Genomic DNA, 144,179 nt, shown 5'->3' with positions numbered 1-144,179 from the left:
ATTCGAGCGCAGTTGGTTCACTTATGTATGCCATGGTTTGTTCTCGTCCGGATTTATCTTATGCACTGAGTGTTGTTAGTAGATACATGGCTAATCCTGGAAAAGAGCATTGGAATGCAGTTCAGTGGATTTTCAGATACCTACGAGGTACTTCTAATGCTTATTTACAGTTTGGGAAAACTAGAGATGGACTTGTTGGTTTTGTTGATTCTGATTTTGCTGGTGATTTGGATAAGAGAAGATCGCTCACAGGTTATGTTTTCACCATTGGTGGTTGTGCTGTGAGTTGGAGAGCAACTTTGCAGTCTATTGTGGCTTGTTCCACTACTGATGCCGAGTATATGGCTATTTCTGAGGCATGCAAAGAAGCTGTCTGGTTGAAAGGTTTGTACACTGAGCTTTGTGGAGATTCATCTTGCCCTACCATATTTTCTGACAGTCAAAGTGCTATATATCTTACAAAGAATCCAATGTATCACGAGAGAACAAAACACATTGATGTCAGATTTCACTATGTTCGAGATGTTGTTGCTAAAGGTGATTTGAAGGTATGCAAGATAAGTACTCATGATAATCCAGCTGATATGATGACAAAGCCAGTTCCTACCAATAAGTTTGAGCTTTGCTCAGGCTTAGTTGATATTTCTCACTAGTCCTATGGACTTTGACGCACAAGGTGTTTAAGCTGATTTGGATGGAGTTATTCACTTTCTTCGACTACTGGAGGGAATTTGGCTCAAGGTGGAGATTGTTAAATTGTGATCCAAATTCTACCGTATTGGACTAGACGTAGTACAATCGGTGTGGGCCTTTGCGTTGGTACCGATGTGTATGAGTACAACTCGTTTACTTGTCCTCCAAAGACTCTTATGTATTGCCCCTCATATATACTCCATGTAGTCGCACCTAAAGACGGCCTGTCGTCTCGTGCTTGTAATATTCCACCCTCATAGTGATTGCGCCTTCGTGCGTCCGTGGTTTTCTCCCGCAAGGGTTTCCACGTAAAAATCCGTGTCTCTTGTGTCTCATTGATCTCGTTTTATCTAACAATACCGAAATATCGACGAACCAATCTTGATTGCACAAGACATTTTATTGAGTGATGCTTCATTATCACAAAATAATAAAAGGGGAAAAAACAAATCTATAGCTCGGTTGGACCATGTGTAGCATAACCTGCAACAGAGATGATAAGTGAAAATTTAATTTGGATGGAAAAAACTTTAGACTGCCACGATAACAAATTCTATACAGGTGCAATAAAAGAGGCATTACTGATAGACACAACCTGCTTGCAATTTTGCCAACCCCTTGGTAGGAATAATGCCATTGCACGTCAATAATATTGCGGAAAAGACATGAGAAATTCAGAGACATATATTAGCAATCAAACACTTGTGCAAGACAAATGAGTAAAGTGAGTCAAAATCACATTGAATAATCTAAAATGACATATGTTGCCTTATGTCCAAGTGAAAGAGCATCTTTATTGTTGAAAATGCATTATAAATTGAGATACATATATTAGCAATCAAACACTTGCGTCAGACAAATGGGAAAATTAAATCAAAATGTCATATATTGTCTAAAATGATATCTGCTACCTTATGTCCAAGTCAAATAAAATCTCCATGAAGTCCATGTGGAAGCACATCGAGCTGATAGACGGCCCTTGGGAGTGTCCGACGGGTGTGGAACGGATGAACAGATGTTGTAGACTGCAAAGTATGGACCGGGAAGTGACTGGAATGGCAGAACCGGAATGACCGACTTCATAGACGCATGTTAATGATGTTACTTAAATGTAAGCGTGGAGATGCTCACGTGATAAGCTGATGTGTTAGCCCCAAAGGTGGAGTCTCTTTGGAAGTCCTGGTTAGCGATTGAGTTGGATTCTCCACCTCTCTTCCCGCCGCCGGCTCGTCAGGTGTTCCCATGATCAGAGACACATTGGAGCGAGGCGAGGCGAGGCACACAGGCGGGCGGGCGGGCGGGAGGCGGGCCGGAGTGGAGCTATGACGTGTCTTCGTCGACGATGTGGGTTGTCGGCAATATAACCACGTCCAACCTGTACTCAGAGATACATCGGTACGGAGGCATGCCGGCGTTGGTGTGGGAGGATGGTAGCATAAACAGGTTTATAGACGCGAAGGCGGTGGCCGCACAGTTTAATCTAGCTTTTCTTCCAGTAATGAAGGGCAAGATATTGAGGGGCTATGAATGCGTCCGGAGAGATTCGATCGCGGCAGCGGAAGAGATAGCGGCGGCGATGAGAGTCATGTGGGAGAAGATGAGCGACCTAGTGGAGCAATGTTACAACTACAGGGAGTTTACAAAACGTTTACGGACTAAACTTAGATGGGATATTTTGATTGATTTAGGATGAAGCGGGCCCACCCTGAAAATCAGGGGGAGCAAGATTAGTGAGAGGAGAGGAGTTAGTCCGTTAAAGTTTGTATAAATCATCCGTAAGTTTAGCATTTTTGAACCTAGTGTGTCGGTTGACACCCATGAACCATACAACCAACATATGAAAGCCCACATACTTGGCTAGGGCAGCCCACATGCACTCAACTTGTGGATACGTGCAGTCGAGGGCGCTCGACAAAATCACTAATTAGCGAATACACCTTCTAACGATTACTTCCACATTTACAGGTTGTGACAAGTTACGCACTGCATATGTGTCATTTGTCGCAATTTGGAAGTTTTTTCTTTTTTCGTAGATCCGTATTTTTAAAACGTTTTATCTCTTAAACCGTGCATTCAAATCTCGAACTGTTTTCACCGTTGGCTTTCTCGCGTCGAGATCTTCAGAACTAGGTTTCATATTGATAGGTTTTAATAAACTTTTTTTAATGAAAAAACCGGAAAAAAACCAAACGTAAAAACCATGCCACATGCGATAGAAAAAACAAAAAACGCGTTTTTTCGAGAGGCATGGTTCGGAAGCAAAACTGTGCCTTTCGTGGAAAAAAAGTTAGCAGAAAGCACGTTTTTTCCCTTTTCGGGAGAGGCACGGGCGTGCCTATCGTAAAGACAAAACCCGTGCCTCTCCCGAAGGCAAAAACGTGCTTTTCATGAAAGCAAAACCGTGTCTCTCGCAAAAAAACAAAAAATACATTTTTTTCCTTTTCGAAAGGCACGGACGTGCCTCTCGCGAAGGCAAAACCGTGCCTTTCACGAAAGCAAAACCGTGCCTCTCGAAAAAAACAGAAAACACATTTTTTTCCTTTCCGAGAGGCACGGCCGTGCCTCTCGCTAAGGCAAAATCGTGCCTCTCACGGAAGCAAAACCGTGCCTCTCGCAAAAAAACATGTTTTTCGCGTAAAAAACAAAAAACACGTATTTAAATTTTTTTTGGTCCAAAAGTTATGAAAGACCGGTGAAAAACCGTAACACCAAAAAATCACTCAAAAAAGACGAAAACGCGTGCGAGAAAAATTAAAAAAACAAAATCCGAAGAGAACGGTGAGAACGCGACATGTGGCAGCGGCTCGAAGCGCGCCAAGTGGCGACGCGCGGAAGCGATTGCTGAGAGGGTCCCGAGGGAGGGCTCACTAACTAGTTGCCCCCACCGCTGGAAATCGACACAGGAACACATTAAGAACGCGTTCGTAGTTGATCCAATGGCTAATAATAATAATAGGGATGACGTGGCTGCGTGAGAAGCGAGGAAAATCAGCTAATGGGGACATATAGAAGATTTCCTAACCAAAACTTTTTTTACTCGATGCTAATCAGGGGCTTAATCAAAGGTACTTCATCTTTGTTTTAGCCAAATTCTGTCATCACCACCTCCTTCCAAGTAAGGGCATCTACAACGACAACCTGCAAATTTCTTCCCGCATCCATGCGTGGACACGGGACCAGTCGACAGAAACGGATGCAGGATGACGACATCTAACCATAGCCGCATACATTCACCCAATAATTCAAACCAATCGGACAAAATTTGTGCAAACACCATGAATTTCATGAAAGTTTGAAGACAATTACATAAAAATGTATATATTTCGACTCTGTAACTAAAAAACAAGAAAAAAGAAACCTAAACCCTATATCGAGCGACCACCTCGTATGCGAGGCCGCCCTGCCTTTCCGCACCACCGTCTCCGTCCGTGCCGTCATCGTCATGGTCCCTCTAGCGGCGGAACAGCGCCGGAGGGCCGCGACAACCTTGTCCGGTGGTTGTTTGTCGTTCGCATAGGAGCGCTCCACCTCCTGCTGCGTCGTGGGGAGTGCCGTCATGGCCACTAACAACATGGTCTTTGGAGCCCTCGAGGCGACCTTGCCGTGACCAGCTTTCGCGACATAGTCGTTAATCGACTACTCCTCGGCAATCTTGACGAGCTCGTTGTTAAGGCGGTGATGATGCCTGGCGGCCATCTCCATGGTGGTCACGGAGCGGTCGATCGCCCACGCCGCGACGAGGTCCAAGTCGTTGTGGACCCATTCTTGCGCCACGTCCGTCTTGGCGAACGCAGAGCAGCGAACAATGATGCTTGTGATCCGCGTTGGGATTTCCGTGAAGAGAACGAGATATCGCCTCACAATGTGGGTAAGTATTTCCCTCAATTAACAAACTAAGGTTTATCAAACCAATAGGAATACCAATCCTCAACCGTCTTCAATGGCTGCACACAGAAGAGAAAAAAACTTGTACCCAACGTGAGAAAGAGGGTTGTCAATCCCCTTGATCTCATTATTTACAAGCGAATGAGGTGGGTAGATAATCGTAGATAGTTGTGACTTGCAAAATAAAATAAAAGACAAATAATAACAGCAAGGAAATCATAAGTTTTCTAAATATATAAGTGAATATACGCGGGGCTATAGTGTTCTCTAGTGGCATTTCTCATGCAAGCAACATACGGTGGGTAAACAAATCATTGTTGGGCAATTGATTGAAGAACGGATAGTTATGCGACTTTCAAGGCAATGATCAAGTGTATATAGGCGTCACGTCCATAAAAAAAGGTTGACTCCTGCCTGCACCTACTAATATTACTCCACCCATCGACCGCTATCCAACATGCATTTAGAGTAATAAGTAAAATGGAGTAATGTTTGGGGAATGATGACATGATGTAGACAAAGTAAACTCAATTAATATGAATAACCCCCATCATTTTATCCTTAGTGGCAGCAAAACGAAGAGGCATCTTGTCCCCTTACTATCATTGGGATATAGAAATTCGCCAAGTTGAACCCACTACAATGCACATCTACCACTGAAGAAAGATCAAACTACTTGGCCAAAGAAATTCAATAGATCGGATAGATTTACGAAGCTATGATGATCATGCAAATAAGTATCATAAGACTCACAGAAGATTCAAATACTTTTCATGAATAATCTAAACATAAACCACAATTCGTTGGATCCCAACAAACACACCATACAAAACAATAACATCAGATAGATCAAAGCAAAGATGCGATGATCATTGTATTGAAGATCAAGAGAGAGAGAGAGATAGCCATCTAGATACTAACTACAAACCCGTAGGTCTGTGGTGAACTACTCACAGATCATCATGAGGGAACCAAGGTTGATGAAGAGGCCCTCCGTGATCGACCCCCCTCCGTCAGAGTGCCTAAACAGAGCTCTAGATGGGGTTACCGTGGAACAGAGACTTGCGATAGCATAAAATTGTTTCGTGGATATATTTAGGGTTTTTGGAATATTTGGGAATTTATAGGCTAGAGAACGAGGCAAGAGGGGCCACGGGAAGGCCACAAGGCATCAGGGCATGGCCACCCGCTAGTCGCTCCCTGTTGCCTTGTGGGCTTCTCGTGTGGTTTCATGTCTCCTCTCGAAGCTTCCATGTCTTCTTTTGGTTGATAAAAATCATCAAAAAGTTTTGTAGCAATTGGACTTCATTAGGTACTGAAAACCTGAAAAACAAAAAACATGCACAAAACAACAAGTGACATTGGGCACTTTGTTAATAGGTTAGTGCTAAAAAATAATACAAATTGATGCATTATAACCCAAAAAATATCTTAAGATCATAATATAACATCATGGAACAATAAAAAATTATAGATACGTTGGATACGTATCAAGCATCCCCAAGCTTAATTCTCGTTTGTCCTCGAGTAGGAAATGATAAAAACAGAATTTTTGATGTGACATGCTATCCAATATGTAATATTTTGCATCTATGCTCACTGATAAATGATGAATTAATAAACATCAACATAGTATTATTTATAAGCACAAGCAACAAAATCATCAATCTTTCAAAGTATACGATCTTAGAAGAATGTCTACCCCCATTAATCTTTCATATTAGCAAAGCATGCCTCCATCTTCACCACGTTAATAGAAATGTTAAGAACCACGATGTCCAAGTCAGGAAATTAGATCATACTTTTTCAAAGTTAATCAAATTTTTATTCTTCACGCAACGCATGAGCGTGAGCCATGGACATAACATAAGGTGGAACAGAATATGGTGGTAGATATCAAAGGGGTAAAAGTGGAGAAGATAGTCGCCCATCAACTAGGCATACCAACGGGCTATGGAGATTCCGATTGGTATATATCAATGTAAGGAGTAGGGATTGCCATGCAAATGATGCACTAGAGCTATAAGTGTATGAAAGCTCAAATGAAGCTAAGTGGGGCATGTATCCAACTTGCTTGCTCATGAAGACCTCAGGCATTTGAGGAAGCCCGTCATTGGAATATGCAAACCAAGTTTGTAGTAGCTATAATATTATTCCCATTAGCATATGAAAATGACATATCATGAGACTTTCTACATGACGAACATGGTGCCATTTTGAGGCACCAGTGTGATAAAGGATAGTAGCGAAGTCCCTTCTCTCTTTTTCCCTCATTCATTTTTTATGGTGGGCTCATTTGGCCTCCCCCATTTTTTCTTTTTTCATATGGAGTCTCTTCCCGAGTTGTGGGGGAATCATAGTCTCCACCATCCTTTCCTCACCGGGACAATGCTCTAATAATGATGATCATCACACTTTTATTTACTTACAACTCATGAAAGCTTGATATAACTCAATATGAATGCATCAGGCTATGTACCAGGATGTGCTACGATCTAGCGTGACATGTATTCAACAATGTAATGAATGGTGGCTCTGCCACAAATGCTATGTCATCTCTATATGATCATGCAAAGCAATATGATGATGAATGAACTAGTCATATGATGTAAATGTGAAATTTACATGGCAATATATCTCGGAATATCTATGGAAAATACACGATAGGTAGGTATGGTGGATGTTTTGAGGAAGATAAATAAAGGTTTATCTGTGATAGAGCATATCATGCCATGGGGTTTGGATGCACCGCCAAAGTTCGCACCTATTCTCGAGGTGAGAATGGGCAAGCACGGTACCGAAGAGGCTAGCAAAATATGAGGAGGTGGGATTGCGTATGTCCATGGTTTCACATTTGTCATGAAAAACTCATATAATTATGTCAATGTTTTATTAGTTTCATCACAAATCAAAGTACTACCCGCATGCCCCAAGGGAGACAGTTGGGAGGAGTTAACCATCACGCGAATCCGACTTGAAACAACACTAGGATTTCAACGAGGAATAGAAATGCTCACACATCCCCGCCATGCCTTTTTAATATTCAGAAAAACAATTAATGAAAACCTCTTAATACCGCTACTTCTATGAATCAACAATAATGCACTCACACTTTTTTCATATTACCACATCAATATCATTAACCCATAATTTCTCTTTATGTACTACACGATGGTTTTGATTATCATCCATTGCATACTTAATTTTTTTGGACTAGCTTTATGACCCATGCCAATTAATGCCACTGTTTATTAACTCTCAAATAAATATAAGTGAAGAATGAGAGTTCAAATATTTCTATAAAATCTACATGCCATTGTGCTCAAAGAGATATAAGTGAAGTACTAGCGCAATTGTTTAGCTCAAAAGACATAAGTGAATGACAAAGAGTATTCTAAAAATGCATGATAGATGTGTCTCTCTCTCTCAGGTTGGTGCTTCCAGCAAAATATGATTGTGGCAAACTAGAAATAAAAAAGCAAACTAAAGCAAACGACGCCCTAATAAAACTCATATCATGTGATGAATAAAAATGTAGCTTCGAGTGACATACCGATGGATTGAGGCGAAAGAGGGGATGCCTCTCGGGGCGTCCCCAAGCATAGAAGCTTGAGTCTTCCTAGAATATTACCTTGGCGTGCCTTGGGCATCCCCAATATGAGGCTCTTTGTGCTCCTTATTTAATTGTCTATCAAGATAACACACATAACTTGAAAACTTCAATCACAAAAAACTCAACAAAACTTCGTGATATATGCTAGTATTAGGAACATAAAAAATACTTAGGAACTGTTGTAAATTGATTATTAAATCATTATTGCATAATAGGTACTATATTCTAACTTCTACATGTCTTATACCCCCTGATACAATCCAAAATGTGTCTAAAACAGAACAGTGTGTAGTAATTTGTAATGAACCTTTACTTCTGTAACTCGAAATATTCTGAAAATTAGGAAGACCTCATGAATGTTTACACCAATACTGTGTAAAATAATTCAGCTTAAAAGACGTTCCAATAAAATCAGAGAAATTTTGCACTCGACGTCAAAGTTTCTATTTTTGCACCGTATTAATTATATTTATCATACAAGTCATCCCAAAGGTTTAACTTGGCACAAACACTAATTTAAACACAAAAACAATCATTACAGAGGCAATAATCATGTCATCACACCTAATGAGAAAGTAAAAAGCAAAAATTAAGATAACTTTTGGGTTGCCTCCGAGCAAGCGCTATTGTATTATGCCCCTAGCTAGCCATAATGCATATGATCAAGTGTTGTCATCTTTGACATCAAGCTCCTCAATAACACAACCACACATAGAGGAAAGCATAGGAGACAAGAAAATAGTACCTTCTATCAGGTTTAAAAAGTTGGGATGCACACTAATCATTTTAAGATCTTCGTCCCTTTTTATAGAGGAGTGCTAATGTACTTAGGAACATACATAAATTTGGGACTTTTACTACGAGAGGTACTAGCATTAATTTTGGAGGGTGTGAAAGCAGAACCTACTTTATCAATAACCTCCTCCATTTCATCAATCCTATTCATACCTTGTTCTACTCTATCATTGATAATAGTATCTTTCTCCAGAGTTTTCAAAGTCATTCATACCCGTGAACCAAATTGAGTAATAAGACTATGAAGATTTTTGTATAACTCCTCAATTTGTTAATTAGTAGAAATTTTCTATTAAATAGCATCAATCCTACACATTACATATTCCAAGGTCAAAATAGTTTCGTTAATAATAGTGGGAGGTGATCCCACAATATTTTCAATAGCAATATAGGCATCCAAAGTGTGACACATTAAGAAATTACCACGAGTGATCATATCAAGGACAAACCTATACCAAGTTGTCACACCCGCATAAAATTTATGAGAAAGGTGTAGTGAATTGCTTGTGGATTGATCTAATTTGAGCATTGCAAATCTTATACGAAGAATCTTTCAAATTTTCTCCTCCCCTTTGTTTGAAACTGAACACTTCATTTTCTGAAGTGAGCAAGAGAGAGGAGGAACTAGCCATAGTAACAAGCAAAGATAAATATTTTTGTATTTTTGATTTTCTTTGAAGTAAGCAAGATATAAAATCAAATTAAAAGAAGAACAAATGAATGATAATTTGTGTGAAGTTACTTGATAGTTGGTGATGATATTCCCCAGCAACGGAGAGAGAAATCCTACCTGATGCGTGTGATCAGCGTTGGGTTTTCCGTGAAGAGGAATGGGTTATCTCAGCATAATGCGAGTAAGTATTTCCATTGATTAACAAAACAAGGTTTATCGAACCAATAGGAATATCAATCCCCAATCGTCTTCAATGGCTGCACACAAAGGAGCAAACAACTTGCACCCAACGCGGGCAAGAGGGTTGTCAATCCCCTTGATCTCGTTATTTGCAAGCGAATGAAGTGTGTAGATAATTTTAGATAGTTGTGACTTGCAAAATAAAATAAAAGACAAATAATAACAACAAGAGAATTATAAGTTTTTTGAATATATGAGTGAATAGACTCGGGGGGCATAGTGTTCCCTAGTGTCATCTCTCATGAAAGCAACATACAGTGGGTAAAAAAATTACCGTTGGGCAATTTATAGAATAGCGGATAGTTATGCGATTTTCATGGCAATGATCATGTGTTTATAGGCATCACGTCAATAAAATAGGCCAACTCCTACCTGCATCTACTAATATTTCTCCACCCATCGACCTATATCCAACATGCATCTAGAGTATTTAGTAAAAAAAAGTAATGCTTGGGGAATGATGACATGATGTAGACAAAGTAAACTCAATCAATATAAATAAACACCATCGTTTTATCCTTAGTGGCAGCAACACAAAGACGCGTCTTGTCCCCTTTCTATCACTGGGATATAGAAATTCAACAGGTTCAACCCACTACAACACACATCTAGCACTGAACAAAGATCAAACTACTTGGCCAAATCAATTGAATATATCAGATAGATTTACAAATCTATGATGATCATGCAAATAAGAATCATAAAACTCAGAGAAGATTCAAATACTTTTCATGAATAATCTAAATATAAACCCAAAATTCATCGGATCTCAACAAACACACCATACAAAAGAATTACATTGGATCAATCAAAGGGGAGACTGGATGATCATTTTATTGAAGATGAAGAGACAGAGTGATCATCATCTAGATACTAACTACGGACATGTAGTCTTTTGTGAACTACTCACACATCATCATGAGGGCACTAAGGTTGATGAAGAGGCCCTCCGTGATCGATCCCCCCTCCGGCAGAGTGCCCGAATGGAGCTGTAGATGGGGTCGCCGTGCAACAGAGACTTGTGGTGGCGTAAAAAGTGTTTCATGGGTACATTTAGGATTTTTGGAATATTTGCAAATTTATAGGCCACACAAAGAAGCAAGAGGGGCCACAAGGAGGCGACAAGGCATCAGGGTGCGGCTACCGCCCTGGTTGCACCCTCTTGCCTTGTGAGATTCTCGCATGGCTTCAGATCTCCTCCCAAAGCTTCCCTGTATTTTTTTGGTGTAGAAAAAATCATCAAAATGTTTCATGGCAATTGGACTTCGTTTGGTACTGAAGACCTAAAAAGAAACACGCAGAAAACATCAACTCGCACTAGGCACTGTGTTAACAGGTTAGTGCTAAAAAATAATATAAATTGGTGCATTATGACCCAAAAGTATCTTAATATGATAATATAACATCATGAAACAACCAAAAATTATAGATATGTTGGAGATGTATCAACCAACATTGCACCGGTCATATCTCGCGTGCTGCCGCGGCGGTCACTCGGCCTCATACACCACATCCCGAGAGTCGGAGGCACCGCCTTTGCCTCCCAGGTAGTTGAGGACGCGAACACATGCCTTGGCGATCGCGGAAAACACCACCTAGGGGTGGTGGTGTCGTGGTGGCGATGATGGCTCGTCGATCCACGTGTAGCGGCTATGCGGTGGCGACGACGGCTCATGCTCATGCGGTGGCGGCGTTGTAGGGACGCCGACTCCTGCTTAATGCGGTCGCCGATGTGATGTCCACGGTTGCGCTACGAGTACGCGGGCTCGTCCTTGACCAGCTAGAGCGGGGATGTCGGCTCATTCTTAATGTGGACTTGGGTTGGGGATGGTGTCTCGTCCTTCACGCATGCCGGCGATGGTTGCGCCGCTCGCATCTGACGGAGCAAACGCTCCATTGATGATGAGTTGATGTATAAACTTATCGCACCTCGTTTGTTACCCCAAGTGGAAGGTTGAGATGTAGTCAGCGGCAAGTTTTCCCTCACACGGGAACTGCAAGGTTTATCGAACCAGGAGGACTCCTAGGATCAACAATTATTTGTCTCCTACCCTGGCTAGCAGAAGAGGTGGACCTGCACACACTAAAAATCACTTTGCTCCCAACGAGTACAGAGAGGTTGTCAATCTCTCCGGCCTTGTAGTTTGCAAAGGATCAAAACACAAGCGAGAAAGTAATAGTGATTGCAACGGATAAGTAAATGAAAGCAGTAAATGCTGGAGGTGTAAGCAATGGTGGTGATATGGACCGGAGTCACATGATGTTCACAAGTGATGTATCTCTACCAAAAGACGATAAACAATATGCTTGGGTAAACAAATCACAGTTGGGCAATTGACAAAATTATGAACGCACCGCAATGCTAATTATTCTACTTGATAGTTAGAGGTTCAATAGTAATGGGCATTACGCCAAGACAAGTAGACCGTTTATTCATCAACATCTACTTACTAATCATCCACCTTGAGATATCTATAAAGAACATCTCGTCGGTATTAAGTTGCGAGCCCCACCCAAAGTGTAAACTCAAAGCAACGAACAACTGCATTAACGAACTATGCGAACAATCCTTGCAACCGTAGTCATAAGCACCGTTGTTTTCTCCCTAGTGGCAACAACACATCCCCTAGTCTCATGTTTCTGTCACTCAAGATATACATCGAGGGGTATGAACCCATAATCATGCAAAACGCTCCTTCTTGGAGTTACAATCTACTACTCGGCCAAAGAAATAAATAGCAATGGAGAACATGCATGAATCACTAAGGAACATAATATAAAAGGATAATCAAATATATAACTCATAACAATCTGAACATAATCTCATAATCCATCGGATCCCAACAAACCGAGCATAGCAATAGCAAGAGAATTACATAGATGCCTTGATCATGTAGGGTAGCTCACAAGGACTAACCACTGAAGCACAAGATTTGAGAGAAGACATCACATAGCTACTGGTCATGGACCCATGGTCCAAGGAGGACTACTCACGGCACGTCCGGGAAGTGTCCATGGCAGTGGAGAAGCTCCCGGAGGTCAATACTCCCTCCGACAGGGTGCCGGGAAGAGGTCTCCTGACGCTCCCGATCTCGGAAGCACTACGATGGCGGAACGATGGAGAAATTTGCAATTATGGAAGTTGTGGATGGGTTTCCTCTCGGAGGACTAAATATAGGCCAAAGGAGGGCACTAGAGGAGGTGGGGCCCAACCAGGCGGCCTGCGCGGCCAGGGGTAGGCCGCGCCAGCAGGTCGCCTGGGCGGCCCCTGGCCCACCTCTGGCCCATCTTCGGTGATCTGGAAGCTTCCGTTACGCTGATTTTTATAGATTTTTCCTGGAATTTTTCGGGCTTCGGAAAATTGGGTAAAAGCCCTTGCAAAATAGACATCAGCAGACATAAACTGGCACTGGGTGCACTGAGTTAGTAGGTTAGTCCAAATATGTGTAAAATGATATAAAAGTGTAGCAAAACATATAACATTGTCACCCAAAAGATCATGGAACAAGCAGAAATTATAGATACGTTTGGGACGTATTAACATCCCCAAGCTTAATTTCTGCTCGTCCTCGAGTAGATAAATGATAACACAATAATTTCTGTGGTGACATGCTAACACACATATAAGAACTTCAAAGTAAAGCAAGTTATATATGCAATTCAAGTCAAGACAATAACCAGCAAGATTTTATAGTTTTATCAAGTCTAGGACCATTCAAGATTGTGTTGGATGGACCCTGGAGTACCTGCACCAATGCCATCAATCCAAGAAACCTATAGTCATTCTCAAGCTGGATTTTGAAAAGGCATTTGATTCTGTGGAACATGAGTTCATTTTCTAGATCCTCAAGCACAAAGGCTTCAATGACAGATGGATACTTTGGGTCAAGCAGCTCCTAACTTCTAGCTCATCTTCAGTTCTGATCAATGTTTTGCCTGGAAATAAGTTTATGTGCAAGAAAGGTGTCAGGCAGGGAGATCCCATGTCTCCACTGCTTTTGCTATTGCTGCTGACTTTTTACAAACTCTGGTTAATCAACTGCTGGTGGAGGGGCTGATTCAGCTGCCCATACCTTGTCATGATAAGGATTTCCCCATAGTGCAATATGATGATGATACCCTTATCATCCTACCTGCTGACAAACCTCAGTTGTTACAGTTCAAGAAAATGCTCTTACTTTTCTCCCAGTCCAGTGGATTACAGGTGAACTATCACAAATCTGCCCTTCTACCTGTTAACACTTCTCCTCAGCATCTACAGGATCTGGCAAACTCCATTGGTTGCAAAGTGGGATCTTTGCCCTTCACATACCTTGGCTTCCTGTTGGGACAACTAAACCAAGAATCATTGATCTCATGCCACTGGTTGATAACATGGAAAGAAGACTCAGTGCTAGTTCATCCTTTCTTGCTCAGGGGGGAAGGCTACAGTCTTTAAACTCAGCACTGTCTTCTGTGCCTATCTTCTTTCTATGCAGTCTGGATATCCCACGAGGCATACTGAAGCAGCTGGAGAGAATTCAAAGGCAATGTCTATGGAGAAGAAATGGGAATGATCATGCACCCTCTCTTGCTGCCTGGCCTCTGGTGTGCAGGCCTAAAAATAAAGGGGGTCTAGGAATTATGAACCTAGCAGTCCAGAATGAAGCACTCCTGCTCAAGCATGTTGATAAATTCCTCAATCATGCTGATATCTCTTGGGTTCACTTGATTTGGAACACTTACTATCATGACACGATACCTCAGGGAACTGCCCTTTGTGGTTCTTTTTGGTGGAAGGATATCTGTAAACGGCTTGACAAATTCAGATCAGTTACATATGTTCTGCCGAACAAGGGTGACTCCTTCCTGTTTTGGTCTGACTCCTGGTTGATTGGAAACTCCATTATGCGACTGGCTGCCAGATTCCAAAGACTATTTTCTTTTGTGACTGATCCTTTCTGCACAGCTCAAGAGGTCTTTACAGCCTTTTATGATGACGGCATGCTCTCCATGTTCCACTTACCACTGTCTGCTCAAGCTTACCAGGAGCTGCTTTCGGTCCAATCTTTGCTTCAAGACCTGGATCTTGATCATCAAGCCTCTGATAGATGGGTATGGGGAAAGGATGCTAAGGCCTACACAGACAAGAGTTACTATGCTCACATTCACAGCAGTATTACACCAAACCCTTTACTCAACTGGATCTGGAGAAGCTGCTGTACCATGAAGATTAAGATGTTTGCATGGATGCTCATCATGGACAGGCTGAATACTCAAGACATGCTTGAACGGTGTCACTGGAATGTTTCCAACTCCAATATCTGTGTTCTATGTCACGCTCGAGTCAAGGAAGACAGGGATCACTTATTCTTCAACTGTCTTTTCAGTACCAGGGTTTGGAATTACCTGCAGATCACATGGCAGGGTCCATCCATGTGGAGTGCTACTATTGCTGCTAAAAGGGACTTCCATAACCCCTTCTTTGCTGAGGTGGTCTTCACTGCATGTTGGAACATCTGGACTATCAGAAATGCATAGGTCTTCAACCAGGAGCAGCCAAAGTTTAGAAAATGGAGATCTCGATTCATTCATGACATTTCCCTGTTAGCTCATAGAATTAAGGCTAGTTTCAGGGATGATCTCCTTAAATGGGTTTCCTTTTTGCCTCCTTGAGGTTTGTAGTCTTTGCTCCTCTTCCCCTTTGTACATTCTAATTTCCTCTTGTACATAATGATCTCATATATGGGAATAAAAAAAAGGCTGTGGGGGGTTTTCCCTACAGTAGCCGGTCAAAAAAACAAGATTTTATATCTAGCATTGAAATTAGCAAAGTAAGAACATAAAGGTGCAAGAGCTCTCGCCGTCCGTGACTTTTATGTCTCCAAATGGTGTTTGCGTGCAAGAAGTGGGAGATGGGTTGAGATCATAAAATATTTTATTCAAATGAGAACTCAATCTACTAAAATTTCACATGTGGACTCCTTTGGAATCTTATTTTGACTCATCCCCAGACCACTAGTGAGGCACAAGTCAAAATGATCCTCTCCCTTTCGACTTTGAGCACTCATGTAATGGATGAGTGTAAGCAAGATATGTTGGCACTTAGGATGGCAAATAAAATAATGATGGTTAAGGAAGACAAAAAGGTGTGAAAGGCTCACATCAATGATGACAACCATAGGCGAGAGAAATCCAAATGATAGATATGATGTGAGGAGTAGGGATTGCCATGTAACAGATGCACATATGAACTAAGATAAGCTCTCCAATGGAACTAGTTGGGGTGCATCCAACTTGTTTGCTCATGAAGACCTAGAGATCATTTGAGGAGGCTCATCATTGGAATATGCAAACCAAGTTCTATAGTGTAAGGGTCCCCTCATAGTTATGCATGAATGATAATCTCTATGTAGTACAAATATAGCAATGGAGTACGAGTGTGGATCTTTCAGAAGGAATAGTAGTGTTGCCCCCTTCTCTCTTTTTATTTTTATTTTTTGTGGCCTCTTTGGCTCTATCTTTTTATCTCTCATTTGTCCTCTTTTGGATCTTTTGTTTGTCCTCTTTGGGATATTTTCCTCACTTAAGGGAAACACTCTATGTTTTACATGAATAAAAGAAGATCATCGCATTTATAAGAGTACTCAACAGAAAGACAAGTGAAAACTATCATGATGTATGCAAATGTATGCCTCTACTAGTGTAGCAAGATATGCAATGCTACTAGCGGATCATGTAGCAATAATTGGGGCAAGGCCCAACTATCATGCGGCTCTACGATCAAGCTAAAGCATGTATGACATGAATATCAAGTAATGAGATGGTGGATGTTTGATACGTCCATTTTGCATCATGCTTTCATGTTGATATTTATCGCTTTACGGGCTGTTATTACACTTCACGGTACAATACTTATGCCTTTTCTCTCTTATTTTGCAAGGTTTACATGAAGAGGGAGAATGCCGACAGCTGGAATTCTGGCCTGAAAAAGGAGCAAGTTTGAGATACCTGTTCTGCGCAACTCCAAAAGCCGTGAAAATCAACGAGGATTTATTTTGGAATTTATAAAAAATACTGGGCCGAAGAAGTACCACAGGGGAGCCAGCAAGAGGCCACAAGCCTGCTAGGCGCGACCTACCCCCCTGGTCGCGCCTAGGGGGCTTGTGGGCTCCCAGTTGGCCCTCTGGCCCCCCTCTTTTGCTATAAGGAGGGTTTTGTTCCCAAAAAAAATCAAGAGGAGGCTTTCGGGAGGAATCGCCGCCGCCACGAGGCGAAACTTGAGCAGAACCAATCTAGAGCTCCGGCAGGGTCGTCCTGCCGGGGAAACTTCCCTCCCGGAGGGGGAAATCATCGCCATCGTCATCACCAACATTCCTCTCATCGGAGGGACTCATCACCATCAACATCTTCATCAGCACCATCTCATCTGCAAACCCTAGTTCATCTCTTGTAACCAATCTCCGTCTCTCGACTCCGATTGGTACTTGTAATGTTGCTAGTAGTGTTAATTACTCTTTGTAGTTGATGCTAGTTGGATTACTCGGTGGAAGATTATATGTTCAGATCCTTGATGCTATTCAATACCTCTCTGGTCATGCATATTATTACGCTTTGTGAGTAGTCACTTTTGTTCCTGAGGACATGGGATAAGTCCTGCAATAAGTAGTCATGTGAATTTGGTATTCGTTCGATCTTTTGATGCGTTGTATGTTGTTTTTCCTCTAGTGGTTTTATGTGAACGTAGACTACATAAGACTTCACCATTATTTGGGCCTAGAGGAAGGCATTGGGAAGTAGTAAGTAGATGATGGGTTGCTAGAGTGACAGAAGCTTAAACCCTAGTTTATGCGTTGCTTCGTAAGGGGATGATTTGGATCCACTAGTTTAATGCTATGGTTAGACTTTGTCTTAATTCTTCTTTCGTAGTTGCGGATGCTGGCGAGAGGGGTTAATCATAATTGGGAGGTTTGTCCAAGTAAGGGCAGCAACCAAGCACCGGTCCACCCACATATCAAACTATTAAAGTAGCGAACGCGAATCATATGAACATGATGAAAACTAGCTTGACAGAAATTCCCATGTGTCCTCGGGAGCGCTTTACCTCCTATAAGAGTTTGCCCAAACTTGTCCCTTGCTACAAAAGGGATTGGGCCACTTTTCTGCACCGTTGTTACTTTTGTTACTTGCTACTTGCTACGAATCATCTTACCACACAACTATCTGTTACCGAGAATTTCAGTGCTTGCAGAGAATACCTTGCTGAAAACCACTTGTCAGATCCTTCTGCTCCTCGTTGGGTTCGACACTCTTACTTATCGAAAGGACTATGATAGATCCCCTATACTTGTGGGTCAACAAGACTCTTTTTTGGCGCCGTTGCCGGGGAGTGAAGCGCCTTTGGTAAGTGGAATTTGGTAAGGAAACATTCATATAGTGTGCTGAAACTTATTGTCACTTGTCACTATGGAAACTAATCGTTTGAGGAGCTTGTTCGGCGTATCTTCACCTCGAATGGAAGCACAAAGAGTTGCTCCTCAACTTTCTGCACCTACTGAAAATATTTGCTATGAATTTCCTTCGGGTATGCTTGAGAAACCGCTGGCTAATCCTTTTACATAAGATGGAACATCACATCCCGACTTGCATCTAATCTATGTAGATGAAGTTTGTGGTTTATTTAAGCTTGCTGGTTTGCCCGAGGATGAGGTCAAGAAGAAGTTCTTTGCCTTATCTTTGAGGGATAAGGTGTTTACATGGTATAGGCTATGTGATGATACTCGATCATGGAACTACAACCGGTTGAAATTGGAATTTCATCAAAAGTTTTATCCTCTGCATCTAGTACATCGTGATCGGAACTATATTTATAATTTTTGGCCTCGTGACAGAGAAAGCATCGCTCAAGCTTGGGGGAGGCTTAAATCAATGTTATATTCATGCCCCAACAATGAGCTCTCTACAGAAATTGTCATTCGGAACTTCTATGCTCGGCTTTCTCATGATGATCGGACCATGCTTGACACTTCTTGTACCGGTTCTTTTATGAAGAGAGATATTGACTTCAAATGGAATTTATTGGAAAGAATTAAATGCAACTCTGAAGATTGGGAGTTTGATGAAGGTAAGAAGTCACGTATGAATTTCAAGTTTGATTGCGTTAAATACTTTGTTGAAACAAATACTTTTTGTGACTTTAGCGCTAATACGGACTTGACTCTGAGATAGTAGCTTCATTGTGTGAATCATTTGCTGCTCATATTGATATCCCTAAAGAGAAGTGGTTTAAATATCATCCTCCCTTAGAAGTCAATGTAGTTAAACCCAATCCAGTTGAAGAGAAAGTCATCGCTTATAATGATCATGTTGTTCCGAGTGCTTACATTAAGAAACCACCTTTCCGTGTTAGGATAAAGGATCATTCTAAAGTTTCAACTGTGATACGTAGGGGATACATTAGAACACCTACACCCCCTGAGAAAATTAGAGTTGAACCTAGCATTGCTATTATCAAAGATCTCATGTCCGACAATGTTGATGGCCATGATATTCACTTCTGTGAAGATGCTGCTAGAATTGCTAAACCACATGCTAGAGACAAACATAGGCCTGTTGTCGGCACGCCGGTTGTTTCAGTTAAGGTAGGAGACCATTTTTATCATGGTTTATGTGACGTGGGTGCTAGTGTTAGTGCAATACCTCAATCCTTATATGATGAAATTAAAGACTAGATTGCACCTGCTGAGATACAACCTATTGATGTCACTATCGAGCTTGCCAATAAAGATACTATCTGCCCTTTGGGAATTGTTAGGGATGTTGAAGTCTTGTGTGGTAAAACGAAGTATCCTGCTGATTTTCTCGTTCTTCCACCAGACAAGATAGCTTTTGTCTCATCATATTTGACAGACCTTTCCTCAATACTTTCAATGCTCATATTGACTGTGAGTAGCAAACTGTCACTGTTAGCTTTGAAGGTGTGTCACATGAGTTCAATTTCTCCAAGTTTGGTAGACAACCTCATGAAAAAGAGTTGCCTGGTAAGGATGAAATTATTGCCCTAGCTTCTATTGACGTGCCTCCTACTGATCCCTTAGAGGAATACTTGCTTGAGCATGAAAATGATATGCATATGAATGAAAGGGATGAGATAGATAGAGTTATCTTTGAACAATATCCTATCCTTAAGAATAATTTGCCTGTTGAACTGCTTGGAGAACCACCCCCACCAAAGGGTGATCCTGTGTTCGAGCTTAAACAGTTGCCTGATACTCTTAAGTATGCTTAGAGATATATCCTGTTATAATTAGTGCTAGCCTCTCAAACATGAAGAAAAAAGTTATTAAAAACTCTAAGGAAGCATCGTGCTGCTATTGGATATACTCTTGATGATCTTAAGGGCATTAGTCCCACTCTATGCTAGCACAAGATTAAAACAGATCCTGATTCCAAACCAGTTGCTGATCATCAAAGGATATTAAATCCTAAGATGAAAGAGGTAGTAAGAAAATAAATACTAAAGCTCCTGGAAGCAGGTATTATCTATCATGTTGCTCATAGTGATTGGGTAAGTCTGGTGCATTACGTCCCTAAGAAGGGAGGTATTACCATTGTCCCTAATGATAAGGATGAATTGATCCCACAAAGGATTATTACTAGCTATAGGATGGTGATCGATTTTAGGAAATTGAATAAAGCCACTAGGAAAGATCATTACCCTTTGCCTTTTATCGAACAACTGCTAGAAAGACTGTCTAAACACACATACTTCTGCTTTCTAGATGGTTATTCTGGTTTCTCCCAAATACCAGTTGCACAATCTGATCAGGAGAAAACCACTTTCACCTGCCGTTTCGGTACCTTTGCTTATAGACGTATGCCTTTTGGCTTATGTAATGCACCTTCTACCTTTCAAAGATGTATGATGGCTATATTCTATGAATTTTGTGAAAATATTGTTGAGGTTTTCATGGATGACTTCTCCGTTTACGAGTCTTCTTTCGGTGATTGCCATAGAAACCTTGATCGAGTCTTGCAGAGATGTAAAGATACCAACCTCGTCTTCAATTGGGAGAAGTGCCACTTTATGGTTAATGAAGGCATCATCCTAGGACATAAAATTTCTGAAAGAGGTATTGAAGTCGATAAGGCTAAGGTTGATGCGATCAAGAAAATGCCATGCCCTACAGATATCAAAGGTATAAGAAGTTTCCTTGGTCATGCTGGTTTCTGTAGAAGGTTCATTAAGGACTTCTCTAAGATTTCTAGGCCTCTTACCAATCTCTTGCAAAAGGATATTCCTTTTCTCTTTGACGATGATTGTGAGGAAGCCTTAGAAATACTTAAAAAGGCCTTGATAACTGCGCCTATTGTTCAACCACCTGATTGGAACTTACCTTTTGAAATCATGTGTGATGCTAGTGATTATGCTATTGGAGCTGTTCTAGGACAAAGAGTTGATAACAAGTTGAATGTTATTCACTATGCTAGTAAAACTCGAGATAGTGCCCAAAGGAACTATGCTACTACGAAAAAGGAATTTTTAGTAGTCGTGTTTGCATGTGAAAAGTTCAGATCTTACATAGTTGATTCCGAAGTCACTATTCACACTGATCACGTTGCTATTAAGTACCTCATGGAAAAGAAAGACGCTAAACCTAGACTTATCAGGTGGGTTCTCTTGCTACAAGAATTTGATTTGCATGTTGTCGACAGGAAGGGTGCTGATAACCCCGTAGCAGATAACTTGTCTAGGTTGGAGAATGTTCTTGATGACCCACAACCTATTGCTGATAGCTTTCCTCATGAGCAACTGAATGTCATCAATACTTCACGTAGTACACTGTGGTATGCTGATTATGCAAACTATATCGTTGCCAAATATATACCACCTAGTTTCACATACCAGCAAAAGAAGACATTCTTCTTTGATTTGAAACATTACTTTTGGGATGATCCTCACCTTTATAAGGAAGGAGTAGATGGAGTTATTAGACATTGTATACCTGAACATGAACATGACAGATCCTACAGAAGTGTCACTCCAAGGCTTACGGAGGACACCATGCGGGAGATAGAACTGCACACAAGGTATTGCAATCAGGTTTCTATTGGCCCACTCTCTTCAAGGATGCCCGTAAGTTTGTCTTGTCTTGTGACGAATGTCAAAGAATAGGTAATATCGGTAAACATCAGGAAATGCCTATGAATTATTCACTAGTCATTGAACCATTTGATGTTTGGGGCTTTGATTATATGGGAACTTTTCCAAAATCCAACGGGTATACTCATATCCTAGTTGCTGTTGATTACGTTACTAAGTCGGTAGAAGCTATCCCAACTAGTAGTGCTGATCACAACACTGCTATCAGGATGCTTAAAGAAGTTATTTTCCCTAGATTTGGAGTCCCTAGATATCTGATGACTGATGGTGGTTCACATTTCATTCATGGTGCTTTCCGTAAAACGCTTGCTAAGTATGATGTCAATCATAGAATTGCATCTCCCTATCACCCTCAGTCCAGTGGTCAAGTAGAGCTAAGCAATAGAGAGATTAAACTAATTCTGCAAAAGACTGTCAATAGGTCTACAAAGAATTGGTCTAAGAAGCTCGATGATGCACTATGGGCTGGTAGAACTGCCTATAAGAATCGTACAAAATGGTTTACTGCAAAGCATGCCATTTACCTCTTGAGCTAGAGCATAAGGCTTATTGGGCAATTGAAGAGCTCAACTTTGATTTCAAACGTGCTGGTGAGAAGAGTTTATTTGATATTAGCTCGCTTGATGAATGGATAGCTCAAGCATATGAAAATGCCAAGTTGTTCAAACAAAAGGTTAAGAGGTGGCATGATAAAAGGATACAAAAACGTGAGTTCAATGTAGGTGATTATGTCTTGCTATATAATTCCCGTTTAAGATTTTTTGCAGGCAAGCTTCTCTCTAAATGTGAAGGTCCTTACATTGTTGAGGAAGTATATCATTCCGGTGCCATCAAGATCAATGATACGTCTCCAACGTATCTATAATTTTTTATGGTTCCATGCTATTATCTTGTCAAACTTTGGATGTTTTGTATGCCTTTTATATCTTTTTTGGGACTAACTTATTAACTCAGTGCCAAGTGCCAATTCCTGTTTTTTCTGAGTTTTCGACCCTTTTCAGAGGAGGATTTTAAACGGTGTCCAAACGGAATAAAACTTCCGAAAAGATTTTTTCCGGAACAGAAGATACGCACCAGACTTGAGAACCAAGGCAGGGGCCAGCAGGGGACCCCACACGCCCCCTAGGCGCGGCCAGGGGGGCCCACGCCTAGCAGGCTTATGGGCGCCCTGTGGCTCATCTGCCCTACCTCTTCCGCTTATAAATTCAGAAAAATTCCATAACAAAAGAAATCCACGAAAATACTTTTCCGCCGCCGCAAGCTTCTGTCTCCGCAAGATCCCATGCGGGGCACGTTCTGGTTCCCTGCCGGAGGGGGGATTCGGATACGGTGGGATTCTTCATCAACACCATGACCTCTCCGATGATGCGTGAGTAGTTCACCATAGATGTTTGGGTCCATAGCTAGTAGCTAGATGGCTTCTTCTATCTCTTGGATCTTCAATACAAAGTTCTCCATGATCTTCATGGAGATCTATCCGATGTAATCTTCTTTGCGGTGTGTTCGTCGAGATCTGATGAATTGTGGATTTATGATCGGATTATCTATGAATCTTATTTGAGTTTCTTCTGATATCTTGTATGCATGATTTCATATTCTTGTAATTCCCTTCGAGTTGTGGGTTTTGTTTGGCCAACTTGATCTATGATTCTTGCAATGGGAGAAGTGCTTGGTTTTGGGTTCATACCATGCAGTGACCTTACCCAGTGATAGAAGGGGTAGCGAGGCACGCATCGTGTTGTTGCCATCAAGGGTAAAAAGATGGGGTTTTCATCATTGGTTTGAGTTTATCCCTCTACATCATGTCATCTTTCTTAAGGCATTACTCTGTTCGTCATGAACTCAATACACTAGATGCATGCTGGATAGCGGTCGATGTGTGGAGTTATAGTAGTAGATGCAGAAAGTATGAGTCTACTTGTCTCGGACGTGATGCCTATATGTATGATCATTGCCTTAGATATCGTCATGACTATGCGCGGTTCTATAAATTTCTCGACAGTAATTTGTGATGGGGAACGTCGCATGGGAAACAAAAATTTTCCTACGCGCACGAAGACCTATCATGGTGATGTCCATCTACGAGGGGGATTTCAGATCTACGTACCCTTGTAGATCACACAGCAGAAGCATTAATAAACGCGGTTGATGTAGTGGAACGTCCTCACGTCCCTCGATCCGCCCCGCGAACCGTCCCGCGATCCGTCCCACGATCCGCTCCGATCTATTGACGAACGGACGGCACCTCCGCGTTCAGCACACGTACAGATCGACGATGATCTCGGCCTTCTTGATCCAGCAAGAGAGACGGAGAGGTAGATGAGTTCTCCGACAGCGTGATGGCGCTCCGGAGGTTGGTGGTGATCTAATCTCAGCAGGGCTCCGCCCGAGCTCCGCAGAAACACGATCTAGAGGAAAAACCATGGAGGTATGTGGTGGGGCTGCCGTGGAAAAGTTGTCCCAAATCAGCCCTAAAACCTCCGTATATATAGGTGGGTGGGGAGGGGCCTTGACTTGGGGCTCAAGGAGCCCCAAGGGGTTCGGCCTATGGGGGGGAGGAGGAGTCCTCCTCCAATCCTAGTCCAACTAGGATTGGAAGGTGGAGTCCTTCCCTTCCTTCCCACTTCCCCTTTTTTTCTCTTTGATTTTCTTATCTCCCTGCGCAGGGGCCTCTTTGGGCTTGCCCACCCCACTAAAGGCTCGTGCGGCACCCCTTAGGCCTATGGGCTTCCCCGGGGTGGGCTCCCCCCGGTGAACATCCGAAACCCATTCGTCATTCCCGGTACATTCCCGGTAACTCCGAAAACCTTCCGATAATCAAATGAGGCCATCCTCTATATCAATCTTCCTCTCCGGACCATTCCAGAAACCCTCGTGACGTCCGTGATCTCATCCGGGACTCCGAACAACATTCTGTAACCAACCATATAACTCAAATACGCATAAAACAACGTCGAACCTTAAGTGTGCAGACCCTGCGGGTTCGAGAACTATGTAGACATGACCTGAGGGACTCCTTGGTCAATATCCAATAGCGGGACCTGGATGCCCATATTGGATCCTACATATTCTACGATGGTCTTATCATTTGAACCTCAGTGCCAAGGATTCATATAATCCCGTATGTCATTCCCTTTGTCCTTCGGTATGTTACTTGCCCGAGATTCGATCGTCAGTATCCGCATACCTATTTCAATCTTGTTTACCGGCAAGTCTCTTTACTCGTTCCGTAATAAAAGATCCCGCAACTTACACTAATTAACATTGCTTGCAAGGCTTGTTTTTGATGTTGTATTACCGAGTGGGCCCCGAGATACCTCTCCATCACACGGAGTGACAAATCCCAGTCTTGATCCGTACTAACTCAACGAACACCTTCGGAGATACCTGTAGAGCATCTTTATAGCCACCCAGTTACGTTGTGACGTTTGATACACATAAAGTATTCCTCCGGTGTCAGTGAGTTATATGATCTCATGGTCATAGGAATAAATACTTGACACGCAGAAAACAGTAGCAACAAAATGACAGGATCGAGATGCTACGTCTATTAGTTTGGGTCTAGTCCATCACATGATTCTTCCAATGATGTGATCCAGTTATCAAGCAACAACACCTTGTACATAATCAGAAGACCCTGACTATCCTTGATCAACTGGCTAGCCAACTAGAGGCTTGCTAGGGACAGTGTTTTGTCTATGTATCCACACATGTATCTAAGTCTTCATTCAATACAATTATAGCATGGATAATAAATGATTATCTTGATACAGGAATTATAATAATAACTTATTTATCATTGTCTCTAGGGCATAGGGGACGGTGCTCATATGCTCTCTATCTTTATCAGTTGCTGGGCACTAAGTCTTACTCAATCTCGTACCTTGTAAAACTGGCAAGAACCCCTTCTTGGACTGTTCCATTTTTAACCTCTTCAAAACTTTATCAAGGTATGTACTTTGTGAAAGTCCTATCAGGTGTTTCGATCTACCCCTATAGATCTTAATGCCTAGAATGTAAGCAGCTTCTCCTAGGTCCTTCATAGAGAAACTTTTATTCAAGTAATCCACATATATATCATCCACATATAATATTAGAAACGCCACAGAGCTCCCACTCACTTTCTTGTAAATACAACATTCTCCAACCACTTGTATAAACCCAAATGCTTTGATCACCTCACCAAAGCGTTTATTCCAACTCCGAGATGCTTGCACGAGTCCATAAATGGATCGCTGGAGCTTGCACACTTTGTTAGCATTTCTAGGATCGACAAAACCTTCGGGTTGCATCATATCTAACTCTTCCTTAAGGAAACCGTTAAGGAACGCCGTTGTGACATCCATCTGCCATATTTCATAATCGAAAAATGCAGCTATTGCTAACATGATTCTGACGGACTTAAGCATCGCTACGGTTTAGAACGTCTCATCGTAGTCAACTCCTTGGACTTGTGAAAAACCCTTTGCCACAAGTCGAGCTTTATAAACGGTCACATTACCGTCAGCGTCCGTCTTCTTCTTAAAGATCCATTTGTTCTGAATAGCCTTGCGGCCTTTAGGTAGTACTTCCAAATTCCATACTTTGTTTTCATACATAGATCCTATCTCGGACTTCATGGCCTCCAACCATTTGTTGGAATCCGGGCGCACCCTTGCTTCTTCATAATTCGCAGGCTCATTGTTGTCTAACAACATAATTGATAAGACAGGATTACTGTACCACTCTGGAGTAGTACGCGGTCTCGTCGACCTGTGAGGTTCGACGGGAACTTGATCCGGAGTTTCATGATCATGATCATTAACTTCCTCCTCAATCGGCGTCGCAACGACAGGGGTTTCCCCTTGCCCTCCGCCACCATCCAGAGGGATGAGAGGTTCGACAACCTCATCAAGTTCTATCTTCCTCCCACTCAATTCTCTTGAGAGAAAGTCCTTCTTGAGAACAGCTCCGTTCTTAGCAACAAACACTTCGCCCTCGGATTTGAGATAGAAGGTATACCCAACTGTCTCTTTTGGATAACCTATGAAGATGCACTTTTCCGCTTTGGGTTCCAGCTTTTTAGGCTGATGCTTTTTGACATAAGTATCACGTCCCCAAACTTTAAGAAACGACAACTTTGGTCTTTTGCCATACAACAGTTCGTATGGTGTCGTCTCAACGGTTTTTGATGGTGCCCTCTTTAAAGTGAATGCAGCTGTTTCTAATGCATAACCCCAAAGCGATAATGGCAAATCGGTAAGAGACATCATAGATCGCACCATCTCTAATAAAGTACGATTACAACATTCGGACACACCATTACGCTGTGGTGTTCTAGGCGGTGTCAACTGTGGAACAATTCCACATTGTCTTAAGTGAGCACCAAACTCGAAACTCAGATATTCACCCCCACGATCAGACCGTAGGAACTTGATCTTCTTGTTATGATGATTTTCAACTTCACTCTGAAATTGCTTGAACTTTTCAAAATTTTCAGACTTGTGCTTCATTAAGTAGACATAACCATATCTACTCAAGTCGTCAGTGAAGGTGAGAAAATAATGATATCCGCCGCGTGCCTCCACGCTCATCGGACCACACACATCGGTATGTATGATTTCCAACAAGTTACTTGCACGCTCCATTGTTCCGGAGAACGGAGTTTTAGTCATCTTGCCCATGAGGCATGGTTCGCACGTGTCAAGTGAATCAAAGTCAAGTGACTCCAAAAGTCCATCGGAATGGAGTTTCTTCATGCGCTTTATACCAATATGACCTAAGCGGCAGTGCCACAAAAACATGGCGCTATCATTGTTAACTCTAACTCTTTTGGTCTCAATGTTATGTATATGTGTATTATCATTATCAAGATTCAATATGAGGAATCCTCTCACATTGGGTGCATGACCATAAAAGATATTACTCATAGAAATAGAACAACCTTTATTCCATGAGTTAAACGAGTAAACGTCTCACAATAAACAAGATCCAGATATAATGTTCATGCTTAACGCAGGCACTAAATAACTATTATTTAAGTTCATAACTAATCTTGATGGTAACTGAAGTGAAACTGTGCCGACGGCGATTGCATCAACCTTGGAACCATTTCCCACGTGCATCGTCACTTCATCTTTCGCCAGCCTTCGCCTATTCCGCCGTTCCTGTTTCGAGTTGCAAATATGAGCAATAGAACCGGTATCGAATACCCATGCACTACTACGAGAGCTGGTTAAGTACACATCAATAACATGTATATCAAATATACCTGATTTCTCTTTGGCCGCCTTGTTATTAGCCAGATACTTGGGGAAGTAGCGCTTCCAGTGACCCATACCCTTGCAATAATAGCACTCCCTTTCAGGCTTAGGTCCAGCTTTGGGTTTCTTCGTCGGATTGACAACAGGTTTGACGCTCTTCTTTGAATTACCCTTCTTTCCTTTACCGTTTCTCTTGAAACTAGTGGTCTTATTCACCATCAACACTTGATGCTCTTTACGGAGTTCTGACTCTGCGACTTTCAGCATCGCGAACATCTCGCCGGGTGACTTGTTCATCCCTTGCATGTTGTAGTTCAACACAAAGCCCTTATAGCTTGGCGGCAGTGATTGAAGAATTCTGTCAGTGATAGCTTCTTGCAGGAGTTCAATCCCCAGCTCAGCTAGACAGTTTGATTACCCAGACATTTTTAGAACATGTTCACTGACAAATGAATTATCCTCCATCTTGCAAGCATAGAATTTATCGGAGGTCTCATACCTCTCGATCCGGGCGTTCTTCTGAAAGATAAACTTCAACTCCTGGAACATCTCATATGCTCCATGACGCTCAAAGCGACGTTGAAGTCTCGGCTCTAAGCCATACAAGACTGCACATTGAACTACTGAGTAGTCCTCCTTACGTGTTAACCAAGCGTTCTTAACATCTTGGTCAGCCGTAGCGGGTGGTTCATCTCCTAGCACAACATTAAGGACATAATCCTTCTTCCCAGCTTGCAGGAGCAACTTAAGATTACGAGCCCAGTCTACAAAGTTGCTTCCATCATCTTTCAACTTAGGTTTCTCTAGGAACGTATTAAAATTCAGGGTGACTGTCGCGTGAGCCATGATCTACAACACAAATATATTCAAAGTGGACTTAGACTATGTTCAAGATAATTAGAGTTTAAATTAATCAAATTACTTGCTAAACTCCCACTCAAAAAGTACATCTCTCTAGTCATTTGAGTGGTTCATGATCCAATTCCACTAGCTCAAGTCCGATCATCACGTGAGTTGAGGATAGTTTCAGTGGTAAGCATCCCTATGCTAATCATATCAACTATATGATTCATGATCGACCTTTCGGTCTCATGTGTTCTGAGGCCATGTCTGCACATGCTAGGCTCATCAAGCTTAACCCGAGTGTTCCACGGGTGCAACTGTTTTGCACCCGTTGTATGTGAACGTTGAGTCTATCACACCTGATCATCACGTGGTGTCTCGGAATGACGAACTGTAGCAACGGTGCACAGTTGGGGAGAACACAATTTCGTCTTGAAATTTTAGTGAGAGATCTTCTCATAATGCTACCGTCATTCTAAGCAAAATAAGGTGCATAAAAGGAGTAACATCACATGCAATTCATAAGTGACATGATATGGCCATCATCACATGCTTCTTGTTCTCCATCACCAAAGCACCGGCACGACCTTCTGTCACTGGCGCCACACCATGATCTGCATCAACGTGTCACCATCGGGGTTGTCGTGCTACTCATGCTATTACTACTAAAGCTACATCCTAGCAAAATAGTAAACGCATCTGCAAGCACAAACGTTAGTTTTAAAGACAACCCTATGGCTCCTGCCGATTGTCGTACCATCGACGTGCAAGTCGATATTAACTATTACAACATGATCATATCATACTTCCAATATATCACATCACATCGTTGGCCATATCACATCACAAGCATACCCTGCAAAAACAAGTTAGACGTCCTCTAATTGTTGTTGCATGTTTTACGTGGTGACCATGGGTATCTAGTAGGATCGCATCTTACTTACACAAAGACCACAACGGAGATATCTGAATTGCTATTTAACCTCATCCAAGGACCTCCTCGGTCAAATCCGATTCAACTAAAGTTGGAGAAACTGACACTCGCCAGTCCTCTTTGAGCAACGGAGTTGCTCCTAGCGATGAATCCAGTCTCTTGTAAACGTACGAGTAATGTCGGTCCGAGCCGCTTCGATCCAACAATACCGCGGAATCAAGAAAAGACTAAGGAGGGCAGCAAATCGCACATCACCGCCCACAAAAACTTTTGTGTTCTACTCAAGATGACATCTACGCATGAACCTAGCTCATGATGCCACTGATGGGGAACGTCGCATGGGAAACAAAAAATTTCCTACGCGCACGAAGACCTATCATGGTGTTGTCCATCTATGAGGGGGCTTTCAGATCTACGTACCCTTGTAGATCGCACAACAGAAGCATTAATAAACACAATTGATGTAGTGGAACGTCCTCACGTCCCTCGATCCGCCCCGCGAACCGTCCCTCGATCCGTCCCACGATCCGCTCCGATCTAGTGCCGAACGGACGACACCTCCGCGTTCAGCACACGTACAGCTCGACGATGATCTTGGCCTTCTTGATCCAGCAAGAGAGACAGAGAGGTAGATGAGTTCTCCGGCAGCGTGACGGCGCTCCGGAGGTTGGTGGTGATCTAATCTCAGCAGGGCTCCGCCCGAGCTCCGCAGAAACGCGATCTAGAGGAAAAACCATGGAGGTATGTGGTCGGGCTGCCGTGGAAACGTTGTCTCAAATCAGCCCTAAAACATCTGTATATATAGGTGGGAGGGGAGGTGCCTTGCGTTGGGGCTCAAGGAGCCCCAAGGGGTTCGGCCGAAGGGGGGAGGAGGAGTCCTCCTCCAATCCTAGTCCAACTAGGATTAGAAGGTGGAGTCCTTCCCTTTCCTTCCCACTTCCCCTTTTTTTATCTTTGATTTTCTTATCTCCCTGTGCAGGGGCCTCTTTGGGATTTCCCACCAGCCCACTAAGGGCTGGTGCGGCACCCCTAAGGCCTATGGGCTTGCCCCCGGTGAACATCCAGAACCCATTCGTCATTCCCGGTAACTCCGAAAACCTTCCGGTAATCAAATGATGCCATCCTATATATCAATCTTCGTCTCCGGACCATTCCGGAAACCCTCGTGACGTCCGTGATCTCATCCGGGACTCCGAAAAATATTCGGTAACCAACCATATAACTCAAATACGCATAAAACAACGTCGAACCTTAAGTCTGCAGACCCTACGGGTTCGAGAACTATGTAGACATGACCTGAGGGACTGCTGGATGCCCATATTGGATCCTACATATTCAATAGAGGGACCTGGATTCCCATATTGGATCCTACATATTCTACAAAGATCTTATCATTTGAACCTCAGTGCCAAGGATTCATATAATCCCGTATGTCATTCCCTTTGTCCTTCGGTATGTTACTTGCCCGAGATTCGATCGTCAGTATCCGCATACCTATTTCAATCTCGTTTACCGACAAGTCTCTTTACTTGTTCCGTAATACAAGATCCCGCAACTTACACTAAGTCACATTGCTTGCAAGGCTTGTGTGTGATGTTGTATTACCGAGTGGGCCCCAAGATACCTCTCCGTCACACGGAGTGACAAATCCCAGTCTTGATCCATACTAACTCAACGAACACCTTCGGAGATACTGTAGAGCATCTTTATAGCCACCCAGTTACGTTGTGTCATTTGATACACACAAAGTATTCCTCCGGTGTCAGTGAGTTATATGATCTCATGGTCATAGGAATAAATACTTGACACGCAGAAAACAGTAGCAACAAAATGACACGATCAACATGCTATGTCTATTAGTTTGGGTCTAGTCCATCACATGATTCTCCTAATGATGGGATCCAGTTATCAAGCAACAACACCTTGTACATAATCAGAAGACCCTGACTACCCTTGATCAACTGCCTAGCCAACTAGAGGCTTGCTAGGGATAGTGTTTTGTCTATGTATCCACACATGTATCTAAGTCTTCATTCAATACAATTATAGCATGGATAATAAACGATTATCTTGATACATGAATTATAATAATAACTTATTTATCATTGTCTCTAGGGCATAATTCCAACAATTTGTTCACCCACCGTATTATTTGCTATTTTGAGAGAAGCCTCTAGTGAACACTATGGCCCCCGGGTCTACTTCACACCATATTTTCAGCCTTACAATTTTACTTCGTTGCACTTTACGCCTTCAGATCTCACTTTGCGATCAATCTTGAAGGGATTGACATCCCCTTTATAGCGTTGGGTGCAAGCTCTTTTGTGTTTGCGTAGGTACTCTGGACTTGGCGCGATTCTCCTACTGGATTGATACCTTGGTTTTCAAACTGAGGGAAATACTTACTGCTCCTGTGCTGCATCGTCCTTTCCTGTTCAAGGGAAAAACCAACGCAAGCTCAAGAGACGACAGAAAGATTTCTGTCGCCGTAGCAGAAGCATTTCTGGCGCCGTTGCCGGGGAGGAGGATCAAGTCAAGAATAGTCTCCCGTCAACGTGCCAATTTCTGGCGCCGTTGCCGGGGATTTACTTTTTTGCCTCTCGTTTTCCTTTCCCCCACTTGTGAAAAACAAAAATTTACAAAAATATTTGCCTTTTTCGTTTGCCCTTTTCTTTTGCCTGCTTTCTGTTTGCTTGTGTGCTATGTGCCTTTAAAATTCTTGCATCTTCGCTTGCTGAAAATCTTGTGATATGGATCCTCACCCATTTGTTAATATCTTTAAGAGATCCACTTATGTGGAACCAATTGCTAGTGAGTTGAGTGCACTTGAGTTTCTCTATGGAGTTTGGCTTGAGATGCGTGAATCTGAAAATCGTGTGAAGAAATTTATGAAATGATTCACGAGGGCTCCTTGAATGAAAAGCATGATTGCAATGATTTCATTATAAATTCTATTAATGACAATCATGTTAAAAATATGCAAAACCCTAAGCTTGGGGATGCTAGTTTTGCTATGTCCAGTACTTGTTGCAATGTTCGTGATTGGGGTGATAATTTTTCTTATGATCGTGAAAATTTGTTTAAGCCTCATGATGAATTTGATATTTACAATAATAGTGAAAGTGGGTTTGGAGAAGTCATGACTTTAGTTGATGATAATCCCACTATTTTTGAAGAGCGTCAACTTTGCATGCATGTGGATCATGAAAATAATATCCTTTGTGGTAGCTATATTGTTGAATTTGATTATGATCCCACATGTAATTTCTATGAGAGAGGAAAATATTGTGGTAGAAACTTTCATGTTACCAAATTACCTCTCGTTATGTTGAGATTGCTATTGTCTCTTTCTTCTTCCTTGCATTTGGTAACTATTGGTTGTCTTGCCAATTTGTTCTCCTATAAAATGCCTATGCATAGGAAGTATGTTAGACTTAGATGTGATTTTCACATGCTTTATGATGCTCACGTTGTGCTTCAATTCTTGTCTTTTATGTGCGCATCATTGAAATCATTATGCCTAGCTAAGGGCGTTAAACAGTAGCGCTTGTTGGGAGGCAACCCAATGATTTTATCTTTTTTTTCTGTTTTGTTGCATCCACACCATCATAATTCTGTTATGATTGTGTCTTTTGTGTTTCTTCTTGTGTTTGAGCCAAGCAAAACTTTATGACTAGTCTTGGTGATGGTTTTTTGATCCTGCTGGAGAAAGACATAAAATTTTCGCTCACAAGATTATATTTCATTTTTTATTCAGAAAGAGCTTTTGAGTTGATTCTTATTGCTGCTGGTTGATATGCCTTTTTCCCAGGCTGTCGTAATGTTTTAGAATTTTTGAGGTAGCAGAAGTATACGAAGTATACAAATTTGTACACACTGGTCTGTTTTTGACAGATTCTGTTTTTGTTGAGTTGGTTGCTTGTTTTGATGAAACTATGGATAGTATCGGGGGGTACTAGCCATGGAAAAGTGAGAATACAGTAATCTAACACAAATATAAATAGAATTAAAGTTTGCTACAGTACCTAAAGAGGTGGTAGTTTTTTTTCTTGTGCTAATGATATCACGAGTTTCTGTTTAAGTTTTGTGTTGTGAAGTTTTCAAGTTTTGGGTGATGTTCTCATGGACAAAGGGATAAAGAGTAGAAAGAGCTCAAGCTTGGGGATGCCCAAGGCACCCCAAGTCAAATTCAAGGACACCAAAAAAGCCTAAGCTTGGGGATGCCCCGGGAAGGCATCCCCTCTTTCGTCTTCAATCCATCGGTAACGTTACTTGGAGCTATATTTTTATTCACCACATGATATGTGTCTTGCTTGGAGCGTCTTGTATCGTAGGAGTCTTCTCTTTTTGTTGTGTCACAATCATCCTTGATGCACACCTTTTGAGAGAGACATGCACTCATTGTGAATTTGCTAGAATGCTCATTATGCTTCACTTATATCTTTTGAACTAGATAACTTTTCTCTATGTGCTTCACTTAGATCTTCTAGAGCACATCGGTGCGTGACTTGGTAGTTGGTTTGTGATATGAAAATAGTCCCAAAGGTGATAGGTACCCAAAGAGGATACGAAAACTTCCATCTTCATGTGCATTGAGTAGAAAGAGAAGTTTGATTCCTCTCAATTCGTTTTGAGACGTGGGTTTGGTAATATTAAGAGTTATGTTAGAAAGGTGTCATGAATCTAGAAATACTTGTGTTGAAGTTAGTAATTCCCGTAACATGCACGTATGGTGAACCGCTATGTTAGGAAGTCGGAGAATAATTTATCTATTGATTGTCATCCTTTGTGTTGCGGTCGGGATCGCGCGATGGTTAACACCTACCAACTCTTCCCCTAGGAGTATGTGTTTAGCACTTTGTTTCGATTACTAATAAAAACTTTCACAACAAGTATGTGAGTTCTTCATGACTAATGTGAGTCCATGGTATAGATGCACTTTCACCTTCCACCATTGCTACCCTCTCTAGTACAGCGCAATTTTTGCCGATGCACAAACCCACCATATGCCTTCCTCAAAAGAGCCACCATACCTACCTACTATGGCATTTTCATAGCCATTCCGAGATATATTGCCATGCAACTCCCACCGTTCCGTCTCATGACTTGTGCCATCACTCTCATATTGCCATTGCATGATCGTAAGATAGCTAGCGAGATGTTTCAATGTCATACGCCAAGCTAGATCGTTGCACATCCCGGTACACTACCGGAGGCATTTCCTATAGAGTCATCATCGTTCTAAGCTTTGAGCGGTGAGTAAATAAAAGTGTGATGATCATCATTATTAGACCATTGTCTCATGTGAGGAAATAAAAAAAAGAGGCCAAAGTTGCCCACATAAAAAAGAGAGGCCAAAGAGCCCAAATAAAAAAAGAGAGAAAAAGAGAGAAGGGACAATGCTACTATCTTTTTCCACACTTGTGCTTCGTAATCGCACCATGTTCTTCATGATTGAGAGCCTCTTGTTTTGTCACCACCATATGCTAGTGGGAATTTTCATTATATAACTTGGCTTGTATATTCCAATGATGGGCTTCCTCAAATTGCCCTAGGTCATCGTGAGCAAGCAAGTTGGATGCACACCCACTAGTTCTCCTATTGAGCTTTCACATACTTATAGCTCTAGTGCATCCTTTGTATGCCAATCCCTACTCATTCACATTGATATCCATTAATGAGCATCTCCATAGCCCTTTAATATGCCGAGTCAATGTGACCATTTCCTCCTTTTTGTCTCACAACCACCACCACACTCTATTCCACCTATAGTGCTATATCCATGGCTCACGCTCATGTATCACATGAGAGTTGAAAAAGGTTTGAGAAAGTAAGAGTGTGAAATCAATTACTTGGCCAATACTGGGGTTGTGCATGATTTAAATTAGTTGTGTGGGGATGATGGAGCATAGCCAGACTATATGATTTTGTAGGGATAACTTTCTTTGGCCTTGTTATTTCGAAAGTTCATGATTACCTTGCTAGTTTGATTGAAGTATTATTGTTTTCATGTCAATAGCAAACTATTGGTTCGAATCTTACGGATCTAAACATTCATGTCACATGAAAGAAGTTAAAAAGGACAACTATGCTAGGTAGCATTCCACATCAAAAAATCAGTCTTTATCACTTCCCTACTCGAAGACGAGAAGGAGTTAAGCTTGGGGATGCTTGATACATATCCAACGTATCTATAATTTTTTATGGTTCCATGCTATTATCTTGTCAAACTTTGGATGTTCCATGCTATTATCTTTCCAAGTGTCAGTTCGTGTTTTTTCCGTGTTTTTGACCATTTTCAAAGGACGATTTTAAACGGTGTCCAAACGGAATAAAACTTCCGAAAAGATTTTTTCCGTAACACAAGATACACACCAGACTTGAGAACCAAGGCAGGGGCCAACATGGGACCCCACAAGCCCCCTAGGCGCGGCCAGGGGGGCCCGCACCTTGCAGACTTGTGCCCCCCTATGGCTCGTCTGCCCTACCTCTTCCGCCTATAAATTGAGAAAAATTCCAAAACTGCAAAAGAGATCCACGAAAATACTTTTCCGCCGCCGCAAGCTTCTGTCTCCGCAAGATCCCATCTGGGGCACGTTCTGGTGCCCTGCCGGAGTGGGATTTGGATACGGAGTGCTTCTTCATCAACACCATGACCTCTCCAATGATGTGTGAGTAGTTCACCATAGACCTTCGGGTCCATAGCTAGTAGCTAGATGGCTTCTTCTCTCTCTTGAATCTTCAATACAAAGTTCTCCATGATCTTCATGGAGATCTATCCGATGTAACCTTCTTTGCGGTGTGTTTGTCGAGATCCGATGAATTGTGGATTTATGATCAGATTATCTATGAATCTTATTTGAGTTTCTTCTAATCTCTTATATGCACGATTTCATATCCTTGTAATTCTCTTCGAGTTGTGGGTTTTGTTTGGCCAACTTGATCTATGATTCTTGCAATGGGAGAAGTGCTTGGTTTTGGGTTCGTACCGTGCGGTGACCTCACCCAGTGCTAGAAGGGGTAGTGAGGCGCGCATCGTGTTGTTGCCATCAGGGGTAAAAAGATGGGGTTTTCATCATTGGTTTGAGTTTATCCCTCTACATCATGTCATCTTGCTTAAAGCGTTACTTTGTTCGTCATGAACTCAATACACTAGATGCATGTTGGATAGCGGTCGATGTGTGGAGTAATAGTAGTAGATGCAGAAAGTATCGGTCTACTTGTCTCGGACGTGATGCATATATGTATGATCATTGCCTTAGATATCGTCATGACTTTGCGCGGTTCTATCAATTGCTCGATAGTAATTTGTTCACCCACCGTATTATTTGCTATTTTGAGAGAAGCCTCTAGTGAACACTATGTACCCCGGGTCTACTTCACACCATATTTTCAGCCTTACAATTTTACTTCATTGCACTTTCCGCCTTCAGATCTCACTTTGCAATCAATCTTGAAGGGATTGACACCCCTTTATAGTGTTGGGTGCAAGCTCTTTTGTATTTGGACTTGGCGCGATTCTCCTACAGGATTGATACCTTGGTTCTCAAACTGAGGGAAATACTTACTGCTCCTGTGCTGCATCGCCCTTTCCTCTTCAAGGGAAAAACCAACGCAAGCTCAAGAGACGACAGAAGGATTTCTGTCGCCGTAGCAATCAACAACAGGAAAGGTAATTATCGGAGAGTGGTAAATGGGCAGAGAATCAAGCATTATATCTCAGGTACTCCCATAAATGTTGGAAGCCATATTATCAATACCATAACTCCGGAGGAGTAAATAAGGGATATTTATCAGCCTGTTTCAGACTCCAAAAACGAAGAGGTATGTGATTCGGTAAGTAAACAGACTCCAAAACTTTTCAGGTAGGAAATTTTCTCCGTTTTGGAATTTTTAGAAAAATAAAAAAAAAATTAAAGTAGTCCGGAAAGCGCACGAGGAGGCGACAAGCCTACTAGGCGTGGGCCACCCCTGGCCGCGCCTGGGGGGCTTGTGACCACCTCCTGTGCCTCCCGGACTCCGTTTTCTTGCGGAGTACTCCTTCTGGTAAAAAAAATCATTATATATTCTCTCGAAAGGTGTGACACTCGTGTCATGCAAATTTCCTCTATTTTCGTTTCGAGCCTGTTTCTGCTGCAAATCTAGATCGCTATGGCGTCCCCAAAAGCTCTGAAGCACAAGATCTTCGAGAAGGTCATCAATCCCTACCTCGCGGGAGTGGTGCAACACCCTCAATCTATCAAGATGCGTGAGGGGATGCTGCACATCCATGATGTTGAGGGGCCCAAGAAGACCGGAAGTATGGATGCGAGGCTCGAAGCAATGGAGAAACAAGTATTCAAGTGCCAAGGGATGGTGGAGCGTGGACTCAACGCCAACCACATGATGACCATAGAGTTCACCAACAACCTCTCCAGGCACTATGACAGAATTGATCACCTCCAAGCCCAGATCTATGACCTGCAGAACCAAAACTGTGAGTATGAGTATAGATTTGAATCAATACGGTTGGCTGCAAATTTGAGGATTCCGGAGACTCGGTCATCTTTCCATGATGGAGCACCTATGCCTTGGAAGATGGAGGATCAAACCCAGGTTGCAACAACTCCACCACCATCACCTCCAAAGGAAGACAACTAAGCATGGGTTGGGCAATCCCCTTGGCTTGTGCCAAGCTTGGGGGAGTTGCCCCAGTATCGTATCACCATCACATCTTTTGTCTTTACCTTTTCTTCGTTCGATCCTTTTTGGTTTTATCTTTCTCTAGTATAATAAAGTTCTTAGTGTTTTAGGCTTGAGTTTTGCTTTGTGTCACCCCCGATGTATTCGAGCTCGTGAGCCCTATAATAAAGAGAGTTTTAGTTAAGGGCCTTGCTTCATGCCATGATCTAGGGAAAAGAATGATAATAGAACAAAAGCAGGAAAGATCATGTAATGATCTTATGGGAAGTGATGGCTTCACGTATAAAAAGAATGATGATTGAAACTTGTTGAGAGTGGACAAACAAAGACCTTGGTCATTGTTGCAATTAATAGGAAGTGATAAAGAAGGAGAGGTTCACATATAAATATATCGGCTTTGACACCATCTATGATTGTAAACACTCACTAAACTATTGCATGCTTAGAAGTAGATGTTGAACAAGGAAGACAACATAAGGAATTATGCTTGCTTGGTTCCGAACAATGATTATATGGCTAGAGATCCCTTAGCATGTGACGATTGCTTCCACCTCATCTCAGCCAAAACTTGCGCACCTTGTGCATCCATAAACCTTCAACCCAGTTTTGCCATGAGAGTCCACCATACCTACCTATGGATTGAATAAGATCCCACAAGAAAGTTGTCATCGGTGCAAGCAATAAAAATTGCTCCCTAAATATGTATGATCTATTAGTGTGTGGAAAATAAGCTTTGTACGAACTTGTGATGAGGAAGACATAAAAGCGACAAACTGCATAATAAAGTTCTTTATCACAGGAGGCAATATAAAGTGACGTTCCTTCACACTAAGAGGACACACATCCGAACCTCAAAAGCTGATGACAACCTCTGCTTACCTCTACGAAGGGCCTGTCTTGTACCTTTACTTTTTGCCCTTGAAAGAGTCATGGTGATCTACACCAATTCCCTATTTCGCCTTTATCTTGGCTAACGTCATATGCTAGGGAAAGATCTATATTCATATGTCAACTTGGAAATAAGTACTCATGAATTATTATTGTTGACATTACCCTTGAGGTAAATGGTTGGGAGGTGAAACTATAAGCCCTATCTTTCTCTATATCCGACTGAAACTTTGATCTCATCAGTACCATGTGAGTTGTAGCAATTGTAGAAGACAAACAGACGATTGAGTATGTGGATTTTCTTTACAAGCTCTTATTTGACTCTTTCCAATGTTATGATAAATTGCAATTGCTTCAATGACTAAAGTCTATTGGTTGTTAATTCTCAATAAGGTTCTTGATCCATACTTTACTTTGTGAAGGAATTATCACTTCAGCATAAGAGGTTATATGATGATATTGCTGTTCTGACTATGATCATGATGCATACATGTCCTTCTCCTGTTTTGTCGACACCTCTCTCTCCAAACATGTGGGCATATTTGTTGATCTAGGCTTTCGCTTGAGGACAAGCGAGGTCTAAGCTTGGGGGAGTTGATACGTCCATTTTGCATCATGCTTTCATGTTGATATTTATCGCTTTATGGGCTGTTATGACACTTCACGGTACAATACTTATGCCTTTTCTCTCTTATTTTGCAAGGTTTACATGAAGAGGGAGAATGCCGGCAGCTGGAATTCTGGCCTGAAAAAGGAGAAAGTTTGAGATACCTATTCCGTGCAACTCCAAAAGCCGTGAAAATCAACGAGGATTTATTTTGGAATTTATAGAAATACTGGGCCAAAGAAGTACCAGAGGGGAGCCAGCAAGAGGCCACAAGCCTGCTTGGCGTGGCCTACCCCCATGGCCGCGCCTAGGGGGTTTGTGGGCTCCCAGTTGGCCCTCTGGCCCCACTCTTTTGCTATAAGGAGGGTTTCATTCCGAAAAAAATCAAGAGGAGGCTTTCGGGAGGAATCGCCGCCGCCACGAGGCGGAACTTGAGCAGAACCAATCTAGAGCTCCGGCAGGGTCATCCTGCTGGGGAAACTTCCCTCCCGGGGGGGGGGGGATCGTCGCCATCGTCATCACCAACACTCCTTTCATCGGAGGGGACTCAGAACCATCAACATCTTCATCAGAACTATCTCATCTCCAAACCCTAGTTCATCTCTTGTAACAAATCTCCATCTCGCGACTCCGATTGGTACTTGTAAGGTTGCTAGTAGTGTTAATTACTCTTTGTAGTTGATGCTAGTTGGATTACTCGGTGGAATATTATATGTTCAGATCCTTGATGCTATTCAATACCTCTCTGGTCATGCATATTATTACGCATTGTGAGTAGTCACTTTTGTTCCTGAGGACATGGGATAAGTCCTGCAATAAGTAGTCATGTGAATTTGGTATTCGTTCGATCTTTTGATGCGTTGTATGTTGTTTTTCCTCTAGTGGTTTTATGTGAACGTAGACTACATAAGACTTCACCATTATTTGGGCCTAGAGGAAGGCATTGGGAAGTAGTAAGTAGATGATGGGTTGCTAGAGTGACAGAAGCTTAAACCCTAGTTTATGCGTTGCTTCGTAAGGGGCTGATTTGGATCCACTAGTTTAATGCTATGGTTAGACTTTGTCTTAATTCTTCTTTCGTAGTTGCGGATGCTTGCGAGAGGGGTTAATCATAAGTGGGATGCTTGTCCAAGTAAGGGCAGTACCCAAGTGCCGGTCCACCCACATATCAAACTATCAAAGTAACGAACGTGAATCATATGAACATGATGAAAACTAGCATGACAGAAATTCCCGTGTGTCCTCGGGAGTGTTTTTCCTCCTATAAGACTTTGTCTAGGCTTGTCCCTTGCTACAAAAGGGATTGGGCCACTTTGCTGCAACGTTGTTACTTTTGTTCCTTGCTACTTGCTGCGAATCATCTTACCACACAACTATCTGTTACCGATAATTTCATTGCTTGCAGAGAATACCTTGCTGAAAACCACTTGTCAGATCCTTCTGCTCCTCGTTGGGTTCGACACTCTTACTTATCGAAAGGACTACAATAGATCCCTTGTACTTGTGGGTCATCAATGTTGCATGGCAATGTATCTCGGAAAGGCTATGGAAATGCCTTAATAGGTAGGTATGGTGGCTGTTTTGAGGAATGATATAATGAGGCTTATGTATGACAAAACGTATCATGTCATGGGTTTGGATGCACCGGCGGAGTTTGCACCAACTCTCAGTGTGAGAAAGGGCAATGCATGGTACCGAAGAGGCTAGCAAAATATGGATGGTGGAAGTGCCAACAATCGAATAATCACATTAGTCCGAAGAACTCATACACTTATTATCGGTAACTCTCTATCTAGTTAGGAAATTCACAAAGAGACAAGTACCCCGAGGAGGATTGTTTGGGGGTTTGGTTATCCTTGCGCATCCTCGACTCATGGTAACGTGAGGGTACTCTATATATTCCAACCCCTCCATAGGTTAGCGATCAATTTAGTAGCTAGAGTTCTCAACTAATTTTTAGTTTTTGAAAAACACACGGATTTCCCTAAATACGACACCTATCACTAATAGGCTCAAGATCTTGCCACCAATAGTCCAAACATTACTCAAATCAATACCTCAAAACTATTGCAAGTTACTAGTATACTTAAATAGCAATCTTACTTACCTAGTCATGCAAGACACACAACTCAGTGCAACGAGCCAACTCTCTAAACAAGATAAGCATGATAACTCAAGGGAGTTCCAAAAGCAACCTAAATAAGAGCTCCTAAAAAGATAAGCATGAAAACTAAGAGCTAAGCATGACAGTAGCTATGGAAAGATGAAGAACACACAAAAAAGATAAGCATGAAAACCTATGTTGTGTTCTAGAATGGAATGGAGCGTGTCTCTCTCCCAAACAAGGTAGGCTAGGTTCCGACTTGTTATGAACATCAAGAAAAACTAAAACAAACTTAAAAAGTAAAGAGAGGGACGCTCCAAACATAGCACATAACATATGAAGTGATAAAAATATAGCATGGAGATGGACAAACTGATGATTGTTGATAGAGAAGGGGATGCAAGGGGGGCATCCCCAAGCTTAGACGCTTGAGTCTCCTTGAATATTTTTTGGGGTGCATGGTGGCTTCGCAAGCTTGAGCGCTTGACACTCGTGTATCTTCTTTCATCATCTCCCATCACATACTTGAAAACTCCCTTCATACGAAACTCATCATAAGCTGATTAGAGTGGTAAGTACCCTTAATAAAATAATTCATTACCTACTGGAAATAAATATTTTCATGCAAACTACTGCTTCTCATGATTTCCAAAAGGTTCTTGCAAATAAAAAGTTATCTTAGGATTTGCAAAACAATGGAAACGCAAAACATGGCGGAATCTGTGAAAAACAGAACAACACGTAGTAAATAATTTATTCAAGGCACTTCTGCAACTCAAATCAACATATAACTCATACGGAAACCCTCGTGACGTCCGTGATCTCATACGGTACTCCCAACAACATTCGGTAACCACACATATAACTCAACTATACTAAAACATCATCGAACCTTAAGTGTGCAGACCCTGCGGGTTCCAGAACTATGTAGACATGACCCGAGGCACTCCTCGGTCAATATCCAATAACGGGACCTGGATGACCATATTGGATCCTACATATTCTCCGGAGATCTTATCGGTTGAACCTCAGTGTCAAGGATTCATATAATCCCGTATGTTATTCCCTTTGTCCTTCGGTATGTTAGTTGCCCGAGATTTGATCATCGTATCCGCATACCTATTTCAATCTCGTTACCGGCAAGTCTCTTTACCTTTTTCGTAATACAAGATCCCGTGACTTACACTTAGTCACATTGCTTGCAAGGCTTGTGTGTGATGTTGTATTACCGAGTGAGCCCCGAGATACCTCTCCATCACACGGAGTGACAAATCCCAGTCTTGATCCATACTAACTCAACGGACACCTTCGGAGATACCTGTAGACCACCTTTATAGTCACGCAATTACGTTGCGATGTTTGATGCACACAAGGTATTCCTCCGGTGCCAATGAGTTATATGATCTCATGGTCATTGGAACAAATACTTAACACACGGAAAACAATAGCAATAAAACGACACGATCAATATGCTACGTTCATAGTTTGGGTCTAGTCCATCACATGATTCTCGTGATGATGTGATCCAGTTATCAAGTGACAAACACTTGCATATAGTCAGAAAACCTTGACTATCATTGATCAACTGGCTAGCCAACTAGAGGCTTGCTAGGGACATTGTTTTGTCTATGTATCCACACATGTATCTGTTGGAAATATGCCCTAGAGGCAATAATAAATTAGTTATTATTATATTTCTTTGTTCATGATAATCGTTTATTATCCATGCTATAATTGTATTGATTGGAAACACAATACTTGTGTGGATACATAGACAAAACACTGTCCCTAGTAAGCCTCTAGTTGACTAGCTCGTTGATCAAAGATGGCCAAGGTTTCCTTGCCATAGGCAAGTGTTGTTACTTGATAACGGGATCACATCATTAGGAGAATCATGTGATGGACTAGACCCAAACTAATAGACGTAGCATGTTGATCGTGTCATTTTGTTGCTACTGTTTTCTGCGTGTCAAGTATTTGTTCCTATGACCATGAGATCATATAACTCACTGACACCGGAGGAATGCTTTGTGTGTATCAAACGTCGCAACGTAACTGGGTGACTATAAAGATGCTCTACAGGTATCTTCGAAGGTGTTAGTTGAGTTAGTATGGATCGAGACTGGGATTTGTCACTCCGTCTGACGGAGAGGTATCTCGGGGCCCACTCGGTAATACAACATCACACACAAGCCTTGCAAGCAATGTGACTTAATGAAAGGTGCGGGATCTTGTATTACGGAACGAGTAAAGAGACTTGCGGGTAAAAGAGATTGAAATAGGTATGCGGATACTGACGATCGAATCTCGGGCAAGTAACATACCGAAGGACAAAGGGAATGACATACGGGATTATATGAATCCTTGGCACTGAGGTTCAAACGATAAGATCTTCGTAGAATATGTAGGATCCAATATGGGCATCCAGGTCCCGCTATTGGATATTGACCGAGGAGTCTCTCGGGTCATGTCTACATAGTTCTCGAACCCGCAGGGTCTGCACACTTAAGGTTCGACGTTGTTTTATGCGTATTTGAGTTATATGGTTGGTTACCGAATGTTGTTCGGAGTCCCGGATGAGATCACGGACGTCACGAGGGTTTCCGGAATGGTCCGGAAACGAAGATTGATATATAGGATGACCTCATTTGATTACCGGAAGGTTTTCGGAGTTACCGGGAATGTACCGGGAATGACGAATGGGTTCCGGGAGTTCACCGGGGGGGGGGCAACCCCCCCCCCCCCCCGGGGAAGCCCATAGGCCTTGGGGGTGGCACACCAGCCCTTATTGGGCTGGTAGGACAGCCCAAGAAGGCCCTATGCGCCATAGGAAGAAAATCAAAGAGGAAAAAAAGGGAGGAGGTGGGAAAGGGAAGAAGGACTCCACCTTCCAAACCAAGTAGGACTCGGTTTGGGAGGGGGAGACCTTCCCCCTTGGTTCGGCCGACCCCCTTGGGGCTCCTTGAGCCCCAAGGCAAGGCTCCCCCTCTCCCACCTATATATACGGATGTTTTAGGGCTGATTTGAGACGACTTTTCCACGGCAGCCCGACCACATACCTCCACGGTTTTTCCTCTAGATCGCGTTTCTGCGGAGCTCGGGCGGAGCCCTGCTGAGACAAGGTCATCACCAACCTCCGGAGCACCGTCACGCTGCCAGAGAACTCTTCTACTTCTCCGTCTCTCTTGCTGGATCAAGAAGGCCGAGATCATCGTCGAGCTGTACGTGTGCTGAACGCGGAGGTGCCGTCCATTCGGTACTAGATCGTGGGACTGATCGCGGGATTGTTCGCGGGGCGGATCGAGGGACGTGAGGACGTTCCACTACATCAACCGCGTTCACTAACGCTTCTGCTGTACGGTCTACAAGGGTACGTAGATCACTCATCCCCTCTCGTAGATGGACATCACCATGATAGGTCTTCATGCGCGTAGGAAATTTTTTGTTTCCCATGCGACGTTCCCCAACAGTGGCATCATGAGCTGGGTTCATGCGTAGATGTCTTCTCGAGTAGAACACAAAAGTTTTCGTGGGCGGTGATGTGTGTTTTGCTGCCCTCCTTAGTCTTTTCTTGATTCCGTGGTATTGTTGGATTGAAGCGGCTTGGACCGACATTACTCGTACGTTTACGAGAGACTGGTTTCATCGCTACGAGTAACCCCGTTGCTCAAAAGATGACTGGCAAGTGTCAGTTTCTCCAACTTTTGTTGAATCGGATTTGACCGAGGAGGTCCTTGGATGAGGTTAAATAACAATTCATATATCTCCGTTGTGGTGTTTGCATAAGTAAGATGCGATCCTACTAGATACCCATGGTCACCACGTAAAACATGCAACAACAAAATTAGAGGACGTCTAACTTGTTTTTGCAGGGTATGCTTGTGATGTGATATGGCCAACGATGTGATGTGATATATTGGATGTATGAGATGATCATGTTGTAATAGATAATATCGACTTGCATGTCGATGGTACGGCAACCAGCAGGAGCCATAGGGTTGTCTTTAAACTAACGTTTGTGCTTGTAGATGCGTTTACTATTTTCCTAGGATGTAGCTTTAGTAGTAATAGCATGAGTAGCACAACAACCCCGATGGCGACAGGTTGATGGAGATCATGGTGTGACGCCGGTGACAAGAAGATCGTGCCGGTGCTTTGGTGATGGAGATCAAGAAGCGCATGATGATGGCCATATCATGTCACTTATGAATTGCATGTGATGTTAATCCTTTTTGCACCTTATCTTGCTTAGAACGACGGTAGCATTATGAGGTGATCTCTCACTAAAATTTCAAGACGAAATTGTGTTCTCCCCGGCTGTGCACCGTTGCGACAGTTCTTCGTTTCGAGACACCACGTGATGATCGAGTGTGATAGACTCAACGTTCACCTACAACGGGTGCAAAACAGTTGCACACGCAGAACACTCGGGTTAAGCTTGACGAGCCTAGCATGTGCAGACATGGCCTCGGAACACATGAGACCAAAAGGTCGAGCATGAATCGTATAGTTGATATGATTAGCATAGAGATGCTTACCACTGAAACTATTGTCAACTCACGTGATGATCGGACTTGAGATAGTGGATTTGGATCATGTACCACTCAAATGACTAGAGAGATGTACTTTTTGAGTGGGAGTTCTTAAGTAATATGATTAATTGAACTAATTATCATGAACATAGTCTAATGGTCTTTGCGAATTACGATGTAGCTTGCGCTATAGCTCTACTGTTTTTATATGTTCCTAGAGAAAATTTAGTTGAAAGTTGATAGTAGCAAACTTTGCAGAGGATTGTCCTCGTTGCTACGTAGAAGGCTTATGTCCTTAATGCACCACTCGGTGTGCTGCACCTCGAGCCTCGTCTGTGGATGCTGTGAACATCCGACATACACGTCTCTGATGACTACGTGATAGTTCAGTGCAAAATACTTAATGGCTTAGAAGCAAGGCGCCGAAAACGTTTTGAAACGTCACGGAACATAAGTGATGTTCCAAAGAGATGAAATTGTGATTTCATGCTTGTGCCCTTGTTAAGAGGTACGAGACCTCCAACAAGATTCTTTGTCCACAAAGTAAAGGATAAAAGCTCAATCGTTGAGCATGTGCTCAGATTGTCTGAGTACGACAATCGCTTGAATCAAGTGGGAGTTAATCTTCCAGATGAGATAGTGATGGTTCTCCAAAGTCACTGCCACCAAGCCGTGAGAGCTTCATGATGAACTATAAAATATCAAGGATAGATACAATGATCCTTGAGCGATTCGCGATGTTTGACACTACGAAAGTAGAAATCAAGAAGGAGCATCAATAGTTGATGGTTTGTAAAACCACTAAGTTTCAAGAAAGGCAAGGGCTAGAAGGGATACTTCGTGAAACGGCAAAACAGTTGCTGCACTAATGAAGAGACCCAAGATTAAACCCAAACCCGAGACTAAGTGCTTCTGTAATGAGGGGAACAGTCACTGAGGCGGAGCAACTCTAGATACTTGGTAGATAAGAAGGCTGGCAAAAGTCGAAAGAAGTATATTTGATATACATGATGTTGATGTGTACTTTACTAGTACTCCTAGTAGCATGAGGGTATTTGATACCGGTTCGGTTGCTAAGTGATTAGTAACGCGAAATGAAAGCTACGGCATAAACAGAGACTAGCTAAAGGCGAGGTGACGATACGTGTTGGAAGTGTTTCCAAGGTTGATATGATCAAACGTCGCACGCTCCCTCTACCATCGGGATTGGTGTTAAACCTGAATAATTGTTATTTGGTGCTTGCGTTAAGCATGAACATGATTGGATCGTGTTTATTGCAATACGTTATTCATTTAAAGAGAATAATGGTTACTCTATTTTCTTGAATAATCACCTTCAATGGTTTATTGAATCTCGATCGTAGTGTTACACATGTTCATGATATTGGTGCCAAAAGATACGAGGTAATGATGATAGTACCACTTACTTGTGGCACTGCCGCTTGAGTCATGTTGGTATAAATTGCATGAAGAGGCTCCATGCTGATGGATCTTTATACTCACTTGATTTTGAATCACTAGTGACATGCAAATCATACCACATGAGCAAGGCCTTGTTTTCACTGAGATGAAATAAGATAGTAACTTGTTGGAAGTGATACATTTTGATGTATGCAGTCCAATGGGTGCTGAGGCACGCAGTGGATATCATTATGTTCTTACTTCAATGAGGATTTTTAGTGGATACAAGAGTATTTACTTAATGAATCACAAGTCTGAAATATTGAAAAGTTCAATTCTGTTTCGGAGTGAAGTTCGTCGTAACAAGAGGATAAACTGTCTACTATATGATCATAGAAATGAATATCTGAGTTACGAGTTTTGGTACGCAGTTAAGACAATGTGGAAATTGTTTCGCAGTTCATGCCACCTGGAACATCATAGTGTGATGATGTGTCTGAACGTCATAGCCACGCACTATTTGGTATGGTGCATGCTATGATGTCTCTTATCGAATTACCACTATCGTTTATGGGTTATGCATTAGAGACAACCGCATTCACTTTAAATAGGGCACCGCGTATTTCCGTTGAGATGACATAGTATAGACTGAGGTTTAGAGAAATCTAAACTGCCGTTTCTTGAAAGTTTGGGGCTTCGACACTTATGTGAAAAAGTTTCAGTCTGATAAGCTCGAACCCAAAGCGGATAAATGCATCTTCATAGGATATCCAAAACAGTTGGGTACATCTCCTATCTCAGATCCGAAAGCAAAGTGTTTGTTTCTAGAAACGGATCCTTTCTCAAGGAAAGGTTTCTCTCGAAAGAATTGAGTGGGAGGGTGGTAGAACTTGATGAGGTTATTGAACCATCACTTCAACCAGTGTGTAGCAGGGCGCAGGAAGTTGTTCCTGTGGCGCCTACACCAATTGAAGTTAAAGCTGATGATGGTGATCATCGAGCATCGGATCAAGTTACTACAAGCCTCGTAGGTTGACAAGGTCGCGTACTACTGCAGAGTGGTACGGTAACCCTGTCTTGGAGGTCATGTTGTTGAGCAACAGTGGACCTACGAGTTATGGAGAAACCAATGGTGGGCCCGGATTTCGACAAATGGCAGGAGGCCATGAAATCCGAGAGAGGATCCATGTATGAAAACAAAGTATAGACTTTGGAAGAACTACTTGATGGTCATAGGACTATTGAGTAAAGATGGATCTTTAAAAGGAAGACGGACGATGATGGTGATAAGTCACTATTAACAAAAGCTCGACTTGTCGCAAAGATGTTTCCGACAAGATCAAACAGTGGACTATGATGAGACTTTCTCACTCGTAGCGATGCTAAAAGTCTGTTAGAATTATGTTAGTAGTTGCTGCATTATTTGTGAAATATTGCACATAGGATGGCAAAACATTGTTTCCTCAACGGTTTCCTTGAGCAAACATTGTATGTGATACAACCAGAAGGTTTTGTCGATCCTAAAGATACTAACAAGTATGCAAGCTCCAGTAATCCTTCAATGGACTGGTGCAAGCATCTCGGAGTTGGAATATACACTTTGATGAGGTGATCAAAGATTTTGGGTTTGTACAAGGTTTATGAGAAACTTGTATTTCCAAAGAAGTGAGTGGGAGCACTATAGAATTTCTGATAAGTATATGTGGTTGACATATTGTGGATCAGAAGTAATGTAGAATTTCTGTAAAGCATACAAGTTTGTTAGAAAGGAGTTTTCAAAGGAATATCTGGATTGAGCTACTTGAACATTGAGCATCAAGATCTATGGAGATAGATCAAAACGCTTAATAGAAGTTTCAATAAAATGCATGCCTTGACAAGTTTTGAAGGAGTTCAAAATAGATCAGCAAAGAAGGAGTTCTTGGTTGTGTTGTGAGGTGTGAATTTGAGTAAGACTCAAAACCCGACCACGGCAGAATAAAGAGAATAGACGAAGGTCGTCTTCTATGCCTTAGCCGTAGACTCTAAAGTATGCCATGCTGAGTACCGCACCTGATGTGTGCCTTGCAGCAAGTCTGTTGAGTGGTACAGAGAGTGATCCATGATTGAATCACTAGCAGCGGTCAAAATTTATCCTTAGTAACTGATGGACTAAGGAATTTTTCTCGATTATGGAGGTGGTTAAAGAGTTCGTCGTAAAGGGTTACGTCGATGCAAACTTTGACACTAATCCGAATAACTATGAGTAGTGAAATGGATTCGTATAATAGAGTAGATATTTGGAGTATTTCCGAATAGCACATAGTAGCAGCATCTATAAGATGACATAAAGATTTGTAAAGAACACACGGATCTGAAAATTTCAGAACCGTTGACTAAAACCTCTCTCATGAGCAAGACGTGATCAGACCCATAACTACATGGGTGTTGGATTCGTTGGAATCACATGGTGATGTGAACTAGATTATTGACTCTAGTGCAAGTGGGAGACTATTGGAAATATGCCCTAGAGGCAATAATAAATTAGTTATTATTATATTTCTTTGTTCATGATAATCGTTTATTATCCATGCTATAATTGTATTGATTGGAAACACAATACTTGTGTGGATACATAGACAAAACACTGTCCCTAGTAAGCCTCTAGTTGACTAGCTCGTTGATCAAAGATGGCCAAGGTTTCCTGGCCATAGGCAAGTGTTGTTACTTGATAACGGGATCACATCATTAAGAGAATCAGGTGATGTACTAGACCCAAACTAATAGACGTAGCATGTTGATCGTGTCATTTTGTTGCTACTGTTTTCTGCGTGTCAAGTATTTGTTCCTATGACCATGAGATCAAATAACTCACTGACACCGGAGGAATGCTTTGTGTGTATCAAACGTCACAACGTAACTGGGTGACTATAAATATGCTCTACAGGTATCTCCGAAGGTGTTAGTTGAGTTAGTATGGATCGAGACTGGGATTTGTCACTCCGTGTGACGGAGAGGTATCTCGGGGCCCACTCGGTAATACAACATCACACACAAGCCTTGCAAGCAATGTGAATTAATGTAAGTTGCGGGATCTTGTATTACGGAACGAGTAAAGAGACTTGCCGGTAAACGAGATTGAAATAGGTATGCGGATACTGACGATCGAATCTCGGGCAAGTAACATACCGAAGGACAAACGGAATGACATACGGGATTATATGAATCCTTGGCACTGAGGTTCAAACGATAAGATCTTCGTAGAATATGTAGGATCCAATATGGGCATCCAGGTCCCGCTATTGGATATTGACCGAGGAGTCTCTCGGGTCATGTCTACATAGTTATCGAACCCGCAGGGTCTGCACACTTAAGGTTCGACGTTGTTTTATGCGTATTTGAGTTGTATGTTTGGTTACCGAATGTTGTTCGGAGTCCCGGATGAGATCACGGACGTCACGAGGGTTTCCGGACTGGTCCGGAAACGAAGATTGATATATAGGATGACCTCATTTGATTACCGAAAGGTTTTCGGAGTTACCGGGAATGTACCGGGAATGACGAATGGGTTCCGGGAGTTCACCGGGGGGGCAACCCACCCCGGGGAAGCCCATAGGCCTTGGGGGTGGCACACCAGCCCTTAGTGGGATTGTAGGACAGCCCAAGAAGGCCCTATGCGCCATAGGAAGAAAATCAAAGTGAAAACTGTGGTGTTCCAGGCGGTGTTAACTGTGAAATAATTCCAGATTGTCTTAAGTGAGCACCAAACTCGAAACTCGGATATTCACCCCCACGATCAGACCGTAGGAACTTGATCTTCTTGTTACGATGATTTTCAACTTCACTCTTAAATTGCTTGAACTTCTCAAACAATTCAGACTTGTGCTTCATCAAGTAGACATAACCATATCTACTCAAATCGTCAGTGAAGGTGAGAAAATAACGATATCCGCCGCGCACCTCCACACGCATCGGACCGCACACATCGGTATGTATTATTTCCAACAAGTCACTTGCACGCTCCATTGTTCCAGAGAGCAGAGTCTTAGTCATCTTTCCCATGATGTATGGTTCGCACGTGTCAAGTGAATCAAAGTCAAGTGACTCCAAAATTCCATCGGAATGGAGTTTATTCATGTGCTTTACACCAATATGACCTAACCGGCAGTGCCACAAAAACATGGCGCTATCATTGTTAACTCTAACTCTTTTGGTCTCAATGTTATGTATATGTGTATCATCGCTATCAAGATTCAATATGAACAATCCTCTCACATTGGGTGCATGACCACATAAGATATTACTCATAGAAATAGAACAACCATTATTCTCCGACTTAAATGAGTAACCGTCTCACAATAAACAAGATCGAGATATATTGTTCATGCTTAACGCAGGCACTAAATAACAATTATTTAAGTTCATAACTAATCCTGATGGTAACTGAAGTGAAACTGTGCCGACGGCGATTGCATCAACCTTGGAACCATTTCCCACGCGCATCGTCACTTCATCTTTCACCAGCCTTCGTTTATTCCATAGTTCCTGTTTCAAGTTGCAAATATGAGCAACAGAACTGGTATCGAATACCCAGACACTACTATGAGAGTTGGTTAAGTACACATCAATAACATGTATATCGAATATACCTGATTTTTCCTTGGCCGCCTTCTTATCAGCCAAATACTTGGGGAAGTTGCGCTTCCAGTGACCCAGTCCCTTGCAATAATAACACTCTGTTTCTGGCTTAGGTCCAGCCTTGGGTTTCTTCGTTGGATTGGCAACAGGCTTTCCGCTCTTCTTGGAGTTACCCTTCTTGCCTTTGTCGTTTCTCTTGAAACTAGTGGTCTCATTATCCATCAACACTTGATGCTCTTTTCAGAGTTCTGACTCTGCGAGTTTCAGCATCGCGAATAACTCGCCGGGTGACTTGTTCATCCCTTGAATGTTATAGTTCAACACAAATCTCTTGTAGCTTGGTGGAAGTGATTGAAGAATTCTATCGGTAATAGCCTCTTGCGGGAGTTGAATCCCAAGCTCAGCTAGACGGTTTGAGTACCGAGACATTTGGAGTACCCAGATATTTTGAGCACATGTTCACTGACAGACGAATTCTCCTCCATCTTGCAAGCATAGAATTTATCGGAGGTCTCATACCTCTCGATCCGGGTGTTCTTCTGAAATATCAACTTCAACTCCTGGAATATCTCATATGCTCCATCACGCTCAAAGCGACGTTGAAGTCCCGGCTCTAAGCCATACAAAACTGCACATTGAACTATTGAGTAGTCATCCTTACGTGTTAACCAAGCGTTCTTAACATCTTGGTCAGCCGTAGCGGGTGGTTCATCTCCTAGCGTAGCATTAAGGACATAATCCCTCTTCCCAGCTTGCAGGAGCAACTTAAGATTACGAGCCCAGTCTACAAAGTTGCTTCCATCATCTTTCAACTTAGCTTTCTATAGGAACGTATTAAAATTCAGGGTGACTATCGCGTGAGCCATTGATCTAGAACAAAAATATTTCAAAGTGGACTTAGACTATGTTCAAGATAATTGGAGTTTAACTAATCAAATTACTTGCTAAACTCCCACTCAAAAAGTACATCTCTCTAGTCATTTGAGTGGTTCATGATCCAAATTCACTAACTCAAGTCCGATCATCACGTGAGTTGAGAATAGTTTCAGTGGTAGGCATCCCTATGCTAATCATATCAACTATACGATTCATGCTTGACCTTTCGGTCTCATGTGTTCCGGGGCCATGTCTGCACATGCTAGGCTAGTCAAGTTTAACCCGAGTGTTCCACGCATGCAACTGTTTTGCACCCGTTGTATGTGAACTGAGTCTATCACACCCGATCATCACGTGGTGTCTCGATACGACAAACTGTCGCAACGGTGCACAGTCGGGGAGAACACAATTTCGTCTTGAAATTTTAGTGAGAGATCACCTTATAATGCTACCGTCGTTCTAAGAAAAATAAGGTGCATAAAAGGATTAACATCACATGCAATTCGTAAGTGACATGATATGGACATCATCTTGTGCTTCTTGATCTCCATCACCAAAGCACCGACATGATCTTCTTGTCACCGGCGCCACACAATGATCTCCATCAACGTATCGCCATCGAGGTTGTCGTGTTATCTATGCTATTACTACTAAAGCTACGACCTAGCATTACAGTAAACGCATCTGCAAACACAAACGTTAGTTTAAAGACAACCCTATGGCTCCTACCGGTTGCCGTAGCATCGACGTGCAAGTTGATATTAACTATTACAACATGATCATCTCATACATCCAATATATCACATCACGTCCATATCATATCACAAGCATACCCTGCAAAAACAAGTTAGACGTCCTCTAATTTGTTGATGCATGTTTTATGTGGCTGCTATGGGTATCTAGTATGATCGCGTCTTACTTACGCAAAAACCACAACGGAGATGTGCAAATTGCTATTTAACCTCTCCAGGGACCGCCTCGGTCAAAAACAATTCAACTAAAGTTGAAGAAACCGACACCCGTCAGTCATCTTTATGCAACGAGGTTGCATGTCAATCGATGAAACCAGTCTCTCGTAAGCGTACGAGTTATGTCGGTCCGGACCGCTTCAATTCAACAATACCGCCGAATCGAGAAAAGACTAAGGAGGGCAGCAAATCGAACATCACCGTCCACAAAACCTCTTGTGTTCTACTCGAGATAACATTTACGCATGACCCGAGCTCATGATGCCACTGATGGGGAACGTTGCATGAGAAAAAAAAATCCTACGCACACAAAGACCTATCATGGTGATGTCCATCTACGAGTGGAGATTAGATCTACGTACCCTTGTAGATCACACAGCGGGAAGTGTTAAGAAACGCGGTTGATGTAGTGGAATGTCTTCACGTCCCTCGAACCGTCCCACAAACCGTCCCACGATCTCTTTCGATCTTGCGCCAAACAGACGGCACCTCTGCGTTTAGCACACGTACAACTCGAAGATGATCTCGGCCTTCTTGATCCAGCAAGCAAGACGGAGAAGTGGATGAGTTCTCCGGCATCGTGATGGAGCTCCAGTGGTGGTGATGATCTACTCGTGCAGGGCTCCGCCCGAGCTCCGCAGAAATCCGATCTAGAGGTAAAACTATGTGGAATAGGCTAGAGTTGCACGTGGCAAAGTTGTGTCTCAAAAAGCCCTAAACCACCACTATATATAGGAGGGAGGGGGAGGGGTTAGCCTTGAGGGACAAGGCGCTCAAGGTGCGCTGGCCGCCAGGAGGAGGAGGACTCCTCATCCAATTCGGTTTGGGAAGGAGGAGTCCTCCTCTTCCTTCCCACCTCCCTCTTTCCTTTTATTTTTATTTTTCGTTTGGTATTTTCTTATGTAGCGCCATAGCCCTCATGGGCTGACTCCATCAGCCAACTAGGGGCTTGGTGTGCCACCCTAGGCCCTTGGGCTCACTCCCGGGTGGGTGGGCTCCTCCCGGTGAACACCCGGAACCCATTCGTCACTCCCGGTACACTGCCGGAATTGCCTGAAACTTTACGATGACAAAATGAAACCATCCTATATATCAATCGTCGTTTCCGGACCATTCCAAAAACCCTCGTGACGTCCGTGATCTTAACACTATACTAAAACATCATCAAACCTTAAGTGTGCACACCCTGTGGGTTCGAGAACTATGTAGACATGCCCCGAGGCACTCCTCGGTCAATATCCAATAGCAGTACCTGGATGCCCATATTGGATCCTACATATTCTCTGAAGATCTTATCGGTTGAACCTCAGCGTCAAGGATTCATATAATCCCGTATGTTATTCCCTTTGTCCTTCGTTATGTTACTTGCCCGAGATTTGATCATCGGTATCCGCATACCTATTTCAATCTCATTACCAGCAAGTCTCTTTACTCGTTCCGTAATACAAGATCCCGTGACTTATACTTAGTCACATTGCTTACAAGGCTTGTGTGTGATGTTGTATTACCGAGTGGGCCGCGAGATACCTCTCCGTCACACGGAGTGACAAATCCCATTCTTGATCCATACTTGTTAGAGTATACGTAGTATACACCTGTATAGACTCTGTATACACCTTGTAGACTTGGTAGGTACATGTATGTGAGTAGTGGGCACGCAGGCTTCCCACGATCTGTTGTGGTAGTGGCACACGATCCTCCTCTGTAACCTGTATATAGACACATCCAGAGAGTTAATCGATGTGTGTTGAATCCCATAATCTTTCTCCCTTCATCATGGTATCAGATACCGTCGACCAGGCCAATCCTTTTGCTCCGGTCGCCGATCCCGCTTCCGCTGCTATGGGTGACACCTCTAGCCCTCCTCCCACCCCTGCTGCTGGCGGCTCTGGCGCTCCTGTCGCCACAGCCCAACCACCACCTGCCTTTCTCCCTGCTGACACTGTCCCTGTCGCTGCTCCTGCGCCACTTGTCTCCCCACGCCCCTCGCCGGTTCTGCAGACGATCGACATCTATCGTCATGTCCCGGTCACCCTCGACCTTCTCGCCGGCAACTACGCCTAGTGGCGCCGCCATTTCGATACGGCGATCGGCATGTTCGGCCTTCGCGACCACGTCGATGCCAACGCCGTACAGCGCCCCGACGACCCTGAGTGGCTGATGGCGGACCACGCCGTCGTCCATTGCTCAACACCACCATCTCGCCTGATCTCCTGGATGCGGTCATGTAGCACGAGGACACCGCGCTCACCGTGTGGACGTCGATCGATGGCATCTTCTGGGACAACCAGCTTTCCCGGGCTGTCTACATCGACGCCGAGTACCACACTCTGGTGTAGGGAGACATGTCGATCATGCAATACTGCACCAAGTTGAAGACATATGCTGACCAACTCCGGGACCTCGGCCAGCCGGTGGGTGAGACGCAACAGGTATTTCATCTCCAGCGGGGTCTTGGGCGCCAGTACCACGGTGCGATCCCTCACATCACCTCGTGCAGTCCGCTCCCCTCGTTCCTTCAGACCCATTCCTTTTTGCTGCTCGAGGAACATCGGGCCGACCAGACCGCGCGCATTCAGAGTGCGCACGCGCTCGTCGCAGGGCGTGGGGTCGCCGCGTCATCCCCACCACCAAACGCCGTGCCTTCTCCAACACCGCATGGCGTGCCAGACAGCGCCAACACCCGTGGCAGTCATGGTGGGCATGGTCGTCGGCGCGGCCGTGGCACCGGTGGTGGCCATCCTAGTGGTGGTGCGCCCCAGCAGACGCCCCCGCGCGCACCTGGTCTCCCTACTCCGGCGCCGGAGCCAACTCGTGGACCGGACTCGTCCAGGCGTGGCCCATGCCCTGGCGCGCTCCCGGCTATGGTGTCCTTGGCCCGCGGTCGGGGCCTCCTCACCAGCAGGCGATGTACGCTGCACCCTCGCCGCCTGCGCCCGGTGTGTACGGCTCCTCTCCTTACGGTGCCTATGGCTCTCCGTCGTTCTACACCGCCACTACCCCGGGCATGGTGCCTCCTCAGCTACCTCTGGGCATGGCTTCGCTTCAAGTTGCGCTCCACAGCACCACCGCTGGGCCCTCCTCCTCCGGCAGCTCCAGCGAGTGGTACATGGACTCAGGCACTGGATCTCACATGACCAACAACCCCGGTACTCTTCAGTCCCTTCTCCCATCCACCTCTCTTTCGCATATTATCGTTGGCAGTGGTGAGAATCTTCCCATCACGCACACTGGCTGCGGCTCTCTTATTTCCGGCACCTCCCCCATCCAATTGCACAACATACTGGTCTCACCTTCCCTCATAAAAAATCTCCTCTCTGTTTGTCAAATTTGCCGTGACAATCCTGTTTCAGTAGAGTTTGACTTGTTTGGCTTTTCTGTCAAGGATCTGTGAACCCGGACGGTGATTCTCCGCTGTGATTCCACCGACGACCTGTACTCCATGACGGCAGCCAAGACAACCATCCCGCACCACTTTGCTGGCGTCGTCACTGTCGCTCGGCTTCACCAACGCCTTGGTCACCCCGGCTCTGCCCACCTTCAGACCCTAGCAGTTCAGTTTCCTTTTAGCTTCAGTAAAACAGCGCCACACTCCTGTCATGCATGTCGCATTGGCAAGCGCGTCGCCTCCCATTCTCTGCTTCTAGCAGCTGTACACATTTTCCCTTTCAACTGCGTCATCTAGATGTATGGACCTCGCCTGTTGTTAGTATTTCTGGTTATCAGTTTTACTTAGTAATACTTGATGATTACACTCACTACGTCTGGACCTTCCCTCTTAAACACAAGTCTGACGTTCTTCACATCTTGCGCAATTTTTATGCTTACGTTCACACTCAGTTTCAGCTGCCGGTTCTTTCCGTCCAAGCTGACAACGGGCGTGAGTTTGACAATCATGCCGCGCGTGAACTGCTTGCACTCCATGGCACCGTGCTCCGCCTGTCGTGTCCTTACACCAGCCAGCAGAATGGCAAAGCTGAGCGCACACTCCGCACTCTGAATGATAGTGTGCGTGCTCTTCTCTTTCACGCTTCGATGCCTCCGCGCTTCTGGGCCGAAGCACTAAACACCGCCACCTATGTTCTCAACCGTTGCTCCTGCCGTCACAGCTTGCCGCACACACCACACGAACTCCTCTTGGGTGTTTCTCCCGACTAAAGTCTGCTTCGCGTCTTCGGCTGTCTCTGCTATCCTAATACTTCATCCACTACATGCAACAAACTTGATTGCCGCTCGGTGGCATGTGTATTTGTGGGCTAACCGTTTGATCACCGTGGGTATCGTTGTTTCGATCCTGTATCTGTTGGAATTATGCCCCGGAGGCAATAACAAATATAGTTATTATTATAATTCCTGTATCAAGATAATCGTTTATTATCCATGCTATAATTGTATTGAATGAAGACTTATATACATGTGTGGATACATAGACAAAACACTGTCCCTAGCATGCCTCTAGTTGGCTAGCCAGTTGATCAAAGATAGTCAGGGTCTTCTGATTATGAACAAGGTGTTGTTGCTTGATAACTGGATCACGTCATTAGGAGAATCACGTGATGGACTAGACCCAAACTAATACACGTAGCATGTTGATCGTGTCATTTTGTTGCTACTGTTTTCTGCGTGTCAAGTATTTGTTCCTATGACCATGAGATCATATAACTCACTGACACTGGAGGAATGCTTTGTGTGTATCAAACGTCGCAACGTAACTGGGTGACTATAAAGATGCTCTACAGGTATTTGCGAAGGTGTTCGTTGAGTTAGTATGGATCGAGACTGGGATATGTCACTCCGTGTGACGGAGAGGTATCTCGGGGCCCACTCGGTAATACAACATCACACACAAGCCTTGCAAGCAAAGTGACTTAGTGTAAGTTGCGGGATCTTGTATTACGGAACGAGTAAAGAGACTTGCCGGTAAACGAGACTGAAATAGGTATGCGGATACTGACGATCGAATCTCGGGCAATTAACATACCGAATGACAAAGGGAATGACATACGGGATTATATGAATCCTTGGCACTGAGGTTCAAACGATAAGATCTTCGTAGAATATGTAGGATCCAATATGGGCATCCAGGTCCCGATATTGGATATTGACCGAGGAGTCACTCGGGTCATGTCTACATAGTTCTTGAACCCGCAGGGTCTGCACACTTAAGGTTCGACGTTGTTATATGCGTATTTGAGTTATATGGTTGGTTACCGAATGTTGTTCGGAGTGCCGGATGAGATCACGGACGTCACGAGGGTTTCCAGAATGGTCCGGAAATGAAGATTGATATATAGGATGACCTCATTTGATTACCGGAAGGTTTTCGGAGTTACCGGGAATGTACCGGGAATGACGAATGGGTTCCGGGTGTTCATCGGGGGGGGCAACCCACCCCGGGGAAGCCCATAGGCCTTGGGGGTGGCGCACCAGCCCTTAGTGGGCTGGTGGGACAGCCCAAGAAGGTCCTATGCACCATAGGAAGAAAATCAAAGAGAAAAGGAAAAAAAAGAGGAGGTGGGAAAAGGGGGAAGGACTCCTCCTTCCAAACCTAGTTGGATTCGGTTTGGAAGGGGAGGACTCCCCCCCCCTTGGCTCGGCCGAACCCCTTGGGGGTCCTTGGACCCCAAGACAAGGCTCCCCCTCTTCCCCCTATATATACGGAGGTTTTAGGGCTGATTTGAGACAACTTTGCCACGGCAGCCCGACCACATATCTCCATGGTTTTACCTCTAGATCGTGTTTGTGCGGAGCTCGGGCGGAGCCCTGCCGAGATAAGATCATCACCAACCTCCGGAGCGCCGCCACGCTGCCGGAGAACTCATCTACCTCTCCGTCTCTCTTGCTGGATCAAGAAGGCCGAGATCATCGTCGAGCTGTACGTGTGCTGAACGCGGAGGTGCTGTCTGTTCGGCACTAGATCGCGGGACGGTTCGCGGGGCGGATCGAGGGACGTGAGGACGTTCCACTACATCAACCGCGTTTCTTAACGCTTCTGCTGTGCGATCTACAAGGGTACGTAGATCGAATATCCCCTCTCATAGATGGACATCACCATGGAAAAATTTTGTTTCCCATGCGACGTTCCCCAACAGTATCCCGGCGTGTTATTACATCACGACACGTTTACTTCCATGAGGACGTCTTTCCCTTCGTGCATTCCACTCCCACCGCGCCACCAGCACCACCGCAACTTTGCTCCTCGCTGGTTCTCCAAGTCTGTCGCTCCGCATCTAGTCGGCCTGCCGCACCGCGTGCTCGTCCACATCGGGCTCTGTCTTCCAGTTCCACTGCCACCGCTGGTTCCGTGCTGCACAACCTCCATTCCACCAACTCACGCTCACTCTTCGTCAGCTCTGACACTATCACCCACTCTTCATCCAGCAGTGTCAGTTCGAACTTGCCGCGTGCGCTCTCCGGCGACTCTCCCACACCTACTGTGCCTGCTGATCCCCCTGCCCCACGTCGCATAGTGACACACGCCCAGTCCGGTGTCTTTCGGCCTAATCCGAAGTACTACGATGCAGCCACTGCCTCGTCTACTTCTTGCCTCTACCCATTACCGAGCCCCGTCCGTGTCGCCGTGCACGATCCACACTGGCTTGCCACCATGCGAGAGGAATTTGCTTCCCTCGTCGCCAACAATATGTGGGAGCTGGTTCCTCGCCCGCCGGATGCTAATCTAATCACCGGCAAGTGGGTATTCAAACATAAATTCAGACCCAACGACTCGCTCGAGCGCTACAAGGCGCGATGGGTGGTCTGCGGGTTCCGTCAGCGCGCCGGTGTGGATTACGGAGAGACATTTTTGCTAGTCGTCAAGCCGGTCACCATCCGCACTGTCCTCATGTTGCAGCCTCCTGCCACTGGCCGGTCCATCAACTGGACGTGTATTGCCGTCCTTCACGGGACGCTCGCGGAGGAGGTGTATTGCCTCCAGCCTGCCGGTTTTGTCGACGAGCACCAGCCGCAACATGTCTGTCGCCTGAACAAGTCGCTCTACGGGCTCAAACAAGCCCCCCGTGCTTGGTTCCAGACCTTTGCGGGGTTCCTGAAGACAATCGGGTTCTCGGCAATGCACTCCGACTCTTCGTTGTTCATCTACACCAATGGCATGGGCGCGGTGTTCCTTCTTCTCTATGTCGACGACATTGTACTCACTGCTTCGACGACGGCTCTACTCCATTGGATCATTCTCCAGCTCACCGGGGCGTTCGCCATGAAGGACATGGGTGCACTCCGCTTCTTCCTCAGCATCCAGGTCACTCGCACGGCCGCTGGTTTCTTCTTGTGCCAGCAGCAGTACGCCGAGGACATCCTCGACCGCGTGGGTATGGACACATGCAAGCCCTCGCCGACTCCGATCGACATGAAGGGCAAGCTTCCTCAGGCCGATGGACCGCGCATCTCCGATCCCTCGTCGTACCGCAGCCTTGCCGGGGCGCTGCTGTACCTCACCATCACACGTCCCGAGCTGGCGTATGCGCTTTAGCAGATCTGCCTTCACATACATGATCCGCGAGAGTGTCACCATGTCCTCCTCAAGTGCATTCTGCGCTACGTGCGTGGCTCGCCCTCTCACGGTGTGCACTTGCACGCCTCGCCGCAGTTGGATCTTCGTGCCTTCACCGATGCCGATTGGGCCGGATGCCCAGACACTCGTCGCTCGACGTTCGGCTTCTATATCTACCTCGGCGACGCACTCGTCTCTTGGTCCTCCAAGCGGCAGGCCACCGTGTCCCACTCAAGTGCTGAAGCTGAGTATCGTGGCGTCGCTAACGCTGTCGCTGAATGCATTTGGCTTCGCCAGCTCCTCGGCGAACTGCTCCTCCCGGTGCGCATGGCGACCGTCGTGTACTGCGACAATGTTTTGGTCTGCTACCTCTCTGCCAACCCAGTACATCACCGACGCACGAAGCATGTGGAGTTGGACATCCATTTCGTACGTGAACATGTGGCGCTGGGCGAGTTCCAGGTCCTCCACATCACCACCAAGCAGCAGCTCGCTGATGTGATGACCAAGGGCCTGCCCACGGATGCCTTTCTTCAGTTTTGAGCTAGTCTTTGCATCGCTCCAACCGACGACACGACCGCGGGGGGGTGTTAGAGTATACGTAGTATACACCTGTATAGACTTTGTTGCACCTTGTAGACTTGGTCAGTACATGTACGTGAGTAGTGGGCACGCAGGCTTCCCACGATCTGTTGTAGTAGTGGCACACGATCCTCCTCTGTAACCTGTATATAGACACAGCCAGAGAGCTAATCGATGTGTGTAGAATCCCATAATCTTTCTCCCTTCATCAATACTAACTCAACGGACACCTTCCGAGATACCTGTAGAGCACCTTTATAGTCACCCAGTTACGTTGCGACGTTTGATGCACACAAGGTATTCCTCCAGTGCCAGTGAGTTATATGATCTCATGGTCATAGGAATAAATACTTAACACGCAGAAAATAATACCAATAAAATGACACGATCAATATGCTATGTTCATAGTTTGGGTCTAGTCCCTCACATGATTATCCTAATGATGTGATCAAGTTATCAAGTGACAACACTTGCATATAGTAAGAAAACCGTGACTATCATTGATCAACTGGCTAGCTGATATGTCCATTTTGCATCATGTTTTCACATTGATATTTATCGCTTCTTGGGCTGTTATTTCACTTCACGGTACAATACTTATGCCTTTTGTCTCTTATTTTGCAAGGTTTACATGAAGAGGCAGAATGCCAACAACTGGAATTCTGGCCTGAAAGTGGAGCAAAGTTGAGATACCTATTCTACGCAACTCCAAACGCCGTCAAAATCAACGAGGATTTTTTTCCAGATTTATAAAAAATACTGGGCCGAAGAAGCGCTAGAGGGGCGCCAGCAGGTGGCTACAAGCCTGCACGGCGCGGCCACCCCCCAGGCCGCGCCATGAGGGCTTGTGGGCAGCCTGCTGGCCCACTTGCCCCCTCTTCTGCTATATGAAGGGTTTCGTCCACGAAAAAATCAGGGAGGAGCTTTTTCGTGGATTTGTCGCCGCCACGAGGCGGAACTTGAGCAAAACCAATCTAGAGCTCCGGCGGGACGATCCTACCGGGGAAACTTCCCTCCCGGAGGGGGAAATCGTCGCCATCGTCATCACCAACACTCCTCTCATCGGAGGGGACTCGTCACCATCAACATCTTCATCAACACCATCTCATCTCCAAACCCTAGTTTATCACTTGTAACCAATCTTCGTCTCGCGACTCCGATTGGTACTTGTAAGGTTGCTAGTAGTGTTGATCACTCTTTGTAGTTGATGCTAGTTGGATTACTAGGTGGAAGAGTTTATGTTTATATCCTTGATGCTACTCATTACCTCTCTGGTCATGAATATGATTATGCTTTGTGAGTAGTTACTTTTGTTCCTGAGGACATCGGATAAGTCATGCTAATAGTAGTCATGTGAATTTGGTATTTGTTCGGTAATTTGATGTGTTGTATGTTGTCTATCCTCCAGTGGTGTTATGTGAACGTCGACTACATAACACTTCACCATTATTTCGGCCTAGAGGAAGGCATTGGGAAGTAGTAAGTAGATGATGGGTTGCTAGAGGGGTTAATCATAAGTGGGATGCTTGTCCAAGTAAGGGCAGTACCCAAACGCAGGTCCACCCACATATCAAACTATCAAAGTAATGAACGCGAATCATATGAACCTGATGAAAACTAGCATGACAGAAATTCCCGTGTGTCCTCGGGAGCGTTTTTCCTCCTATAAGACTTTGTCCATGCTTGTCCCTTTCTACAAAAGGGATTGGGCCACTTTGCTGCACCGTTGCTACTTTCGTAATTTGTTGCTTGCTACGAATCATCTCACCACACAATCACTTGTTACCGACAATTTCAGTGTGTGTAGATTTTACCTTGGTGAAAACCACTTGTCTGATCCTTCTGCTCCTCGTTGGGTTTGACACTCTTACTTATCGAAAGGACTACGATTGATCCCCTATACTTGTGGGTCATCAAGACACTTTTCTGGCGCCGTTGCCGGGGAATGAAGCGCCTTTGGTAAGTGGAACTTGGTAAGGAAACATGCATATAGTGTGCTGAAATTTGTTGTCACTTGTCACTATGGATACTAATCCTTTGAGGGGTTTGTTTGGGGTATCTTCACCTCGAACGGAAGCACAAAGAGTTGCTTCTCAACCTGCTGCACCTACTGAAAGTATTTGCTTTGAATTTCCTCCGGGTATGCTTGAGAAACTGCTGGCTAATCCTTTTACAGGAGATGGAACATCACATCCAGACTTGCATCTAATCTATGTAGATGAAGTTTGTGGTTGATTTAAGCTTGCAGGTTTGCCCGAGGATGAGGTCAAGAAGAAGGTCTTTCCTTTATCTTTGAAGGATAAGGCGTTGACATGGTATAGGCTATGTGATGATACTGGATCATTTGACTACAATCAGTTGAAATTGGAATTTCATCAAAAGTTTTATCCTATGCATTTAGTACATCATGATCAGAATTATATTTATAATTTTTGGCCTCGTGACAGATAAAGCATCGCTCAAGCTTGGGGGAGGCTTAAATCAATGCTATATTCATGCCCCAATTATGAGCTCTCGAGAGAAATTATCATTCAGAACTTCTATGCTCGGCTTTCTCATGATGATCGCACCATGCTTGACACTTCTTGTACCGGTTCTTTTATGAAGAGAGATATGGACTTCAAATGGAATTTATTGGAGGGAATTAAACGCAACTCTGAAGATTGGGAGCTTGAAGAAGGTAAGGAGTCAGGTATGAATTTCACGTTTGATTGCGTTAAATCCTTTGTTGAGACAAATACTTTTTGTGACTTTAGCGCTAAGTATGGACTTGACTCTGAGATAGTAGCTTCATTGTGTGAATCCTTTGCTGCCCATGTTGATCTCTCCAAAGAGAAGTGGTTTAAATATCCTCCTCCTTTAGAAGTCAATGTAGTTAAACCCACTCCAGTTGAAGAGAAAGTCATTGCCTATAATGATCCTATGGTTCCCAGTGCTTACATTGAGAAACCACCTTCCCCTCTTAGGATAAAGGATCATTCTAAAGCTTCAACCGTGATACGTAGAGGCTACATTAGAACACCTACACCCCCTGATAAAATTAGATTTGAACCTAGCATTGCTATCATCAAAGATCTTCTGTCCGATGATGTTGAGGGACATAATATTCACTTCTGTGAAGATGCTGCTAGAATTGCTAAACCTCACGCTAGAGACAAACATAGGCATGTTGTTGGCACGCCTGTGGTTTCTGTTAAGATAGGAGATCATTGCTACCATGGTTTATGTGATGTGGGTGCTAGTGTTAGTGCAATACCTCAATCCTTATATGATGAAATCAAAGATGAGATTGCACCTGTTGAGATAGAGCCTATTGATGTCACTATTCAGCTTGCCGATAGAGATACTATCTACCCTATGGGAATTGTTAGGGATGTTGAAGTCTTGTGTGGTAAAACTAAGTACCCTATTGATTTCCTCGTTCTTGCTACTGCACAAGATAGCTTTTGTCCCATCATATTTGGCGGACCCTTCCTCAATACTGTCAATTCTCATATTGATTGTGAGAAGCAAACTGTCACTGTTGGCTTTGAAGGTGTGTCACATGAGTTCAATTTCTCCAAGTTTGGTAGACAACCTCATGAAAAAGAGTTGCCTAGTAAGGATGAAACTATTACCTTAGCTTCTATTGCCGTGCCTCCTACTGATACCTTAGAGCAATACTTGCTAGAGCATGAAAATGATATGCATATGGATGAAAGGGATGAAATAGATAGAGTTGTCTTAGAACAATATCCTATCCTTAAGAAGACTGCTTGGGGATCCACCCCCACCAAAGGGTGATCCTGTGTTCGAGCTTAAACAGTTGCCTGATACTCTTAAGTATGCTTATCTTGATGAAAAAGAGATATATCTTGTTATTATTAGTGCTAGCCTCTCAGAGCCCGAAGAAAAGAAGTTATTAAAAACTCTTAGGAAGCACTGTGCTACTATTGGATATACTCTTGATGATCTCAAGGGCATTAGTCCCACTCTATGCCAGCACAAGATCAAAACAGATCCTGATTTCAAACCAGTTGCTGATCATCAAAGGAGATTGAATCCTAAGATGAAAGAAGTAGCAAGAAAAGAAATACTAAAGCTCCTGGAAGCGGGTATTATATATCCCGTTGCTCATAGCGATTGGGTGAGTCCGGTGCATTGCGTCCCTAAGAAGGGAGGCATTACCGTTGTCCCTAATGATAAGGATGAATTGATCCCGCAGAGGATTATTACTAGCTATAGGATGGTGATTGATTTTAGGAAATTGAATAAAGCCACTAGGAAAGATCATTACCCTTTGCCTTTTATCGACCAAATGCTAGAAAGACTGTCTAAACACACACACTTCTGCTTTCTAAACGGTTATTCTGGTTTCTCCCAAATACCAGTTGCACAATCTGGTCAGGAGAAAACCACTTTCACCTGCCCTTTTGGTACCTTTGCTTATAGACGTATGCCTTTTGGCTTATGTAATGCACCTGCCACCTTTCAAAGATGTATGATGGCTATATTATGTGACTTCTGTGAAAAGATTGTCGAGGTTTTCATGGATGACTTTTCCGTTTACGGGTCTTCTTTTGATGATTTCCTCAGCAACCTTGATCGAGTCTTACAGAGAGGTAAAGACACCAATCTTGTCTTGAATTGGGAGAAGTGCCACTTTATGGTAAATGAAGGCATCGTCTTAGGACATAAAATTTCTGAAATAGGTATTGAAGTCGATAAGGCTAAGGTTGATGCAATCGAGAAAATGCCATACCCCACAGATATCAAAGGTATAAGAAGTTTCCTTGGTCATGCTGGTTTCTATAGAAGGTTCAATTAAAGACCTCTCTAAGATTTCTAGGCCTCTTACCAATCTCTTGCAAAAGGATATTCCTTTTGTTTTTGACGATGATTGTGAGGAAGCCTTCAAAATACTTAAGAGGGCTCTGATAACTGCACCTATTGTTCAACCACCTGATTGGAACTTGCCTTTTGAGATCATGTGTGATGCTAGTGATTATGTTGTTGGCGCTGTTCTAGGGCAAAGAGTCGATAAGAAGTTGAATGATATTCACTACGCTAGTAAAACTCTAGACAGTGCCCAGAGAAACTATGCTACTACAGAGAAGGCATTTTTAGCACTCGTGTTTGCATGTGAAAAGTTCACGTCTTACATAGTTGATCCAAAGTCACTATTCACATTGATCATGTTGCTATTAAGTACCTCATGGAGAAGAAGGACGCTAAACCTAGACTTATTAGATGGGTTCTCTTGCTACAAGAATTTGATTTGCACGTTGTCGACAGAAAGGGTGCCGATAACCCACTAGCAGATAACTTGTCTAGATTGGAGAACGTTCTTGATAACCCACAACCTATTGATGATAGCTTTCCCGATGAGCAACTGAATGTCATCAATGCTTCACATAGTGGACCTTGGTATGCTGATTATGCAAACTATATCGTTGCCAAATGTATACCACCTAGTTTCACGTACCAGCAAAAGAAGAAATTCTTCTTTGACTTGAGACACTAATTTTGGGATGATACTCACCTTTATAAGGAAGGAGTAGATGGTTTTATTAGATGTTGTGTACCTGAACATGAACAGGGACAGATCCTACAGAAGTGTCACTCCGAGGCCTACGGAGGACACCATGCGGGAGATAGAACTGCACACAAGGTATTGCAATCAGGTTTCTATTGGCCCACTCTCTTCAAGGATGCCCGTAAGTTTGTCTTGTCTTGTGACGAATGTCAAAGAATAGGTAATATTAGCAAACATCAGGAAATGCCTATGAACTATTAACTTGTCATTGAACCATTTGATGTCTAGGGCTTTGATTATATCGGACCTTTTCCAAAATCCAATGGTATACTCATATCCTAGTTGCTGTTGATTACGTCACTAAGTGGGTGGACGCTATCATCACTAGTAGTGCTGATCACAACACCTTTATCAGGATGCTGAAAGAAGTTATCTTCCCTAGATTTGGAGTCCCTAGATATCTAATGACCGACGGTGGTTCACACTTCATTCATGGTGCTTTCCGTAAAACGCTTGCTAAGTACGATGTCAACCATAGAATTGCGTCTCCCTATCACCCTCAGTCCAGTGGTCAAGTAGAGCTAAGTAATAGAGATATTAAACTGATTCTGCAAAAGGCTGTCAACAGTTCTAGAAAGAATTGGTCTAAGAAGCTCGATGATGCACTGTGGGCTTATAGAACTGCCTATAAGAATCCCATGGGCATGTCTCCGTACAAAATGGTGTATGGTAAAGCATGTCATTTACCTCGTGCGCCTCCCAGACTCCGTTTTCGTGCAGGGTACTCCTTCTGGTCTGAAAAAATCATTATATATACTCCCGTTTGGTCTGACCCCTCCATCACGCAGATTACCTCTGTTTTTTGTTTCGAGCCCGTTTTCTGTCACAGATCTAGGTCAAGATGTCCTCTCAAGATTCACAGGGGGAGAGCTATGTGGCTGATTACCTTGCGAACCCCAAGGTCTATGGGGACTTTGATCCTTATGGCTGGACCTGTGATGAGGAAGAAGATTATGATCCCAAGGGGAAGGAACTAACGAGATCCGATGAAGAGGAGGCTCCTCTACCTCAACCTGGACGCACACATGTGGAGTTCAAGAAGTCGAGCCTCCCTAAGTCAAGGAAGAAGCCTAAGACCTTGTTTATCCCTTCTCGTTTCTTGCAGGAGAGTAAGTAGGAATTATGCCAAAGGGTGTTGAAGCTTGAAGAGGAAAATGATGATCTGAGGGAGCAGAATTTTATGGACAAGTGGAAATTAAACAAGCTCAAGACCTCTTCAACAACTCCTCCACCACCACCAAAGGAAGACAACTGAACATGGGTATGGGCAATCCCCTTGGCTTGTGCCAAGCTTGGGGGAGTTGCCCCAGTATCGTATCACCATCACATCTTTTGCCTTTACCTTTGTTTTAGTTTTCCTTTTCAGTTTTCTCTTTCTCTAGTAGATTAAAAGTCTTAGTATTTTAGTCTTGAGTTTTGCTTTGTGTCATCCCCCAATTTATTCGAGCTCGTGAGCCATATAATAAAGAGTGTCTTAGTTGAAGGGATTTGCCTCTTGCCATGATCAAAAGAGTGAGAATAGAACAAAAGCATGAAAGATCATGTAATGATCTTATGGGAAGTGATGGCTTCACATATAAAAATAATGTGGATTGAAACTTGGTGAGGGTAGGAAAATGTAGACCTTGGTCATTGTTGCAATTAATAGGAAGTGATAAAGAAGGAGAGGTTCACATATAAATATATCATCTCTGACACCCTCTATGATTGTGAACACTCACTAAACTATTGCATGCTTAGAAGTAGATGTTGAAAAAGGAAGACAACATAATGAATTGTGTTGGCTTAGCTCCGAACAATGTTATATGATTAGAGATCCCTTAGCATGTGAAGATTGCTTCCACCTCACATTAGCCAAATCTCCCGCACTAAGTAGAGATACTACTTGTGCATCCATAAACCATCAACCCAGTTTTGCCATGAGTGTCCACCATACCTACCTATGAATTGAATAAGATCCCTCAAGTAAGTTGTCATCGGTGCAAGCAATAAAAATTGATCTCTAATATGTATGATCTATTAGTGTCTGGAAAATAAGCTTTGTACGAACCTGTGACGAGGAAGACATAAAAGCGATAGACTGCATAATAAAGTTCTTTATCACAGGAGGCAATATAAAGTGATGTTCCTCCGCACTAAGAGGACACGCATCCAAACCTCAAAAGCGCATGACAACCTCTGCTACCCTCTGTGAAGAGCCTATCTTGTACCTTTACTTTTTGCCCTTGAAAGAGTCATGGTGATCTTCACCAATTCCCTATTTCGCCTTTGTCTTGGCTAACGTCATATGCTTGGGAAAGATCTATATTCATATGTCAACTTGGAGGTAAGTATTCATGAATTATTATTGTTGACATTACCCTTGAGGTAAGCAGTTGGGAGGCAAAACTTTAAGCCCCTATCTTTCTATGTGTCCAGCTGAAACTTTGATCTCATGAGTACCACGTGAGTTGTAGCAATTGTAGAGAACGAAAGAATGATTGAGTATGTGGATTTGCTTTACAAGCTCTTATTTGACTCTTTCTGATATTGTGATAAATTGCAATTGCTTCAATGACTAAAGGCTATCGGTTGTTACTTCTCGATAAGGTTCTTGATCCATGCTTTACTTTGTGAAGGAATTATCACTTTAGCATAAGAGATTATATGTTGGTATTGCTGTTCTGATCAAGATCATGATGTATGCATGTTCGTATCTTGTTTTGTCGACACCTCTCTCCCTAAACATTTGGACATATTTATTGAGCTAGGCTTTCTCTTGAGGACAAGCGAGGTCTAAGCTTGGGGGAGTTGATACGTCCATTTTGCATCATGTTTTCACGTTGATATTTATCGCTTCTTGGGCTGTTATTTCACTTCACGGTACAATACTTATGCATTTTCTCTCTTATTTTGCAAGGTTTACATGAAGAGGGAGAATGCCGACAACTGAAATTCTGGCCCGAAAGTGGAGCAAAGTTGAGATACCTATTCTGCGCAACTCCAAACCCGTAAAAATCAACGAGGATTTTTTCCGGATTTATAAAAAATACTGGGCCGAAGAAGTGCCAGAGGGGCGCCAGCAGGTGGCCACAAGCCTGCACGGTGCGTCCACCCCCCCCCCCCCCCAGGTAGCGCCATCAGGGCTTGTGGGCAGCCTGCTGGCCCACTTGCCCCCTCTTATGCTATATGACGGGTTTCATCCAGGAAAAAATCAGGGAGGAGCATTTTCATGGATTCGCCGCCGCCACGAGGCGGAACTTGAGCAGAACCAATCTAGAGCTCCGGCAGGACGATCCTGCCGGGGAAACTTCCCTCCTGGAGGGGGAAATCGTCGCCATCGTCATCACCAACACTCCTCTCATTGGAGGGGACTCGTCACCATCAACATCTTCATCAGCACCATCTCATCTCCAAACCCTAGTTCATCACTTGTAACCAATCTCCGTCTCGCGACTCCGATTGGTACTTGTAAGGTTGCGAGTAGTGTTGATTACTCTTTGTAGTTGATGCTAGTTGGATCACTTGGTGGAAGAGTTTATGTTCAGATCCTTGATGCTACCCATTACCTCTCTGGTCATGAATATGATTATGCTTTCTGAGTAGTTACTTTTGTTCCTGAGGACATGGGATAAGTCATGCTAATAGTAGTCATGTGAATTTGGTATTCGTTCGGTAATTTGATGTGTTGTATGTTGTCTCTCCTCTAGTGGTGTTATGTGAACGTCGACTACATAAGACTTCACCATTATTTGGGCCTAGAGGAAGGCATTGGGAAGTAGTAAGTAGATGATGGGTTGCTAGAGTGACAGAAGCTTAAACCCTAGTTTATGCGTTGCTTCGTAAGGGGCTGATTTGGATCCACTAGTTTAATGCTATGGTTAGACTTTGTCTTAATTCTTCTTTCGTAGTTTTGGATGCTTGCGAGAGGGGTTAATCATAAGTGGGATGCTTGTCCAAGTAAGGGCAGTACCCAAGTGCCGGTCCACCCACATATCAAACTATCAAAGTAACGAATGTGAATCATATGAACATGATGAAAACTAGCATGACAGAAATTCCCGTGTGTCCTCGGGAGTGTTTTTACTCCTATAAGACTTTGTCCAGGCTTGTCCCTTGCTACAAAAGGGATTGGGCCACTTTGCTGCACCGTTGCTACTTTCGTTACTTGTGGCTTGCTATGAATCATCTCACCACAAAATCACTTGTTACCGACAATTTCAGTGCCTGCATATTTTACCTTGCTGAAAACCACTTGTCAGTTCCTTCTGCTCCTCGTTGGGTTCGACACTCTTACTTATCGAAAGGTCTACAATTGATCCCCTATACTTGTGGGTCACCACTAGCCAACTAGAGTCTTGCTCGGGACATTGTTTTGTCTATGTATCCACACATGTATCTATGTTTTCATTCAATACAATTATAGCATGGATAATAAACGATTATCTTTAAACAGTATATATAATAATAACTATTTATCATTGCCTCTAGGGCATATTTCCAACATTGGTTTGCCTCCCAACAAGCACTTTCTTTTATGCCTTTGAGCTAGGCATAATGCAAGAAGATCAAGTATTATCAACTCCAAAAGAATAACTTGCCCGAGTAACGGACTCATAAGGTAACTTAATCTTCTTTCTAGGGAGGTGTTCCATTCCCTTATTAAGGGGGAATTGGAATTTAATGATTCCCTCTTTAATGTCAATGATAGCACCAACGGTGCGGAGAAAAGGACGTCCCAAAGTAATTGGACATGAAGGATCACATTCAATGTCCATAATAAGAAAATCAATGGGTACATAATTATCATTGACAATAATAAGAACATCAACAATTCTCCCTAAAGATTTATTTATGGAAGAATCAACAAGATGAACACAAAAAGAACATGGATGATAAGGTTTCCAATCAAGCATACCATACATTCTTTTGGGCATAACGGGGGCACTAGCTCCAACATCACACAAAGCAAAGCAAGAGATATTATTCAATTTAATTTTGACCATAGGATCCCAACCATCTTCTAGTTTTCTAGGAATATAATTCTCTAGCTTGAGCTTCTCCTCCCTAGCTTTGATAAGAGCATTGGTAATATGCTCAGTGAAGGCATATTGAGTGTACTAGTGTGGGGGTATTTAGCCATTCTTTGCAAAAAGGTGATAACTTCAGAAAGACGACAATTAAAGTGGTAGTAATGTCATCTAAGCTCATTCTTTTAGTAGTCTCTAAATTCAAAGGACCTTCTTGTCCTATAGTTGAGGTATTAGCATCACCATTAATAGGTCCATTAGGACTAGGAGTGCGATGGGTGCTAAAAGTTTTGAGATCCTCAACAACTTGTATAGTAGCAATGGTAGTGTGTGTAGGAAGGCTCTTAATTCCCTCTTCCTTTTCCTTTTCTCTAGACCATCTATCCTTAAGTTTGCCTAGCATCCTTATGTTCTCATTAATTTGGACTTGGATACATTCATGGGTGTAGTGTTCCTTTCCTCAAGTGGGGAAGTTCTAATTTTAAGCATCTCTACATCACGAGCTATGTTGTCCACCTTCAAAGAGAGACTATCTAATTTTTCCAGTTTCTCTTCTACATTCTTGTTGAAGGATTTTTGAGAAGTGATAAATTCTTTAAGCATGCTCTCTAATTCAGAAGTGGAGTTTTTTGTGCTAGGATAATTGTTGTTGTTCCCATAGTTGTTGGATGGGAACGGACTAGGATAGCTACCAAAATTACTCCTATAAGCATTATTATTGAAGTTGTTCCTAGAGATAAAATTAACATGAACTTGTTCTCTTTCTTGAGCAACCAAAGAATTTAAAGGAACATCATGAGGATCAATAGGAGCTTGCTTAGTGAGTAAAGTCATGATCATGTCAACCTTATCATTAAGGGAGGAGATCTCCTCAACAGAGTTTACCTTCCTACCAATCGGAGCTCTCTCGGTGTGCCACTGAGAATAATTTGTCATCATCTCATTCAATAGCTTGGTGGCATCACCAAGTGTAGCTGACATAAAGGTTCGTCCCGTGTCCGAGTCTAACAGATTCCGCGAGGTGAAGTTCAATCCTACATAGAAAGTTTCGATAACCATCCAAGTAGTCAAACCATGTGTGGGGCAATTCTTAACAAGCGATTTCATACGTTCCCAAGCTTGAGCAACATGTTCATTATCCAATTGCCTAAAATTCATAATGTTACTCCTCAACTGGATAATCTTAGCAGGCGGGTAATACTTCCCAATAAAATCATCTTTGTACTTATCCCAAGAATCCATGCTATTCCTAGGCAAAGATTGAAGCCACACTTTCCCTCCTCCTCTCAAGGAGAAAGGAAAAAGCTTAAGTTCAAAAATACCACCATTTATTTCTTTATATTTTTGCATATCACAGAGCTCAACAAAATTGTTCAAGTGCAAAGCAGCATCATCTCCAGCACCGGAGAATTGATCTTTCATAACTAGGTTCAGTAAAGCAGGTTTAATCTCATAGGACGTGGCTCGAGTGGCGGGAGCAGTAATAGGAGTGCACATAAAGTCATTGTTGTTGTGACTAGTGAAGTCACACAACTTGGTGTTCTCAGTGGAACCCATAGCAGCGACAACAAGCAAGAACAAAGCAACTATTTTTTGTGGTTTTTGATATAATACTCTAAAGCAAAAAACTAAAAAGCAAAAGTAAAAGATAGCGTGCAACTCCCCTATCTTGAAGACTGGAGTCCCCGGCAACGGCGCCAGAAAACTTTGCTTGATGATGAGATGATGTATATACTTCTTGCACCTAGTTGGTTACCCCAAGAGGAAGGTTGAGATGTAGTCAACAGCAAGTTTTCCCTCACACGGGAACTGTAAGGTTTATCGAACCAGGAGGAATCCTAGGATCAACAAGTAGGTGTCTCATGTCCTGGCTAGCAGAAGACGTGTACCTACACACAATACATAACTTTTCTCCCAACGAGTAGAGAGAGGTTGGCAATCTCTCTGGCCTTGTAGTTTGCAAAGGATGAAAACACAAGCGGGAAAGTAATAGTGATTGCAACGGAAAAGTAAATGAAAGCAGTAAATGATGGAGGTGTAAGCAATGGTGGTGATATGGAACGGAGTCACATGATGTCCACTAGTGATGTCTCTCTCCCAAAAGACGATAAACAACTATGCTTGGGTAAACAAATCACAGTTGGGCAATAGACAGAATTATGAACGTACCGCAATGCTAATTATGCTACTTGATAGTTAGAGGTTCAATAGTAATGGGCAGTACGCCAAGACAAGTAGACCGTTTATTCATCAGCATCTACTTACTAATCATCCACCTTGAGATACCTATCCAGAACATCTCGTCGGTATTAAGTTGCGAGCCCCACCCAAAGTGTAAACTTAAAGCAATGGACAACTACATTAACGAACTAAGAGTAAGGTAAACAATCCTTGCAACCGTGGTCACAAGCAATGTTGTTTTCTCCCTGGTGGCAACAGCACATTCCTTAGTCTCATGTTTCTGTCACTCAAGCTAGACATCAAGGGGCATGAACCCACAATCATGCATAACGCTCCCTCTTGGAGTTACAATCTACTACTCGGCTAAAGAAATAAATAGCAACGGAGAACATGCAAGAACCACTAAGGAACATAATAGAAAAATCATTTCGGGGTTTTTCTTCCGTTTGGACTCCGTTCCAAAATCAGATCTGAAAAGAGTCAAAACACAGAAAAACAGGAACTGGCACTTGGCACTGAATTAATAAGTTAGTCCCAAAAAGATATAAAAAGGTACATAAAACATACAAAGAAGGCAAGATAACAGTGTGAAACCATCAAAAATTATAGATACTTTTGAGACGTATGAGCCCCCCCAGGCCACGACTCGGGGGCTTGTGGCCTCCCCTGGTGCCCTCTACCTTGGTTCTCAAGCTTCCTGCGTATCTTCTATTCCGGAAAAAAATCTTTTCGGAGGTTTTATTCCGTTTGGACTCCGTTTGATATTCTCCTCTGAAAAAGGTAAAAAACACAGAAAAAACAGGAAATGGCACTTGGTGTTGGGTAACGTAGCATAAATTCAAAATTTTCCTACGCATATTTAGATCTTCCTATGGAGAGACCAGCAACGAGAGAGGGGTAAGAGCATCTTCATACCTTTGAAGATCGCTAAGCGGAAGCGTTGCTAGAACGCGGTTGATGGAGTCGTACTCGTAGCGATTCCGATCTAATGCCGAACTACGGCACCTCCGCGTTCAGCACACGTGCAGCCCGGTGACGTCTCCCGCACCTTGATCCAGCAAGGAGGAGGGAGAGGTTGGGGAAGAACTCCAGCAGCACGATGGCGTGGTGTCGATGGAGAGGCGAGGTCTCTCGGCAGGGCTTCGCAAAGCACCGGCACAGAGGAGGAGGAAGAAGGGCATGGTTGCGCCGCGGGAGAGGGAGAAGTCTGTCTACCAAGGGCCAAAACCCCTCTCTATTTATAGGAGGAGGGGGAGGGGCTGCGCCACCCCTAGGGTTCCATCCCTAGGGGCCGGCGGCCACCAGATAGGAAAAAGGGGGGCGGCGGCTAGGGTGGGAGGGGGTGGCGCACCACCTGGTGGGCCTAAGGCCCACCTGCGCCTAGGGTTGCCCCCTCTCCCCACCACTTGCGCATTGGGCTGGGTGTGGGAGGTGCACCAGCCCACCTAGGGGCTGGTTCCCTCCCGCACGTGAACCATCTAGCCTCTTGGGGTCGTTGCCCCCCTTCGGTGGACCCCCGGGGCCACCTCCGGTGGTCCCGGTGGTCCCGGTACGTTACCTGTGACGCCCGAAACACTTTCGGCGTCCAAACCCATCCATCCTATATATCAATCTTTACCTCCGGACCATTCCGGAGCTCCTCGTGACATCCGAGGTCTAATCCGAGACTCCGAATAACTTTCGGTAACCTCGTATAACAGTTCCCTATAACCCTAGCGTCATCGAACCTTAAGTGTGTAGACCCTATGGGTTCGGGAGACAGGTAGACATGACCGAGACACCTCTCCGGCCAATAACCATCAGCGGGGTCTGGATACCCATGGTGGCTCCCACTTGCTCCACGATGATCTCATCGGACGAACCACGATGTATAGGATTCAATCAATCCCGTATACGATTCCCTTTGTCTGTCGGTATAGAACTTGCCCGAGATTCAATCGTCGGTATACCAATACCTTGTTCAATCTCGTTACCGGTAAGTCTCTTTACTCGTTCCGTAGCACGTCATCGTGTGACTAACTCCTTAGTCACATTGAGCTCATGATGATGTTCTACCGAGTGGGCCCAGAGATACCTCTCCGTCACACGGAGTGACAAATCCCGATCTTGATTCGTACCAACCCAACACACACTTTCAGAGGTACCCGTAGTGCACCTTTATAGTCACCCAGTTACGTTGTGATGTTTGATACACCCAAAGCACTCCTACAGTATCCGGGAGTTGCACAATCTCACGGTCGAAGGAAAAGACACTTGACATTAGAAAAGCTTTACATACGAAAAATACGATCTAGTGCTATGCTTAGGATTGGGTCTTGTCCATCACATCATTCTCCCAATGATGTGATCCCGTTATCAATGACATCCAATGTCCATGATCAGGAAACCATGATCATCTATTGACCAACGAGCTAGCCAACTAGAGGCTTGCTAGGGACACATTGTGATCTATTTATTCACACATGTATTACTGTTTCCGGTTAATACAATTATAGCATGAACAATAGACGATTATCATGAACAAGGAAATATGATAATAACCATTTTATTATTACCTCTAGGGCATATTTCCAATAGTCTCCCACTTGCACTAGAGTCTATAATCTAGTTACATTGTGATGTATCGAACACGCATAGCATTATGGTGTTGATCATGTTTTGCTCGTGGAAGAGGTTTAGTCAACGGGTCTGCAATATTCAGATCCGTGTGTACTTTACAAATATCTATTACTCCACTCTGGACATGGTCCTGGATGGAGTTGTAGCGGCGTTTGATGTGCTTCGTCTTCCGGTGAAACCTTGGCTCCTTGGCTATGGCAATGGCCCCAGTGTTATCGCAGAAGAGTGTCATTGGACCCGACGCGCTTGGAACCACTCCAATGTCGGTGATGAGCTCCTTCATCCAAATGCCTTCATGAGCCGCTTCTCAAGCAGCTATGTACTCCGCTTCACATGTAGATGCTGCCACGACTTCTTGCTTGCTGCTGCACCAGCTCACTGCCCCACCATTCAACACATATATGTATCCGGTCTGTGACTTTGAGTCATCCGGATCTGTGTCGAAGCTAGCGTCCGCGTAACCCTTTACGACGAGCTCTTCGTCACCTCCATAAACGAGAAACATTTCCTTGGTCCTTTTCAGGTACTTAAGGATATTCTTGACTGTTGTCCAGTGTTCCATACCGGGATCACTTTAGTACCTCCCTACCAAACTTATGACAAGGTTTATATCATGTCTGGTACACTGGCATACATTAGAGAGCCTACGGCTGAAGCGTAGGGGACAGAACTCATCTTCTCTCTATCTGCTGCCGTGGTCGGCGACTGAGTCTTACTCAATCTCATACCTTGCAAAACTGGCAAGAACCCTTTCTTTGAGTTTTCCATATTGAACTTCTTCAATATCTTGTCAAGGTATGTACTTTGCGAAAGACCTATGAGGCGTCTTGATCTATCTCTATAGATCTTGATGCCTAATATGTATGCAGCTTCTCCAAGGTCCTTCATTTAAAAACTCTTGTTCAAATAGGCCTTTATGCTCTCCAACATCTCTATATTATTCCTCACCAATAATATGTCATCCACATACAGTATGAGGAAAGCTACGGAGCTCCCACTCACTTTCTTGTACAAACAGGCTTCTCCGTAAACCTGTATGAACCCAAACGCTTTAATCACCTCATTAAAGCGAATGTTCCAACTCCGAGATGCTTGCACCAGCCCATAGATGGAGCGCTGGAGCTTGCACACTTTGTTAGCACCCTTAGGGTCGACAAAACCTTCTGGTTGCATCATATACAACTCTTCCTTAAGGTTCCCGTTAAGGAACACTGTTTTGACGTCCATTTGCAAAATTTCATAATCATAAAAGGCAGCAATCGCTAACATGATTCGGACCGATTTCAGCTTCGCTACGGGAGAGAAAGTCTCTTCGTAGTCAACTCCTTGAATTTGTCGAAAACCCTTTGCGTCAAGTAGAGCTTTATAGACGGTTACATTACCGTCTGCATCAGTCTTCTTCTTGAAGATCCATTTATTTTCTATGGCTCGCCGGTCATCGGGCAAGTCCACCAAAGTCCATACTTTGTTCTCATACATGGATCCTATCTCGGATTTCATAGCTTCAAGCCATTTGCTGGAATCCGGGCGCGCCATCGCTTCTTCATAGTTCGAAGGTTCACCATTGTCTAACAACATGATTTCCATCACAGGGTTGCCGTACCACTCTGGTGCGGAGCGTGCCCTTGTGAACCTTCGCGGTTCAGTAGTAACTTGTTCCGAAGCTTCATGATCATCATCATTAACTTCCTCTTCAGTTGGTGTAGGCGCCACAGGAACAACTTCCCACGATGTGCTACTATCCTGTTCAAGAGGGGGTGTAATTACCTCATCAAGTTCTACCTTCCTCCCACTTACTTCTTTCGAGAGAAACTCTTTCTCCAGAAAGGACCATTCCTGGCAACAAAGGTTTTACCTTTGGATCTAAGAGAGAAGGTATACCCAATAGTTTCCTTAGGGTATCCTATGAATACACATTTCTCCGCTTTGGGTTGGAGCTTTTCTGGTTGAAGTTTCTTCACATAAGCCTCGCAGCCCCAAACTTTAAGAAATGACAACTTAGGTTTCTTGCCAAACCATAGTTCATACGGTGTCGTCTTAACGGATTTAGACGGTGCCCTATTTAAAGTGAATGCTGCAGTTTCTAATGCGTATCCCCAAAATGATAGCGGTAAGTCGGTAAGAGACATCATAGATCGTACCATATCTAATAAAGTGCAATTACGACGTTCAGACACTCCGTTGCGTTGCGGTGTGCCAGGCGGCGTCAGTTGTGAAACGATTCCACACTTCCTTAGGTGTGTGCCAAACTCGTGACTCAAATATTCTCCTCCACGATCAAATCGTAGACACTTGATTTTTCTGTCACGTTGATTCTCGACCTTACTCTGAAATTCCTAGACTTTTCAAATGTCTCAGATTTGTGCTTCATCAAGTAGATATACCCATACCTACTCAAATCATCCGTGAGAGTGAGAATATAACGATAGCCACCGCGAGCTTCAACGTTCATTGGACCACACACATCAGTATGTATTATTTCCAATAAGTCGGTTGCTCTCTCCATTATACCTGAGAATGGAGTCTTAGTCATCTTGCCCATGAGGCACGGTTCGCATGTGTCAAATGATTCAAAGTCAAGAGACTCTAATAGTCCATCAGTATGGAGCTTCTTCATGCGCTTAACGCTGATATGACCAAGGCGGCACTGCCACAAGTATGTGGGACTATCATTATCAACTTTACCTCTTTTGGTACTCACACTATGAATATGTGTAACATCACGATCGAGATTCATCAAGAATAAACCATTCACCAGCGGAGCATGACCATAAAACATATCACTCATATAAATAGAACAACCATTATTCTCTGACTTAAATGAGTAGCCGTCTCCCATTAGGCAAGACCCTGATACAATGTTCATGCTTAAAGCTGGTACTAAATAAAAATTATTAAGTTTTAAGACTAATCCCGACGGTAGATGTAGTGGTAGTGTGCCGACGGCGATCACATCGACCTTTGAACCATTCCCGACGCGCATCATCACCTCGTCCTTGGCCAGTCTCCGCTTATTCCACAGTTCCTGCTTTGAGTTGCAAATGTGAGCAACAAAACTGGTATCAAATACCCAGGAGCTACTCCGAGCGCTGGTAAGGTACACATCAATAACATGTATATCACATATACCTTTAACGTTGCCGGCCTTCTTGTCCGCTAAGTATTTGGGGCAGTTCCGCTTCCAGTGACCCTTTCCCTTGCAATAGAAGCACTCGGTCTCAGGCTTGGGTCCATTCTTTTTCTTCTTTCCGGCATCTGGCTTACCGTGCGCGCCAACATCTTTGTCGTCTTTCTTGAAGTTCTTCTTACCCTTGCCTTTCTTGAAAGTAGTGGTCTTGTTGACCATCAACACTTGATGCTCTTTCTTGATTTCTACTTCTGCAGACTTGAGCATCGAGTACAACTCGGGAATGGTCTTCTCCATCCCTTGCATGTTGTAGTTAAGCAAAAAGCCTTTGTAGCTTGGTGGGAGAGACTAGAGGATTCTGTCAATTATAGCATCATCCGGAAGTTCGACTCCAAGTGAAGTCAGACGACCGTGTAACCCACACATTTTGAGTATGTGCTCACTGACAGAACTGTTCTCCTCCATCTTACAGCTAAAGAACTTGTTGGAGACTTCATATCTCTCGACACGGGCATGAGCTTGAAAAACTAACTTCAGCTCTTCGAACATCTCATATGTTTCGTGTTGCTCAAAACGCCTTTGGAGCCACGTTTCTAAACTGTATAACATGCCACACCTAACCAGAGAGTAGTCATCACTCCGCGTTTGCCAGACGTTCAGAATCTCCTGGGCTGCTGCGGGAGCGGGAGGGTCACCTAGCGGCGCATCAAGGACATAAGCCTTTTTAGTTGCTTCAAGGATGAGCTTCAAGTTGCGAACCCAGTCCGCATAGTTGCTACCATCATCTTTCATCTTGTTTTTCTCTAGGAATGCGTTGAAATTGAGGTTGACGTTGGCCATCTACAATATTTATAAAGACAACTTTTAGACTAAGTTCATGACAATTAAGTTCATTTAATAAAATTAAGTATGAACTCCCACTTAAATCGACATCCCTCTAGTCATCTAAGTGATACATGATCCATGTTGACTAACCCGTGTCCGATCATCACGTGAGACGGACTAGTCACCATGGCGAGCAACTTCATGCTGATCGTATTCAACCATACGACTCATGTTCGACCTTTCGGTCTCTTGTATTCGAGGTCATGTCTGTATATGCTAAGATCGTCGAGTCAACCTAGGTGTTTCGCGTGTGTAAATCTGGCTTACACCCGTTGTATGCGAACGTTAGAATCTGTCACACCCGATCATCACGTGGTGCTTCGAGACAACGAACCTTCGCAACGCTGCACACTTAGGGGAATACGTTCTCGAAATTTTAAGAGGGATCATCTTATTATGCTACCGTCGTTCTAAGCAATAAGATGAAAACTTGATAAACATCACAATGCAATCATATAGTGACATGATATGGCCATTATCATCTTTGCCCTTTCGATCTCCATCTTCAGGCATTGCATGATCATCATCGTCACCGGCGTGACACCACGATCTCCATCATCATGATCTCCATCATCGTGTCTCCGTGATGTCGTCACGGCAACTACTACTATCACTACTACCATAGCTAACCGTTAGCAATGAAGTAAAAGTAGTAAGCACATGGCGTTGCATCTCATACAATAAATTAAGACAACTCCTATGGCTCCTGCCGGTTGTCATACTCATCGACATGCAAGTCGTGAAACCTATTACAATAACATGATCATCTCATACATCATACATGCAACATCACAACTTTGGTCATATCACATCACATGTCAAACCGTGCAAAAACAAGTTAGGCGTCCTCTAATTGTTGTTGCAAGTTTTACGTGGCTGATTTGGGTTTCTAGCAAGAACGCCTTCTTACCTACGTGACAGCCACAACGATGATATGCCAAAGCTATTTACCCTTCATAAGGACCCTTTTCATCAAATCCAATCCGACTAGAGTAGGAGAGACAGACACCCGCTAGCCACCTTTATGCACGGTGTGCATTTCTGTCGGTGGAACCAGTCTCACGTAAGCATACATGTAAAGTCGGTTCGGGCCGCTTCATCCCACAATACCGCCGGAAAATAATAAGACTAGTAGCGATAAGCAAATTGACACATCATTGCCCACAACTTTTGTGTTCTACTCGTGCATAGAATCTACGCATAGAAAACCTGGCTCGGATGCCACTGTTGGGTAACGTAGCATAAATTCAAAATTTTCTACGCATATTCAGATCTTCCTATGGAGAGACCAGTAACAAGAGAGGGGTAAGAGCATCTTCATACCTTTGAAGATCGCTAAGCGGAAGCGTTGCTAGAACGCGGTGGATGGAGTCGTACTCGCAGCGATTCCCATCTAGTGCCGAACTACGGCACCTCCGCGTTCAACACACGTGCAGCCCGGTGACGTCTCCCGTGCCTTGATCCAGCAAGGAGGAGGGAGAGGTTGGGGAAGACCTCCAGCAGCACGACGGCGTGGTGTCGATGGAGAGACGAGGTCTCCCGGCAGGGCTTCGCCAAGCACCGGCAAAGAGGAGGAGGAAGAAGGGCAGGGTTGCGCCGAGGGAGAGGGAGAAGTCTGTCTCCCAAGGGCCAAAACCCCTCTCTATTTATAGGAGGAGGGGGAGGGGCTGGCGCACCAGATGGGAAAAAGGGGGGCGGCGGCTAGGGTGGGAGGGGGTGGTGCACCACCTGGTGGGCCTAAGGCCCACCTGCGCCTAGGGTTGCCCCCTCTCCCCACCACTTGCGCATTGGGCTGGGTGTGGGAGGCGCACCAGCCCACCTAGGGGCTGGTTCCCTCCCGCACTTGCCCATCTAGCCTCTTGGGATCGTTGCCCCCCTTCGGTGGACCCACGGGGCCACCTCCGGTGGTCCCGGTACGTTACCGGTGACGCCCGAAACACTTCCGGCGTCCAAACCCACCCATTCTATATATCAATCTTTACCTCCGGACCATTTCGGAGCTCCTCGTGACGTCCGGTATCTCATCCGGGACTCCCGAAAAACTTTAGATAACCTCGTATAACAGTTCCCTATAACCCTAGCATCATCGAACCTTAAGTGTGTACACCCTACGGTTTCGGGAGACACGCAGACATGACCGAGACACCTCTCCGGCCAATAACCATCAGCTGCGTCTGGATACCCATGGTGGCTCCCACTTGCTCCACGATGATCTCATCGGATGAACCAAGATGTCAAGGATTCAATCAATCCCGTATACGATTCCCTTTGTCTGACGGTATAGAACTTGCCCGAGATTCGATCGTCGGTATACCAATACCTTGTTCAATCTCGTTACCGTAAGTCTCTTTACTCGTTCCGTAGCACGTCATCATGTGACTAACTCCTTAGTCACATTGAGCTCATGATGATGTTCTACCGAGTGGGCCCAGAGATACCTCTCCATCACACAAAGTGACAAATCCCGATCTTGATTCGTACCAACCCAACACACACTTTCAGAGGTACCCGTAGTGCACCTTTATAGTCACCCAGTTACGTTGTGACGTTTGATACACCCAAAGCACTCCTACGGTATCCGGGAGTTGCACAATCTCACGGTCGAAGGAAAAGACACTTGACATTAGAAAAGCTTTAGCATACGAACAATACGATCTAGTGCTATGCTTAGGATTGGGTCTTGTCCATCACATCATTCTCCCAATGATGTGATCCCGTTATCAATGACATCCAATGTCCATGATCAGGAAACCATGATCAGCTATTGAACAACGAGCTAGCCAACTAGAGGCTTGCTAGGGACACATTGTGATCTATTTATTCACACATGTATTACTGTTTCCTGTTAATGCAATTATAGCATGAACAATAGGCGATTATCATGAACAAGGAAATATGATAATGACCATTTTATTATTGCCTCTAGGGCATATTTCCAACACTTGGCACTGAGTTAATAAGTTAGTCCCAAAAAAGATATAAAAGGCATACAAAACACCCAAAGTTTGACAAGATAATAGCATGGAACCATAAAAAATTATAGATACGTTGGAGACGTATCACTAAACTGCCATCGCATTTAAAAAAGCATGTAACATTATTCATACTAAAAACCTTTACATGTACATTCCTTTTGATCCAAGACCCAAGAAAGTAAAAGTAACTCTCACAATTAAAAATTAAAATATAATTTCTTGGAGACATCTTCTCCATGTTACCAAACTTTGCAAGATGAAATACCACCAGGATTTGATTAAAGAGATTGCAATTAGACTAGATCAACACTACTGCTACTCATTCGCCTACACAACCTTCATTTCAAATAATGGTTTCCGAAAACTCTTTCAGTTGCTCATCAAAAAGATGGGAAATAGTGAGGTATGAACATCCTTGGGCTGGATGATTCCCTAGAAGTGTAGGTTGTCGAACCAAAAAACTTCACCATACTATTGTGAAAAGATTTTAACTCCATGTAAAAAATAAAAACAACAAAAGCAACATGACACAATAACATAAACTCATCATATTCAAATAATCAACTCTGCATGGACATAAAGGTCTCTATATCCATGTCAAGGCCACAAAGATTCAGAGTAATTTATTCACACAAAGTCCATAATGATTGCTACATGTTAATGAAGATCTAAAATTCTTGAAGATCCAAGCCGACTTCCTAATTCCAAGATGGTATCTAAAGTTCCTTGGTGGTTTTACATATGCAGAACAATCACGAGGCTGAGAGAACCTGCTGAACCACATCTGTTCTCATACGTCTCCAACGTATATACTTTTCCAAACACTTTTGCTCTAGTTTTGACCTCAAATTTGCATGATTTGAATGAAACTAACCCGGACTTACGTTGTTTTCAGTAGAACTACCTTGGTGTTATTTTTGTGCAGAAATAAAAGCTTTTGGAATCGGACGAAACTTTTTGTGAATTATTTCTGGGATATATAAGGAATTATGGAGCAAAGACTTGCCGGAGGGTGTGCCAGGGGGCACAAGCGAACGTGGCGCGCCCCAAGCCGCGCCTTGATAGCTTGTGGGGCACACACGGCTCCTGTGACCCTTATTCTATTCGTGTAAAATCAAATCTTCAGAGAAAATGATAGATAATTTTTCATCGTGTTTCACGAGACAGAGCCGCCGCCACTTCCTGTTCTTCCTTCGAAGGGCTGATATGGATTCCATTTGGGGCTCCAGAGAGGGGGATTCGTCGATGTGGTCATCACCAACCCTTCTCCATCAACACCACCATGATGCTCACCACCGGGAGTGAGTAATTCCTTTGTAATCTTGTTGGACGGTGGTGGGACTAGTTGAGGTAGATCATGTAATCGAGTTAAGTTTGATACGGCTTTATCCCTAGTATCCACCATGTTCTGAGATTTATGTTACTATGACTTTGCTATGCTTAATGCTTGTCACTAGGGCCCGAGTGCCATGATTTCAGATCTAAACCTATTATGTTTTGATGAATATAAGAGTGATTTGGATCCTATCTTGCAAGTTGTAATTACCTATTATGTGTCTTGATCCGCATACCCCAAGGTGACAATAATTGGGATTCTTTCCGGTGATTTCCGTAGTTTGAGGAGTTCATGTATTCACCATGTCTTAGTGCTTTGTTCCGGTTCTCTATTAAAAGGAGGCCTTAATATCCCTTGGTTTCCAATAGGACCCCGCTACCATGGGAGGGTAGGACAAAAGATGTCATGCAATGTATGACTATATAGAGAATACATGTCTACATTGTATTGATGAATTGGAACTAGTTCTGTGTCGCCCTAGTGTGTAGCTGTTACATGACGAGTGAATCATTTTCCATCACATATCCATGTGCCTACGCTTTACATATACTGAATCTTGCTAAGTTACTACTATTGTTGTTGCTCTCACACCTACTACTCAATATCTATTGTTACTACTCTTACTACTGTTACAAAATTGGTGCTATTACTATTACTGTTACTACTGTCATTTGTTCTGCTACTAAATACTTGCTATAGAGAGATATCCCAGGTGCGGTTGAATTGATAGCTCAACTGTTATAGCCAATAAATATTCTTTGGTTCCCCTTGCGTCGAATCAATAAATTAGGGTGAAATACTACCTGTGAAGACTGTCGCGATCCCCTATACTTGTGGTTTATAAAGACCTTTTCTGGCGTCGTTGCCTGGGAGCATAGCTTTATTTATTATGTTAACTTGAGGATATCCAATTGCCGCTATGAGGAACATGAAATATAATCGAACTAAGATCATCCCCTCTCACACGAGAGGAGGTAAGGAACTGCCATCTAGCTCTACTTTTGATTCACCTACTATTTTGAATCCGCTTGTTACACCGCCACCCATTGATCATCCTGATATGTCACATGAAATTGATGATGCTACTTCTGAAATTAATCATGATTCGATTGCTACACATGTTGAAATTTAAATTGTGTCATTGAGTGAATTACTTGACGCGCATATTGTTAGAGCTAGTGAACTTGAAAATGTTGAAACTAATGAAGACATTGAATCACGTGTTACACCTCGTCCTCCTAATAGATATGCAATGTCTTATGTACCTGAAGGTTATGTTATGGATGGTAAGATAGCTAGGGAATTTCTTGCTTGTAAACATAGATGATTTGAAAAGATTACTATGCAAACTAAAAGAAAAATCTATGATGGAGAAAATGAAACATGATCTTAAATTTGCTACTTCTCCTATATTTGTCATTGATAAGGACTATGAATTTGCTATAGGTCCTGAACTAATTCCTATAATAGAGTCTGATCCTTTCCATGCTTATGAAAATGAAACCATGGTCGTACACCTTACGAAACTGAATGATATTGTTGCTTTGTTCGCTAATGATGAAAATATACGCTACTATTATATCCTTAAGCGTTTTTCCATTCTCATTGAAAGGCGAGGCTAACGAACGGTTTCTTTCTATTTATTCTAGTTGTATGCTTAGTCCAAACGATATGGTTTATTACTTCTGTGAAAAATATTTTCCTACTCATAAGAAACAAGCTGCTTTACATGAAATATTTAACTTTGTGCAAATTAAAGAAGAGAATCTTCCTCAAGCTTGGGGGAGGCTTCTCCAACTACTAAGAGATTTTCTTGATTGTCCTCTTGAGAGGAATGAAATTATTGATATCTTTTATAATGGACTAACATATGCTTCTAGGGATTTCCTAAATAGTTGCGTTGGTTGTGTTTTAAGGGAAAGAACCGTTGAACAACCTGAAAAGTTATTAAATGATATATTGGAAAATTCCGATGATTGGACACTCCCTGAACCACCACCAGAAACTATTAAAAATATGAGAGGTATTCTATTCCTCAACCCTGAAGATATGCAAGAAGCAAAAAGATCTACGAAAGAGAAAGGCATTAAAATTGAGGATGTCAACAAATTACCACCGATTGAAGAAATACATGGACTTGATACCCCGACAAAGGTAGTAGAGGTAAACTCTCTCTGTTCCTTTACTGAAAATGATATACCTTATGCTAAGAATCGTGATCAATGCATGGATAAATTTGAAAATTACGTTGTTAAACAAGAACACTTCAATAACTATGTTAAGGATCAATTGAAGGATAACGCCATGATGATCGATCGTTTAAGGGACTTGATGTTTAGAATTGCTAATGATGTGAAAGGTCTAGGTAAACATACTTCTGTGGTTCACAACCAACTAGATCAAGTAGCTAAGTCATAGAATGATTTGCTTGCTGAAATGAATAATATTCATGATCATGTTATTCGAGTAATGACTAGAGGAGGTAGAATGACTTAGGGACCTCTTTACCCTGAAGGTGACCCTAAAACAATAGAACATGGTTCTCACTGAAATAATTATGATACACCTAGTACCACTAAGAAGAAAAACAAGAAGGAAAATGATGGGACTTTTGTTGGATTGATAGAAGAGGTGTCTAGATGGGGGGGGGTGTGAATAGACTACTTGCATCCTACACTTTAATGGTTGGCATATTTTAGCGATTCTAACAAGTCTAGTGCACCCTACACATGCTAGTTAACAAATATGGAAGTGGAAAGTAAAGGCTTTACACATGTAAGAAAGGAGTAGAGTTTAGGAAGATCAAACGCAAAGAAGACACGACGATTTTTGGCGTGGTTCCGATAGGTGGTGCTCTCATACGTCCACATTAGTCGAGACTTCAACACACGAAGGGTAACGACTGCGAGATTCCATAGAGGGCTCCACCCACATGGGGTCCACGAAGAAGCGGCCTTGTCTATTCCACCATGGCTTATGTCCACACAGGACTAGCCTCACTCACGGTAGATCTTCACGAAGCAGGCGATCTCCTTGCTCGTACAAACTTCTTGGTTCAACTCCACAACACGAGGTAGGAGGCTCCCCAAGCGACACCTAATCAATCTAGGAGGCACCACCATCCAAAAGGTAATCGATGTGGTAGAACGATGAACTCCTTGCTCTTGTGCTTGAAAAGATAGTCTCCTCACCACTCAATCACTCTATCATAGATTTGGCATGGGTAGGAGAGATTGATTTTGTGGAACGCAACTTGGACAGGCTAGAGATCAAGTTTCAAATGTTTGGATTAAAATCTCTTGATATCAACAAATGAGTAGGTGGCTTTCTTTCAGAAAAATGGATCTGGCAAATGGATCTGGCTAGTGAGGTGGAGGGGTATATATAGGCATTCCCCAAAATCCAACCATTACAACATTATTGGCCAACTCGGTGACACCGGAATGAATCTCGGTGGTACCGGGTTGCACTAAATTTGGCAAACTTTGAATTCTTGGTGAGACTAATATATAAATCTCGATGGTACCTATATGATGACCAAGGGCAGTTTCCAAATCTCGATGAGACCGATCCCAATCTTGGAAATTCCGGTTCTTGAAATGTGCTCAACAGAAAGTTTGTCACTGTCTTTATGTGGCTCCAACTTGAAACTTGGTGGTACAGAGAGATTAGGGTTTGACAAAGGATATGTCATTAGAAAAGTCGATAGGGCCGAGTGAAAAAAGTTGGTTGCACCGATTTTGCTTGCTTGGCTTGGGACCAAGGTATTTGTGGGAGAAATGAGTGAATATTTTTGGTGGCTATCTCTAAGCACTTGAGCAATCAATTTATCATAATAACTCACCCCCTTTTAATAGTATTGGCTTTCGTATGGACTCAAAAGTGATTTCTCATAAATGTAAAATGTAGAGTCCTCTTGCTTATAGCGTGAGCCAATCCTATTCCTTTCCTTGCACCAAGGGGCTTCTCCTCACAATCCTTTTGTCACAGCCTAGAAAAGTGCTTGTAATTAGTTGCATCAGTGAGAATCATGAATCATGTTTCAATTCAAGAAAGTTGAATTAAGGGAAGTGAAAACCTCAAAACTTCAAATAAAAGAAGGGCAGAACCCTCAAGTTGTTTTCAGCGAATCCAAAATTGTCTAAAAATGTTTCTGAGAATTTTGGCAAGATGATTATTTCAAACCAAAATTTAGGAACATTTTGTACGAATATTTTGGTCGTGGAATTTAAATCAATATTATACTTGAATTTGAATTTATAATTCTAATATGTATAGAATATATTTCCAAATACCCTCAAACATTGTATGTGCTTTTAGAAATATGCAATGAACTACATAAAAATATTCAAAGGATTTTTGGCACTGGTTTGAATTGTTTTGAATTTAAACAAGTGGCAAATAAATAAACGAACAAAACAGAGAATAAAACAGAGTACAAAACTTACCTCCAGCCAGCCCAACACAGGAGCATGCCTTGCCCCACGAGAGCCGGCGCCAGTCCACTTCCACCTCGTGCCTTCTGGCAGATGAGGATGAACATGGGAGCTCCACCTCGTGCTTTAATGTGTGCGAGGCGCCCGAGCCTATCTCACATGTGTGGAGATGTTGTGTAGATCCCCCTCCCCATTTTCCCTCATCTCTAGCTCTCTCCCTCGCCTCCCACTGCCTCTCCCCACCATGGCCGAGCCGCCATGGCCCGGCTGCTCGTTGTTGCCGCGGACGTCCTCAATGAGCCCCGCTGCCGTGTACAGATGCTCGGACGTGCTCCCCCCCATCTCCTCGCTGAAGGAGTCAAGGTTGGAGGCCATCCAGGGCCGCCATCCTTGTCGTTTTCAACCTCCAGACCCAACGGCTGCCTCTGTCGATTCGCTGCGAACAACCCCTCCCCGACCTTGTTGTGTGCACCATCCGCACCGCTGTGAGCCCCCGGTCTCTTTCCCCTACCCCCTGTGCTTGTTTTCACTCGGTAGCCGCTAGCACTGCCGCGCCCGAGAGCACAACGCCGCCAGCCATGGAGCGTCCCAGCCAGAGCTAGCAAAGCTCGCGTGCAAGCCTTCCGCCATGTTCAGCGTGTTCCGAGGGTCCTATAGAGTCCAACAACGAGCCTCCTCGTGACCTGCAGCCCCTTGACCGCTCGAGACTGAAGTCCAGCCGCCGCAGTTGAGCTCGGCGCCATTGCCTCCGATCACCCCATGGCGTCCTGCGTGTTCCACTGGATGCACGCGAGCGTGGGCTTCACGTAGGTGGTTTCCGCCACCCGAATGGTTGCCGAGCGAGGATTCCGGCGAGCCTCCGCCGTGTCCAATGTCACCGGTGTTCAGCCGCCGGTGGTTTTGACCCTGCTGGCCAGAGGTTTGACATCTCTCGGTCAGTGACAGGTTCGCCAGCCCCTGAGTTATTTAGCCTAGTGAGTTAATTAAATAGTTTAAATCATGTTAATTAACTCTGACACTAACATGTAGATCCCACACGTCAGGTTTGACCCTCGACCAACCTGTTGACCTGCTAACGTCACCCACACGCAATGCTGACGCAATAAACATTTTCTGGATTAATTATAATTATAAATAATTCTAAAAATTCGAGAAAATGCTAGGAACTTTTAAAAATCATAGAAAATAAACTATAAGTCGGATGAAAATAAATTATATATGAAACATTATCAAAACAAATCCAATGATATGACATTTTCATGCATGTTAGAAGAACTTATGTCCCTTGTTTAGGACAAATCAAATAAATGCCATTTAAATAACCACATATGGAGTTTGAACTTGAACCTTTGGTTCAAACCAACTTCATTTAATGTTTTTGCTAGATGCATTAGCTCAATCAACATAATATTGCCATGTCATGATCATGCATCATAGTGCTGCATTTTTGTGAAGTAAATGTTGTTCTTTTTCTGTTTGCCGGTGTTGTTCCCTCCCGGTAGATGATGGTTCCGACGTGGTGATTGTTGACACTAATGAAGAGAAGTGTTATCTTCATAACTGTCACGCAAGAAACCCCCTTGAGCATACTGATATAAACCAACTCTCTCGCTTCTGTTCTCTTTTACTACATTAGGACAATAAGATTCAACTGTTACATGTCTCGGTAGTTGAACCCATTACTTTGCATGACCTGTCTTTGTCACTGTAAATAGTTGAAACCACTTAGCATGAGTAGCAACTGCTTGAGCCTTGATGTGCCTACTCATCCATGCTTGCTTGTTATGCCTGCTATGCTTAAAGTCGTGTCGGGTCTGATCCATCTGGGCTATGAATTGGAATGGTTGTGTTCATATACTTCTGTGTGAGAGTTAAATATGTGAACTCGATTTGGTAAAGGTAGCGATGAGATGCCATGTAGGAGTACATGGCAGGTTGTCTCATTGGGTCCGTCATCAGGAACTGAGTTCTGTGTATGTGATCCAAGACAGCTACTACCACACATTGGGCCCTAAAATATGACCCCGCTCGACTTATTAATTTCCTTGATCTCTGTCCAAGAGTTGCAACTAGTTTCCCGTGTTTGTAGGAAAAGTGTTGGCGGCCGTGTTTAGCTCTGTCCGACGGGGTGGGCTTCAGTGCAGTAGATACATAGTGGCACGGTGTTCCAAATGGCATCCAGATGGTGGGCTTGTCGAACCCTGCGCACATTGTTTGAGGCTGTAGAGGAAACTTCAACCAAACTTTCTTGTGGGTTCAGTCTCAAACACGCGATAAACCTGGACTAGGGTCTTGTGTGGTTAACGATTTTGGCCACGCCCACACCAGTGCTTCCACTTGAAGGTTGCCGAGATGCATGACCTGCATATGGTGATAAGTGACGAGAGCGTGTGTGAAGAAGTACACCCCTGTAGGGTTATGAATCTGTTCAAATAGTCGCGTCCTCGAATATGGACTACTTGGAAAGCTTATGTGGTACATAGACAACTTGAAATGGATACTCTAAAATACGCAAGATAAGTGTGAGTGCTATGGATGGCCTTCTCGTAGGGAGACTGGAGTGTATCCATAGTGGTGTATTTATTTTGTGAATATGTGGACTCATGTGCACTATCCCACCTAAAAGAAAGTACTCGTAGTCATAGTACATGTTAGCCAAGAGTCAAAGCTGGCTTGGTGCAATTAAAGTCCACAACCCCTTCATTTATACTGATGCATATGTAGATAGTTCGGATGTAAATCTTGCTAAGTACCTTTGTACTTAGGGTTGCTTTATTATGATTTTGTAGAGGAGACCTTGGTATCACTATTGGTTTTGTATGAGAAGTTTGATGTTGGCCGGGTTAGCTTGGGAATTCCAAACAAAGGCCTCGCTCCTTTGGGAGGGTCACTGTAGATTTTCAGGCTCCTCGAGCCACTTTTACTAGATGTATGTACCCAGACATGTCATGCTTCCGCCTGATGCTTGTATGACTTGAGTGTTGGGGCATGTGACCCCTGTTTGTAATATCACACTATGTTGACTCTTATGAGTCTTTAATAAATGCTTGAGTCGTTCAGTTGTGCTGTGATGCCATGTTGTATCTACACACATCGTGCATATTGTGTGTATGTTTTGAAATGCATTGTATGTGTGGGATTCGACACCTAGTTGTATGACTTTAGTAGCCTTCTTTATGGGGAAATGCATGTTTGTGCTTCCAGTGAGCCTTGGTAGCTTGCTACTCCTCCGGACACATTGATTGACTGGCATGTATCCTTCTTTCCCGCTGTGTCTGTCGCTACGGGGAAATGTCACGCGGTGTAATGGACTCCTCGTAGCTTACTATGACTCGTCTACGCACGCTGATGACCGACACCTGCATTGCTGGGTTACGTACGCCTATCCCTGTATGATTGTGCCACTTGGATCTATAACTAGTCATGTCGACCCGGGTTCTTTGACATATGGATGCTAGCGACATAATCATATATGTGATCCAAAAAGCGAAAATGGTCTGGCCAAGGTAAGGTGGCAGCCGTTGTGTACCGTGTGTGAGGCCGCAAAGCTATATGGAGTATTACATGCTAGATATGTATGGTTTAGGATTGGTGTCCCGACACCTTTGGACAATGCTCTTTGTGGAATATACCTGAAATATACTAGGTAAAATTGTTAGTTCAAGAGACAATGTATGTTGTCATGAATTATCAAAACCACCAAGGGAATATATGTGCTTTCAAGTTTGCATGCCCCTAGTGAACCTGATATTGAGAAACATGCTCAGAATAATAATGATGTTTTTATTTCTAATGTCGAGACACAATCTGGTAGTAAACATGAACTTAATGATAATGATAATAATAATGATGATGTCAATGTAGAAGATCCACTAGGTAGTAATAACTAATAAGGAACCTAATAATTATCTTGAGATAGAACCTGCTGAGGGTCTTGATAACCCACCTCCTAGTAAACATTATGATAAGAGAGACTTTGTTGCTAGAAAACATGGAAGGGAAAGAGAGCCATGGGTTAAAAAAACATGCCCTTCCCTCAAAAGCCTTCTAAAAGTAGGGGCGATGAAGATTTTGAACGCTTTGCTGAAATGATTAGACCTATCTTTTTGCATACTCGCTTGACTGATATATTGAAAATGCCTCCGTATGCTAAGTACATGAAGGATATTATTACCAATAAAATAAAGGTACCTGAAACTGAAATTGCAACTATGATTGCTAATTTGATGGTGGAATACCTAAGAAGTTGGGAGATCAGGGTATACCCACGATACCTTGCTCTATTAAAAGAAATTATGCTAAAACTACTTTATGTGATTTAGGATCCGATGTTAGTGTTATGCCTTTCTCCCTTTATAAAAGACTTGAATTGGATGATCTTACACCCACTGAGATATCTTTGCAAATGGCTGATAAATCCACTTCTTTACCTATTGGAATTTGCGAGGACATCCCCGTTGTAGTTGCAAATGTTACTATCTTAAAGACTTTGTTATTCTTGATATGCCCGAGGATGACAATATGTCGATCATCCTCGGTAGACCCTTTCTAAATACTGCAGGGGTTGTTATTGACTGCAACAAAATGAAGTTAACTTTTCATGTTAATGGCAAGAAACATATGATGACGAGTTGATGGATATACTTCTCGCCCCTCGTTGGTTACCCCAAGTGGAAGGTGGAGATGTAGTCAGCAACAGATTTCCGTTACACGTGGACTGTAAGGTTTATCGAACCAGGAGGACTCCGAGGATCAACAAGCAGGTGTCCGTTGCTTTGGCGCTAACAGAAGACGTGGACCTGCACACACAACAAATAACTTTGCTCCCAACGTGTTCAGAGAGGTTGTCAATCTCTCCGGCCTTGTAGTTTGCAAAGGATCAAAATAGAAGCAGGAATAGTGATAGTGATTGCAACGGAAAAGTAAATAAAAGCAGTAAATGGTGGAGGTGTAAGCAATGGTGGTAATATGGACGAGAGTCCCATGATGTTCACTAGTGATGTCTCTCTCCCAAAAGACGATAAACAACTATGCTGGGTAACCAAATTACAACTCGGCAATTGACAGAATTATAAACGCACCGCAATGCTAATCATGCTACAAGAAAGTTAGAGGCTCAAAAGTAATGGGCGGTACGCCAAGATAAGTAGACCGTTTATCCATCAGCATATACTCTCTAATCATCCACCTTGAGATATCTATCCAGAACATCTCGCTGGTATTAAGTTGCGAGCTCCACCCAAAGTGTAAACTCAAAGCAACGGACAACTACATTAATGAACTTTGTGTAAGGTAAACAATCCTTGCAACCGTGGTCACAAGCACCGTTGTTTTCTCCTTGGTGGCAACAACACATCCCCTAGTCTCATGTTTCTGTCACTCAAGCTAGAATCAGGGGGCATGAACCCACAATCATGCATAACGCTCCCTCTTGGAGTTACAATCTACTACTGGGCCCAAGCAATAAAAAGCAACAGAGAACATGCATGAATTACTCAAGAACATAATATAAAAGGAGAACCAAATATATAACTCATCACCATATGAACATAATCTCATAATCCATTGGATCCCAACAAACCAAGCATAGCAACAACAGGAAAATTACATAGATGCCTTGATCATGTATGGCAGTTCACAAGGGCAAGCATTGAAGCACAAGATTGGAGAGAAGACATCACATAGCTACTGGTCATGGACTCATGGTCCAAGGAGGACTTCTCACGGCATGTCTGGGAAGAGTCCATGGTGGTGGAGAAGTTCCCGGAGGTCAATCCTCCCTCCGTCAGGGTGCCGGGAAGAGGTCTTCTGGCGTTCCTGATCTCCGAAGTGCTGCGGCGGCGAAACGATGGAGAAATTCGCGATTCTGGATATGTTGGAAGGGTTTTCTATCGGAGAGGTAAATATAGGCCGAAGGAGGGCATCAGAGGAGGTGGCCCCCACCTAGGCGACCTGGTGGCGTGGCCAGGAGGGGGGCCGCGTAGGGAAGCCCTGGCTCCCCTCTGGCCCATCTTTAGTGCTCGTGAAGCTTCCGTGACGCTGATTTTTATATATTTTTCTCAGGATTTTTGGGGCTCCGTAAATTGGGGTAGAAGTCCCTACAAAAAAAGACATCAGCAGATAGAAACTGGCACTAGCTGCACTAAGTTAGTAGGTTAGTCTGAATATGTGTAAAAAGGTATAAAAATGTAGCCAAACATATAACAATGTCACCAAAAAGAGCATGGAACACATATAAATTATAGATACATTTGGGACATATCAACATCCCCAAGCTTAATTCCTGCTCGTCCTCAAGTAGGTAAATGATAACACAAATAATTTTTATGGTGACATGCTAACACACATATAAGAACTTCAAAGTAAAGCAAGTAAGATATGCAATTCAAGTCAAGACAATAACAAGCAAGAGTCTATATCTAGTATTGAAATTAGCAAAGTAAGTACATAAAGGTGCAAGAGATCTCGCTGTCCGTGACTCGAATGTCTCCAAATGGTGTTTGCGTGCAAGAAGTGGGAGATGGGTTTAGATCATAAAAATAGTTTATAGTTTAACTGAGAACTCAATCTACTAAAACTTCACACTTGGTCTCCTTCAGAATCTTATTTTGACTCATCCCCAGACCACTAGTCAGGCACAAGTCAAAATGACCCTCTCCCTTTCGACTTTGAGCACTCATGCAATGGATGAGCGCAAGCAAGATATGTTGGCACTTAGGATGGCAAAGATAATAATGATGGGGAAGGAAGAAAAAAAAGGTGTGAAAGGCTCACATCAATTAGGACAACCATAGGCGAGAGAAAGACAAATGATAGATATGATGTGAGGAGTAGGGATTGCCATGCAAGGGATGCACATATGAGCAAAGGTAAGCCCTCCAATGGAACTAGTGGTGGTGCATCCAACTTGCTTGCTCATGAATACCTAGAGCTCATTTGAGGAGGCTCATCATTGGAATATACAAGCCAAGTTCTATAGTGTAAGGGTACCCACATAGTTATGCATGAATGATAATCTCTATGGAGTACAAATATAACAATGGAGTACGAGTGTGGATCGTTCAAAAGGAATAGTAGCGTTGCCCCCTTCTCTTTTTTTGTGTGTGGCCTCTTTGGCTCTTTCTATTTATCTCTCATTTGTCTTCTTTGGGATCTTTTCATGTGTCCTCTTTTGGGATCTTTTAATTTGTCCTATTTGGGATGTTTTCCTCACTTAAGGGCAACGCTCTATGTTTTACAAGAATAAAAACAAGATCTTCACACTTTAGAAGAAGTACTCAACATAAAGATAAATGAAAACTATCATGATGTATGCAAATGTATGCCTCTGCCAGTGTAGCAGGATATGCAATAAAACTAGCGCGTCATGTAGCAATAATAAGGGCAAGGCTCGACTAGCATGCGGCTCCTCGATCAAGCAAAAACATGTATGACATGAAGATCAAGTCATGAGATGGTGGATGTTGCATGTCAATGTATATCGGAAAGGCTATGGAAATACCTTAATAGGTAGGTATGGTGGCTGTTTTGAGGAAGGATATAATGAGGCTTATGATGACAGAGCTTATCATGGCAAGGGTTTGGATGCACCGGTGAAGTTTGCACCAACTCTCAAGACGAGAAAGGTCAATGCATTGTACCGAAGAGGCTAGAAAAATATGGATGGTGGAAGTGCCAATAATCGAATACTCACATTAGTCCGAAGAACTCATGCACTTATTATCGGTAACTCTATATCTAGTCAGGAGATTTACAAAGAGACAACCACCCCGAGGAGGAGTGTTTGGGGGTTTGGTTATCCTTGCGCATCCTCGACCCATGATAACGTGAGGGTACTCTATATATTCCAACCCCTCCAGAGGTTAGCGATCCATCTAGTAGCTAGAGTTCTCAACTATTTTATTTAGTTTTTTTTAAATACACACGCATTTCCCAAAATACGACACCTATCACTAATAGTCTCATGCTCTTGACACCAATAGTCCAAACATTGCTCAAATCAATACCTCAAACCTATTGCAAGTTACTACTATACTTAAATAGCAACCTAAATTACCTACTCATGCAAGACACACAACTCAGTGCAACAATCCAACTCTCTCTAAACAAGATAAGCATGATAACTCAAGAGAGTCCCAAAATCAACCTAAATAAAAGCTCTTAAAAAGATAAAGAATGAAACCTAAGAGCTAAGCATGACAACACCCATGAAAAGATAAAGAACACACTAAAAAGATAAGCATGGAAACCTATGTTGTGTTCTAGGGTGGAGTTGTAACGCCCACGATGCGACCCTATCCTTATTTTTGGCACGAGGGCCTCGACAGGGATAGAAGCGCATCTCATCGTTTCACAAGAATGGTTATCTTTACAAGTACATGTACTGAAGATAAGAGTATATGGAATTGGCTTACACTCGCAACAACCTAAATCAGAGTCACATCAGTACAATACATACAATCATCATGAAGAAGAGATGGGTCCGACTACCGACGAAACACAAATGATAAAAGAACGACGTCCATCCTTGCTATACCAGGCTGCTGGCCTGGAACCCATCCAAGATCGACGAAGAAGAAAGAAGAAAAAACTCCAAATGAACAATCATCGCGCTCACGTCTTAATATCCTTCACCTGTACCTGCAACTGGTGTTGTAGTAATCTGTGAGCCACAGGGGACTCAGCAATCTCATTTCCAAAGGTATCAAGACTAGCAAAGTTTAATGGATGAGGTATGGTTAAGTGGTGAGGCTGCAGCAAGCGACTAAGAATTTATTTGGTGGCTAACTTACGAGGTCAAGAATAAAGAGGGGTATGATCTACGCATAGCGGACGTGAACTAATAAAGAGGGGTATGATCTACGCATAGCAGACGTGAACTAATAAAGAGGGGTATGATCTACGCATAGAGGACGTGAATAAAGAGGGGCAAGGCTTTCCAAAAGATTTAACCCTACAGGAGTGCTCCAACTGGTCCATAACAAATTACCACAAGCTGCATAGAAATCCTCGATCATGAAACTTGCAATCTCGTTGGACTCCTTAGTGGAAAACCTCAACTCAGAGATTACCCAAAGCTTCACCGGAATCCCGATGCACAAGATATTTTGTAAAAGGTAAGACTAATCCAGCAAGGCCGCCCGACGTGTCGACGGGTGACCAGGGGGCGCCGGACATCGCTAAGGTTGGACCAACACTCATGCGGAGCACTGGCCCGGGGGTTGATTAAGTTTCCTCGAGCTAATTACTCCGTATGTGGTTCATTAGTTATTAGGAAAATGTAGTACCAAAGTTGGGCCTTGCTAGACCAGTCTTAATCTAAAATAAATTATCAAGGGGGTCCCCATTACAACCCCGATCGTGTTAGGAGAGCTCAATTATGGAATATAACACCGGTAACCGAAACTAAGTGGGCAATGGTGGAAGAAAACACTAGGCTAGAAAGGCCGAGCCTTCCACCTTTTTACCAAGTATATATGTGCATTAATTAATTAGCAATTAATAGGGTAATATGACAAGGAACCGATGTTATCATATGGAAGCAACTGCACCTGCAACTAGCAACGCTAACACATGGTTAAGCAAGCGGTAACATAGCCAATCAATGGTTCACTAGGTTGTGAACAAGTTGAAGGTTTTCATGGCAATGTTGAGAGGTTGATAGTTAACAGGTGGAAGGCAGCGAGACATATTGATAGAAACGATAAAACTAGCATGGCAATGATAGTAATGGTATCTGGGGAAATGGTCATCTTGCCTGAGATCCCGCTTGGAAGAAGAATGACTCCGTGAAGCAGACGAGCCGATGTAGTCGAACGGATCCTCACATTCCGACACGCTTGAGGAACTCTATCGACATGAAGCAAACCAGAAACAAGAATCAACACACGATATTCACCACACGATGCACAACCATATGATGCATGAGCGGGTTCATTTATGCACAGTATGACATGGAAATTCACACAATGAAACACTACACATTAAGTGAAGTTCAATATGCAACGAGTTGCATATCGACGAAACTACACCTTTAGTTATTTAGTTCACTTTTGATTATTTACACGACAATATTAAATTATGGTCAATGGCAAGAGGTGAAGCGTAATTAAGCTACCTATCTGGGCATTTTAAATGAGGTCGGAAACGACATATAGCATCTCCGAACTAACCTCATATGTTAATTTATAATTTTGTCCAGATCTAAACTAACACATTTTAATGTTTGTTAAACACCAATATAAATAGGTTCACGTGATTATATGCAACGTTCCAATCAATTTACACATAGAGATCAATGCAAACGGAGCTACGGTTCAAAAGATATGATCACCGCAATATATGATGCCATGAATGCAATATGTATGCGAATAACAGCCACAAATATTCCAAACCAAGAAGGCAGTAACATAATATCAAACTACATGAGATTCTAAGCAAGTTTCATATAGGACATGATCAAAATGGGGCAACGGTTCAACAAATACAAGCTACACAAGAAATAGTCATAATCTGCCAAAAACAAAAACATGGCTTTTTCTACACCGCAAAACAACAAGCTACATAAATCTAAAATGCTCAAACATGGCATGAGACATAAGTAGTCAAGATGCACTACAACATCCTACTAATAACATCTAGCATGGCAGCATGGATCACTAGGAAAAGAACTCACAAAATGGCATCTCACACACAGTTTCAGACTTAGTGAAAATAACACTGTTGACAGTGCAGTTTTTGATCTGAAGGCATATTGATAGCAGTAAAACTACATGCTACAAGGCACTGAAGGGCATGCAAATTTACATCATGCTAGAGAATCTGAAGGACTACAAATAACTCCATTGCTCAAACCTCAAAGGAGCTGTAGATCACTAGCAAAACTAATGGCAAGGCATCAACAAAATATAACAGATTTGAGACTTAGAAAAATTTCGGCATCTCCAAATCATCACTATTTTCTCGCATGTTCACAACAAGAAAACAACACCTACACATGGATTTCTAAGGCAACCAAAAATACCAGGGGCTAGCATACATATCCAAGAGCATATCCCTAGTTCACAACTCATGCATATCACACACGGAATAAATCCCACAAAATAAACAAGAGGGCAACATGGCAGAAATATCATGCATGCTAACTTACTCGGAAGGCAAAACTAATTGCACAGTTAAATTCTATAGATTTTTCTACCCCGAAAACATATATAATATGTGGGGTTCGAAAAATAAAACTAGCACAACAATTAAATGCGGGAATAGGCATAAACGCGACATAACAAACTAATGACGAAACCTACATGCAAAAATGCAAACAACTACTCTAAAACACACGGGAAAGGGGCACGAACAACATGAACATTTTATCTACGGAATTGGGACAATCCGGACGCACACGAAAATAACTACGCAACAGTTAACCTATTAGGACAGCACGCGAATCTAGGCAAACGACGGATCAAACCACTTCAAACATGCATGCAAGTTGAAAAATAATATTCTACGTGAAAAACTAATCAAGTATCATATATAATATGTCGCGATCTGATGTACGGTTAATAATCTACGGGCATTAAAAAACAATGCCTTTTCTGAAATCCTGGGAATTAAATAAAATCGAGAAATGGAAAAAAACTACCGGGCCAAAACTGAGGGTGCATTATACTAAATGCCGCCCAGGGCGGAACTAGCGGGTGTTGGGTCTCACCTTAGTGGGCTTTGGCCCAATCGGTGTGGAAGGTGGGGCAGTGGAGCGAACTGGGCCGACGGGGCGAGCTGGCCTGACCAGGGGCATGCTCGGCCTTGGGCGCTGCGAGGCGGACTGGACCGGCGGTTGCCTGGAGGCCCACGCGGGGGTACGCTCCTTCTGCAAATGCCAATGGCGCAGGGGAGGTCTCTGGCACGGTCGGTTCCGGCGGCCGACCGATGACCAGCAGGGGCACGGTGGCTCGGCTTGCTGGGAGGCGCGAGACCAGTGGGCAGCGGCTCTAAATCGGGATCCCCTCCCGTTCTGGTTCTCGAGAACGGCGATTCCCAGGCCTAGATGGGCTCGGCGGGCCTCGCGCGGGCTCGCTGGCCCGGCGGCGGCGCTGAGGAGGGAGGGAGGAGAGAGAGGCTGAGGAGGGAGACAGCGGTGGCTAGGGTTTGGGGATGGTGCGGAGAATGTGGCAAGAGGGGTTGGCTGTCCAAATTAGGTAGGGAGGTTGTCTATTTATAGATAGGGGCTAGGGTTATCCGAATTCGGCTCCGATTTTGACAACGGGATCGCGATCGGACGACCACTAATGCTGGAATGGCTAGCTGGGTTGTGTAGAGTGGCTCGCCGGAGACGAGAGGGAAAACGTACACCCGGCAACGTATTTCTTCTAAACACCAAAAAACGTCCGACGATAACCGAATACGATGCCGCTACGGTCGACCATTCGGGTACCAGACGGACCCGATTTTGACGAAATTTGGCACGCGACCTACCTATAATATATAAAGACCGCATGCCAAGTTTCAACTCAATCTGAGAACATTTTCCGGACACTTTTAAAATCAAGAATTTAACGATGCCATGGACGCGTGAGAGTGTGATCGGACGCAAAGCAGACAACGACGAAAAGGGAGGGAGCCCGACAACTAACAACGGATGAAGGTTTGAAATCTGGCGGCAACAGAGTGCTGATGCAATGCAGATGATGCAAATGATGCGATGATGAATGCCACAGACAAAATAATAACACGGCGACAATGGGATAAAAGGGGAATCTTCTGGAACATCAATCTCGTGCAATCACAACTCTCCTACACTACAAGACGATCTCAACCCGAGATCCAAGAATGAAAGGGGAAGAGAAAGAGCAAGAGCAATAGGTAAACTTAGTTGGTTTTAGACAAATGAGTGAAACCATAGATCCTTGAAGGTTGCAAGAGATGAAGAGTGATGTGAGAAACAACAAGAATTCACACAAAATTTCGGCAGCACTTCGGTACGAAAAAGGGACAAAATTCGATACAATGGAAAGATCTGGAGAAGATTCACAACAAATTAACTAAATTGAACAAGGGAACGATATGATCTTGAAAAGACAAAATGATACATTGACGAGAGCAACATCACAAAGCCTCCGTTACAAAGAATAGGAACTAGCTCTAGGCAAGAAGGAACGAAGAAGAAAATGAGAACTACTACCACGAGAAACTTGAAGAACACCTTGAGAATGAAGAGATCTTGAGCCGCCTAATAGAAAACTGAACAAGGCACCAGAATAACTGAGAGACGAACGAAGGGACAACAATTGAGAAGAATTTGTGAACGAAAGCTGAGAACGAAGAAATCTTTGAAATGATGGCCTTCGGAGGATCAAGAATGAAACAAATCTGGAATGCACCGGATAGAAAGAAAGGGATCACTCATGATCGAAAACAAGTGAGAGGATAACATGAAGCTGAGATGACATCTTCAAGATAATGGACCAAGATTTGACGGAAGCACTCCTCCGGTCTTCTAAGCTGAAAATGATGAGGAGAACACCATCAAGAATAACTGAGACACTCCGGAATAATGAAGAATGAAAGGTTGAGCCAAATATGAGAATTAATTCGAATAGTTCTTGAAGAAGGAATATGACTGATGGAAATCATGCTTACGTCACATTGAAAAAGAATTAAAGATGTCCGAAAAGATTACAAGAGCCAGATAAGATCGTGGGAAAGAACCTGTTGGTTATGGGCCCACTCAAAGAAACCACCGTTGAAACAATTGATTAGGAAGAGAGATATTGCAACGATATAGCTGAAAACTTTATGAGGTTGGGACCCTCGAAATAATTCAAAGGATTGAAAACAGAAACTTCTGAGATATCGACAACACACCATATAGAACAGAGAAGAGGAGACAACGGAAGCATCACTGAAAGAAAGGCACTTGGATTAAAATTGAATCAGAGAAGAAAAGGGTCGGAGGGCGGGGAAAAACAAAGAGAACTTGGGACACATGAGATGAACTCCGGAAAGAAATGATGATTGATCTTGCAAAAATTGGAGAGGATAGAATTGACTTGAGAGAAGCATACCGGGTGGGAAAGAATAGACATGACAACTCCGGTTGACAAGAATTTACAAGAGAATTGATTAAGAAAAAAGGATTAGCACTCTCATATGAATATGAGAACACTGCTTAGGAAAGATTTGAAATCACCACTTGACATCGAAGCAACTCGAATTACCATACTCCAACAAAACAAAGGATGAGGCTTACGAAACAAGCCAGAACAAATTCATGAGAGAGATTTCGTCCGATATTTTCGTGGATGAGGCTCACACGAGCTCTATCCTACAGTAGCCATCATGTACAAGGCAACGCACACGACATACGAAGCTCCCCCGAGTCGTAGCAAGCTACAAGTACTCTATAAGACACAACGAGAACCACTGTAAAACGACCGTGAACAAACAAATCCACAAGATGTCGAACCCCAACCTAACATCATGCATTTGTTGGAAGATTGTCCTATAAGTAGCTACTTGAATTCCCACCTAAGAACTTCTAAAATTTCTGGTCATGCAATCTGGTCCAGGGATACAAGGAGTAAAATATCACTCAACTCCTATACTAACCCGTCCAGTGTATCACATCTGTCAACACATAACCAGAGATCTCAGAAACTCATCTATCTCAGATCCTCGTAATCACAATGATACTAAGTGTGGCGATACATCCGGATCCATGTGCACCAGTACTAGGGAAGCCGGACTCCTCTCGCCACTACTAGTGTTGAAGCAACTTCGAACATCTTCCGTCCTGAGATACTAAGAAATCTGAATGATAGCGATGTGCTCAAGAATCCCCTCGAGCTCAACTCCCCGGAAAAAAAATCAAGTAAGACAGGAGGCACGAAGACAGAACTCCATCACATCGACATCATATAGATTCCAAAAATATCCGCGTGATCCTAAATGTTTTTTGAGTGAGAAGAGGAGTAGAATTAAAATTACTACGTCAAGATTCCTCATGAGAGCATAGAAGAGGAGAAAAAAGAATCCTACTCTACCATATATAACTAGACTCAAAATTGTTTTTTTACTAGACTCGACTTCGACAAGATCAAGGGAACTCCTAGGTCGGTACTGCTCTGATACCAAGTTGTAACCCCCACGATGCAACCCTATCCTTATTTTGGCACGAGGGCCTCGACAGGGATAGAAGCGCATCTCGTTGTTTCGCAAGAATGGTTATCGTTACAAGTACATGTACTGAAGAGAAGAATATATGCAATTGGCTTACACTCGTGAGAAGCTACATCAGAGTCACATCAGTACAATACATATAATCATCATGAAGAAGAGCAGGGTCCGACTACGGACGAAAAACAAACGATAAAAGAACGACGTCCATCCTTGCTATCCCAGGTTGCCGGCCTGGAACCCATCCTAGATCAACGAAGAAGAAACAAGAAGAAACTCCAAATGAACAATCATCGCGCTCATGTCTTGATATCCTTTACATGTACCTGCAACTGGTGTTGTAGTAATCCGTGAGCCACAGGGGACTCAGCAATCTCATTTCCAAAGGTATCAAGATTAGCAAAGCTTAATGGGTGAGGTATGGTTAAGTGGTGAGGCTGCAGCAAGCGACTAAGCATTTATTTGGTGTCTAACTTACGAGTACGAGAATAAATAGGGGGATGATCTACGCATAGCGGACGTGAACTAATAATGATCAAAAGAATGATCCTGAACACCTACTTACGTCAGACATAACCCCACCGTGTCCTCGATCGGAGAAGGAGCTCACGACACAGACAATCATGGTTACGCACTCAGTTGGCATATTTTAATTAAGCTTACTTCAAGTTATCTAGAACCGGATGTTAAAGAAAGTTTCCACGTTGCCACATAACCGCGGACATGGTTTTCTGAAAGATTTAACCCGGCACGGGTGCTCCAACTGGTCCATCACAAATTACCACAAGCCGCATAGAAATCCTCGATCGCGAAACTCGCAATCTCGTCGGACTCCTTAGTGGAAAACCTCAACTCTGAGATTACCCAAAGCTTCACCGGAATCCCGATGCACAAGATATTTCGTAACAGGTAAGACTAATCCAGCAAGGCCGCTCGACTGTCGACGATCCCGATAGGAGCCGCGTATCTCGTTCTCAGGACATGACGGATGAGTTAGACGTCGGGTTGGCTAAACCCTGGGTGACCAGGGGGCGCCGGACATTGCTCGGTTGGACCAACACTCAAGAGGAGCACTGGCCCGAGGATTGATTATGTTTCCTCGGGTTAATTACTCTCTATGTGGTTCATTAGTTATTAGGCAAATGTAGTACCAAAGTTGGGCCATACCAGACCAGTCGTAATCTAAAACGAATTATCAAGGGGGTCCCCATAACAACCCCGATCGTGTTAGGAGTGCTCAATTATGGAATATAACACTGGTAACCGAAACTAAAGGGGCAAAGGTGGAACAAAACTCCAGGCTAGAAAGGCCGAGCCTTCCATCTTTTACCAAGTATATAGGTGCATTAAATTAATTAGCAATTAATAGGGTGATATGACAAGGAACCCATGTTATCACATGGAAGCAACTGCACATGCAACTAGCAACGCTAACACATGGTTAAGCAAGCGGTAACATAGCCAATCAGTGGTTTGCTAGGTTGTGAACAGGTTGAATGTTTTCATGGCAATGTTGGGAGGCTGATATTTAACAGGTGGTAGGCAGCGAGACATAGCGATAGAAACGATAAAACTAGCATGGCAATGATAGTAATGGTATCTGGGGAAATGGTCATCTTGCCTGAGATCCCGCTTGGAACAAGAATGACTCCGTGAAGCAGACGAGCCGATGTAGTCGAACGAATCCTCCCATTCCGACACGCTTGCAGAACTCGATCGTTACGAAGCAAACGAGAAACAAGAATCAGCACACGATATTCACCACACGATGCACAACCATATGATGCATGAGCGGTTTCATTTATGCACGGTATGACATGGCAATTCACACAATGAAACACTACACATTAAGTGAAGTTCAATATGCAACGAGTTGCATATCGACGAAACTCCACCTTTAATTATTTAGTTCACTTCCTATTATTTACACGACAATGTCAAATGTTGGTTAAACATGACAGGAGGTGAAGCGTAATTAAGCTACCAATCTAGGCATTTTAAATGAGGTCGGAAACGCCATATAGCATCTCCGAACTGACCTCATACGTTAATTTATATTATTGTCCACATCTGAACTAACACGTTTTAATGTTTGTTAAACAACAATATAAATAGGTTCACGTGATTTTATGCAACGTTCCAATCAATTTAGACATAGAGATCAATGCAAATGGAGCTACGGTTCAAAAGATATGATCACCGAAGATATGATGCCATGAATGTAGTATGTATGCGAATAACAGCCACAAACAGTCCAAACCAAGAAGGAAGCAACATAATATGAAACTACACGAAATTCTAAGCAAGTTTCAAATAGGACACGATCAAAACGGAGCAACGGTTCAACAAATACTAGCTACACAAGAAATAGTCATAATCTGCCAAAAACAGCAACATGGCTTTTTTCTACACCCCAAAACAACAAGCTACATAAATCTAAAATGCTCAAACAAGGCATGAGACAGAAGTAGTCAACATGCACTATAACATCCTACTAATAACATCTAGCATGGCAACATGGATCACTAGGAAAAGAACTCACAAAATGGCATCTCACACACAGTTTCAGACTTAGTGATAATAACACTGTTGACAGTGCAGTTTTCGATCTGAAAGCATATTGACAGCAGTAAAACTACATACTACAGGGCACCGAAGGGCTTGAAAATTTCCAGCGTGATAGAGAATCTTAAGTACTACAAATAACTCTATTGCACCAACCTTAAAGGAGCTGTAGATCACTAGCAAAACTCATGGCAAGACAACAACAAAATATAACAGATTTCAGACTTAGAAATATTTCAGCATCTCCAGATCAACACTATTTTCTAGCATGTTGACAACAAGAAAACAACACCTACACATGGATTTCTAAGGCAACCAAATATACCAGAGGCTAGCATACATATCCAAGGGCATATCTCTAGTTCACAACTCATGCATATCACGCACGAAATAAATCCGGAAAAATAAACAAGAGGGAAACTTGGCAGAAATATCATGCGCGCTAACTTACTCGAAAGGCAAAACTAATTGCACAATTAAATTCTATGGAGTTTTCTACCCAGAAAATATATATAATATGTGTGGTTCGAAAAATAAAACTAGCACAACAACTAATTGCGGGAATAGGCCTAAACGCGACATAGCAAACTAATGACGAAACCTACATGCAAAAATGCAAACAACTACTCTGAAATACATGGCAAAGGGGGACGAACAACATGAACATATTATCTACAGGATTGGAACAATTAGGACGCGCACGAAAATAACTACGCAACAGTTAACCTATTAGGAAAGCACACGATCTAGGCAAACGGCGAATCAAACCACTTCAAACATGCATGCAAGTTGCAAAATAATGTTCTACATGAAAAACTAATCAAGTTTCATATATAATACGTCGGGATTCGATGTACGGTTAATAATCTACAGGCATTTAAAAAAACAATGCCTTTTTCTGAAATCTTCCGAATTAAATAAAATCGCCAAACGAAAAAAACTACCGGGCCAAAACTGAGGGCGCAGGATACTAAATGTCGTCTAGGGTGGAACATAGCGGGTGTTGGGGCTAACCTTAGTGGGCTTTGGCCCAATCGGTGTGGAAGGTGGGGCAGTGGAGCGAACTAGGCCGACGGGGCGAGCCGGCCTAACCAGGGGCGTACTAGGCCTTGGGCGCTGCGAGGCGGACTGGGCCGGCGGTTGCCTGGAGGCCCACGCGGGCGTGCCCTGCTCTTGCCTAAGCGGAAGGCAAGACCCGACGATCTCCTCGCGCAGGAGACGAACGCAGTAGTGGCGGGACCTGCGATGGCCGGTGAGTGCTGCAACCGGTCAGGGAAATCGCCGGGCGTGAGAGGGCGGCAGATCCGAGCGCAGCCTGCCCGGATCTGGCCGGAGATGGGGCTGACGGCAAGCTACGGATCCAGTGGCGCGGCTCCATGCCGGGGCGATCTCGGGCGTCCATGGTTCCTTGTACAAATGGCAACGGCGCAGGGGAGGTCTCCGGCACGGCAAGTTCGAGCGGCCGGCCGGTGACCAGCAGGGCCGCGGTGGCTCGGCCTGCTGGGAGGCGAGAGACCAGCGTGCAGGGGCTCTGGATTGGGATCCCCTCCCATTCTGGCACTCGAGAACGGCGGTTCCCAGGCCTAGTTGGGCTCGGCGAGCCTCGTGCGGGCTGAGGAGGGAGGGAGGAGAGAGAGAGGCGGAGGAGGGAGACAACGGCGGCTAGGGTTTGGGGATGGCAAAGAAAACGAGGCAAGAGGGATTGGCTGTCCAAATTATGTAGGGAGGTTGTCTATTTATAGACAGGGGCTAGGGTTATCCGAATTCGGCTCCGTTTTCGACCACGGGATCGCGATCGGACGACCACGAACGCTCGAATGGCTAGGTGGGATGTGTAGAGTGGCTAGCCGGAGACGAGAGGGAAAACGGACACCCAACAACGTATTTCTTTTAAACACCGAAAAACGTCCGATGATAACCGAATACGGTGCCGCTACGGTCGATCGTTCGGGTACCAGACGAACTACGATTGCAACAAATTTGGTAGGCGGCCTACCTATGTTATATAAAGACCGCATGCCAAGTTTCAACTCAATCCGGGAACATTTTCCGGACACATTTAAAAACAAGAATTTAACGATGCCATGGACGCGTGCGAGTGTGGTCGGGACCAAAGCGGACAACGACGAAAACGGAGGGGCCCGGGAACTAACAACGGATGCAGGTTTGAAATCTGGCAGGAACGGAGTGCCGATGCAATGCAGATGATGCGCATGATGCGATGATGAATGTGACAGACAAAATAATAACACGGTGACAACGGGATACAAGGGGAATCTTCTGGAACATCGGTATCGGGCTGTCACAGGAGTGGAGCGTGTTTCTCTCCCAAACAAAGAAGGCTAGGTTCCAACTTGTTGTGAACAACAAGCAAAACCAAAACAAACTAAAAAGTAAAGAGCGGGATGCTCCAAGCATAGCACATAACATATGAAGTGATAAAAGTATAGCATGGAGAAGGACGAACTTATGATTGTTTATGGGGAAGGGGATGCACGGGTGCATCCCCAAGCTTAGACGCTTGAGTCTCCTTGAATATTTCTTGGGGGTGCATGGGGGCATCCCCAAGCTTGAGCGCTTGACACTCGTGGATCTTCTTTCATCATCTTCCATCGCATACTTGAAAACTCCCTTCATACGGAACTCATCATAAGCTGATTAGAGTGGTTAGTGCCCATAATAAAATAATTTATTCTCTACTGGAAATAAAGATTTTCAAGAAGAGCTACTATTTCTCAAGATCTCCAAAAGGTTTTTGCAAAGAAAAAGCAAGCTTAAGATTTGCAAAACAATGAAAACGCAAAACAGGGCAGAATCTGAGAAAAATAGAACAACATGTAGTAAATAAATTTTTGGGGCACAACTGCAACTCAAATCAAAAAACTAAGAACATACGCCAGAAATAAAATTATATAGAGCATACTGTCAAAAAAGTTTAGATCAAAATGATGATCTGGTGATTTTTGGCGAATTGTTTTGTCAAGCAGACATAATCTGTTTCTGGACAACATGTCACAACTTTTGAACTTTCTTGCAATCGGAGGCTAAAACTTGGCACAGAGCTTGAAAATAAAGATACAATGATGTTGCTACAGTAGTAACAAGCATCAAGACCACTAAAACTTATATTAAAAACAAATTGGGTTGCCTCCCAACAAGCGCTTTCTTTTGTGCGTTTGAGCTAGGCATGATGCAAAAAAGAAGGATCAAAATTCACCAAGGTCATTGGAATCACTAAAACCTTCAAACGGATCCTCAACAAGTTCATCCTTATTTTTCCTAGGGAACGGGTACACACCTTTCGCTTTCCCACGTAAGCATATGTTTCCTTTACCTATATCAATGAAGCCTTTCATGGCTCGGAGGAAGTCCCTTCCAAGCACTATGTTTCCTTGGTTTGGCTTCATGGTGAAGAAATCAACCGTTGCATTCCTTTTAGAGAATGTAACCTGGACATCTTTTACCTTTCACTGGATCTCAGAAGTATCCACATTAGCATGTTCATGATAAGATGAAAAATTGTCCATGTTTAAAAATCTTAGAGAATCATAAACAACTTTTGGCATTGTAGAAACCATGGATCCAATATCACAATAAGCAAGGAAGTCTTGGTTAGATATGATAATTCTAACAAAATGCTCCAAGTCATCATCTATTTTCAAAATATTTTTCTTATCAACCATGGGTTTATTTTTTTCTCTTATGTCTAGAGCATCTTTCCTTCTTTCAATGGTAGCAAGTCTATCTATAATAGTGTCACATCCATGATCATAAACAAGGTATTTAGATAGACCATGTAAAATATCAAGAGCACTAGCCTCATCAAACTCTAGAAAAATCTCCTTTAGCTATAACTTCAAGAGAGTGTTTACACCATATAAAAAGACCATCATAAAAATTTCTAAGCACAATTTTGGTAGGTATCCAAGGCATAATTCTTTTATCTGCTTCAAAAATTCTATCCCAAGCCTCCTTCATATTTTCTCCATTCTTTTGATGGAAACCTAGGACCTCATATTTCCTCAAAGCATCAAACCCTAACATGCTCGACTAAGGAGAAAGGATAACTAAAACCAAATCAAGTAATTTTTTTAATTATTTTTTTGTGGTTTTTGGTATAAGACTCTAAAGCAAAAACTAGCAAGCAAACTAACAAGACTAAAAAGCAAAGGTAGAAGATAGTGTGCAACTTCCCTATCTCGAGGACTCGAGTCCCCGACAACGGCGCCAAAAATTTGCTTGATGACGAGTTGATGGATATACGTCTCGCCCCTCGTTGGTTACTGATACGTCTCCAACGTATCTATAATTTTTGATGGTTCCATACTATTATCTTGTCAAACTTTGGATGTTTTGTATGCCTTTTTTATCTTTTTTGGGACTAACTTATTAACTTAGTGCCAAGTGCCAGTTCCTGTTTTTTCCGTGTTTTTTACCCTTTTCAGAGGAGAATATTAAACAGAGTCCAAACGGAACAAAACTTCCGAAAAGATTTTTTCCGGAACAGAAGATATGCATTGGGCGTGAGAACCAAGGCACAGGCCACCAAGGGAGGCCACAAGCCCCCTAGGCGCGGCCAGGGGGGCCGCGCCTAGCAGGCTTGTGGCCCCCCTGTGGCTCGTCTGCCCTACTTCTTCTGCCTATAAATCCCCAAAAAATCCAAAACCACGGGAGAGATCCACGAAAATACTTTTCCGCCGCCACAAGTTTCTGTCTCCGCAAGATCCCATCTCGGGCACGTTTTGGTGCCCTGCCGGAGTGGGATTCGGATACGGAGGGCTTCTCCATCAACACCATTGCCTCTCCGATGATGCGTGAGTAGTTCACCATAGACCTTAGGGTCCATATCTAGTAGCTAGCTGGCTTCTTCTCTCTCTTGGATCTTCAATACAAAGTTCTCCATGATCTTCATGGAGATCTCTCCGATGCAATCTTGTTTTGCGGTGTGTTTGTCAAGATCCTATGAATTGTGGATTTATGATCAGATTATGTATGAATATTATTTGAGTTTCTTCTGATCTCTTATATGCATGATTTCATATCCTTGTAATTCTCTTCGGATTGTGGCTTTTGTTTGGCCAACTTGATCTATGATTCTTGCAATGGGAGAAGTGCTTGGTTTTGGGTTCATACCGTGCGCTGACCTCACCCAGTGACAGAAGGGGTAGCGAGGCTCGCATCGTGTTGTTGCCATCAAGGGTAAAAAGATGGGGTTTATATCTATTGCATGAATTTATCCCTCTACATCATGTCATCTTGCTTAAGGCGTTACTCTGTTAGTCATGAACTCAATAAACTAGATGCATGCTGGATAGCGATTGATGTGTGGAGTAATAGTAGTACATGCAGACAATATCGGTCTAGTTTTCTCGGACGTGATGCCTATATGTATGATCTTTGCCTTAGATATCGTCATGACTTTGCGCGGTTCTATCAATTGCTCGAAAGTAATTCGTTCACCCACCGTAATATTTGCTATCATCAGAGAAGCCTCTAGTGAACACTATGGCCCCGGGGTCTACTTCACATCATATTTTCAGCTCCACAGTTTTAATTTGTTGCACTTTCCGCCTTCAGATCTCACCTTGCAATCAATTGTGAAGGGATTGACAACCCTTTGTAGTGTTGGGTGCAAGTTTGTTGTTTTTGCACAGGTACTTTGGAAACTTGGCTTGATACTCCTACTGGATTGATACCTTGGTTCTCAAAACTGAGGGAAATACCTACTGCTACTGTGCTGCATCACCCTTTCCTCTTCAAGGGAAAAACCAACGCAAGCTCAAGATGTAGCAAGAAGAATTTCTGGCGCCGTTGCCGGGGAGCATCAAGTCAAGAATAGTCTTCCTCCAACGTGTCAATCTTTGGCACCGGGGATTATTCTAAGTGAAGGTTATCCAAGTAACCGTCGCAAACTCATCTCTTGCATTTACTTTTTTTGCCTCTCGCTTTCCTCTCCCCCACTTCGGAAAAAAAGTTTACAAAAAAATATTTTCCTTTTTCGTTTGCCTTTCCTTTGCTTGTGGGCTATGTGCCTTCAATATGCTTGCATCTTCGCTTGTTGAAAATCTATTGATATGGATCCTCATCCACTTGCTAATCTCTTTAAGAGATCCAATTATGTTGAACCATTTGCTAGTGAGTTGAGTGCACTTGACTTTCTCTATGGAGTTTTGCTTGAGATGCGTGAATCTGAAAATCGTGATGAAGAAATTTATGAAGTGATTCACGAGGGCTCCTTGAATGAAAATCATGATTGCAATGATTTAATTATAAATTCTATTAATGACAATCATGCTAAAAATATGCAAAACCCTATGCTTGGGGATGCTAGTTTTGCTTTGTCCACTACTTGTTGCAATGATCGTGATTGGGGTGACAATTTTTCTTATGATCTTGAAAATTTGTTTAAGCCTCATGATGATTATGATATTTCCAATAATATTGAAAGTGGGATTGGAGAAGCCATGACTTTAGTTGATGATAATCCCACTATTTGTGAAGAGCGTCAACTTTGCATGCATGTGGATCATGAAACGAATATCCTATGTGATAGCTATATTGTTGAATTTGATTATGATCCCAGATGTAATTGCTATGAGAGAGGAAAATATTTTGGTAGAAACTTTCATGTTACCAAATTACCTCTCGTTATGTTGAGATTGCTATTGTCTCTTTCTTCTTCCTTGCATTTTGTAACTATTGGTTGTCTTGCCAAATTTTTTTCCTATAAAATGCCTATGCATACGAAGTATGTTAGACTTAGATGTGATTTTCACATGCTTTATGATGCTCTCGTTGTGCCTCAATTCTTGTCTTTTGTGTGAGCATCATTGAATTTTCAATGCCTAGCTAAGGGCGTTAAACAATAGCACTTGTTGGGAGGCAACCCAATGAATTTAACTTTGCTTTTTTGATTTCTGTTTTGTTGCGTCCACAACATCATAATTCCATTATGATTGTGTCTTTTGTGTTTCTTTTTGTGTTGGAGCCAAGTAAAACCTTTATGACTAGTTTGGTGATGGTTGTTTGATCCTGCTGGAAAAAGACAGAAACTTTTTGCTCACGAAATTATTTTTCGTTTTCATCCAGAAAGAGATTTTGAGTTGATTCTTTTTGCTGCTGGTTGATATGCCAATTTCCCAAACTATCGTAAGTTTTCAGAATTTGTGAGATACCAGAAGTATACGAAGTATACAGATTTCTACAGATTGGTCTGTTTTTGACAGATTTTGCTTTTGTTGTGTTGATTGCTTGTTTTGATGAAACTATGGATAGTATCGGGGGCTATTCGCCATGGAAAAGTGAGAATACAGTAATCTAACACCAATATAAATAGAAATCAAGTTTTCTACAGTACCTAAAGAGGTGGTAGTTTGTTTTCTTGTGCTAATGATATCACGAGTTTCTGTTTAAGTTTTGTGTTGTGAAGTTTTCAAGTTTTGGGTGATGTTCTCATGGACAAAGGAATAAAGAGTGGAAAGAGCTCAAGCTTGGGGATGACCAAGGCATCCCAAGCCAAATTCAAGGACACAAAAAAGCCTAAGCTTGGGGATGCCCCCGGAAGGCATCCCCTCTTTCGTCTTCAATCCATCGGTAACATTACTTGGAGCTATATTTTTATTCACCACATGATATGTGTTTTGCTTGGAGCGTCTTGTATTGTAGGAGTCTTTTCTTTTTGTTGTGTCACAATCATACTTTCTGCACACCTTCTCAGAGAGACATGCACTCATCGTGAATTTTCTAGAATACTCTTTGAGCTTCGCTTATATCTTTTGAGTTAGGCAATTTAGCTCACATGTGCTTCACTTATATCTTTTGAGCTAGATAACTTTGCTCTGAGTGCTTCACTTAGATCTTTGAGAGCACGGCGGTGTTATATTTTTGAGAAATAAGAACTCTCGATCTTCACTTATATCTTTTGAGAGTGATCTCTCTAAGTAACTTGGTAGTTGGCTTGTGCTATGAAAGTAGTCCCAAAGGTGATAGGTACCCAAAGAGGATACAATAAAACTTCCATCTTCATGTGCATTAATTAGAAAGATAAGTTTGATTCCTCTCAAATAGTTTTGAGACACGGATTTTGTAATATTAAGAGTTATGTTAGTAGGGTGTTGTGAATCTACAAATACTTGTGTTGAAGTTAGTGATTCCCGTAACATGCACGTATTGTGATCCGCTATTTTAGGAAGTCGGAGCATAATTGATCTATTGATTGTCATCCTTTGTGTTGCGGTCGGGATAGCGCGGTGGTTAACACCTACCAACCCTTCCCCTAGGAGTATGCGTTTAGCACTTTGTTTCGATTACTAATAAAAACTTTCGCAATAAGTATGTGAGTTCTTCATGACTAATGTGAGTCCATGGTTTAGATGCACTTTCACCTTTCACCATTGCTAGCCTCTCTAGTGCCACGCAACTTTTGCCGGTGCACCAACCTACCATATGCCTTCCTCAAAACAGCCACCATACCTACCTACTATGGCATTTTCATAGCAATTCCGAGATATATTACCATGCAACTCCCACTGTTTCGTCTCATGACATGTGCCGTCACTTTCATATTGCCATTGCATGATCGTAAGATAGCTAGCGAGATGTTTTCAATGTCATACACAAAGCTAGATCGTTGCACATCCCGGTACACTACCGGAGGCATTTCCTATAGAGTCATCATTGTTCTAAGCATCGAGTTCTGAGTAAATTAAAGTGTGATGATCATTATTATTAGAGCATTGTCCCATGTGAGGAAAAAAGAGGCCAAAGTTGCCCACAAAAAAAAGAAGAGAGATATGGAAAGAGGCCAAAGAGTCCAAACAAAAAAAGAGAGAAAACGAGAGAAGGGATAACGCTACTATCTTTTCCACACTTGTGCTTCATAATAGCACCATGTTCTACATGATTGAGAGTCTCTTGTTTTGTCACCACCATATGCTAGTGGGAATCTTCGTTATATAACTTGGCTTGTATATTCCAATGACGGGCTTCCTCAAAATTGCCCTAGGTCTTCGTGAGCAAGCAAGTTGGATGCACACCCACTAGTTCTCCTTTTGAGCTTTCACATACTTATAGCTCTAAGTGCATCCATTGCATGGTAATCCCTACTCTTTCACACTGATATCTATTGATGGGCATCTCCATAGCCGTTTGATACGCCGAGTCGATGTGACCATCTCCTCCTTTTTGTCTCACAACCTCCACCACACTCTATTCCACCTATAGTGCTATATCCATGGCTCACGCTCATGTATTGCATGAGAGTTGAAAAAGGTTTGAGAAAGTAAGAGTGCGAAAACAATTACTTGGCCAATACCGGGGTTGTGCATGATTTAAATTAGTTGTGTGGGGATGATGGAGAACGGCTAGACTATATGATTTTGTAGGGATAATTTTATTTGGCCTTGTTATTTCGAAAGTTCATGATTACCTTGCTAGTTTGCTTGAAGTATTATTGTTTTCATGTCAATAGCAAACTATTGTTTTGAATCTTACGGATCTGAACATTCATGTCACATGAAAGAATTTACAAAGGACAAATATGCTAGGTAGCATTCCACATCAAAAATTCAGTCTTTATCACTTCCCTACTCGAGGACGAGCAGGAGTTAAGCTTGGGGATGCTTGATACGTCTCCAACGTATCTATAATTTTTGATGGTTCCATTCTATTATCTTGTCAAACTTTGGATGTTTTGTATGCCTTTTATATCTTTTTTCGGACTAACTTATTAACTTAGTGCCAAGTGCCAGTTCCTGTTTTTTTTCCGTCTTTTTTGACCCTGTTCATAGAAGAATATTAAACGGAGTCCAAATGGAATAAAACTTCCGAAAAGATTTTTTCTGGAACAGAAGATACGCACCGGGCATGACAACCAAGGCAGAGGCCACCAGGGGAGGCCACAAGCCCCCTAGGCGCGACCAGGGGGACCGCGCCTAGCAGGCTTGTGGGCCCCTGTGGCTCGTCTGCCCTACTTCTTCCGCCTATAAATCCCCAAAAAATCCAAAACCACGGGAGAGATTCACGAAAATACTTTTCCGCCGCCGCAAGCTTCTGTCTCTGCAAGATCCCATCAGGGGCACGTTCTGGTGCCCTGCCGGAGGGGGGTTTCGGATACGGAGGGCTTCTCCATCAACACCATTGCCTCTCCGATGATGTGTGAGTAGTTCACCATAGACCTTTGGGTCCATAGCTAGTAGCTACATGGCTTCTTCTCTCTCTTGGATCTTCAGTACAAAGTTCTCTATGATCTTCATTGAGATCTATCCGATGTAATCTTCTTTTGCGGTGTGTTTGTCGAGATCCGACGAATTGTGGATTTATGATCAGATTATCTATGAATCTTATTTGAGTTTCTTCTGATCTCTTATATGCATGATTTCATATCCTTGTAATTCTCTTCGAGTTGTGGGTTTTGTTTCGCCAACTTGATCTATGATTCTTGCAATGGGAGAAGTGCTTGGTTTTGGGTTCATACCGTGCGGTGACCTCACCCAGTGACAGAAGGGGTAGCGAGGCACGCATCGTGTTGTTGCCATCAAGGGCAAAAAGATGGGGTTTATATCTATTGCATGAATTTATCCCTCTACATCATGTCATTTTGCATAAGGCGTTACTCTGTTAGTCATGAACTCAATACACTAGATGCATGCTGGATAGCGATCGATGTGTGGAGTAATAGTAGTAGATGCACACAATATCGGTCTAGTTGTCTCGGACATGATGCCTATATGTATGATCATTGCCTTAGATATCGTCATGACTTTGCGCGGTTCTATCAATTGCTCGACAGTAATTCGTTCACCCACCGTAATATTTTCTATCATGAGAGAAGCCTCTAGTGAACACTATGGCCCCCGGGTATACTTCACATCATATATTCAGCTCCACACTTTTACTTTGTTTCACTTTCCGCCGTCAGATCTCACCTTGCAATCAATCGTGAAGGGATTGACAACCCCTTTGTAGCGTTGGGTGCAAGTTTGTTGTTTTTGTGCAGGTACTTTGGAAACTTGGCTTGATACTCCTACTGGATTGATACCTTGGTTCTCAAAACTGAGGGAAATACTTACTGCTACTGTGCTACATCACCCTTTCCTCTTCACGGGAAAAACTAACGCAAGCTCAAGAGGTAGCAGTTACCCCAATTGGAGGGTGGAGATGTAGTCAGCAACAGATTTCCCTTACACGGGGACTGTAAGGTTTATCGAACCAGGAGGACTTCGAGGATCAACATGTAGGTGTCCGCTGCTCTGGCTCTAGCAGAAGACGTGGACCTACATACACAACAAATAAGTTTTCTCCCAACAAGTTGAGAGAGGTTGTCAATCTCTTCGGCCTTGTAGTTTGCAAAGGATCAAAACATAAGCGGGAATAGCGATAGTGATTGCAACAAAAAGTTAAATAAAAGCAGTAAATGGTGGAGGTGTAAGCAATGGTGGTAATATGGACCAGAGTCCCATGATGTTCACTAGTGATGTCTCTCTCCCAAAAGACGATAAACAACTATGCTGGGTAAACAAATTACAACTGGGCAATTGACATAATTATAAACGCACCGCAATGCTAATCATGCTACAAGAAAGTTAGAGGCTCAAAAGTAATGGGCAATACGCCAAGACAAGTAGACCGTTTATCCATCAATATCTACTATCTAATCATTCACCTTGAGATATCTATCTAGAACATCTCGCTGGTATTAAGTTGCGAGCCCCACCCAAACTGTAAACTCAAAGCAACGGACAACTGCATTAACAAACTTCGCGTAAGGTAAACAATCCTTGCAACCGTGGTCACAAGCACCGTTGTTTTCTCCCTGGTGGCAACAACACATCCGCTAGTCTCATGTTTGTGTCACTCAAGCTAGACATCAGGGGGCATGAACCCACAATCATGCATAATGCTCCCTCTTGGAGTTACAATATACTACTCGGCCAAAGCAATAAAAAGCAATGGAAAACATGCATGAATTACTCAAGAACATAATATAAAAGGATAATATAAAAGGAGAACCAAATATATAACTCATCACAATCTGAACATAATCTGATAATCCATCGGATCCCAGCAAACCAAGCATAGCAACAGCAGGAAAATTACATAGATGCCTTGATAACGTAGGGCAGCTCACAAGGGCTAAGCATTGAAGCACAAGATTGGAGAGAAGGCATCACATAGCTACTAGTCATGGACTCATGGTCCAAGGAGGACTACTCACGGCACGTCCGGGAAGAGTCCATGGGGGTGGAGAAGCTCCCGGAGGTCAATCCTCCCTCCGTCAAGGTGCCAGGAAGTGGTCTTCTGGCACTCCCGATCTCGAAAGCACTACGGCGGCGGAACGATGGAGAAATTCACGATTCTAGATATGTTGGAAGCGTTTTCTATCAAAGAGGTAAATATAGGCCGAAGGAGGGCACCAGAGGAGGTGGGCCCCACCCAGGCGACCTGGTGGCACGGCCAGGGGGGTCCTTGCAGGGAGGTCGCCTGGGAAGGCCCTGGATCCCCTCAGGACCATCTTAGGCGCTCGTGGAGCTTCCGTCACGCTGATTTTTATATATATTCTCTGGATTTTTGGGGCTCTGTAAATTGGTGTAGAAGTCCGTGGAAAAAAAGACATCAGCAGACAGAAACTGGCACTGGGTGCACTGAGTTAGTAGGTTTGTCCAAATATGTCTAAAAAGGTAAAAAAGTGTAGCAAAACATATAACAATGTAACCCAAAAGAGCATGGAACAAACATAAATTATAGATAAGTTTGGGATGTATCAACATATTGTGCATTTTCCGAAGAAGCAAACTTTAGTGAACAATATTAATGTCATTGAGCCTATTCCCACGGTCATCATTGGAGATTTTACCATCCCTCTACTTATTTCCAAGGAAAAGAAATATTATTATCTTGTTGTTGGGGATATGGAAATCCCCATTGAGGTAACCTAGTGCTATAGAAAAACTATTCGGTTTCATCTTTATCGAAAATGATTGTTAATAAGACTTGATCAACCTTATTAATGGATCCTTTTCTAAATACATGTGATTTATGAATTTGGTATTCACAACTCTTTGTATCGCAAGTTTATTCTCCCTTCTTTTAGCTAAAGAAAAGTAAAATGTCATGATTACTATGTTTTCTGAGTTTTCCGTACCATAGAAAAAATGACCTAAAAATAAAAAGTCTTAGAATGCCACAAAAATTCAACATGATTTTTCCTGAAATAAATAAAAAAATTGGCATAAGAATAACGACAGGGAGACGCGCCTGTGGGCCGCAAGACAACACGGTGTGACCCCCTTGCCGCGCCCTGGTGGCTTGTGGGACCCAGAGGGCCCTCCCGACTTATCCCTTTAGCTCACATCCTCCTCTACCTCTACAAGAAAAATCTAGCTCTCTCTCCCCCAAGTTCTTCCTCTACGAACTAAAATTTTCGATCTATTTTCTCGGAACCCCATTTCTAAAACAGTGAGGTAATTGTTCCTTGGTATGTGACTCCTTCATCCCTCCAATTAGTTTTTGCGTGAGTTTTTTATATTTGGCATAACTTGTTGCACTTGGTGCTACAGCAAGTGAGCTTCCATGTTAAATTATTTGAGTTCCAAGTAGCATGAATGCTTGATATAGCCTATAAATATCCATATGAGTAGTTGCTATCATTCTTGCAAAGTTTTATTGACATAATTTTGTGGTCCAAAAAATTTAGAAATCATGTGTAGGAAAATGAACTTCTTGAGGAGATGTTCCTGAGAGAAGGGTTGTTCAATCCGGAGCCCCAAGGGGGTTGCAGGGAGGACTCAGGATAGCGATATCAAGTTTTTCAGAACACAGAGGCTAGGACTTGTGAATGGCCACATACACCCTTCATGAGTGAAGCTAGTTTTTATCAAGAATTCATGCAATTCGTTGCAAATGTCGTACTGACCAACTTCCTTGTAGATCAGCGTGATCAATACTATCTCCTTACTAATTCCTTCATTTGAAACTTCTATTTCATAAACATGCCCGATTCTCCCACAATATGTTTTGACTTATATGTAACAAACTATGAAATGCCTCTGGATAGATGGTGTGAAATATGCTTGCTTCCCTTTGTCGGGGGAATACGTGATCCTAAGCCTAAGAAATTTGAGGGTTTCCTCCTCACCTTAATTGTGGGGGAGACTAGGGGCGTATCAAACTCCAGGGCCACTAGTTTGCATTTTCCTTTTGTGCATTATTTCTCTTTGTTTTAGGAAGATGCATAACTGTTATGGATCAGGGTGGCCATTTGAGTGCCTCAACTCTAGCTATTTTGCATTGTGCACTTTGTGGTGATAACACCTACAACCTAGGAGCTATTATCACGCCGCTTGCATATTAATCGAAACAAAGGAAAGATTCATGGTGGTATTTATGCTACATGCATGGCAAAGCATTTTGAAGTGGCTATATTCCCTACTTATTATTTGTTGCCCCAGGTTTATCTTGACCACCCATCTATGATAGAACATCAATTCACTTAGTCAACTGATTTACTGCAGGGCATTTACTATAACTTACTATACATCAAGAATACTTGTGATATTATTCTGTTGCTTGGACCCTCTTTGTTCGACTTTCTTTCCAGGAACGGGTACATCGTCATGCCACAGGACATAATTGCATACCTTAACGAGTTAGCTGCTGCGTAGGCCAAGGCCCAGGGTTGGGATGCTCACCTGCCACCCCATGAGCACTTTACTAGACCTGATAGTTACTACAAGTGGTGATTACCAAGGTAGGCAAAAGCCTAAGGTTGGGGGAGTATGCATTTATCACCGACATTACATTCATGTTCACACACATCATATAAATTGTTAGTGTTCATCCTCTTTCAATGTATATCCATGTAGCTTTATTTTGTGCTTTCTTCTTATGTGTTTGAAAAAACTTTAGAAAATCCAAAATATTTCTCGTTTCTTTTTGGTTTTTCTTTCCCTTTTTATTAGATGTAGTGTTAAAAGAAAACCCGAAAAGATTTCCTCTTCCTTGTCTGGAGCTCTCCTGTGTAAATAGTTTTTCTTGTTCTTGTTTCCTCTTAGTTAATTTTGCTTGCTTAAGAAAAACAAAAACTCCTAAAATATTTCACTGTGATTCTCTTAATTTCTTTTCCTTTTTGTGAAGTCATGAAATGGGAAGACCATGATGAAAATGATGAGTGGCTCTCATATGCTTTGTTATTGATCTAATGAAGAGCGAGTATTACCATGTCTTCTCCTTTGTTTAAAACTGCCTTGCAGATTCCAGCTTAGTCCATGACACCCTTACAATTTTATTATTATCACATCATTGGGTCATGCAAGTGAAAGGCAATAATGACGATATTTGATGAAGTGATCATGGCGAAGGAAACGTGTATGAACTCTTCTTGTTTTCCGTTTTTATAAATTTGTTGGCTCGTTCGATCTTGATTTAGTATATCATGAGTGAACATGTTTGAGATGACAATTAGAGATCATAGCTTTTCATGCCATGCTTAAATAGCTAGGATTTGATAATGATTTACCTGGTGTGTCAACATGCATTAAAATGGTTATGATGTGATATGGTAGTATGTTATTTTCCTCTCACTAATTCGAGTGGTTTGACTTGGCCCATGTGCAAACATGTAGTTGATTCAAAACCAATGCAACCTTCATGATATTTAAATTCACAATGTTTATATCCTACCCATGCTTTGTCCAAAATTGATTATTTTCAATGCATGTTCGTGACCGTTGTTGCTCTCTAGCTCGCGACTTCCCAATATTTTGCTAGCCTCCACCAATACTAATACAGAATGCTGCTTGTGCATCCAATATCCTTAAAACCAAGTTATTCCACATGAGTCCACCGTACCTACCTATATGTGGTATTACCCTGCCGTTCCAAGTAAATTTGCATGTGCCACCTCTAAATATTCAAACAAACATCTGCTTTGTGCACTTGTACCGCTCATGGAGCGACAGGGCAATCAATATCTTCCATGTTAAGTAAGTTACTCTCATGACGGGTGTTTATGCACCGTCATTGTACGAGAGAGGTTGGTAACAAGGATGCGGAGTCCTACTTAATCAAAACTAAAATACAACAAAACTCCTTGGGAAAATTGATATGTTGGAGGGCACCCATGAATTCGGCTTGCCATGGTTGTGGATGGGAGTAAAACTTTATAATTCTTTTTGGGAACCATCGATAATGAGTTTAGCATGGAAGATACTGAAAATCTTTGTCATAACATTTATAGTAAAGAACAACACTGAAAATTTTATTTTCAATCTTGATTTAAAAATTGAGCTCTCGTACCTCTACAAGTCAATGCTTCCCTCTACAAAGGGCCTATCTATTTACTTTTATGTCAAGTTATCACCCTCTTACTTACATCACCAGACTCGAGAGTGTTATTCTCATTTTTATGCATTGGGTCTAGTCAATGTTGGATATGATTATGACTAGGATCTTTTCTATTATGAATTATAATATTTAGTCACAACTTGAATCTGAGAGGTGCTTTGCATTTATGATTTGCGGTCTTAGAAAGGTCTAGCGAGATACCATGTCACCATATTATATCGTGATTGTTTTGAAAAATTGTGGGCATGTGAGATATCTTATTGTTGCTTGCTAGTTGGTTATGTATTGCCATGATTGAATATGATGCTTAATTATTATCATGGATGTGGCTGCTTATGATTTATGCTGAAAACTTGAACATTAGCTAAGCATATGTATAACAACAAGAAGAAAAGAGTTTGTAAAAGTTTTATTTTTCACTTTCAGTTTATCAACAGAATTGCTTGAGGACAAGCAAAGAATTAAGCTTCGGGGAGTTGATACGTCTCCAACATATGTACTTTTTCAAACACTTTTTCTCTAGTTTTGACCTCTAATTTGCATGATTTGAATGAAACTAACCTGGACTCGCGTTGTTTTAGCAGAACTACCTTGGTGTTATTTCTGTGCAGAAATCAAATTTCTCAGAATCGGACAACACTTTTTGTGAATCATTTCTGGGATTTATAAGGAATTCTGGAGAAAAGACCTACTGGAAGAGATCTTCCACGAGGTCACAAGCCAACAGGGCGCCCCCCAGGCCGCGCCTTGATAGCTTGTGGGTCCCACATGGCTCCTCCGACCCTAATTCCATTCTTATAGAATCACATCTTAGGAGAAAATAGTAGAGAGAAGTTTTCATCATGTTCACGAGATGGAGCCGCCGCCACCTCCTATTCTTCCTCCGGAGGGCTAATCTGGAGTCCGTTTAGGGCTCTAGGGAGGGGGATTCATCACCGTCGTCATGACCAACCCTTCCCCATCAATAGCGCCATGATGCTCACCACCGGGATTGACTAATTCCTTTGTAGGATTTATAGATGGTGGTGAGATTGGATGAGATAGATCATGTAATCGAGTTAAGTTTGATAGGGTTGATCCCTGGTATCACTACTGGAGGATGGTCCAAACACGACACAACAATGAGAGACCGTTTGACGAAACTGTATGCGATGCATTAATTGCAAACGGTGATGTGGGAAAACCGTCAAAAAAGATGCAAACCGTTTGCGGTAGCGGAGACATCAAACACGATTCAGATTGGAGTTGGTTGTGTGATGCATGGCATACGGTTCACTCAAATGAACTATTTGCGATGAGGTAGAACAACAGAAACGGTCAGCTAGATCAAGGTGCGTGCGATATACGGCATACAATTCAGTAGGATGAACTGTTATCAATTAAGAAACACAACAAAATTGGTTCAACTTAACAAGATGTGTGCGATACGCAGCAAACAGGTTAGTAATTAGAAATGTGTGGGAAGACCGATAACAACATAGACCATTCCTGTTAACAAGCCATGTATGTTATGAGAAAACAATTGCCGGTATATGATTGTGAACGATTGATGAAATAATCACCGAAGGGTTCTAGTGTTTAGTCCATGCGCGATGTGATTTGCTCTATCCGCACAACATGTACGCTCTAACTACAGAACATCAACATGTATACTTATAAGAACAACATTGCATAACTAAATTGAGCATACAATTACATAAGTGATCACACACATAACATTTACACACACCAAAGTAAGCAATTACATGCGTACTAAACTAGGAGAAAGGAGCATCTAATCATCTACTTCTAATTGTGATGACACTTGCCATTGCTCTGCTTCCGACTGGATCCCTGGCCATTTTGGGGAAGGAGCCACTTCCTCATGTCAACGATCCGCCTGTAAATATCGTAGCTCGTGTATGCCTCCTTGGTCACGTACACAACGTGAGCTTTGTCGAGTTTCTCAATCCAGGTGGAGTGCAAGGCACGCTTGTCCTTGTTGCATGAATCCTTCATGTCATTATAGTAGGGCTCGATGATGGCCTCGGCGAGGTGAGCCAGTGAGTCCTTCTCATGCTCCTTGTTGCCCCAGATCTTGTATTGGCCCTGGATATGGACAAGATTCTGGCAGGCGATGCCCGAATTCTTGAGCACCTGTACATCGTTGGTGATGTCCAGCATAGCGAACATGTAGTGGGGGCTATTGACAAACCTAGCAAAACACTCGCAAGGCGAGACAGTAGTGGTAGACGAGGACGTGATTGCACATGCACATGTAGGTGACGATGACCTTGGATGAGACGCGGAATGAGCGAGTGTGTACTCGAGGTTGAACCCCACCACCTTGTACTTCTCCTCAACAAGAAAAACCTCCATGATGTGGATGGAGTGCGCCACCCAGATCGGGTTGTTGGTGTACACCACCAAGAGATTTGTGAACCTTCTGTGGGTGTTCACCACAACATGCATGGTGAACTGCTGCTCATCGTCGGCGGCTTTTCGAAGCGCCATTGGAGCCGCATAGGATACCCTCTAAGAATTTGTCGTGGTGGGTGTGCTTTTGCAATACTGGGGCGTGATCGAAAGATCAAAGAGACGGAAGGGTTAAATGGCCGCTGTAATAAATGGGGGTCGATCGGCCTGTAGTCATCACATCCTGTCACTACGTGGGCTCGAAGAGGCGCCAAATGTATCGTTCATGAGTGGAGCCTGTTCCCGTGCAACCGCGCAATTTACCGCGCGCAACCACGCAAGATTCCGGCCCGATTGGTTTGCCCATGCATCTGCTAGAAGAGGGTCAAATCGTGGGCGTTTATGGCATAAAGCTTTGAGAAAACAAAGTGTTTCGAATGACTTTGATAAGAAGTTTAACCATGAGTTATGAGGTCAAAGTTACACAATAGGGAAATGATGGAAACTCGAGTGCGATAATTGATTTTGTGCTCTACAGGGCACACGGTTGAAGAAACTAACTATGTGCAATATTGTCCATGATCGTAGTTGAGTTAGCTATACAGAGCGTTTGTGATGAGATCGCCAAGGGAAACACATTCGAGAATGGTTAATAAAATCTATGTCCATTGCATATTAGGGTCAAAATAGTACTACCAATATATGAGTCGTATACGATGCCATTTCAACGACTGTACCATAAAATCCCGAAATATTCCAAGGTTCAAATTCCAGAGTTATATGGCTCAAACTAGTATTAGAAATGAAATTCAGCTCATTCAGCTACAAACACCCATGGTGATCAGTTAAACATGGATATAACAGAGATTCAAACAAATATTACTACTTGCACGTCTATATTCGAAATCTTATCATTTTTGCAAAGGTATTAGCCACTCAAAAGTCATGTATAGGGTTGACACAATGACTTCCGATTAATCTGTTCTCTGAAGTTCCAAAATGAAATTCAGCTTTTCCATTGTACTACAGCCGCGAGCGCTGATCAACAAATCATTCTTTTTTGTGAAATATATGTAGGTCAAACCTCATTACCTTCAGCATCCTTGCTCTGACAACAAAAAACCTGGTGAATGTAATCTCTGGTAAGGTCCCTCGGTAGGAGTTCATAGTAATTTCTGAGAGATACAGATCTAGGCATTCAATGTGATTGTTATATTACATCACATTATCCACTACCCGACCTATTCTTATCTGCAAATGAATAGAACGTATAAGTGCCTACATGCACTTTTGAACCCTACTACATGCCTATTTGGTTTGCAGGATTTGTAAAATGCACTAACATGCCATCTTTGATCCATCATGATTAACACGGGCATATGAAGAAAATGCAGCCTTCTTCACAAGAGGCTGGAATGGATGAAAAATTCCCTAAGAAAACTAGTACAGATGAATCAAAAGGAGAAATGCTTATGGATTGTAACCATATGAATCAGACAACTAGTATGGGGTGGGGAAACATGTATGTAGTGAAATCCTCAAAAATTCCTTCAGAAATCATAGTATATTGTCATTGTAAACTTGGAAAAGGTGCCAAAAATTGAACTCCCTTATGGTTAACATTTAACAGGAAAGGAACACCACCTCGATATATAGCTTCTCCAGGCACGGAAAGCATCTCAGGAAACTGACAATCTGTTCCAGGTTGGGGCCGGTAGATTCTAGTGCCAAGACCTTCACTACACGCAGATTCACGGTCAAGCTTGTCAGAGTTATTTCCTGAATGATAGATGAACATACATCATCAAAATTAGAAATAGTGTTAATTTCAAGAAGCAGAGGTAGAAGGCGACTATTGTATGAGAACGGGTGTGGATCCAATAACAAGTACGAAGTATTTGACAGACAAGTAGACCACCACTATCAATTTTGGCTGAGAAGTGACATTGATTTTTGTTGGACCTTGTTGATTAACTACAAGTAATCTCTCAAGTGAAGGTGTGTCATCAATGACCATACTGTGGTACACCTTTTGCGATCTCCTGTTGCAGCACCATAAACACACATAGATAGTTTGGAGAGTCATGGAGGTGATGTGGAAGCTACTCAACCCATTGATCGCCCAAAGACGAAGGTACTCGAGTGCAGTGCAGCCGCGAAGCGGGTTCTTCATATCATAGTGTGGGATGTAGACGGTGACGAGCTCGAGGTGCTTCAGTCGTGGTAGAAAAAGAGCGGGCATGCCATTAAGGGGGGATAGCACTTCATGAACTTGGCGAGGTGCAGCATGGGTGCGAGGCGGAGGGCAGATGTTGGCAGTGAGCGCATATGACCATCCTTAAAATCGAGCTCCTCGAGCTGATCTAGGGCGGCGAATCGAAACCACTCGTCAAGCTTGGTTGGGTCCTTGCCGTTGGAACGAAACTTCCTTGTGTTAAGACTTTTGATTGGGCCATGGTGACTACCAGGATCTAGGATAACGCGTACAAGCTTTGGTGATAGCCATGTCAGAGCTTGTGGGCGTCGATGAGGTCCAGAGGGGCGGAGTGCCATAGGGGCGTCACCGTCGGGAAAGGACGGGTTTCCGTGCCCCATATTTGATTGGGAGGAGAGAGATGATGACTATCAACATATTTTCGGGGAGGCTGCTGATGAAGTCTATTCCTGCTGGAGTTGCTTGAGGTTCTTACTCGACCCGCCTCTGCTTGTTGGCAGCCTCGTTCTCCACCTGTGGAGTCTCCCCTTCAGCGGCGCTTTGTGATTGAAGTGGGAGTACAAGGAATATTTCGTTAAAACAGGGGAAAAAAGTGTATTAATAACTAGAAGTTAGTAGGTAGGAATAGAGTACAAAAATGTGATAACAATTGGTTGCCTAAATACTACACAATTCCTTTGATATTGATGGGTAAGTCAACATGCAGATACTTGAAAAGAGCACTTACTTCAAACAAAGTCTCGATGAACGATATGGTCGGGGAAGTTAGCATATATATCATGACCAGGCTCTTCTATGTGCAGTGCAATTTTAGTACCAGCTTTCAGTACATAAAACTTAGAAATTTCTGTCCAAAGACCCGTGCCAAAATAGGAGTGACCACTTTCATCAACTCTTAGAGAAGCAACGATTGTAAATCCATGGTTTGTGTTTGGTATGACATCCCTACTGTCTTGAGTTATGTAAAGGGCAAGATTGTGTACTACAGATGTTGTTGCATAGAAAGGGATGTGCTACAGAAAATGGTAGGATTGTTAAATGATATGGTAACATGCAAATATGGGCAAAATTGAAAGAACAGTAAAACAGTTGAAATCAAAGGGAAAAAAATCTATAATTAAACATATAGTTTAACCGTGATGTCATGGAAATATAAGAGTAATCGAAAGAACAATACATCATTAATTTGCCTAATATAGAAAAGAGAGGGGATAAAAATCCCTTTTGACGTATATGTTGCATGTGGCACCATTTGTCCAAATGTAACAATATATAATATATGTTCAAGAATGTAGGCAATGCCAACCGATATAGGGTGAGATTGAACATACCATGTGCATCCTGAAGTCATCTGGTTCGATGAGATGGAACTCCAGAGATGTCTGGCCGACGCCGTAAAGTCCTGATGTGTCTGCACAATGTACACTCTATGAATGAAGCAAAACCCTCAAATCAGCTCGAATAAAAATGAATTCAAGGCGATTTTGGTCGGGTGATTAAAGGAGGCACATGAACAGGGATAAGAGGTGAGAGAATAACTAAGTAAATTAGTTACCTTGTTATCCATGATAAAAAAACTCAATACCATGGATTCCCCAATCGGACGGAGCTAGGTCAAGAGTGAGTAGCGTCGAGGAAGTTGATGGCGATAGGCGATGACAAGCAGAAGTGGAGAAATGCGGTGGGGTTTGCTGGCAGCCTCGCAGCGGCGACAAGTGTCGAGCTAAGTGGTTGTCGCGGCGATAGGCAGAGTCACGGAGGAGCTTGTGCAGGTGTGAATGGGACCGGAGGGATAAGGAGGGCGGGGTGAGGGTTATTGTTACATTGGGATGGTGAGGGTTTTCTTTTTTCCTTCTTGAATTGGTGGTGAAGGTTTTGTGCCCCACAAAGATTTTCGGAAGCAATAACCCAGTTTGGATACTCTAACTTAGCAAGAGGTTATAGTTTTGCCTCAAAAAACTAGAGGTTAGAGTTAGTTTCTAACTCATGACTAAGCATGTACTAACTCTAGCCAAAGGTGGTGTTTGGAAGATAGGGTTAAATGCACTTTCCACACGGACTTGATGTGGCGGGCTCTTGTGAGGACGACTCTTGTGTGGCCAGATATTGTGTGGCCGGATATGGTTCAACAGGATAAGAGGGGAAAAGTAATTTTTCAGTAGGCCCCATGAGAACTAGCAGAAATTAGCACCCCTTGGGTCGGATAGTTTTTTTGGACATAGGTAAACATATGCCCTGTTTGGATACTCTAACTTGGCTAGAGGATAGAGTTAGTTTCTAACTCGTGACTAACCCTGAACTAACTCTAGCCAAAGGTGGTGTTTGGATTACAAGGTTAAATGTACTTTCCAGTTGGATTTGATGTGGCCGCTGTTCTGTGGCCGGATCTTCTATGGCCAGATAAGGTGCGCCTACATAAGAGGGGAAAAGTAATTTTTTGTAGGCCCCACCAGAACTAGCTCAAATTAGCACCTCTTGGGTGGGATATTTTTTTGGTGGGTTAGATGCAACTAGCTCCAATCTAGACCTCATGTCTGGATACTTTATGGGTATTTGAGCCTCAACTACCTCAAACAAACTCTAACCCATAGATTAAAAATACTCAGGCATAGATAATAATAAAGCATACACAAGCATAGTTCAACTATATATAGTTCAACCATCATTAAGCATACTCAAGGACATTTATAATTAAATACACTGCATAGCCATACATAGTTCAATCCCATATCTCATCTGTCGGCACGATCGTGAAGCTTCTCTAGGACTCAGCGTACGCGGCATGCGCCACCCTGCGAGAATACTTCTGCCTCAAGGAGCCAATGGCTCACCCTCTCGCATGCTGCAGAACACTTTTATACGCGTCATGAAGCATTTGGTTGCAAAATGGGCATCGAAAGCCCCGTTCCAAGTCCTAATACGCTTGTTATGAATTCCCGCATAAATCTTCATGAGGATTTGCCTCTTGTACCTCCTCTATCCATCCTGATCCCCGTCGTCGACATCGCCAGATAGCACCTATACATATAGTAAAAAAATGTGGCATCAAATTTGGAATAAAACTAATCTCTAGCGAGCATTTGGCAGTTGCCAAGATTTGGCAATAAATCAAATATTACATGTTGTAAAGTAGGATTAGGAATTTATATATTTTATGGCTATTTTTTTAGAGAGACCCAAATATTGTGGGTATAGATGACTATCAGGTTGTTCGTCATCGTCGGCGTTATCACCGGAGTGGTCGCATGAGTCGTAACCGGTGTCGTCGTCGGAGTCATTATAGACCTCCGTCTCTGGCTGTGGAAGCACGATGCCATAGACGATGTAAAGGTCCATCGAGACCTCATCGGCGGCAACGACAACCTCTGTGTCCATCTTCACGCCCTACTCCGGTGCTTCAGTGGCCTCGGCGTTGCCACTCCCTCTGGTGGGGCGCTTCAGCGGCATCCTCATACACTGGCAGGGGTGAGTAATGAGAGCGGCGTCGAGGATGCAGGCGGAGAGAGAGGATTGTGTGTGTGGTAAGGACGGGGTTTTGGCTGCTCGGGTGTGCCATTAATATGGAGAAGTGGGAGAGAGGCGGGCGCCGGTCAAACTGCTCGCTCCCGATGACGCTCACATGCCTACCATCATTTTACACCACTACTCGCACGCCTCTCATCAATTCACACAAATGCATGCACGTCTCCTAGTATGCATGTGCGGCGGACTGCTCGCATGCTTCCCGTCAGCTCATGCCTGCTCGGACGACAGACAAGACACGTGGCGGCACGTATATTGTTTTTCCATTTTGATGATTAATGCTACCACTTTATTGCTTAACCGAAGGATGGCACGTACCCATTCTTGGTCTAATGCCCACGGTTTGAATACATAATCCGTTTGCAATATTGGTTCCCAACTATTAACAGTCTACCGTTCCTATGTAAGAAGATAAAAATTACATTAAAGCTTGTCCCAAATTTGACAAAAAGGTGTAATACCACTGTGTGTTGGTGTCCAAATGGCAACAAAATAAGTTTCATATATTCAACTAAGTTTTGGATTTACTAAATTTTAAAAATCAAGATTCTCAATGTTTGAAATTTCTTGCACATGGACTAAACATGCACCCACTGACACACATGTGTTGTTCCAATCCATCTAGGTGCAGAGTCACATGTAGCTCAAATTTGTTTTTTGCACATTGTATCCATAGAAAATCAATCAATGCACTAAAACTTCTTAATGATCTTTGCTTTTTTTCAAAATTAGAACGTTCCTCCTTTGGTCATATATGTTCATCACGGAAATTCTTAACATGCCTCGTAGTTGCGGTGGATGTGTGGTGTGTGTGTGTGTGTGCGTCTGTTTGTGTTTATGGAGGGGGGTCTGGAAGTACACTACGAGTCGTGAACCGCCGTGTGGGATTGGTCATTTTGTGAGGTAGGTGCCACATCGAAGTCGTGAATTTTGTTATATAAAACATTACACAACCCTTTCGTACATACATGTCTAGGCCACATGCAGTCGCTGGTTGTCTTACATGGCACTCACTCGCGTGTGACGCTTCCCGTGGGCCCGCGAGTTCGTCGTCCATCACTGAATGCACAATTGCTCCCTAGGGTAGTTTTGATAATTGATTACCACATATGCATCATTGGACTAATATGTTTATCCAAGTTTATTTCAGAAAAGTTCAAAAGATGCTTTGGCTAAAGTCTTATGTGGAAATGCCCCTTTATGCATATTTGTGAGAAATCACTTTTGACTCCATAGGAAAGCCAATACTATTAAAAGGGGGTGAGGTATTAAAATAATCTGGTTGCTCAAGTGCTCAAAGTTAGCCACCAAATAACTCAGTCATTTTTCCCACATAACCATTATGTCCAATACCACACACTCAAAATCGGTGCCACCACCTTTCCCATTTTAGCACCACTGAGTTTGATCTCACACAAAACCCTAGCCATTCCCACCAAATTGGTGTAACCGAAAGCATGTCGGTGTTACCGAGTGCGGGTGAGCAACTTTCTGTTGCCTCGGTACACAAAATCAAAATTTCCGAGTTTAGGTATCAGTGTCACTGAGTTGTGTCATATGACCGTTAGCCACCTTTTTGGTGCCACCGAGTTGTGTATAACGGTTCCACCGATATTCAAAAGTTGTTGCCTTTAGTGCAAGTCGGTACGACCGAGTTCATGACTTCAGTGTCACCGAGTTGGCCACTTTAGGTGTAACGGTTGGATTTGGTGTGCTGCCTATATATACACCTTCACCCACCTCTCATTCGTGGTAGAAGCACTCAGAACACACACTTCATTGCCCGATCCATTTTTCTGAGAGAGAGCCACCTACTCATGTGTTGAGACCAAGATATTCCAATCCAATCATTTGAAACTTGATCTCTAGCCTCCCAAAGCTGCTTTCCACCAAATCAATCTCGCCTACCCAAGGCAATTCTGTAAGAGAGTGATTTTTTGTTGAGGAGACTATCTTTAGAAGCACAAGAGCAAGGAGTTCATTGTTCTACCACATCTATTACCTTTTGGAGGGTGGTGCCTCCTAGATTGGTTAGGTGTCACTTGGGAGCCTCCTACTTCATGTTGTGGAGTTGAACCAAGATGGTTGTAAGTGCAAGGAGATTGCCTACTTCGTGGATGTCTACCATGAGTAAGGATAGTCCTTCGTGGGCGGGAGCTGTGGTAGAATAGACAAGGTTGGTTCTTCGTGGACCCCTTGTGGGCGGAGGCCTCTGTGGATTCTCGCAGCCGTTACCCTCCGTGGGTTGAAGTCTCCACTAACAAGGATGTACGATAGCGCCACCTATCGAAACCATACCAAAAATCACCGTGTCAACCTCATGCGTTTGATCTCCCTACCCTACTCCTTTACATTACACTTGCATGTTTTACATTCCACTGCTACACTCTTAGAACCGCATGTGTAGGGTGTACTTGACTTGTCATAACTGTCAAATCTGCCCCTCAACTAAATTGGGAAAAGGCTAAACTTTTATCTTGTGAGGTAGTCTAATCACCCCCCTCTAGACATACTTTCGATCCTACAAGTGGTATCAGAGCTTTGGTACCCGTTCCATTGGTTTCACAACCTAGGAGAGTATGGTGTCTAGTGAGGAAAATTATCACCGTAGAGGTCCATACTTCGATGGCACTAATTTTGCTAGTTGGAAGCATATGATGAAAATGCATATTATTGGTTTTAGTCCTCACGTATGGGATGTTATTCGTGTTCGTGTGGAAGATAATTTCTTCGGAGAAGGGCATGAACTGGACCGTGATGCGACAGCCGATGAACTAAAGACGTTGCAACCTCAAGATGTTGTAAGTCAATGCACAAGCCCGCGACATCATCTTCAACTGTCCATGCACCGAAGAATTCAACAAAATCAGCCGACTTGAAAATGCAAAAGAAATTTAGGATACTTTGATCGATATGCACGAAGGTACTAATTCTGTCAGAGAATCTAGGTTGGATGTGCTTCAAAGTCATCTTGACAAGTTCAAGATGAAGGATGGTGAAGGTGTCGCTAAAATGTACTGTAGGCTAGCTCTCCTCACCAATGAGATTGCCGGCTTAGGAAGCAAAGAGATGACTGACAAATTCATCATCAAGAAGATACTTGGAGCTCTTGATCGAAAGTATGACATCGTGTGCACATTGGTCCAAATGATGCCAAACTACAAAGATCTCAAGCCAACTGAAGTCATTTGTAGGATTGTTGCTCATGAGATGTCACTCAAGGACAAAGATGAGCTGCACAATAAGTCAAGCGGTGCTTACAGAGCTTCATTTAGTGCTCTCGCTACTTCAAAGAACAATCTTGTCACTTATGAAGAGATAAGTCTCATGGTCAGAAAATTCAACATGTTCTACAAGAGTAGAGTCAAAGAGAGAAGCTCAAGCTCAAGACATGATGAAAAGCGTTCATCGAGTCGTGGCCAAAGCTACTACAACCGTGGGAAGCCCGAACACTACTCCAATGATGCTTGGCTCTCTAAAAACGAAGAGAAGAGTCACCTCGATGACGAAGCTCGAGGGTGTGTCACCTCACAGAGAGAGGAGTAGAGAAGATCATTATGAATAACGCCCTCACAGAGAGGCAAGGAATCGTAGAAGAAGGGAAAATACACCAAGAGAAGCTCGAGAAGAAGACATCAAGCTCATGTTGGCGAATGGGTTTCTGGCTCCGAGTTTGACAACCAATCCAAGAGATGCTACCACTCCAATTCCGACTATAGTCAAGATGAAGGTGTTGCTGGCATTGCACTTGTTTCCTCGAACTCCTACGATCTATTTGATTGACCAAATGAGGGGTTTGGAAACTGCTTCATGGCTAAAGGCCCCAATGTATCAAACCCCGAGTATCTTAATTTTAATAGTGATGAGGATGACTTATTAGGAGAAGATGACTTGCTTCTTGATAAACCTAGTGATTCTAGTGATAATGAACTTGCTATAATCATGCTAGTCAAGAGAAATCGAGTGATGATGAGAAGAAAGAGATTGAACGACTAACTAAAGTATTAAATACTCTTAAGTTAGCTCATGAAACTACTCTCGAAGATCATAGAGAGCTTGCAAGAACTCATGAGAAGCTACACTTCGAGAAGCTCAATTTGGAGCAAGTGCATGAGTTCCTAAAAGTGATCGATGATGATCTTCGAAAGAAGAGTTCTTCTTATCTAGCCAAATGATTACTCTTGTCTACTTTTGGTCCACAAGTTAAACCTAAGAATACTAGTAACAAAGGCAAGAAATTATCTTCATCTAGTAACAACAATGCTAAAGCTAAATCTAATGATGTTGTTGCTAGAAGCTCTCTTGATTCCACTAATGATTCTTTTAGCCAAGTTATACTTTAGAAAGAAAACGATTTATGGAAAGGGATTATAGAGAGAGGTGCCTTCAAGAGTCTTGCCAGAAGTAAGCAATTTGAGGAAACTGTGTGCAACCAAGGAGGACATTGAAAGAAATAAGGTGTTGGCTACTTCAACGTCGATGGAGATGATTGGGAAGAAGGTCCATATCCCATTCCTAAGTTTGTTCCTCAAGAGGAGAAGTATGATCCTACTCCTCCCAAAGGAACAAGATCACAAGATGACCTTCTACCACAATACCACAAGGGCAAGGGAATGCTTCAAGAGGACATTGAATTATTTGAAGAGGAAGCGCAAGTCAAGGTCAAGTGGATTCCCAAGGACACTACTAGAACTGCCTCATCTAGTGCTACCACAACTCCAAGGATTCCCATCAAGTTGATGTGGATCCCCAAGAGTAAGAACTAGAAATTTCTTGAGGGGTGACTCCGCCAATGAAATTCACTCTGATTCATTTTGGCAAGAACTATATGCAATCAACCTCAACCATATGCATTAGTTCAAGGAGTCACACATTCCCTCGAAGGTAAGAAAGGAAAGGTAATTAATGTATTTTTGCACATAATCCCATGTGTGCTTCACTCCATGTCCATAGATGTTCTTGCATATGTTCCTTGTGCTTTGGGACTAATCCATGTAGGTGAGAAGAGTGAGAAACAACAAGGATTGCTCCCAACTCAAGATGATATTCATCAACATTGAGCATCCACCACTACTTCACCTACTTGAAGTCTTCTACAACAAAACCCAAGGTTAGTTTATCCCTCTTAGGGGGATGTCATATCAAGGGGGAGATTTACTCTAAATCTTATGTAAAAGTGGTAACCCCACTTGTGCTTAACGATGAGTATGACCTATGATCAAGTATTCTTACTTGGCTCCTAAGTTAATATACTCATATATAGATGACTTTGTCATCGCCAAAGTGCTTGATAGATGCTAGGATGTTTGTGCATGTTTACCATATTTAATCCATCATCTTGTTGTGTGAGCATGTTGGTCTACATATTCTTTGCTCATTCAAGGACATCCAATTTTTGTTATTTGGCTCTTGATTTATCTTTTGCCAATTGGATGGACAAGAATGCCTAGGACCGTCCTCTACCTATCTATGCTATCTCATCTCAAGTTCAATTCATGCTTCATCATAAAACTTGAACAAGCACTTGTCGATCCCTTTGTGTGCAGTAGCACTTGAAGTTCAGTATCTTCAAAGGCTGCCTTCCAAAACCTCTTTGTGAATATCGATGAAACCAACCCTACAGACTCGGTTCCACCGAATTCCCAAAGTTGATCTGGTTTTTCAATCTCGGTACCACCAAAATCACCAGCTTGGTTACACCGAGTTTCCCATATCCACTGACAACAGATGAACTCGGTGACACCGATTTTGTAATCTCGGTGATACCATCAGCGGCGGGAATATAATCTCGCGGACCGGACATTTTGAAATCCACTCCTCAAACGTTTCGTTCCCGAACCCTAAGCTGCTGCCGAACGAACCCTAGTCGTTGCCTTTGCCTCCCCGAGCACCTACGTCGTTGGGATTCGCCGTCGTGGATGGAATCTTCGCCGCCATGGCCGCCGTAGTTGGATCGCCACCGAACTAGGGTATGGTTTCGATCTCCTCTTGCGCTCTTTTAATCCAACTCATGTGCATTAGGAATTTTTCTCTACAAGCCACAATGTGTAAACCCCTCTTTCCACGAGAGAATCTCTTAGCATAGAGAATGATGGAATTCAGGATATGATCTCCCGCAGTATGCAACTCGGTGAGACCAAGTTGGTAAAATCGGTTCCATCGATTTTAGTTTTAGGGTTCCTGAGAAGCAACTCGGTGAGACCGAGTAGTTCTTTTCGGTGACACCGAAAAGATTGACAAGTCTCCGTTATTCGAGTGGATATTCTCGGTGACTCCGAAATGACCAACCTGGTGCTACCGATTTATTCTCGATGACTCAAAAGATCATACCCTAAGTTTCTGAATTCAAATTTTGAAAAACCCTTCTGTGTTTTGTGATGCTCAACCCTTCTGCTCCTCTGTATCAATATCACAGGATTGCTGTTTGCTGGTTTGCTGCTGAGTTGTTCCTTGTGTGCCAAGATGTCAGGATATGAGGATAGCCAAAATGATTTCAGAGAAAACAGTGTTGAGATGGACTGGGGCACAAGTCCTAAGAAGATAGACTCTGACCCTCGTACTCACAACTGCAATGGCTTTCCCAAGGCAGCCACCACGCATAGGAAGAAGCTTACCTCAGATGAAGGGGACTCAGATTTTGTGCGAGAGGAAACTTTAGCTCCTCCAAAGGCTCCTAATAAGACTCTGAGGAAAGAGTATGCAATCCCTGCTAATCTTAGAGCTCCTGAGTCTGCAAGGCAGAGTACGGCACTCTAAAGTGATAAACCTGCGGTTGGTGTAAAGAGAGTCAGGAAGAGGGTGATTCATGTTGTTGGGAGAAAAACTTCTATGTATGAGGAACCAGAAGATGCTACTGAGCTCCTCCTAAGAAGAAAAAGCTCATGGCTGATGCCATGCCCAGGAAATCTGCTCATAAGCCTCCTTCTAAGGCTAAAAAGCCTCTAGCTCATAGGAGGACTACAAAGGATATTCCTGCAGCTGCCAAGGAGAAAGGCCCTGCTTCTAGTGGCTTTGCTGCAGAGGAAGAAGAAGAGAATGCACCCATTCTTATAAACCTAAGACCAAATCTGCCAGTGCACAATGCTTCTCATCCAGTAGCTGAAGATATGAACAAGAGGAAAGATGCAAGTTTGAGGAAATGGGGAGCTGCAGATCCATATACCATAAGGAGAAGGACTGCTTTTGATCCAAGGTTCCACACCAAGGAACAACAAGATTTTTATGAAATTGTTTTGTATGACAAAGGTCCAACTGTTAGTGATGTGAGATATGTTGACTGGGCTTACATCAAAGCCAATGAAAATTTCTTTCCACATGTGCAAGACAATTTCAAGTTTGTATACATTGAAGATTTTGTTGGAAAAGAGATGACCCCATGGTATGATGAACTGATCATGCAATTCTACTCAACTGTTCATTTCTATGAAGATGGTTCTATTGTCTGGATGACTGATGGTCACAAGTATGAGTCAACAACTGATGAGTGTGCCATTATCATTGGTGCCTCTAAGCAGAAAGAGAGTGATTTTGATGTGCACTATGAGCCCAAGATGAGTCACAACTCCATGGCCAACATGTATAAGCCAATTCCTCACAAGTTTTTGGCAACTCACAAGATGGGCTTAGTATACTTCTTGCAAGCAGGAATACCCACAACTAACACCATTCGGAGACACACCTTGGTGCCTAAATCAGGTGATGATAGGATGATTAGAGGCCACTCCATTAATTTGCTACACCATTTGGACTCTCACACTAAATTAAAGAGTGATGGACTTGATAGTAGAGACTATCCGGAGGACTGCCGCTGATAAGAAAAGATCTTGCGGATATGCCCCGTACATTCAGATGCTTATCAATGCCAAGCTAGGAAATCATGCATATATCCTTGATCGTCCACATTTACCTCTTCAGCCCGAATTTGAAGACAATGAAGTGGTGATGGATGACAATGATCCCAGCTCATCTACAACTATAATGGCAGCAGAGGCACCAAAAGATGAGGCTGCTAGAAATGTGCCACCACCAGTTCCATAGCTGAGAACTCAATCTGAGCAAATGGCATTTCTAGTTAGCTATGTACAAGGTATGGAGAATAACATCTCGGAGATTCTGCAAAATCAGAGGAGCCTTGAGAGTGTCGTGGAAACAAAGTTTCATGACATGGATGTGAAGGTAACGGAGTTGACCACTATAGTCAAACAACTTCAACATGAAGTTGACTCAGTGCAAATTCCACACCCAGATGATGATGATGATGATGACGATGATGATGAAGAAGAGTCACCTCCTCTCACTACTACTCGGTTCAGCACCAGGCCTAGGTCAGCTACTGTACCTGCTCCGGAGACAAGACAAACTTCACCAGCTCAAGCGTCTACACCTTCAGCTCCGGCTCGAGCTGAAGCACCTCTAGTATCCACTCCTCCAGCTCGAGGACACTCAACAGAAGCCTTCTTGGATGCTCTTCTCTCGACTCCGTTATTAGCTGCCCAGAGAGACGATTAGCTCTATACTTTTTGAACTTTTTGGTAACTTGTTGCCAAAGGGGGAGAAATGTATAGATCATAGGGCTTTGAGAGAGAGATAGAGAGCTTTTGAGTTTATTTGCTCTCATTTGGTTTTACAACACTTTGGTCTTTTGGATTCTGTGTGTGATCATACACTTTGCTTGGTTGATTCGATGTTATTATCTTTTTAGCTATCTATCTGATGATCATTCACTTATCTTGTTGGTATCATGTGCATTACTATTCATTCTTATCTTGTATGCGCACCACCAAGATGTATGTGACATGGAAGAGTGACCCATGATCCTAACTGGTTGTGCATTTGCATTCAAACGCAAATTTTAAATAATGCACAAATTTAGGGGGAGCTCTTACTTTTCACATACTTCTCAAAGCGGCGATGCTAATCATTGATTATATCTTTTCTCGAAGCTTTGATCTATATGTCGTCATCAATCACGAAAAAGGGGGAGATTGAAAGAACAATTTCTCCCTAGGGTGGTTTTGATAATTGATCACAACATATGGATCATTGGACTAATATGTTTATCCAAGTTTATTTCAGAAAAGTTCGAAAGATGCTTTGGCTAAAGGCTTATGTGGAGATGCCCCTTGATGCAAGAAAGGAATAAGATTAGCTCAAGCTTCAAGCTAGAAGACTCTTCATTTTATATTTGTTAGAAATCACTTCTGAGTCCATAGGAAAGCCAATACTATTAAAAGGGGGTGAGTTATTAAAATGAACTGGTTGCTCAAGTGCTCAAAGTTAGCCACCAAAATACTCAGTCATTTTTCCCACATAACCATTTTTTCCAATACGACACACTCAAAATCGGTGCCACCTACTTTCCCCTTTCGGCACCACCGAGTTTGATCTCAGACAAAACCCTAGCCGTTCCCACTAAATCGATGCAACCGAAACCATGTCGGTGCTACCGAGTGCGGGTGACCAACTTTCTGTTGCCTCGGTACATAAAATCAGAATTTCCGAGTTTGAGTATCGGTGTCACCGAGTTGTGTCATCTGACCATTAGCCACCTTTTCAGTGCCACCGAGTTGTGTATATCGGGTCCACCAAGATTCAAAAGTTGCTCCCTATAGTGCACTTCGGTACCACCGAGTTGATGACTTCGGTGTCACCGAGTTGGCCACTTTAGGTGTAACGGTTTGATTTTGTGTGTTGCCTATATATACCTCTTCACCCACCTCTCATTCGTGGGAGAAGCACTCAGAACACACACTTCATTGCGAGATCCATTTTTCTGAGAGAGAGCCTCCTACTCATGTGTTGAGACAAAGATATTCCAATCAAATCATTTGAAACTTTATCTCTAGCCTCCCCAAATTGCTTTCCACCAAATCAATCTCTCCTACCCATGCCAATTCTGTGAGAGAGTGATTTTGTGTTGAGGAGACTATCTTTAGAAGCACAAGAGCAAGCAATTCATCATTCTACCACATCTATTACATTTTGGAAGGTGGTGCCTCCTAGATTGGTTAGGTGTCACTTGGGAGCCACCTACTTCGTGTTCTCGAGTTGAACCAAGATGTTTGTAAGGGCAAGGAGATTGCCTATTTCGTGAACATATACCGTGAGTTAGGCTATGGTGGAAACCGTGGTGCAATAGACAAGGCCGCTTCTTCGTGGACCCCTTGTGTATGGATCCCTCCGTGGACTATCGCACTCGTTAACCTCCATGGGTTGAAGTCTACACTAACATGGACGTATGACAGCGCCACCTATCGGAACCATGCCAAAAATCGCCATGTCAACCTCATGCGTTTAATCTCCCTACCTTACTCCTTTACTTTACACTTACATGTTTTACATTTCCCTGCTACATTCTTAGAACCGCATGTGTAGGGTGTACTTGACTTGCCATAGCTGCCAAAACTGCCCCTCAACTAAATTGGGAGAAGGCGAAACTTTTATCTTGTCAAGTATTCCAATCACCCCCATCTAGACATACTTTCAATCCTACAATCACTCTCACCTACAAATGAAAGAGAGGTTAATTTGACCATCAAGGTTTATTATTTTTTGTTTATGTTAGGGTAGAAGTACATAGTACACGTCGAAGAGGTTGGACCGTACCAGCATATATATATATGTGTGTGTGTGTGTGTGTCTATATATATATATATATATATATATATATATATATATATATATATATGCTGGTCCATGAACACACCTCACTCAGTTTGGGGACATTTTTCGGTTTCAAAGGCACGTGCCACGTCAAAATTGTGCATTCACAATATATTCAAACATCACACAACACCTCTTTGGGCCACATGCATGCAGGCAATGGTTAGGATACTCATGTGTGACGCTTCCATCTATGGGCCCGGGAAGTCATCGTCCATGCATCTATCATTTTGACCTACACCGGGAAAGGTTAATTATTGACCATCAAGGAGTATTATTTTTGGTTTGTATTATGGTTGGCGCATATATAGTACGCATCTAAGAGGGGATGGAGAC

Source organism: Hordeum vulgare, chromosome 6H, assembly GCF_904849725.1.
Source record: "Hordeum vulgare subsp. vulgare chromosome 6H, MorexV3_pseudomolecules_assembly, whole genome shotgun sequence".
Lineage (NCBI taxonomy): Eukaryota > Viridiplantae > Streptophyta > Magnoliopsida > Poales > Poaceae > Hordeum > Hordeum vulgare.
Note: the sequence above shows the minus strand (reverse complement) of the source record.